A 129,052-nucleotide genomic window follows, 5' to 3' on the forward strand; every position below is an offset into this window, starting at 1 on the left:
ACATCCCAACAGAGACTGTTCAATTTCAGTCTTTAATATCAACGACATACGAGTAAGTCGATCGTAAGTATACAAGCAAAAATAATAAACCGTACCGACGTACAACATATAAACGATATATAGGACTGAAATAATATTATATATTATGGACTTCGACCATAGTGGCGCGGCGTCAGCATGGCCAATAGCGTCTTTCTTCTTGCCTCCAAATGCCGTGGTACTGCTGAGAGTGGGTAGAGTCAGCTCTCTCTCGAAATGCTCTCACATGGCCACATGCATACAGTCACTGCCAGGGAAGTCCTACTCACTGCCTTCTCGTGGAGAGGGTGTTGTTTACGAAATTGAGAGGACGAAGAGCGAATATCCGGCACTATAACCGGGTTGGTGGACACGGAAAGTCCACCTAGGGAAGTTGGAAAACCCTGATTCCACACAAACGGTGCACATGGGCTCCAGTATCCTGAGGGAACAAGTGGTGTATAAATCAATTGTTGGTCACCGGCTACCATGAGACTGCATCTCCTTACGATGCTCCACTGCATTGTGGATCAGACCTTTAGGTCAAAGGCTTCGAGTGTGGCTCCCTAATAAAACCACCTGCTTCAGTTTGGGCGCTCGGGTACTATCACAGCCCCCACATAAATCAATTGACTTGTTCGGTGCATATGTATTCTGTGCCCCTTTGTGCCAATATTTATTTGTTGAAATAAATAAATAGATATGGTGAATACTACTAGCAAGACTACTGGTTAATAGTATGTAGCGGTACGTGGCGTCGTAGCTGTCACAGTAGTCAGATAGAGAGAAGAGTTTCAGTATGGCAAAAGCATGGCATAGGTAGAACACTTTAAAGCCAGAAGAGAAGATAGTATGGATTGCAGAACATACCGCAAGATGATCGAAGGGTATTTACATATATTATATGAGCACTATAATTTCTCTCAATAAGCATTCTTTCTGTCCACCTCCTTGTCCTGCAATAGTAGTGATATGTTCAGTGTTTCGATTAATACAATCAGAAAAATGTTTCACTACCGATTTGCTCGAATTTTGGTTGTTATTTTTCAATTTCCCATCACAAATGTTTTTCTCAAATATTTGCAAACCTATTCTGCAAATTTTCTGCTGCACTATCTTTTTTTCAAAAAGAGAACTTTCTTTAGAGCTGTAGGTGTTGTTTTTCAGGTTGTAGTTTTAATTTCAGATTTCCTTCAGTAAGCTTGGGCGGATAGCTGGTTTTTGATGGTTACTTGTCGGTGTTAGAGTAGTTCATCGTTCATTGTATATCAGAATTATGTTTTCCTAGTTCTCAAAAGTAGAGAATAAACTGGTTCTTTCTCTGCTTAATGGAATTCAGCTTTGAAAATTCGTATATTGACAATGTCATGTTGGTTTTTTATGTATGAATCTTTGTAACGGATCATCTAGCCCAAATTTTAATAGGACATCAAGAAAATAAAATTCTTAATTCACCTCTTTTTATTGTGAATTTCACTGACTGATGACAGCTTTAGAATATATATATATATAATTGGTAGTCTTGGTCATTCTGATTTTCTTTCATCTAAGTCAATTGTTTCACATTATATCCTACCTCACTGTTAACTTTCAACACATATATAGTTATAAGCAGCTGATGAGAAACTACGAAATATAGGGAATCCATATTAGTCTGCATCAATGTTTGGTCTGGATTTATTCAATTTCATAAAGGGAATCAGTTGTGTGAAATTCCCAAAAAAGGCAGCTTATGAATCTATCCACAATAAGATTGAAGTCACTAATGATGAACTTGTCATCCATACATCTGCATAAATAAAAGCTCTTAATTGTTGGTCGAAGCATCGTATTCTCCAGATTAACTAAGAAAAAGTACTCTTGAATAGGACTTAGTGGTGAATCCTATTATTTTGTCTATAGAACTTATTATTAAATCTAAACTGGAAATTGAAGGTACATTGTAGGAGAAGTTTCTTATGTTTTGGAACGCCAGTATCGAGGTTATTATTTACAAGATCATCACATATGGGGGTGGAACATTTGTAGAAAGTAAAACCTACATCCAATGATATCATTCTCTTTGCGGCTGCATTGACGTCAGTGATTAAATCATTAAAATCAAATAGGTCAAGTGTGATATATCCGCCGAGCTAATTTCTAAATGTCTATAGGATTCCATCTTGGTGTTTAACAGTCCGATGATATAGTAAATCATTTACATCTTTTTTTGTTTGCTTTTGAAAGACTATCTAGTCTTAGAAGGAGTCGAAGTAACACATTTAGATTACTTATGGTAAATTTTTTTGTGTGTGCATCTTGTAGATCAGGTTTACCAAATTTTTGTGCAGTTGCATTAGCTCTTCATGAATTTGGCTATCAAGCAATTGGTATACGTATTGATAGCGGTGATATGGCCTACTTGTCATTGACAATTCGTAATGCGTTTCAACTAATCAGTTTACAGTGAGTAGATTCAATTAAATTAATTGATACTTTTTTGTATTTTATAAAAATATCGTTTATATTTTAGTATTTTCGGAACTATGATTTAGTACTTCAAGCATCTAGATTTTTTCTTCATGTTCATCAAAGTTTATTATTATTATTATTATTGTTATGTCTCGTAGGTTGAACGCTTTATTCGGATCCTAGCTATTCGGATAACCCCAGGCTAGCACTACTCAGCGACTTGAAAGACCAGAGAGAAGACACGAGTATCAGAGAAATCGCTTTACTACAAGATTCAATTATGTACAGAAAAACAGGGGTTTTATAGTAACTAAAAGACCTTGAGATCCCATAGTAACAGTATGTTAACAGCCAATCAGGACCTCGTTATTTTAGTAGCATAGCTTCTAACTAATCGCTGATTGGTTGGGCTCTTTATGAGCCTCTCTGGAGGCTCTGATAGAGTTTATTGTAAGCCGACTTAACAATTATCAACATAAGAGTACTTCTAGCGTTTCACGGTACACTTAATTACTGCCCACCTCGATGCGTGATATTTGCTGATGCAGAAGTTAAAAATATTTAAGGGCCGCCAAACCAAAACATAGCATCAGCCCATAAAACAATGGTGTCATGTTAATAGGTGAAGACTACTTGTTTGGGGTGTGCGTGATTATTGCAACCAGTGGTTGAAGAAATTATGTGACCTGAATGCTTAGAATTGGTTATGATAAAATAGATGCACTCATTTTTTGTTTTACCTTAGACCTTTGGTTTTAAAACTACCTTATATTTCCTTTAATTTCATGTAGGCATCCTTTCTTCTTGAATCATATTGTCTATGCTTATTTTTTCCTGTTGCCTCTGATTCTTTTACCGAATTCCCCTACTCTGGTGTTTGTCTTGTTAATTTCAACTCGCTGTGCTAATGTGGCGTGGCAGCTTGAAGCAATCCTTATATGTACGTTGCTTAGAACTGACAAGGGACTATTGACCGTGTTATTGTTGTGATTCCTCTTTTCATATTGTGATAAAAGTACCATTTAGGGGCGAGCTTAAAACAACCGCGATGAATTTTCAGCCAGTTCTTAGACAATTAGAAAACAGCTTTTGTAAATGAATAGTCTATGGAAAGGATAATAATATTGCATAGCGTGAACTGATTTTACATATTTATCAGTCTGTTAATGTCGTTTACCGTTTACTCTCTGTAAATCGGAAAAAAACAACGACATATAATTTAACCTTTATGAGTACGAACTGTCCGTCTTCTGGAAGCTTTAAAAAGACCCAAATAGATTTCTGAGAGTCCCTACATTGTTCAAAGTCACAGTTAAGCTTAGGGGTTTAGGGCTGAGGTTTTAGTCACGAACTGAAATCAGCTACTATGTAGAAATGCTCTGTAACCATATGGATGTATGAATCTCGCTCAAAAATACAAGAGGCGGTATCTGACTAGTATGAACATAAAGTGTAGTGCCACCAGGCTGTTCGTCTCAAGATTAAGGGTTCAGGATTAGGATTTAGGGACAGTGTCGATTTGCTTGTTATATGCAGTCTAACGAGACAGAATCAGGCATTAAATACGTTCAACACTATTATTTTTACTCTATGGTTTCAATTGATTTTTTTTTACAATCATTTTAAGCGTTTTGATTAAAAGTACTTCTACTGCTCGTCATACATTATGTTTTAAATTTTCACAAAAACCTAAAAGTCTCATTCTCGATCCTGATCGACTCACCTCTCAAGTATACTTTTACTCCATATTGTTATCTACTAACTATCATAATTTCGAACCTACACTACTACCTAATTAAATTAATTCGAATGGGAAATATAGTATAAGTTGGTTTACTCAACCTTTAAGAATAGTGTTATATCCCCTGGCGAATTATGAATCGTAAATCTGAGGTCCATTTATGGACAAATGTAATACGCCTATTCCTATTGGATAGTTGTTAAATAAGTGACCTAATCGTTTCTGTGTTCCTCTTATCATAACCTTTAGTTTGACCTTGGAACTATTATTATTGATTACTTTCCCCCTAGCTACAGCCACACTGGCCAATTACTGTACAAATGTTATTTTTCTATTTTTGATATGTGTGGTCTGTTTGGTTAGTATATATAACCCAGTATGCTTGTAAATAATGATTCATATTGCCGAGGCTGTTATTTGTGTTCTGGACTTAACGGCTGGGCTAGGCAGATAGGAAGGACCGAATAGCACCCAAGACTGCTCGTACGTATTTCCTGTATCATTGGACATATACATATATATTAAGAGGGCAAATTGATACGTTATAACAAATAGATTTTGTGTAAGAGTTAGTGTTACTACTTGGTTACCCAAATTAACCAAATTCATGCTCATAATTTTATTGGTTGCTACAGACGGGCATTAGTGAGTAACACAAATGTTGCTGTAATCAGTTGAATAATTTCAGAAGGTAATTTGGCTATTGTTTTATTTTTTTATTTTCATTCCTTGTAGTTATAATTTACCTTGGTTTGCACAACTTCAAATACTTGCCAGCAATGATTTGAACGAAGATACATTACATTCTTTTAATCAACAAGTATGTGAATTTATTAAGAAAAAAAGATAAATAGAAGTTTCTTATATGTAATTTTTCTAAAAGTACTGTTGTTTTTTCCTTTTTGAATTTATGAATGGTTGTTAGTTGTTCACACCTTTTAAAGCATGCTTCGCTAAGTGGTTGGAGGTGGTCAAAAGGAAACCCCGCTCGATCTAGGTTTCGTGGTAGTTGACATTTGTCACCAAGGCGTATCTGTAACCCTGAGAAATCTATGCCTGCATTATCTCAACTTCAAATTTCGATACATTACCCTTGAACTGTTCAATTAGCTGCTAACCTCCCATAATAGTGAAATATTTACCATGTAATCCACGAGATTTCAAGTCTCTAAAACCAGTGATCATACTCCAATCCAATCGATAGAATTCAACCAGCACTAAAGGACTAGACTAATACGACATTAGTCACTACTCAATATTCAGTCAACTACATTCTTACTTCGTCAATCATGCGAACCTTATAAATAAATTAGTTTATATTTATGAATATTGTTAGATGAAAGTGAAATTGTTTTCAAATAAACAAGTTACCAGGATGAAATAGGAGTTCAGTGGTTCCAGGTTTCCAATGGTTGTCTAACTTGGACATGTCCATGGTCTCAGTAAAATCCATCAATTTCAACAACCCCTTACTGAGAACCAACTTTTCTATGTTTCAAGTATATGCAGACAAATGATAGTGTTGAATAGTTTTTTGTTTACTGTTATTTCAATTGTTCATACGAGCTGATTCTTTAAGACAGCTGAAAACCCAAGATACTTATCAAAGTAACTAAAAAAAGTGACATAACTTTTTCGTATCTATCGTCGGTTAATATGTATCATAATCAATACAGTCGTTCAGTAAAAGAATTTGGATTACAGTTTATATCTATGCAAGTTGTATTTCGAGCGTATACTGTGTTCTGTATTTTTCATATTCTTAAGAGTGAATCTATGTAGTTAAGTTGAGTGGTTAATAGGCAAAACAGAAAAAAATAGCTTTCATCTATTCATAGATGGGTTATGTTTAGACGATAGGGTACTTGAATTTGACTTAGTGTTTTTTGACATACTTTAATAACCTTCAATTTAACCTTGGAAATTCAATTTAAAATGAACTATTATTTGTAGTTTACTAGCACGGTGTTTCTTATTTTTTAAAGAAGACTATATCAAGGTGTGTATGTAGAACTATTCAGAGATGAGATTGGTTAATTAAATGACTGATGATAAAAAGAATGTCTGTTACATTTTGATTCATTGAGTTTAATGGTAAATTGGACCCTTCATATATTCGAAGATCTCCATCAACCTTTATAGTTTGGTTTCTGAAAGAAATTATGAACAACTGCAAAACGCTTTTTTAGCGTTTTCCAGTCTACTCCATTCAAGACGCGAGTGATATATAGAAGGAAAAACTTATCACTGGGAGTGTGTGGGTGCTGTTCACCACTTCACTCTACTGTATTCTGTCTACTATATGAGGTAGCGTCATTAAAAGTGATGATGCGAGTGTGAATCGCACGTTTGCAATAATATGCACTTTCGGAGCAATGTTTGTAATCAGGAAATTGTTTTCGATTTCACCGAAAATATTCATGGGTTCCATGTTTATTGTTAAGATCTATCAGTTATATTCACATTTTTGTATTTTATCTAATATACAAAATGAATAATTCCATATTTCATAAAACTCTCAATTCACCTATCTCAATATTATCAGCTTTATAATGTACTCATCAGTTTTTTGATAGTAAACTACAAATATGACTTCTATTTTTCAAAAGTTTCGTAATCTGCCGACCTGTTACATAAGTAAATACATAAGTGTACTTGACTATTGTAGTTTGGTCGTTGTTTTTTTGCCAATTAGACGTTATTTTTGATGATACCTTGTGGTCTGTTGAGTTTTAACATTAGATCAACAACCCAAAAGTCATTCGCTAAACTCTGTTTATGAATCAGGTCTCGTTTGACTATAAACACCATTATATAAATGGTGGATATGATTTAACACGTTTTTAGAAATGAGAGGAAATTTCCTCATTGTTTCAGTGAAAATTAATTCAAAGTATACTGAGCTTCAATCGATTATGTTGGTTTTACGATGTTTATCGGTATAATGCCAAAAAATCAGTTATATCCCGTCACCATCTGGTAATCTAGCTTAACGAATCCGTTCAGGTCTGTAAAATACTCAGATGACAATCCTGTTTGGTGGAGACGCTGATAAAATGCAGTCTTTTGATAGCACTGAGCAAAAATGGCAGGATGTTTGGAATGCGTTTCTCACCCTCTAAATACAAATTGTTGCTTCAGGATTGGCCTGCATCAACACCCGGACTAATGATAGGAAGTGAAGTAGTCGAACGCGTTGACAACTTCACTTACCTTGGTAGTCTGATCAAACCCAATGGGTTGATGTCTGACGAAATCTCTACACGGATCCAGAAAGCGCATTTGGCTTTTGCCAACTTATGTCACGTATGATGAAGGCGAGATATCCGCCTATCAATTAAGGGACGAGTATACTGCAGAGCAGTTCGTTCTGTTTTACTTTACAGCTGCGAAACGTGACCATTAAGAGTAGAGGGTACTCGTAAGTCACTAGTATTTGATCACAGATGTCTTAAAAATATTGCTCGGATCTAATGGGATCACCGGGTAAGTAATAGTGAGGTTTAGACGCAGGGTATTAGGGAATGATGGTAAATCAGTTGATGAGGTCATGAATCTTCATCGACTGAGATGGTTAGGCCACGTGTTACGTATGCCTGAACACTGATTACCACGACGCGCTATGCTGACTAGTGTGGGGGATGGTTGGAAGAAAGTGAGGGGCGGCCAAATGTAAACGTGGTATCAATCCATAAAGTCACTAGTTTCTGGTCTGAGCCATGTTGACAGATGCAGACTACCTGGTTGGGGTCCACGCGACTATTGTAACGGACGGCTAGAGGCTGCGTGATATGGCTCAGAATCGATCACAATGGCGTCGGTGTATACACTCTTTATCTTCCCTTAAACTGCGGGATTAAAGTTACTATATACCTCTCTTTTTACGAACTAATGCTTTCTCCCTGTATCATCTTTATATGAAATGTTTTTTACTACCATTGAAGTAACTTTTTCTATGAATTTAGCATTCATTTTGTTGTGCTAATGAGGTATGGTAACTTGGTTCTATGCATATATGTGACTGGTCCTACGTTGTGGATGACTGACCGGCTTTGTGAATACTTAGAACTAAAGGTGAGATATTGTTAGTGGAAATACTTGTGGATATACCCAGAAGACTGATTAATAGAAGCTAGCTACTTTGAGCTATTGTTACAATGGTAAATAATGTGAAATAATCGTGCATCATTAAGTTATGTTCATATGAAAGCTGTTTTCGATCGTTATAGGTCGGTATGTGTAGTACATAAAATGCTGACTTGGCAAAGTTTAAAAATGTCAACTTACTTTAGAACCTTGTAATTATTTTCCGATATCACAGACCAATCTAAGGTTCAAATATTTTGTCATTATTTTCTTCTTTCTGTGTCTTCCATTTCTGTTTTTTCAATATTGATTGCTTTTGAGAATTGAATTACGAAGAAATGCTTCCATTTTCTGTTATCTATTCATTCTAGTTCATATTTCATCGTTAAACAGACACTGCATTTTACATAAATAAATTCCATACCTGTTTTATATACTGATTTGTGTACATTGATTTTTTATTTCTATGTAAAATTTTCTGGAGGTAGTCTGATACTTTTAGCTCGTACGTGTTATGTCCATTATCCTTTTTTGGGTATTATTCAAATCATCAAATGTTTAGGCATTCCCCGTCATTGATATTACGGACAGACCTAAGTTAGATATCCACTGAAAACCAGGGAAGACTGGAAAGCTATTTCCTCTTAGTACGAAACTCATTAACACTATTCACCCACGACCTCACCACAGGTAATCAAACCCAGGACCTTCAAGTCTTGTGGCGAACTCTTAACCTTAAACCACTGAGCCAGCATTTAATGGTGTATGTGCCTGACGTCAACCAATCCACGATGTTGCGTGATCATCTCCAATTGTCTTCGGTGAGTAGCTGCCTAGTTTTTTGCCCTATTGATTCAAAGCATTTTGATCTATTGTATTTTCCATTCTCAGGATCATTCAATTGATGCATTTTGTGTTGGAACAAATTTAGTCACCTGTCAAAAGCAACCAGCCTTAGGATGTGTATATAAACTTGTTGAAATTAATGGAACTCCAACAATGAAACTTAGTGCTGATTTTGAAAAGCTTACTTTACCAGGAAAAAAAGTAGTTTATCGTTTATATAGTCAGCAAGGCGAGTTACGTTTTTTTGACGCAAACGCTTTCTGTTCATGACGTTTTCGCTCTATGTTTCATTGTACTCATTATAGTTATAAGTAGTAAAATCGTACCTTGATATATTCTTTAATAGTATTCCATGTTCAGAACTATTTATGAAAGTAATGATGAATAGTTAGGCACGAAATTAAAAGTATGAGGGAGATTAGGTAATAATATCTAAAAATAGTATTTATTAATCAAGTTAAAATCGGTTTTTCAGAGATCTGAACTATCTCGTTCAGAGTTCAAATCTTCATAGATAGTAAAAAAAGATATTAACAAAATTATATTGCAGTTAGAAGAAGACTGCAAGTGCAGAAATGCACTGTCGTCTAGAAAGTGTTATAGTCTCTTGAATTAACATCTAACTGAAATTATAGGTCATGGTACTTTCGAAAGTGATTATATAAAGTTGTTTTTAAAACACGAAGACTTAGCTCTTCTCATCATTAAGTTCCTTTTGCATCTTAGAACGGTAAAATATGTCTAATTTTTGGATGATATTATCTCGTTATTAATATCTTGTTCTAATTTTCCATTCAATCTTCTCACTAACTAGACATTCAGAATTAAGATACTGACGACTAAATGCTAGTGAATTTTTCAATTTCATCATTATTAATTTCTTCTACTTCTCTACTCTTTAACAGTGCGCGAATACGACGCTACATTAAATATAACTTATCGATGAAAAGTTTCACAGTGGCCACTATATCATTGAGCCATTTATTTAGTGTTATACATATTTGATTTCAATCGACCCTAACATTGGCGTTCACTGTTTAGAGGACCCAATCAAGACAGGATATCTATACACGTTTTCTTTTTTTATTATTCGAAATTTTTCATGAGTTCAATTTTCCGTGTTTTAATGTAGGTGAAGCTTTACTGGATTTAATGAAACGTTCGTATGAAGATGCTCCAAAAGTTAATGAACGTATTCTTTGTAGACATCCAACTCAAGCATCGAAACGTGTTTTCGTTGTACCTGGAAGAGTTAAGCAATTACTCAAGTTATATTGGAATTGTGGAAAAGTAATTTAAAATCATTTACTTATCTTTAATTAATTATTACCACAACTGTTTTTGGTAAGAGTATAATATACTGACGACCTTGGGGGATTTATCAGCCAATCAGGAAACTGTGCTTTATTATAAAACAATTAACAATACAAAGTAATGAAATAACAGTGTTATAACAGCTTTGGTCGTAATAATTAACCTTCACAAGTCAAACTATCCCTTGTGGTAAACAAAAAGGGTAAGTTTATATATATGCATACATATTAGGAGTCAGTTTAGTGTTGTGAGCTAGGTTTATCACTCCATAGAGTTTTCATCACCGACTGACATCAACTATAGTGCAAAAAGATCAGGATCAAGTATCAAGAGTTAAACTGGAGTTTGAGTTAGGTTTATAAATCAGGGTCAGAGTTTTCAATACGAATCGACATCAGCTATAATTCACTGACATACTAACTTCCTGTTTACAATATTGAGAAACTTAGGGTTGGTATATAAAGTGAAATTAATAACGAGAGAAGATTATCTAGCTTCACTAAACACTCTTGATTACGCAATGAACGATATCAATTACTCTGGAAAACAGTCTGCTGCTGGTGCAGGTATACTGTTTAATTTAGATTATGCACCATCTAAAATTCACTTTTTTGGTTGCATAACAAATATGTTCATCGATTTCAAACATCTTACAACCAAATATTGCCAATTTCGACTTCGTAAGTATTGACGTACACGTTATATATCACTGATTTCTAGATTTCGCTCAAAATACATGAGTTATCTAAATTCTAATTTTTCAACTCAAGGCTGTCAGTATATTCTATTTTTTGTCATATTTTTATTCTGTATATTTATGGTAGTGTAGTGTCTAGTACTATGTCAAGCCCACATAGATTATTCTAGCTGCTGTACAGACCGATTTATTCATTTTTCTCAAACCACATTTTGATCTTGTCATTTAATCGCTTATAAATCTGACCCTTCTTTATATGACCGTGTGTGTTAATTGCTTACCCTATTCATCACGTATCTGTAACTTATTTTTGTCTGAATTTATTGAGTCACGCTTAATCAAAACGAGTTGGTTCACTCGCCTTCTCCATTGCACATCACTTCGTTTCTCTGATTATCTGTTCGGATCAATAAGTGTGTGAAATATACGTATTCAAAATTTATTCTCGTGTTCGACTTGATTAATTCCGTCATTCACTAAAGCGATTTAGGTCGATAAAAATATGCGACGATTGGTGGCATGTATAATCTGATATCAATCAGCATACGATCTAACTAGTCAGATATCGGGCCACTAAAGTAGTATGAAGGAATTTGTCAGGATAATATTAAACACCTTTAAAAATCTGTTTGTTTGAATAAGATGTTAGGAAAGAATATGGAAATATAACGCAAAATAGTAATGGATTTGAATTAGCTAATAGAATCACAGAAATCCGTAGCCATTGTTACATGCAATTCCTATAACAAACCTGACTAGTGCAAATGTTCCAACATGTATCCGATCGTGACGTTCACTCCATTTCTGTTGAAAAGAACATGACCTTTACGATAAATCTGAGAACTGGCCTACTGAGTTTGTTAGTTGTTGAAGATCGTCACTCTCTTTTGTTCTTGAAAAACATCAAATGTCTGTAGTCTCCTGGGCATCCTGTTTGTATGGTTCGTGGTGAGCCGGATTTCGAAAAATCGTCTGTATACATGATTCTAGCAAACAGTTTGAGGCTGGGTATCTTACTCTTAAACTGTTCGTAAAGTTGCTAATGCCTGATTTTAAACTTGGGAAGGACCGAACTTTGAACTGACTAGTAGGGCTTCTCAAACTTCCAGTTTTCATGAAATAGATGATGAGTTATTACTCAATAATGCAACATCAAGCGTTATGCGTTGAACAATATAAACGGTGATAATATGAGTATATTGCCACGAATAGGCAGTACTTTAAAGAGAGGTAAGATTGCTGTATTCCAAATTTTGTAAATTAAAATTTTCATCACTTCAGTTTGCGAATTTATTGGGTGAACTGCATCAGATTATATAAACTAGACGAAGTATTATTGAGTAATTGTTTGCAACGCTAATACGTGTATATACATGTACTATAATAATGTCATTAAAATTATCTTCATTTCATCTCACCCACTCATTCTCTCTCTTTGCTTCTTGTTAACCAATTACAGTTAGTTAAACCATTGCCAACATTGGATGAATCTAGAGAATATGCTATGAAAGAATTAAACACTCTAAGATCAGATTATAAACGTATAACTAAACCAACACAATATAAAGTTTCAGTTTCAGATGAATTATACCAATTCACTCAAGAATTATGGCTTAGTATTACACCAATCGGTGAAATTAGTTAGTAACTTTATTCAGTTTTTTATTACTACTGTTATAAGCAGTTCATTTTTCTTTATATCTACCTTTCACATCTACCTAATTAATAACAAATGTATTATTTTTTGCCTGTAACCATTTGCTTATTACTTATTTTCTTATCATTAGTAGTATTCTGATCATTATTTTATTTAAATCCCTCTTTAGAATACAAATAGATTGCTTTCAGTATGTTTTCTGTGATACGTTTGAAAGATACACTCAAAACAACATATCTATATATTTTTGATAACATTTTCTCACACCAAATATTTCTTATGTATAGATTATGAATACAAATAAAGTTTTTGTTTCTTTTGCAAAGAATATTCAATTTAATTGCCACTTTGTTGTTGTTCAATTGTTTGTGGTAATAGACAACATAAACTATGCTATGAAATAATGGAGAATATTTTTCAATTCAGGTGGATACTTTTGGTAGTGTTGAATTCTCCCAACTAGATGTTTTAATTTCGTAGTTTTCATTTTCGCTCTGGACAACACATTATCAGCGTTTATTATATAAGGTTATCTGGAGCGACAATGAATGCTTCACAACTATGTCATTGAACTCAGAGAACAAAATACCAAAACTAGTCATGTAGACTAGGATTACTGACATTAAAGTTTACAAATCTGTTCTTAGTTTTCAACCAACCACAAAATTTGTTCTAAAGACGGTGAATATGAATTATGACGATATATGAGTATTTTTAAATTGATATTATATGGATAACCTAGCCATTTGAGGGAGGCGACGGTTTGGTTTTTAAAGCATCCGATATTCAGTTATTCAATAGTAGATTCAAACCACTCTCCAATTACACTTCAGTTCAGTTAATATCACTAGCTCTCATAGAGATAACATTAGTTAAAGTACATGTACTTGGTTAGTGAGTAATTGCGTCAATAAACCCCCATGAAGCATTGTATTCTCGTCCTCTAAAATTGGCTACTGGGAATAAGAATTATCTCCTCAGTGTTTCTATTTATTCTAGTTCCAAATAAAATATTTATATCTCATTTATAATGATGATGATTTGTTTTTGAATTTTTCTTGTCCATTTTTAAAATCTCATTGTTTATATTTTCAAGTTTATTGGGTTTTCACTTATGTACCACTGCTGTTGAGATCTACGCAATCTTTTTGTAAATCTATTAGTCATTTGTTAAAATGTAGAGTAAGTCAATTATGGCAATGAAAGTAAAGGTGACCAGACAGACGTACAATTTCTATCAATAATAAAAGAACATATTCGAACTGGTACAATTCACAATAGCACATAAAACGGAAAAAAATTTTTAAGTTGACATAAGTAGAGAAGGAAAGTCACGATTGATAGAGTCAAGTAGAACAAGATTGGAACGGTTTCCTACTGAAGACAACGAGAACTAAGTTTAAGATTATTGATCATTGGACTCAGGCTCATTGATCTATAGGTACTGTGGTCACCGGTCCGATAGAGCTAATGTTTAACTCCAACCAATCCACGATATTGCGCGATTGCCGTTGGACACTGGCTCAGTTATCCAGAGACTAAGCCTTCTCCTAAGACCGAAAGTCCTGGATCTGAGTCTCATGTGCAGGACCGTTGATTCGCGCTGCTAAGGAGTCCTATACTAGGACGAGACGACCGCCCGGTGCTTCCAGGTTTTCGCTGGTGGTTCAACATTTATCGGATCGTGATCTCAATAGTATTAACTATCAAAACGTTACTAAAACAATTGTGGTAGTTAACAATGTTAATGCAGCCTCATGGTTTGTAGAAATAGTCACTAATCGATATCACTTGGTGAGTTTTCTCAAATTTAGAGGACATTAGACGGTGGTTTTGTCTTAGTCTGACGTTCATCATTAATGCGCAGATAGGATGGAACAGCTACCCCACTACCCCTCAGTTTTAAACGGTTCCCTAGCTGATGTCTTCTCGTACTATAGTTTAGTTGAATAGATTTTATGGAGATTGGTTGCGCTTGTATGTCCTATTTTTCGCAGAATGATCTTGGAATACCATGAAATACTGGACACCAAGTTCGTTCTAGTATGTGACTCCTCATTTGTCCACACGTCCCTGCTAGATATCCTGCCCAAAACGTCCAGTTATCTTGACGTGTGCTTAAACTTTAAAACCACTTGATTGGCGTTCAGTGGTGCAATTTCAACTTTAGTAACTTTTCAGTAGAGCTCAATGGTCACCCTGTGGCTAATACAATCTATAAGTTAAATCTACCATCGCAAAACGTTTTCAGCTAAACTAGAGTAGTCGGCTGACTATTGGTTTACTTTAAGATGTCCCTGATGTTATACTGAGAAGTGTTGACTGATAGGGTTCATATATGTTGGAAATAAAACAGTTGTCACTAATGCCATTGGATAACCGTCGTGCTATATCTCAGTTCAGAAATATATAATGTAATATTGAGTAAACAGTAGGAATTGCTAAAATAACATTTTCGCATTTCATCGGGATCACAAATGGATTTGAGATAACCATTGAAAATCTGAACAGCTGCTCCATTGAGAATGGGACTCATCAAGAGTTTCCAACTAAAACCTCACCGAGGACCAAACTCCGAACCTTCTGGTCTGGAAGGGGAAACCTAACCTTTAGACGACTGAGCTGACATTCCTTGTTGTATAAACCTAATTCAATTAATTCGTGATATTGCTCAATAATCTCCCATTGTCGTCAATAGGTATCTCCACACCCCACACGACTGGATTAGACTAATCACAGCTTCTCATTAGGACTCTGGATATTTCCTTTCGAAGTGACTACTTGATAGTTGTGTAACTTGGGTTGGCTCATGATCTCAATTCTACCCAACAATCTAACTAAACCACCATATTGAACATTTTAGAATACGTTGTTCCAGCACTGTTAGATCATTTTATAGAAAGCACATGAAACTATTGAGTAATAACAAAATCCCTAATTTGTTGATTCACTTAATGTAATTTGTTTACTTTACTCTATTATAAAAAAAGCCAACCAATTCAAATTCCTTAAAATGTAATTCGAATATTCCGTTTTAATTTCAAATTTTAAAATAAACATTTTGTTTACAAAATTTACCAATCCTTTTTAATAGCCATTTTCGTTAACTATAATTTTTACTTAATTTCATCAACTATAATTAAAAAGATTCATAAGGTACTACTGAAATAAATCAAAGTAGTAATCATAAATTTTAAAATTTAAGTTGATTATATTTAACCAAACGATAAAATAAACAAACAAATAAGCTTACAATTTCTTTAGAGTATTCTTTAGAAGGGAATCTTTAAGGGAAAATTCAATACAAACTTGTCATTTTGAAAATCATATTATTTTGTATCTATATTCTATTAAAATTAGAGAATGAGCAATATCTCCCAACAGACCTGGTTGAACTCCACTGATTACTGCTTCTCACTAGAACTCCAGGAAATTTTTAAAATCTGGAAATCGTTACCTATGTATATGATTGAGTCGTCAGTAGTTTGAGATTATCGTGTGAGTCAAAACACTCAGTATTCCTGATTAAAAAAGGTTATAGACTAAAAAACGTAACTGTTCAGTTGTAAATATCAACAATGAAGAGCTACAAACCATTACTTATGCATTTATACCTATAAATAATTAAAAAGATTCATAAGGTACTACTGAAATAAATCAAAGTAGTAATTAAAAATTTAAGTTGATTCTATTTGATCAAACGATAAAATAAACAAACAAATAAATAAGCTTACAATCTCTTCTAGTATTCTTTAGAAGGGAATCTTTAAGGAGAGATTTACCACAAACTTGTGGTTTTATATCTATATTATATTAAAATTAGAGAATGAGCAATAAATATAAACAATAGATTGTAATTAGTTTATAATTTGTTACTTGTTGTTTTAATTGGTACTACTAATACTACTAGTGGTAGTTGTTGTTGTTGCTGTGTTATATTAGAAATGGTAGTATATTAAATACTTCAAAAATAAATAAACAGATGTAATATAATTAGAAAAAAAACTGTTTTCAAATTTAGCTTATTTAAACAAAAACTTTGTCACCCTTTTTTTTAAAAAAAAGAAAGATCAAATTATAGATTGTTTTACTTGTTTGTAAATAAAAATGGTTTATTGGTTTGAAAATGTTAAACATGTGCCCTTTTTTGATGTTCATAATTTTTGTTTATTAAATTATGTATGCATCATTTAAAATTAATGTGTATATACAAACGTGTATACACAAAATTATTTTCAAATTTTATATAGTTGAGATCATAAGTCAATTGAAGCTAGACCAACATGCCAAACCTGGAATCACTTGATGCCCGTTTCGTCCCATTGTGGGACTCCTCAGCAGTGCGCATACACGATCCCGCCTTGTGAGATTCCAACCCAGGACCTACCAATCTTGCGCCAGAGCACTTAACCGATAGACCACTGAGCCGGCATCCAACTGTGTTTATGTCTAACTTCAACCAATACACGAAATAGGGCAACCATTCACCAATGTCTTCAATGAGTTGATATCTCCCAACAGACCTTGTTGTACTCCACTGATTACTGCTTCTCACTAGAACTCCAGGAAATTTTTAAAATCTGGAAATCGTTACCTATGTATATGGTTGAGCTGTCAGTAGTTTGAGATGATCTCGTGAGTCACTACACTCAGTATTCCTAATTAAAAAAGGTTATAGACTAAAAATGTGACTGTTTAGTTCTAAATATCAACAATGAAGAGCTGCAAACCATTATAATAATAATAATAATATATTCTGAAAATAATATTTACAGAATTCACACCAGTTTACAGGCATGATCAGATTGTTATAAAAATCAACATTTAATGTAGAGAACAAACATGAAATATAAGAAAGTTTTATGTTTGCTGGTTTAGTAATTGATAAATAGTTTAAATATGGCATATGTCACGGCAAGCCAATGCAACACCAGGGGACTTGTCATTTTTTTATTAAGTGGATAGCCTTATGATTGATCAACATTGTTCTGTAAGGTTATTACCAGTGCCAGAGCGAGTTATTATTAATTATCTACAACTAGAGAAAGTAAGATTAAAGCAAAGAGCACGTAACAACAAAACAATGATAGCAAGTAAGAGGTTAAACACTTAAAGTTCCGATAATCTCACCTGTGGAGTAAGATACACTTGCAGGCGCTAGAGCATTTAATGCATTTTCAGAGGAGCAAAAAGCATTAATTGAGCGAACAAACAATGGGAGAGAGTTTAACATACGGATAGTTTGGGGTAAATTATTCCAGAGCCTAGAAAACTTACAGGTAAAGTAATTCATATAGAGAGAAGATCTAGAATATGTTTGTTTCGCTAAAGACAAGGAGTTACGAATGTCGTAATGTGAGGCCTTAGCATATTGAATCGCCTGGCTGGATGTGAAGGAGAGTTTGTTAAGTATTTTGAAAAAGAAGATAAGGTTAAGTTTGAGTCTCCTCATCCACAAAGGGTCAAGCCCTAGTTTACTACACCTCGAATTATATGTCAAGACACTATCAGTTCCAAGAGTACGAAGTGTAAATCGTCTCTGTACTGATTCCAGTCCTAATTTATCCTTTATGCGCGTGCTACTAAGGAGAAACGCGCAGTATTCGAGGAGTGGTCGAACACAGACTTTGTACATTAATATACAAGATTCGCTGTTATGAAGGTTTCGAGTTATGTAACCTATAAGGCGTTGAGACTTGGACGTTTGTTTCATTATCTGTTCAGTAAACGACAAGTCGTCGGAGTACCTAAGTCCTAGATCTACTACTGTGTGTAACCTAGATAACATTTCCCCATTTATGGTAAGATTGAGGTTGAGTGATGTATCACCGAAGCATAACCAACCACATTTAGCTGTATTGAGCTCCAGTTGCCATTTCGAGCACCACTGTGCTACCTTGTTAAGCTCCGTGCTGATACAATTTTGAATATTGCTCAGCTCATGTGGAGAAAATGAGTACACCACCTTAAGATCGTCTGCAAACAAAATGGACTTACCCACACTAAAACACTAAAAATATCATTAATGAAAACTAAAAAGAGCAAAGGACCTAAGACACTACCCTGAATTACCCCACTTTTAACAGGGACTGCGTTCGACAATGAAGAGTTGATTTTAACTATTTGATGTCGATTGCTGGGGAAGGAATCAAACCAGGCTAGTAACGGGTTTTGGACCCCATAAGATGCGAGTTTACCTATGAGAAGTTGGTGGTTGACCATGTCGAAGGCCTTAGAAATGTCCAGGTATAGCACTAATACTAGATATCCTTGGCTACGAAGCGAATAGACTAAATTAAAGAAGTCAAAATGACATGTCATACAAGATCGATTTTTAAGAAATCCATGTTGCGAATCATCAATAAATTGTTCAGTCAATAAATAGTTGGATAGTTCGTCACTAATAATTTTTTCCATAATCCTAGAGATAACTGGAGTAATATTTATTGGCCGATAGTTGTTCATGTCAGTCTTATCTCCGGATTTGTAACGTGGTATGATGTACGCGGTTTTCCAACGGTCAGGATAAGAGCCTGATTCCATAGAGAGAGTAAACAGCTTAAGGAGAAGAAGTTGGATATCTGGACCACCATATTTGTAGAGAAATGATGAAATCCCGTCTGCACCGTGACCTTTCGAAACCTTGAGCTTATTTATAACCTTACTAATTTTCAGACATGTGAAGGAGATAGATTTAATTGAGTTACCAGTCATGCATATAACTCTAGAAACAGAGCCATTTAAGGATTCTTTGCCATTTGCAAAATTACCACTGAAAAGGTCTGCTATAGTCTTTGGATCATATATAAAACTATTATTATACAGGATGCATGGTATATCAACATTTAGAGTTGATTTAGCACGTTTATTGTAAAGGTGGATTAGGTTTTGCACTTTTGAGCTAGTACGTAGTGCTAATAGCTCTTCATTGATGGCTTTTAACCTATGTTTCTCTCTAATTTGGTTAAAAATTATTGTTATTTGTGTGACTGCCATGAAGTCGTTAGATTTAAAATAACGTTTCTTTAGGCGTCTAAGTTTATTACGATATTTAGCTGGTATATATAATTCGTAATGTTTACTAATCCTGTAAGTCTTAATTGGTGCACAGGAGTCTAGACAAGAATTAACAATCAAATAGAATATGTTGATGGCATCTGTTAGACTATAACATGATAAGAATTCATCCCAGTCTGACAGTTTGATCAGTGAGCGCAAGAGGTCCCAGTCTGCATGCTTATAGTCTCTATAATTGCAGGTTCTTTGAATTGGTCGGTTGTAGGAGGGATAGATGGGGAGAGCACAAGCTACTATCCTATGATCACTGCTTTCAAACTCGTTGTATACTTGTACAGATAGGGGAATGATATCTCTACTAAATATTAGATCAAGTGTATTAACACCCCTTGTTGGGGTACGAACCCACTGTGACCAGCAGTACAGATTAAGGATTGATAAAAATTCATCATTGCTAGACTGACAGCTACCGGTACTCCAGTTAATCCCAGGATAATTGAAATCACCAGTGATAATCTTAGCGCTGAAGTTTAGAGTAGATGCGTGTATAAATGCATTGATAATACGATCATTCAAATTATCAGTACTATCAGGAGCTCTATATATACAACCTAGAAGTAGACTATGGTTTAGGGTATTGATTGATATCCAGATCGATTCTGGTAAACTATTCAAGATACTATCTTCAACTTTGTTTGTTGTTAAGGTATCCAAAGCAAATATAAGACAACCGCCTCCTCGCTTAGATTCTCTGTCACAACGATAGAGTCGATAGTTTTGGATATTTAATTCGGAATCGGCCACTGCTGGATAACACCACGTTTCAGTGATAAGTATAAAAGAAGGCTTGGCTAGGAAGGCTAAGGTTCTCAAGGCTGAAATTTCGTTCAGAAGTGAACGTGAGTTAATGAGTAATAAGTTTAAAAAGGGAGTGTGTAGTGTAAAAAAACCGAGAGCATCCTTATCGATGGTATGAGTTCTAGCTATGCCTGGACTATGGTTTAATGTGTTTGCCGGATCGCATGGGCTATAGCATGAGCGAACTGTAGTGCTAGTGGAACAAGAGATCTCTGGAGGCCGAAAAAAAAATCCTTATTTTGGTAAGGTTCAATAATTTGTTGTACTTGTTTTGGTGGACAATTAAGATAGGTGCCTGCATGTTGGGGTTGCGTTGATGGTGCATAACCTAGTATACCATCTTCTCCACTGCGAGAGTGATGATAAGAGTTACATCTTGCAGGTTTATTATTTATTACATATGGGGGAAACCATGGGGCACGTTGGTTCATTGTCGTCTGTCTAATAGTAGGCCTGCTTACATGATAGTTGTAGTGGCCGTCTCGTGTAACGTTTGAACGAAATGTGTCCTTATAACCTCCCTTACGATGAGTAGGGTTAAGCATAGTTTCAGAAATTATACTTTTGTTTGGTAAAGCCGTTGAAATATTTTTGGTAATCGGTTTAGAACTAGAAGGTTTTTTATTTACTTTCTTCTTAATTGGTATATTCTTTCTGGGTTTAGCAGTGTTTTTATGAGCCTTCACAATAGAATCAGGTGTTTGATTTTGGGCTTCCGATATTACACTGGAAAGAATGACATTAGAGTCTCCATCAGATATGTCCTGGTTATCTAGGGCCACTAGGGGTATGAGAGGCAAACTAACACACTGCATTGGTATATCAGTACACTGACTAACATGATATAAATTAGCTGCACCTGTGGGTTCAGCTGCTGGCGCGATCACATTTGTTGTGACCTCAACATTGTTATTTTCGTTTATGGTACGCTTTTGTGTTAATCTTTGATTGGTGGTTTTGTCTGAAACTATACGAGCGTTTTTAAACTTCGTATGCGCACAGACTAGCTGTTCAGATTCTATCAAACGTTCCGCTAATAAATGGGAATCGAATCTAAACAGGATAGGGCACGAGTATTTTTGATGCTTTTTGTTAAGTCGGATACATTGGCATGGACTGTCCTGGAGGTTAGCTGCCTTTAGTATCGAGTTTCTTACAGTTTTAATGGCAACTTTGTCAGGTATATTATATATAATCACGTTATTTCGTGAGATTATTCGCTTGGTGACTTCGCTAGCTATCGAGTCAATAACGGATTCTACTTTGATCCTGTCTTCGAGTTCAGAAGTAACTATATCCTTTGACAACAGCAGTCGAAGGGGTGACAGTGTCTTTAGTTCTAGTTTAAGATCATCATGCTTTAATAAAGAGCCCGCAAGTGACTCCACTTTAGAACGCATATCACTTAATTGCTTAAAGACAGCGGCTAATTCGCTCTTAATAAGATCGATACCATTTGTTCGTGAGTTAGAACTCATTATTAAGTTAGACATAGAGTCATCCAGCAACATGTGTGGAATAAGTCCACTCCCACTATTATCTGGTGCAACAGGAATAGCAGAGCATGGGGTATAGGTAAGACCAGAGTTGTTAATATCTGAAGAAATAGGACTTTTTCGAGCACGTTTTTGTGTCAGTCGAACCATTTTTCTTCAAGGGTTAATTGAATGTTGTTATTGATTTATAAACTAGGGTTTAACTATATATAAGCACTTTATAATAAATACCGTGTCAGCGTAACGCAAACTTCAAACGTACCTCAATTGATAATAATCTATGAATTTATACCCGTTGAAAAAGTTAGTAGACATCTAAAATCATTACGTCAGCCAATAATGCTTTGATGTTTGAGACGAAAGGTATTAAGTTTGAGTTTTGATATAAAAATTAACACTGGAATCTGATGTATCCAGCTAATGAGTCCTAAATAAGACGAAACGTTCGTACTGGATTGGACTGTTGACCAAAATCCATCTATTTTATAATTGTTTACAGTTCCATAAAGTATCTTAATGACAGGTTCTAAACAAATCAGTAACTTTAGATATCACAGCGAAATTATTAGCAAACTTCAGTCGACATATAATTTAACTTAGTCCATAACATTATTGAAGACAGAGCAATATTCTTTTCTTCAGTGTCAAAACGTTTGCGAGGCATTTTAGTCTTTTCATATGCGAAAGTACACAGAAAGACAGTTAATACATAAAATACATTGAGTTCATTTTCTGGTTTCCGGAATATATCTCTTTTATAAGGGATGACAGGAAAAATATTGATGTGATAAAAGAAATGATAAATGCATAGAAGTATTTGTTTATTTAAAAAATGTGGTTTGCACTGTTTTCGTTATTCTGTAAGTAAACATAGATTACTTTAAACCAAGTATTGATAAAACGAAAGCAAAACAGGAATACTAAGTTTAATGGACAATAGTTCAATAAGCTGACTAATTTGAACTATTTCCAGTGAAGATTGCAGTATCAAATCAGATTTTTAAGAACCTGTCAACATTTATGTAATGAGGTAACTTTTTTTGTCGAATCATGTATCGGAGGTTATATGTTTCTATACATAAAAATGACATGATACAACACGTTTGGTGTTTATCCATGTCTATTTATATTTTAAAATAAAATTATTAAGACAAGATGAAGCTAATCAGTCATAAATTTGGCAAAAATATTGATTGCTACAAGTTTCAACACTTATCGGTACATTAAACAAAAAAGAGTGATGAGTAAAGTGACAGGAACTAAATTTAAGATTTATTAGTTCAAAGGTAAGTAAAGGGAATAATAAAATGTATGATTGATCACCTAGTATTCGTGTTATTCCGTTGTACTATTTAAGCTTGGATTAATGTTAATTTGGTTATTTATTCTCTGAAGAAATGGTTTACACTGAGTCACGAAACGTCAGAAAATCTAATTTTTCTACTACTCATTGGGATATTACAAATATATTCATTTATTTATATTAGTAATATGTTTTGTTATAGGACTACTGATAACTGATGAGATTATTATGTAAGTGATAACAATGCACAACTTAATTGTTTGCTGAACATAATGTAGATAAAATATTTTATCAAGTTTTGTACATTTTTGTCTAGGCGGCTAATTATACTAGTTATTGTTTTCCAACCCTGAGACTATACATATAGGCAAAGATATGGTCAGGTTATAACACAACTTTATGAGAGAATGAAGGTTAGATGTGTTAGACTAATATTTATTGGTTTCCCACGATTTCCTGGATAAAGGTTTAAAGATTGTGAAGTTCAATCACTTTAAGTTAGCGTACACTAAAAAGCAACTGATGAATAAGTTTTGGTTTTTTTCATTGAATTCGCCTTAGAAACACGGTCATCTTTCCATTTAACAGGAGAACAACCATTTCGGTTACGTTTATTCTGAAATTGCATGATTTTTCGAATTTAGTTATTCATTAAATCACCGTCTATTACACATTTTTTGGTACTCAAGCTTCTTCCTGTACAAAATTAAGATCATTATAGTCAATGGAAAAATAGTTATTTTTTGTTTTCATCTAGTTACTTGATTACATTATTACTTCTTGAAGTACTATGTAGCCTGTTCGTCACTTTATTCTAAAACAATGAAGATAGACAGTTATCCTTTCTCAATTTACTGTAAGGTCTGAAATCATGTAAAATACTGTACATTGATTCAATGGTTCATGTAATTAGTTCATTCCAATTTCATAGGATGTTAAAAATTATTTTTTTGTTTTTCTTGATCTGTAACTTTCAGACTAATATCACATATTTTTTGGAACAACATAAAATATAATTTATTATAATTTACTACTATTAATTAGTAGTATATATGATTGCAATTAGTATTACCTTCTTGGGTATATTTTCTTATCAGCTTTGACAAAATTAGCATAACCAAAAGGAAAAAACAACAACTAACAATCAAGAACAGATTATAGACGATTTTTTAAAATGATTTATGCCCAATTTTGATTTATGCGTCTTTGCTGTGTTGTGTCTAAGGGTAAATAAATAAACAGCGTCAAGTTATTTATTGATTTTACGTTCTTTTAAATCCGCCCGCTACAAATGGATTCAAATGAGCATTTCTATATAAATTCGTATTTGTTTACGTATATATGTGCATGTCCAATATAACCATATATTCATATATACCCATGGATTGTTACGCACTTCGGATCAAACAACTCTAAATACTAGTGCGGTCACACACCTGTATAATTTAATGATATGATTTGAAAATTGCACAAAATAGGTTCCATAGTATACTAAACCAAAAAAAGTGTTTCGGATAACTTGTTAGTTAACAACTATATCTTATTTTCTATCTTTTATGAATCTGAGTTAAAGGGAGTGTTGCTTGGATTCTTTTTTTCAACTTTACTTTAAATTTCAATCTTTCGAAAAAAAGTGGACAAAATATATTTTCGGTCCCATATGACAGTTTAATGTTTATATGTGTATATTCTGTAGATAGATGACATTTCATAAATAAAATTCATGATATATATATGTATGCATGTTTGTATCTGTGACTGATAGTAGATTTCAGCCCAATATATATCGGTCTTTTGTATAATTAGAGATGTTTCGTTTGCTTAACAAGTTGGTGAATTATATAGTGGTATCATGCTTCAGCCAAAAAAAACTATATTAATGATTACTTTAAGTAATTCGTCAGGTTTTTATGTGTTGAGCTGGTGCAAAAATGATACGCCTATACATTAAGCTAATAAATTGTAACTCCTACTTCAACGATAAATGAGACTGCTATCTACCAGCTATCTAGTAAGATGAGTTGAAGTTTGTTTAAATGATTTATTGATAGAGGTCCAAAACAAATTAATTTCTGTCTGAATGAATATTGTTAGTTAAAGAAATTACCAAGTGTATAAAAATCATGATAGATTAATGAATAGAAATTGATGATTATCAGAAGGGGGTTTTGTGGAGATTTTATTAATTTTATATAGTTGAAATCATCAGTCAATTGAAGCTAGACCACTATGGAAAACCTGGAAGTTCACTAGTGACTGGTTCCATGAAGTATTTCCCGAAGTTCTAGTAAGAAGCAGTAACCAGTGGAGTTCAACCAGGTCTGTTGGGAGATAGTAACTCACTGAAGCCATTGGTGAATGTGTCGCTCAATTTCGTGGATTGGTTGAAGTTACACATGAACACCGTTGGATGCCAGCAGGCTCAGTAGTCTAGTGGTTTAGCGCCCGCGCGCGAAACTGATAGATCCTAGGTTCTAATCTCACGAGGCGGGATCGTGGATGCACTTTGCTGAGGAGTCCCACAATAGGACGAAACGAGCATCCAGTGCTTCCAGGTTTGGCATGGTGGTCTAGCTTCAATTGACTCATGATTTCAACTATCTAAGAAATTGTGATGTTAACACCAATCTTTACTGGAATAATTCAAAGGTTAAATATCAACAAAAATTACAATGGACCTAATAAGAAAATCAACTGAACGGAAATTATATTGTAAATCCATGTTTGGTGTTACACTTAATTTCTTCCCTAACAGGATTATATTTTAGGAATTTAATATCTCCATGATGAAAACAATTTAATTTTAAATCATTATATATGAATTTACAGTATTTTAATAGAGTAAATTTTGAAGATATAAACGTAAAGAGATTTTACCAGATATCTTCATGTGATTATCTTTCAATGTGACAGAAGTTTCAAATACACAAAAAGAATTAATCCCCTCAAAGTGACAAATATGTTTGATTATCCAATAGTCAGTTAGTTAGTCAAGCCTATATCCATTTCTTTTTGCCAATTACTTTCAATTATTCAACACTAAAACAAACTCATACATATAATTGTATTCATTATTGAGGTTGTGTAGAGAATTTATTGAGCATTATCCAGATGTAATAAGCCTAAATTTTACTGAAACTTTATTGAAAATGATGAGTATTGCTAGCTAGAATCTGATGTTATATTGACCATAATAAACTAGATAGAATATAGATGACAAAGTTTATGATGTTATGTAAGTGAATACAGAATATCGTCCACAATAGATTTGAATGGTATACGAAAACCAATAAATTACTAAAGCCAGTAATATTTGATAACGTGAAAAATGATGAAACTAGGATAAAACTCTACTACTGGTCATAAAGATATAAAGCTACTTCGTTGTCAATGAGTACAAAGACTGTTAAAAGTAATAAAATTCCATAGTTTATGAATTTTTCAATTGTCTATCATGAAATATACACATCTTAAAGTAGACTATTTTTGTTATCAAATCTCATTCGTTTAAGAACTAGTTATCATGCTTTCAGATTATTGACTAGATCATAAATAATGTTCGCAAAGTTTCACAACATTTTTTCAGTAACAGAAAAGATTTGTGGCTCAGATAGATGTTTTTGATAGTTCTGTGTTTTTTGAGCATCATTATTTATTTGCCTAGCTTCCGTTATCGTTCTGGATAATGTAAACGGCGGACAATTTATATAGACGTGAGCTGTTCAGTTATTTTGCAAATGTTATATAAGTTTATCCTGTTGGCCTTATTGGCGATTCAGGATTGTGGATTGACTTAATGTAGACAGGTTCACATGAATCGTAATCTAATGAATAAATGCTAAATAAATTAGATTAAGTGTAATCTAACAGGACAATTAATAGAAATTTATATGTATACAAACATAAGAGTCCCTCAGAACACTCAATCACTTATTCGATAATCAAAATCAACTGAAATGCGACTTTTCGTACAGTTTTATATGAAGCAGTCGTTAATGATGTTACCAAGGTGAAAGGTAGAAGATTTTCATTGGAATTACTCAACATTAACCATGTAATTATTCAGAAAACTTTATTTATATAACTATTAATTAACGGAAATCATCATTTAATAAATAGTTAATCTTCGCTTTACGAATAGCGATCTTCATTTTCCCATCGTTTACTATTGAAGCCAACTTTAAATAAGAAGTTTGTTATTTTTATTACCGATTTTCATTGTTGTTAATGGTGTTACTTTATTTTAATCACTGAATGTACATCATGGTGACTATTTAAGACCATCGATTTTAGGTATAAATCTCCATGTTCATGATTGCAATATAATTTGGAAGCAGTAGTCTTCAATGGATTTGGTAACCGCTTACGCGGTACCTTTTTTTAAAAAGCTGCAAATTATTAGTACAGTTCATATGATAAAATGTACTTAGTCGTAAACCAATTCTTTATATGACAGATGGACATAATATTTCATAACTGAAAATACACTATAACGTAATTGGTAGTTGACAGAACCTTTAATTAATTGCATAAATTATGTTATTTTCTCTAAACACGAAATAGTTTTCCGATTTTGTTTGATTTCAAATGTTACGTCTATTCTTAATTATAATAAATAAAGGCGGTCTGCTTGAATATCTGGGTTACCTGTTCCTGACATCTAGATATTTCAACAAGTTATCTGTCTCTAATTTGTTTCAACAGATCATTATATCAAATAATTGCACAAGCTATTCAGGTGCGTTTGTGAAAAGTTCATAACCTTTCGCCATACAAGTTAGGAAAGAGCCCAATCAGCGACAATGTGGTTGCTGGCAATATACATCGAAAAGAATGTAAATTATTCAGATGTCGATTGACTGGACTACTAACATCTGATTGGCGATCACTCAATATTTATTATCAGAATCGATCAAGAAATAAGTAACGGAAACTTGTTGAAATACATTGTGCTGAGGATGCTATATTGTACCAAAAATATAATATTGAATAAAGTTAATAATAATAAATAATAAAATAAATGAAATAAGTTATTTCATACAATGAATTAATGCTATGCAATTATAGTAATCAGTTGCATTGTGCTTTTATCATTAAACGTTATATAAGCCGAAATAACCTATTTTAAAATAGATTGAGTGATCTATCAGCATCGTGTATTGTCAACAGTTCACTAAACAACTAAATCTATACTAAATTAAACTAATGAAATAGATAGTACATCAATTAAATTGTATTCATTACGTTCAGTCAAACCAATGGAATGTAGAAATTTTTAATAAGAAAAATGAATGTCTTCAATGATATTGTAGTGTGGGTTACTTATATCCACATAAGTAGTATATTACGATGGTCGAACCTTGAATGTATTTCAGTGGGAGATCGATAAGGAAAGAAAGGGAACGAAGCGCAATTGATATGAACTGATATTTACAGAAGGAATGGTCAAGATTGAGTCAATTAAGTGATAGTTTGTAAATTAACTATTTACTATACTAACCCCCTTATCATATGCTCACTAGTGACTGGTTCCATGAAGTATTTCCTGGAGTTCTAGTGAGAGGCAGTAATCAGTGAAGTACAACGAGGTCTGTTGGGAGATATCAATTCACTGAAAACATTGGTGAATGATTGCTCAATTTAGTGCATTGGTTAAAGTTACACATTAACACCGTTGGATGCCGGCTCAGTGGTCTATCGGTTAAGTGCTCTGGCGCAAGACTGGTAGGTCCTGGGTTGGAATCTCACAAGGCGGGATCGTGTATGCGCACTGCTGAGGAGTCCCACAATGAGACGGAACGAGCGTCTAGTGCTTCCAGGTTTGGCATGGTGGTCTAGCTTCAATTAACTCATGATTTCAACTATACATATTAACTATATGTTTCTCATATTTTACTGAGATCTTCTTTAATTTTGTGCTAAAATACATGCGATTGTCCCCACCCGTGTTCTCATTCAGTACAATATTAATAATAATAACAGTAATTTATATCAAATTTTCGCCACAAAACAACTTGTGGGAATGATTAAATCGATTTGTTTTATTCAACTAAACATAATAATAATAATGTCATACGTTTCGAAATCTTGTGTGAATTAAAATTTGTCCATTTTTTCCATGACATTTAGTATAAATATACCTTATCATTATTTAAAAAAAAGACGCCTAAATTATTATTAGGGAGAAAGTTTGTGAGGACGTGTTCAATTCAAAGTTTTTCCCATTATGAACTTACATAAACTTGAGATTTTCGGATTTGTTGCATTCAGTCTTCGATAAGATTTGATTGAAGGTTGATGAAGTGTTTTGAAATGACTCTTTACTTACAATCATTGTTTAAGTTTTTTGTCCCTGGCGATTCAAATCCACCTAGCTTAACCTTACGAGTAGTCATTTTACTTGATATTTTGGACTTATTGAAAACGAATAACTTGAAAAATAAAGGTATGACGTTTCCTGTCGGTGAATCAATTAAGTTTATCTATTACTTCTAAATGGACAATATCTTTGGTCTTGATAAACACTAAAACAATCCTAGTTATAATCTGGTAATTAATTTGTGTAGCCATGACAATAGCTATTGACAATTCTGAACCAAATTATAATATATTAAGTGTTGAGTAAACTATTAGAAATTTGAAAACATATAGCAACTCTCCTACTGTCAATTTTGGTTATGGTTAATTTTTGTTTGGCCCTTTTATTAATTAATTTAACAGACAAAGTGATTCGAGCAGTTACAACTTGTCTATTTTTTTGTATTATTATGATCACTATCTTGTCTGTACAAAAGTGAACTCTTGATCAAATGATAGCCTATGTACATATCGCTTTCTAGCTTAAATGTTGGTAGCTTAAATATCACTCGATGAATTATTCTCTTCCCCATGTATGTATGTACTCGAATCCTATTAATAACATTTGCCTTGCCTAGCTGCATCTTATTCGATTCGATTATAAATTGCCTCTGTATTTGTTCACATATACACATATTCGTCTCTCTGCTTCAAATTCACTCGATGTGTATGTAACTTTGTTATCTGTGCTATTCGCTGATGAACTGTAGTTGCCGCTTCTTATTGTCTTCTGATTTCAAACACTGTTGGGATTTATATAATAACAGTTATCAAGGTGATTGATTAACGAAGCTAAACCACTACAAATGTGTTAATTTTATGTAGTTGAGATCATGAGTCAATTGAAGCTAAACCACCATGGAAAACCTGGAAGCACTGGATGGCCGTCTCGTCCTATTATGGGACTCCTCAGCAGTGCGCATCCACAATCCCGGGAGACTGGTAGGTCCTCATTTCGAATAAATAAACAAACAGAGCAAAAATATTCCTAATAAATTAAAAAAAATAATTTAAAAATAATAATTCATTTTGCCATTTACCAATAACAACTGTAATTAACTGAGAAATTTAAAGCAGTTTGTATGGTAAATTTAGATAGTGCAATAAGAAGATCAATATGATCATAACCAAGGAATATATCAGTGCGGTACATTTCTAACAATCTGATCACATATGTTCTTGTTAAGAACATTTATGAGTGAAAAATTGACGAATAGACAAATGGAAAGCAAAAAAGAAACAAAAATAATAAGGAAAATAATGTTGAAAGTAACGGGAAACTCAGCACGTTGGATTATAAACTAAAATTATCAGCGTAAATTAAGAATGAGAACAAGCTAGTCTTAAATACATAAATAGGGGTTTAAATTTTGAGTACTTCCATTTCAAATAAAACCAAAACAAAAAATGAGGCAGAATAATAATCTAAATCTGTCATATCTTTACTAAATACCTGTTATATCTAGAGCTTTGATTCTTGCTATGCCGCGTACTACTAGACTACTTGAACGATCGAACCCGCAACGTCGCAAGAGAGAAGACAGAAGACTAGTAAGTAGGAATTTTATTCCCCAAACAGTGTCAAGTATAGTACAAAAATCTCATGTATTTATAGTTTTTGGCTGAAAGTAAATCATCATTTCGGACAGCCAATAGGCACATAGTGGGTCCTTCTTATTCATCCAATAGGGAAGCTACACGTTGACATTCTAGAATGTTCCCCTAGCGGTAATTGGATGGAATGTCTTCGGCTCTTTCTGGGCTTCTTGAGGCTTCCTTGAGTTTGCCAACGAGCCATCCTTACAATACCAAATTAATAGATCTTACCAAAAACATATTAGAGATATTTCTAAAAATGTTGGTGAGTTCAGTATAAGACCAAAATGCAGTTGTTAGATAGTGAGACGATATATATCATTTATTGATGACTGATTAAGTAGTCTGTAATAAAAATAGTAGGTTTGATAAACGTTAGATGACTGAAGGTTTTTATAGCAAACATAGTCTGAAATAGTTAAGTGAAAAATGTATTTTGGTTGTTTGCTGCCTTTGTCCATATTATACAGGTTATTCGAGGAAAAGTACACTAAATTAGTGGTACTACAACCAATTTTAACACTTATTTATAAACCATGCGGTATTGGTTGTATTTTGGTGAAAAATGACCGATAACATTGTGAATGTTTCTGAGTAATAAAAGCACTCACCTATTATTAAAAGAAGAGGTTTACTTGGAAATTAAAGATCGGTTACTTCTAGGAATGGCATGGACGTAGATGAATGGCTGAATTGCTATTTCATCCAAGTGTATGACTACCTAACAGTCCACATTCATATCTCTGTCTGGTAACAAATGGAGAACCCTCAAACTTCGAGTTGAATAAATTACTTTCCAACCATTAAGTGGTTCTTCAGTCAATCAGGTCTTCACGTATAGAGCTCAGAAGTTTAACCCCGATATGGTTGAACTGCATGATAAATAGTTGTTATCACTAATCAGGTATAATTATAAATTTTAAAGTGTTGGAAACACTTGATAAAAACTAAGTTTAACCCTTAAGAACTAGTACATAGCGTTCCCAATAAACTTCAAGAATGTTCATTGAAAGTTACATCTGAACGTAGTACCAGAATATTCTACCTGAATTGACTTCATTCCAAATGTACAATATAAAAAATAGAATTAATTAAATAATTTATTTACCAGAATTCTTGACTTGATAGTACCTTGATTACTTGACTTATTTCTCATGACAGCAATCAATCAAGACATTTGATAAAAGTTCATTTATAGAAAACAATCTGTTAATAAATATTCATCATTTCCTAGACATATTAGTCATTACTGAACACCAATAGCAATGTATTATTAATAAGAACGATTCATTGTTTCAACATTATTATTTTTTATCCCATCAACTTGAAAAGAAATAAAACAATCAAAAAAAAAGATGGGCAGGTTTATAGTCGAGTTTTTGTAAAAAATGTATGCTCCAGTTCTAGACATAGGACACTTTCAGAATTGAATCTAGGACAGGGATAAAAGTTTCAAATAATTAGAGGAGACTTAAAATTAAAGATAGTAAATGATGAATAAGAGTGAGCATAATCATTAATAATCATTTCATAAGTGTATGTAAGAGACTTTAGATTATACCGATAGATGTGTAGGTTTATAACACAATGAAGCTTTCTAGATAGATTTGTATAGAATTCATTTAGTAACACTGATATATATTGAGTAATTATAAACAAACTAATGAATTGCATGTTCAACAAGATACCAGAGGATTTATAAAAGGCTTCATTAATTACGTTTGATCTGTATTTTCAAGATTAAGAAATGTTTGGTGTAGAATAATGTTATAAATTTAAGCTTGTGTAGATTGTTTACATAAATGACTGACGTCGGCAATCAATCATTGAAAAGTAGAAAGTACTGAACAGACGGTTTTTTTAAATCAGAAATCTTCAGAAGTGCATGTTCGTGACGGCATCAGGATTTGAAGCCAAGACCAACGCTCTCTCTCTCTCCCTCTCTCTCTCTCTCTCTCTCTATATATATATATATATATATATATATATATATATATATTTCAGACCCACAGGAAGTCAATCGCAGCCCGAATTATTTCTTAGTAAAGATGACTGCGAAGATCGTTTCGCATAATGCACTGAATTCAACTAGACAACCACTAAGATTCGAAATGCACTGGATAGGTATTTCGCCATTGTGTAGAACTTGTCGACGATTTTTTATCCACGACCCGGCTAGGAAACGGATACAGGACTGTTAGGGCTCACAGCGAGCATATGACATTCAGACCACTCAGTTAGCATCCAAAATCATCATATGCCTATTAGTAGTTAGACTTTAAAGACAACTTTTAAATATCTATTAATAAACCTTGACTAGCGGAGTTCTACCATATTAAGCATCAGATAAATACCACAAATCTCAGTGGATAGTAGTCGTACGATTTTGAGAATCGAATAACGTTAAAAATGTAGACCTATTCACAATCCGAAACGGTAAGAAATACTTTTTATATTGAAAAAAGTGATTGCTATCAGTAAAACTTGAAAAGATTATTGTGGATGAGTCCAAAAGAAGTAATTAGGATTTAAAAAAATGAGGATATCTTTTAGATTTTAGGATCATTATCTAAAATCACTTAATTTGAGCCAGTTCAGAGAAATAAGAGCTGAAAAAGATAAAAGAATTGATTGCATTATTTATCATTTGAAAGTAAGATTATAGTAATCTTTAACATCTAAAGTATTGTTTTAACACACCATGTATATTGAATAATAACTTAATTTTAAAACTTTTGGATTGATTGGTATCATGAATTCATATCATTTGAAGAAAGAATCATTGAAAGTCAGAATGGATTGAATAACTGTTTAGTTTCATTTTTTAACTTTGAAGAACTGTAAATATATACCTAAATACTGGAACGAAATAAAAAACCTGCAAGTTTTGTACCGTGTGCATACACGATCGTGAGATTCGAAACCCAGGACCTATCAGTTTCGCACGCGAGCGCTTAACCTCTAGACCACTGAGCCTGTCGGCATCCAACAGTGTTCATGTCTAACTTTAACTAATCCACGAAATTGAGCGAGGCGGGATCGTGGATGCGCACTACTGACGAGTCCCACAATTGGACGAAACGGTCGTCCAGAGCTTCCAAGTTTTCCATGTTGGTCTAATTTCAATTGACTCATGATCTCAACTATCAAAAAAATCGCTATAAGATCCACAAAAACCCCTTCTGAGATTAATTATTTACTGAAAATAAAATGAAATTAATTGTTTAGGGAGATTTACTTGTATGTTCAATATCCAATTCAACTTCATGAGAACAATACTAATTTGTAAAGGATAACATGAATATACTTTTTTTGTTTCAATCAATGTGAACATTTAAACCACAAATATTATCGGAACGATTTTCGTACAATAATGTATTCATTGAATAATAAAAAAGCTAATCAGTGGTTAGAATAAACAAAGGCAGGAATATTTTCTCACGAATAACAAGAACTTAATAATATTTTTTTATAAGATCACAATTCAAACTTATTAAGTGAACAATACGAATTACGGTACGAGTTTAACGTTACTGATATTAAATGATCAATATGATCGCTCGCTTACATCCCGTTTGATCATTGGTAAAAAGTGTAAACTATATTGATCAAAGTAAAATAGGGTAGATTGTTCATGTATAAAAATAGATAACAAGAATGACTGTTAAACTGGTTAGCATGAAAGGTGAGTTACCAAAATTGAAGCTGATGTTTCAATATGTATCTTGAATCAGATAAGCTCATTCTGTTGGTAAGGCCAGTATTCATTGTTAAATACCGTTACTGAGTGTTCTAGAAATTTGATCCCCTTAGTAAGAAAACATTATTGAAATGAATTTATTAGTTAATAAGATTAAGTTCACATCAGGTTTGATACTTAAACAAGTAATTGATGTATAGAAAGCATTATAAAACCCGAGCTTTTTCTTTTAAATGTCACTGTGTAAATTGTTGATTGATTTATTTAAAATTTAATCCAAATCGTTTTATCGACGTAAGGTATTCCAATAATATACCTTGTGTTGCCAGTTTAATCTCATCAATCATGTCACCAATATTAAACTTTATATGGAGTTAAATTTACTTCTAGTAGCCATCATAAAGTTAACATTGGAAAATAGACAATTAGGGAAAAAGATTCATTACTTCAATAAAGTAGGATGAAAGATAAATTTGTGGGGAAAGTTTTCATCTCAGTGATAACATTTATTGAAGCTGTTCTGTTGTATTGATTATGATTCAACTAACATGTAGAGTAATCTATATATGGTTTAGGGATTTCATGTCATAAGAAGTTTGCACAATAGTCTTGAGGTTTAAGAAAAAATAATCTATTTTAACAGATATATCAGAAAAGATAAATAAAAGTGGAAAGAAGATAACAACAAGTAAATAATAGTTTCCAAAGATTACATCATGAGTTGATCCTAGTTGAGCAATCACTGAAAACTAGGAAGTACTAGACATCTGTCTTCTTTTCCTGGTATGAAACTCCTCAATAATGTACATCTAAGATCCCATCGGTGAGCTAACACAAGAGACCTACGGGTCTAGCTGCGTGTGCTTAACTTTTACAGTACTAAGCTGGCTTTCAATAGTGTACACGTTTAACTTCTATAACAATTATGAAAAATTAGAATAGGATAATAACACTTAAATAATGAGTAAACAAAGAATAAGTTTATTTCGATTGATATTAAAGAATGGAAAAACGATTAGTATAAACAAACTTGAGTAGAAAATAATATTTCATTCTCATAATGACATATAAATAAACTCAAATTCCTGTCATTCAAGAAGAAAATATTGTCAATAAAATATTATTCTAATTATAAAGAGTAGAAAATTTAGAGTATTTTTCTTTCTGAAGAGGGTTTTGTGGAGATTTTAGCAATTCTATATCGTTGAGATCATGAGTCAATTGAAGCTAGGCCACCATGGAAAACCTGGAAGCACTGGACGGCCGTTCTAATGTTTTCTTTTTTGTTCTTGTCCACTTTTATTACCCTCATCAACCATTCAACAAAACAAAAAAGAAAAAAAGAAAATTAAATAAATGAATAAATACACCTGCATCTTCAATAATACATTCATTTATTAATTTTGTTTTAAAGAAACACAAATTTGCATAGGCGCCAAATTAAATTTGGCTTGTATGTTTTTTTTTCTATTCTTTAAACCATATGGAAACAATTAAAACAAAATATGTAAAATGTAAAATAGAAAGATTCATGACAAATGAATTTTTTTTAAATTATTTAAATTGTACTTTCAATAAATTCACATCTGTTTGATATTTCAATTTACGGAAGTTAAAAAAAGAAAAACAGATTTTTCTTTTAAATATTCAATGAAAAATAACTAACCGAAATTTTAATGATCATACATTCTGGTATTTGTTATGAGACTCCAAGAATTCTTTGAGAAAAAATATTCAAAAGACTGAAAAAGACTGAAAATCCTTTTTGTCTAGTTAGAATCTAATAGAAATGTCTTAGAAACTAGAAAAAGGAAAGATGATGTAGTGTAACGCCACTTAGAAACCTAGATATACTCTTATAAGCAAAGATGGATAGTGTATAGCAGTCGAATCCAGGACGCGCGTTTCGTCCTATTTGGGACTCGTTAGTTGGATGTGCCTGAACGGATAATGCGATGGCGTTTGAAACGAAAGGTACTGAGTTCGAGTCCCAGAGTGAACATCAACTCCGAGATGTATGTACATCCAGCTGATGAGTCCCAAATAGAACGAAACGCCCGTCCTAGATTCCACTGCTAGCCACTACCCATCTTTACTTATGATGCTTGTGAATTAAGGCTATATCGAGGCAATACGCACAGTATGCAAATATGCCAATAAGAGACTGATCAATTACAGTCCTAAACATCAATGGGAAGATTCAAGCAAACAATACTAAGTGAACTATAAATACCCTTGTTTTCTGTACATAGATTGAATATAAATTAAAGTTTCTTCTCATACTTCCTGTCGTCTGATTACGGTTTGCCACTCAAGTGTAAAAATATTCTGGGGAACCAGTAAGCTATCAGAAAGCCATTGCAAAGTATCCAAGTACCAGATATATCAGTAATTCGGTTAGTTTATTTCAAAACTTTCACATAGAAGAGTATTTTACTTTTGATCATAAACCATACAATCAAATAATGTTTAACTCATAGCATATTACAAATTCGTAACGAAATCATTTTGTACAGTAAACTGAATATTTTAACAAGTCAACCGGTTGCTTACTGGACTCATTGATGCATATATATAATTGTCCAATGTTCATTTACATATCAAGTAAATATGATATCGTATTAGTTACTACTTCTATTGGCTTTTTATAATAATTTTGATGTACATCACATCTTTTATGAAGAAAAGAGGAAACGAACGATACCATAGGAGGTAAAATATTTTGAACGAGAATGATATTTGAGCTAAAAGACAGAAATGAGAATTTTCATTCAGAATATCAGTCATGTGTACATATATAAGTGTGATTAATTGAATAATTGATAACTTAAACGTTCAGACATAATGATTATAATGGTTTACAGTAATCAGCCATTCAATGGTTCCAGAAACGTAACATAATGTTTTGTTGAATAATTCACATTGTATAGTGCAATAAATCAAATTAAGTCTCATCTATGTCTGATGATCTTTCAAGCTGAAGCTGAAGTTATTTATAATTCTATGTTCGCTAGCTTAATCATGAATTTTTCTGAAATCCCCACGAAAACCAAACATTTCAAAACTGAGAAGGTATTTTTTTATAAAGCTGGATGTGGAATTTGTTATTACATGGAAGTTACGAAAGTGAGCTTAGTTTGGGGGAGAATGTAAACTAATGACCTCAGATTATTTCCGCTGAACCCGACTTCTGATCAACTTTCGTTTACATATCAGTCGATAAGATTCTTTTATGTGAAAAGGCTATAATAGTAGTATTACCTCGAATTTTCGAACCTTGTAGTTTTACAGTTTGTATCTAAAAAAAGATTGGATACTTCCTATTTACTGTATCATTTCATTTGTACCTGGCGTAACATTAGGCCACAAAATCTTACGTAATCGGGCATTTTACATGCAGGACTAATTTTTTCAGACTAATGCTGTAAACAAATTAGTTTAAAAACAAACTTACAGAAAAGTAAATCTAAATTCTACTATGAAATATAAAAACAAACAAACAAACATGTATTTATGATTCACCAGATGAAAGCATAATTGTCGATTAGATCTTGTTTATTTCAATTAGACAAAATTCACACTAAGTTCATTGTACTTTTATGGTTACTTAAGTTAATTTAACAAACATGTAATTGGTTTTACAGTAAATAGTTAATGTTTATCATTATTCGTTTGTTTTTTTTTTCGAAATATCTAAATTAACATGACTGACAAGTTTATTTAATTGAATTTATATTATTAATAAATAGTAAAGTGTAAATCTATGAATGACTTGTTTGTCTATAAAGATGACTAATATTCATAATACTAACTGGGTTCGAATCTCTCAAGGCGGGATCGTGGATGTGCATTGCTGAGGAGCCCAACAGTAAGACGAAACGGCCGTCCAGGTTTTCCATGGTGGTCTAGCTTCAATTGACTGATGATATCAACTATATAAAATTACTAAAATCTCTACAAAACCCCCTTCTGGTACTAACTCATGTTTATTTACTGATTGAAACAATTTAATACATAAATTAAGAATATAGTAAGATATGTTTTGTGTCTTGTTATTTTTATTCACAAAGTGAAAACCTTTGACAATGTTAATCAAATGAGAATATAAGTATATGACATTTTAAATATGAAGATATAGAGCTATGTATATTTATAATGATCAGTTTTGCTTGAGGGATATATTAGCTTCCATAAGAAATTTACACAAATGAATAATAGCTATTTAAAGAAAAACATCGATATTTTTAGTAGCCAAGTAAAACTTTTATTCATCTCAACTACTGACATTTCAAATAATGATAATTAAACTCTTGAAAATGTATTAACTTGTGATTTTTTGTCAGTTTAAAAAACAATTATGTAGATATTCATCTCTGTTTCGCTCGCGCACGAAACTGATAGGTCCTGGGTTCGAATCTCGTGAGGCGGGATAGTGTATGCGCACTACTGAGGAGTCCCATAATAGGAGGAAACAGCCGTTCAGTGTTTCCAGGTTTTCCATGTTGGTCTAGCTTCAGTGGATTCATGGTCTCAACTATCAAAACAAACAATTAAGCACCATGTACAACAATTCTTTCTTTTTCTTTCTTAGCCAATTAATTAATTTCATATTTACCCTTTCCATTATGTCATACTTATTGTTATGCAATTATTTATTATAATTAATAGAATAATTATTTAATCTTCCGCCTACAATTGTTGTTTTTTTTGTTTTTTATCTCTATTCTTATGTAATCATTTCAAGTATTTAATGTATTCATAAAACCTACACTATAATTTTTATTCGTACGTAATCATTCCTATTAATGATATGATTCATAAACTTATGATTATACTTAAGATGTTTTGTTATATCTATTTTACGTGAAGAATATTTAATAAACAACCGATTCACTTTCTATTGAAAGATAATCCCCATTTAAATATTAAAAATGGAAGACACGAAGTTCAATGAAGGAATCTCTTTTCAACGAATTTATTATTGAGCTGTACAATCGTATCTATAAATTCACTTAGTATTGTTTGTTTGAATCTTCCCATTGATGTTTAGGACTGCAACTGGTCTGTCTCTTATTGTCATATGTGCATACTCTGAGATGCAGGTACATCCAGCTGACGAATCCCAAACAGGACGAAACGCGCGTCCTGGATTCCACTGCTAGCCATTATCCATCTTTGCTCACAATCGTACACGAATAACCAAGATGATTCACTTTCTGTTTCATTTCAATAATAATTATTATTCTTTCTTTGTTATTTCATTAATCTTGATTGTTTTTTTTATGTTTAAGTACATTATATTATATATTACTGTTGAACTATAATAATGAGAAGTTAGTCGAAAAAAGAAAATATTCTTTACTCGGCTAACATTTTTTGCTTTCACTTAAGGTTGTGTTTATGTCTAGTGTTAAGGCTTTAATTCATATACTGAGGATCGTTTGATTGTTGTTTAACAGTTATAGCCTTCTATTTAGCTATTCACTAATGATATTGAAAGATAGTTGAATAATATTGAAAAGTGAGTGAAGTTAAACATGGGAATCATTGGATGTCTGCTCAGTGTTCTCAAGGTTAAGCACACACCACGAGATCGAAGATCTTAGGTTCGACCTTTAGTGGGATCAAAATGGCTCATCGCAGAGGAGTCTCATTACTAAAAAGAAATAGCTGTTCAATGCTTATTGGTTTTCATTTGTTAACCATGAAATGCAATATCCTTCGCAAACCCTTAACGGTAATAAATGTATTGAACTAAATTGATGACTACAATGATTTGTTAAAGATGTTTCAAACTTCTCAGTGATCTAATGATTTAGCTTACTCATGCTTAAACTGCGAGCCATATGATACTTTTGGTAATAAGTATTAACAACATAACATTTTATACTCAAAAATCCTTTCCTTTTCTACTCACATATTACTGGTTGCAGGCACTATGTTAAATTGAATACTGATATTTTAGTTAAACACTTCATTGGCAAATAAAATTCAATAAACAGATGTGAAGAACTAGACAACTGAGATGATTAGAACGAAAATATGTAATCTAATTTGTTATAACTGCAAAATTTGGTAATTGATACAGGCGAAAACTGAAACTCTTACATAAATAAGAAAAGGAAAAAAACGGATGGTAGATGAAGGTTCTATTTATTCTCTCAAAAACCACAACGATAACAACTCTTATTCATCGGTTACATTCACTTTTACATACCCTTATTTGGCATGTGATAATTAATCAGTGAATATCATAATTGAAAACAGCGGTAGTACAAAAATGAGTTTCAAACTGAATTAATACAAAAGAATGTGGCATTTTATTTCATTGAAATAATAACCGTTGAAAACTATTCGGCAGTGGACAGTCACTTTGTCCTGGTATGAGAATTCTCACTAGTGAGCATTCATGACCCAACATTCGGGAGTCAAACCTAGCACATTCAGTCTAGCACAAGAACATTTAACTTCTAGACTACTGAGCCGGAATCCATTGGTGTAAAGGTCTTCAATTTTATACTAAATAGACATCACATTGAATTAAGATATAATTTTGCTTTTTACTTCATTCAGATATAATTTTAAGAATATCATCCATAAGTAATCAGATGTAATGTCTGTGTGCAAATAAGATATCATATTATTCAACATGGATGTTCGTTTATAAATATCTGATCAACTTTCCCATCACACTAATCGTAAATTATTTTCTAGCCCTTCAAAAAGTTTCATTTCATCAGTTTAATCGATGGATATGCTATGAAAATGTCAAAAATTTTAGATTTCATTAAAATTATAACTTTATTTCAGCATCCTTCCTTATAAAGTTTATTTTAATAACTTATATGACTGTAAAATAAAAATATTTTCTCTCTGTTATTTACTATTATTATATGATAAATACGACTGATGACCGAGATTATGCTACCCCTAGACTAGATTGGATACTCAGTCCATATCCTACATACAGACTGGATCCTTTTATATGGATGGTTTTAAATGCAACCGAATTCATGATTCAGGACAAAGGTGGAGAAACAGAGTATAGGCTAGACAAAACTTTATTCAGCACAGTTATCTGGAATCTAGACTCAGTGAGTTTAGAGTAGAAATCAATAATAGGAAGGAAATCACAAATCAGATAGTTGGTAAGTTGTGTTTGTCAGCTCACACTCAGTGACCAATCACATTTGCTTTCACAATCCACGTATCAGTAATTTTAAATTCATTTATTAAATTTATGACCACGTCCTCTAAAATTAAGAATGTCATCACTATGACTAAAGTTTTTGATTGAGATCATGAATCGGTGGATGCTAGATCGCCATTGAAAACTTGGATACTCACTGCCGAGGAATCCCATACTAGGACGAAATGGCCTTCCAGTGCTTTCAGGTTTTCAATGGTGTTCTGACATTCATCGATTCATGATATCAATCCAAAACTTAACAGTATCAACAACCCCACACTGATAATTACTATGAATTAAGTTTAATTAAATCTATCCAACTAATTATTTCGTAAATACCAGCTTGACTCCATTAATTGGAACTTTATCGTTCAAACACAATATAATTTAACATTTTCATTAATTATTTATCAAATAAAATTGTGAATAAATAATATTTATTTAATAGAACATATTTGAGAGACAAACAATCAAATTTGATTCAGCTATATCTTTATAAGAAGATTTTAGTTTGAAATTGTAAAGATAAAGGATATTTGCGAAGGTTGGGAGGTTGGTGTGTACAACGAAACCTTATCAATAATGAATTAAAATTGTAAATAATGGGCAAAGTAAAAGGTGGCTACGTAGAGGTACAACAATTGACAGGTAATTGATCATGTGGCACATAAATGACTGAATTTCGTAAGATACCGTGAAAATCATATTAAATGCAAATTAAACAAGCTGTAGATATAAAAAAGTAATAAAGTATGAGTGTATCTCACTTTATTTAACGACATGTACCAGTAGAAATATATTTTCAACAATAAAAAATTATAGTCCAGGTGTATGCTATTAGCAATATTGTGTTTTTCGAGCCATAAGATTTATTTAATGAACTTTCATTATCTTTCTGAACAGCATCAACTGCATCCACTTAATGCAAAAAAGCACATTTATAGCTAATCAACGAGGGTAATAGTACCTCGTTCTGATGGCTTTGTTTATGACTGACTAGTTTCAAAAAATTTCTTGTTTTTATTTGTTGTTACGTTCATATTGATTACGTTTTCTATTTATCCTTCGACATTGTGATTAACTGATCTCTTCTTTATGTCTTCATAGATTGAGTCTACATCGATTTCTCTGTTGAATACTCATTGATCTAAATTCCGTCCTCCTTGAAATCGCTTAAGATCCTTAGAGTTTTCCAAATTCAAAAAAGTACTTTTAAAGTTACAATTATTGTTCATTTTTCCCGATACATACTTGAATGAGGTTGAATAATAGTCAAAATCAAAGATATTTTTACAAAACTTATTATCAATGCAGAATTTATTATATTTACTTTACATTTTCTTTTTTGTACATCTGATTGATTTTCAGATAAATTTGTGGATGAACATTTTGAATCATTTACCTTCTTAGAGTTAAACTATCCAAGAACAATTTTTGAAGCTTCAATTTGAATAATTGATTCTTATCTCATCTAATGTACACGTAAAATTATGGATCAGTTCCAATGATAACATAAATGTATATATAACGTTGAGTATCTTCTGATAGACGGTTTATAGAAATAAAATTTCAAGATAATAAGTGTAGTCCCTCGATTGATTTATTGCTTATAACCGAATTTTTCATTTGAGCATTTTTCCTATTGTTAAACAACATTAAAAATAGAATGATCTATTAACAATTAGTCAAATAATAGTCATTATAGACTGGAGGTTTAAAAATCCTCATTAAATATTCAAAAATAAGGAATATTTAAGTGAACAAGCATAAGCAAGTGGTTATCAAGACTCAGTGGCCGAGTGGATAACGCGATGGCGTTTGAAGCGAAAGGTACTGGGTTCGAGTCCCAGAGTGAACATCAACTCTGAGATGCAAGTACATCCAGCTGACGAGTCCCGAATAAGACGAAACGCGCGTTCTGGATTCCACTGCTAGCCACTATCCATCTTTGCTTATAAAAGAACAATTGTTTTAGATAAATTTGTTATCAGTCTCTACAATAACAAATTCAGAATTTTTGTATTACTTTTACAATGTTCAATATCGGGCGTGCAATAATGGATTTGACAATGTTATATGTTAAAATTGGTGAACGTTGGCATCTGTCACAAGATAAATACTTCAAGATAGTGTCATTTGTGAACCAGGTCTGATGTGAAATAGCAACTCACTAAAGACAATGGTGGACGGTGACTCAATTTCGTGGATTGGTTGATGTTAGACATTAACACTTTTGGATGCCGGCAGGCTCAATTTTCAAGTGGTTAGGCGCTCGCGCGCGAGACTGATAGATCCTGGATTCGAATCTAGCGAATTGGGATCGTGGATGAGCACTATTGACGAGTCTCAAAATAGGACGAAACGGCCGTTTAGTGCATCCAGGTTTTCCATGGTGATGTGGCTTCAATTGACTCATGATTTCAACTATTTGTAAATTAGACACGTCATTGACCAAAGGTTAGAATGATTCGTTGTAACGCATCAAGTTATAATCAACATAATGATGATATAATAAATCGTGTGAATAAAATACCTAGTAGGGGAACTTTGTCTCGTTAATGGAGGTAATAATAATAATAAAGCTATTTGGAAACATTTGTTCTCTCAAATATTCTTTATTTTCGAACATTATAAGTTAGTGGCTAGTATTCACAGTTGTAGACGATAATGTCACATCTCACTGAGGCTAGTAAAGTTCAAGTTACTTACTTACGCCTGTTACGCCTGTAGAGGAGCATAGGCCACCCACCAGTTCTGGTTAGCGTTTTTTCAGCGAGTTATTTTTCTACAGGATGGGGTCACCAATCCCATCCCCAACCCCCCTCCTTTACCCGGGCTTGGGACCGGCAGTAACTCTATAAAAGCTACAGGCGGAGTTAGTAAAATTAAAGTAGATTTTATTTATGTGATATTTTATAAATAGGCAATATTGTCTTCAGTGACACTGTTAATCACCATGAGAATACTATGTTTTTCGTATATATATATATATATATATATATATATATATGTATATATATATACCTCCAAGTATAGGCTAAAATAAAGTCCGTGATCCATGAATTGTTTTTTTAAAGGTATATTTTTGAAAAAAAATAAAGTTACACCATACAATGTGACTGTTTATTGACCATTAATAATACAAAATGGTTGATTGTGGTAATGTGAATTAATTTTTCTTTTTGTTGTTGTTAATAAATAGACTATAGATTATACAATCACACGAAATTTAGAAATTATTATTATTAATACAATGTGAATAAACTATCTTTATGAATAATCTTAGAAATTGGTGGTCAGTGTATGACATGGTGCATGGTATGAAAGAAAGCTGCAAAGGGCTAGCTTCTGTTGGTCCTTCAAGACTCCATTGGTTGGGGTCCGAGAGATGGTGCAACACAGCGGCTAGAGACGTTATCAGATATGGCTCAGAATAGAAGCCAGTGGCGATCCTGCTGTAACTTTCTTGTACTTTCTTCATAAAGAGTGGTTATAACTTTCTTAACTGAGAGAGGTCTTCTGGTTGTACATTTCAGTTCCCCCCATCATTACTCTTCTCTTTTTTTCATCTTTATTTTTCCTTTATATATACACATCTTCCCCCTTTCTCTTCCCATTCTCATTGTTTTGTGTGGCGTATATGTATCTAGTGCCCCTTTGTACCAATATTTATGTTTAAATAAATAAAGTAATCAAATATGTTAAGAATGTTACTTATATTAAAATCCAGGCGGTTTTAAGATCAGATAGTATAAGTAAGTTATCGAAGTTATAGAGGGAAAACACAATTTTAATCATCTTGATATCCTTCAATATGTTCATTTAATTTTGTAGATTGTAGAGATTGTTTCAACATGGAGATGGTTTTCACCACAAGTTCCTATCATCTGATGAACGAATGAGAATCAAGTATCAGCGAAAAACTATTTCAGTCGAATGTAGGATTATTCAGTCATACGCACCTACGACCTCACCTCAGACTACGTTCAGAACTTTCAAGTATTGAGATGTGCCCATCACTATTATATCAATGAACCTGTATCCAATAGCTACATTTCCTATTTCAGTCAATGCACAATGTAGTAATGCTGTTATCCGTTTTCAGGATTGAGAACAATATCGTCGATAACATTGTATAATCATCCCACTATAATGAGAATTGATTATATTTATAAGTCTAGACCAGTGAGTGTTGTTTCATTGGCTGAAGATATAACGCATACACATGGTGACCCATACTTTCTGTATAAAATCCCACGTAGGATGACAAACGGCGGCCTGCTTGAACATTTGGGCTACCTGTTCCTGCTGTCTAGACATTTCAACAAGTTATCTAATTTTGTTTGCTTTAATGAATCATTATGGCTATTTGTCGCATAACCTATTCAGATGCGTTTCTGAAAAGTGTACAAATTTTCGTTGTACAAGTTACAAAGGCCCAATCAGAGATATCGTGGTTGCTGGCAATATGCAGCGAAAAGAATGAACATTATTCAGATGTCGATGGACTTGACTGCTAACTTCTAACTGGCGATCACTCAATATTTGTCGTCAGGATCGAGCAAAAAGTAAGAAACGGAAACTTGTTGAAATACATTATGCTGAGAATTCTATATTGTACTAAAAATATAATACTGAATAAAGGTAATGATAATTAAAAAAACAAATATCTTAAGCTCATAAATCTTCTATGATTTGTTAGCTGGTATCAACACATGATGTAAACCTTGTTTTCTCTGACACAACTTAACCACTTATTTATGCTTCCTAACGCTTATTTAAGTAGCTACATTCAGCAAGAAAACTAAAGGTCTATAAGGAGCTATTATTTCCAAAGGTAAGAAAGAATATTTTCATAAGTCATGCGCGCATTTAGAGATAAAACCGATCTATCTCAATTAGATGTATGTGAGCGATAACTTTAGCTGGGTGAATAATACACTTACTTAATATATTCCGCCCACCTTGGCATCTCTCAACCACAATATGGCTATATGAAAGCATGCGTCAATTCATACTTGCTTAATATATTAAACCTATCTATCATTTTGTTTACTAGCATTGGGAATATCACTATGATGATATATGTTTAATTTGTAATCGGTTCAAATAAATTGATCTATATTCTGATAGTAGGTAGACGAGCCTTTTAGTGTATGAAATTAAAAGCCTTTTAATAATTGCATCCAGTCATATGGTATAAAACTCAATTCATTAGACCTATAAGTGAGCTCGTGTAATACACAGAATCGTTTACTGATTGAATCTTATTGATCAAGTTTTCGTTTAAGTACTGAGATTCATGATTCATCATTTCAGTCACACATTGTAAACAACTTTTTTGATGGAGTTTTGTTCTCTGAGCTGGATGGTTTGCTCATGGAGCTTTCATCGTCCTTCTGAACGACATCATCAACACAAACTTCGGGTAGACAACCTTATATATTACGAGTTTATTGAAATTAGACTTGCAGAATGACTAGATATCTATTCAAGTGTCTAAAGGTTAAGCACCCTTCGCGAGATCTGAAGATTTATAGTCCGCTCCTCAGTTTCAGGATTTATGTACACTTTGAGGAGCCTTATCCTTGAACGAAACAGCTACCTAGTATTTCTCGTTTTTTGATAGTTATTTACATAAGACCAGTTCTTGATGTAACCTATAAATTTTATATTCAATCTGTTAACATAGCAACGCTACTGACCAATTCAATTTATTCTATCCTTTTTTTTAAAATATTCAACTAGATTCTGTTTTCATTCTTTATTATTACTGGAAATCTTTATCACATTAATCTATTCGTTTGTTTTATGAAAAGAAAGAAAGAAAAAATTTAATGAACGAATCAATCTACATTCAATCATAATTATTTATATAATTTATTGAGTTACATATTTATCTATCGAATAATGAAAAATAGTATCTATTTACTTTTCCATTCATTGTATACTATGAAGGGTTACATTGAATTAAATGTATCATTTTATGTTATACAACTATGATTTAATTATCTTGTATACATATATGACAGTTCTAACGGTGTAGATGGAGTGTGCGTCTGTGTATATGTGCAAGAGACGAAATAAATTAGGGAAATAAGGAATGTGCACAATTTACATGTTACTACAACAATATGAAGTTTCAAAAAAAAATATACTAACTGGTTTCAGTAAATTTTAAACACATTTATTCTAATTATCATATAATATAAATAAAATTATTTATTTTGTAAATATATATGCTTGTATGAATGCCGGACATAGTAGTAGTTCGAACCTCGTGAGGCGGGATCGTGGATGCGCACTGTTGAGGAATCTCACAATAGGACGAAACGGCCGTCCAGTGCTTCCAGGTTTTCCATGTTGGTCTAGCTTCAATTGACTCATGATTTCAACTATAAAAATATAGTATAATTGTCAAAAAAGTACTATTATGAAGCATTAGAGTTTCGTTTGTATTTGCCAAGCGTGTATTCTTTTTAATAAGACCATATGTTAATTTCTCAAATTCTTCATACTGTCAGTTAGAAAATAACTCTGTTATCAGACAGTAAAAAGCTTATGAAACGACTAAGAGATTCACTTCAATATGAAGTAAGCATTTATGATATTGTCCAGAATGACAATAAAAGTTCCTTATTAAACATCTAGCCTAGAAGATTCGATAACACTGCAAGCATCCACCTATGTTTCAAGTTTCCTCCATCATTTCAAGATGGTAGACAGTTCACTAAATATGTGAAGGAGAATAATGAATAATCGAAATCTCTAAGACAAAGTAAAGAGAGTATTTCATTTGTGTAGATGTTTAAGGAGGTACTAAGCCAAGAGGGTTAACAACAAAATGATTTCATGGTTTACCTAAAGTCCACAAACTTAGCTTATCTCTTCCTCTCCAAATAGAAGTGTGTTTGGTATAGGAACTCATTACTTTTTTTTACTAGAAATAATTCTTTTATGTAAATCTCGATATGGGTGAGAAGGCTTGGTGTTAATTTAAACCCCTGCTACGGAGTCTACAAAATGATATTCGTGAACAACCATTTCTTAATAGTATTTTAATCTCAAGAAGTATTTGTAAGCTTTTCAGTAATATATAAACGCGTCTGTTCCTAAATGAACATGAACAATAATAGAAATAGGAAGCTTTCTCATAATGAAGTTTACGAAAATATCTATTGCATAATTAGAAAACGTACTGCAATTAGATAAACGAACTACACACTCATTCTACTTTTAGATTCTTTTCTCTGTTATTTGTCTTCACACTCTGTGGTCAAAAAATCGTGTCATTCTTCTGGATGATTCAAGGTCCTGAGAGTACTTGATCACAACATCCTCATGGAACTTAACTAGAATTAAGTTAATAGTCAGTTTATATACTGGAATTTTAAAGACATTTCTGGAGCCTGGTTGTTTCATGCCTATAAGTTCACTAATGTGATCTCATCGAAGTTAACCTACTAATAGTATATAAATACTACCAAAACTTTTATGGCTAAACTAAAATAAGAAGGGGAGCACCACTCCCCTTAAGATTATAGGTGCACCTTGTTGAAGATTATCAAACAACATGAAACTTAGTTTCAGGGTTTCTTTTTAACTACTTACAACCATCTAAAATCGAAACTTGGTGCGCAGCATAGCGAGTGACTTAGACTAGTAACCTCATTATAATTTGCTCAATAGAATTCGATCAGCATTAATGAATATAAAAATATTACATTGACCATTACTGGATGATCAATCATTGCAAATAATGGGCCAACGTTTTTATGACGATAATATTCGTTTAGTCAAGTGGTCAAAACAACTTAGAACTTGGGAAAGTTGTGTATCAGTTCAAGTGGTCACACTGTCTCAACTACAAGAAATCAATACGACACATAGCAAAGAAGTTGAAGTAAAATTATTGTCAATTGTGATATGAAGGGTAAATATAAGGAATTTGTTTTGTTAAAATATGAAATTGTCGAATAAAATGTATGAGACGGTATTAGAGTAAAAGATTTAAAGAAAAATAGAGAATAAATAAATTATGGACAAAAGCCTTTCATCATTAATATAGATATTGTTCTACGCTCCTTACAGAATGCTCTTTTCGAACAGTCAATGATTTAGCGGATAATTGCAGTAAATTGACCTAACTGTCTCCAGTATTTCCCAATTTACTATCTTACAGGGCAATATTAAAAGACGGTTTAAGCGGTGGTTGAGCATCGAAAAACCAACTACCATACTGTTTAATCAAGAGACGTTTATTTCATGGAATCATGATTCTAATCTTCAAGATCTATCATAAGAAATATTCAATGGCTGAAATTACTCGTTAACCAGCCAATATGAGTATTTTCCAGCAGAATATTTCTAATCAGCTGAAAAGTTACCAAATACAACGAGGGAGTCATTTAAAAAAATTACAACCTTCTATTCATAAAATGTTACATACAGTTACAATTTAAATAAACGTACAGTTCAGTCATAATGAAATTGAGCTAGCAGTAGCTTATCAATTAATACACGGTTGATGTATGGAACCAGTATGACATGAATCTCTGCTGGGTTCAAACTCTTGACTCCCGAATTACCGGTTTGATGGTGTATCTCGATAGTTTGTTGTTGATGTCAAGTACTAACTCAAACTGGACAACCAACAAAAACCAAAGAAAAATGTTGGAAAGGTGTTTCGTTTCACCGTAGTATCTCTCTGTAATTTGTATCTACGATCCCACTCAAAACCTTCATGCTACATGGCAAATGCTTTTCTTTCAAACCACTGTGTTAACAATCAATACTTTACATTTCTAACTTTAGCCAATTCCAAAACATCGAGTAACCATCATTCACTGTTGAAGGTGATCCTTGTCTCATACTCAACATTGTTGAACTACATCAGTCAAGGATTTTCAACAGAATTTTGTAAATTTCTCACAAAGTTAATCACTAGTAAACAACTTTGTATAAATATTACTGAACTGTAGGACAAACAACTGATCATTGATTACACTCAATTATTTTAACATTATTCTGGAATCTTATGTTTGTCCATTGGAGAACAGCACACTATACAGTAACCTATTTGATTCATAAACAACATGAATTGTATGATTAATACATCACGTAATTCAGAACATATTACACGTGATATATTAATGAATAACTGTCGACAATATATATTTGCATCTGTATATATGTATGCTTGTATGTGCTCACGAGCTACCATTATATATACATATATATGATTTATTATTATTACTACTACATAAAATTAAATGCATGAACAGATGTAAAATGTGTTTTGATAGGTGGTATTCTTGTATACTATATCTTCTCCATCATTTTGTTTTCAGAGACTTCAATTACACTTGACTAATTGGTTCATCATTTAGAACAAAAAAGAAACAAACAAGTGTCGAGTGAAATTCGGGATTGGTTGATTGAATCTACATTTACTTATTCAACACAATTATTGTGCACATATTTATATATATATATATATATATATATATATATATATATATATATATATACGGGGCACATGTGCAAATGAACGTCTACCGATCAGTATATTCGAATAAACAATCGTGCAGCATTAAAGGTGGCTGTAAAATTTATCAAAAGGAGACACCATTCACATTTGTGTTATTTTTTTCGTTCAACTAAATTTCCTCTTTTTATACATATATAAAGAAAATTCAGCGACAGCAAGCGAGAGAGAAAGAGCGAAATGAGGGCATGAATGATTATTTTTTTACGTCTTGTACAACTGCATATATATGTCTCGAAAAATGTGTACTAGTCGTATTGATATGATTATTATAATAATATATGTCACAATATTTTGTTATGATGATGCCGATGTTCACATTATGCAAAATCTCAATATGACAGTAGCCGGAGTAGTCCGCATAGAACATGAACTGAAATGAATAAAACAGAAAAACAAATGAAATGGAAAATAATCTTTTTTTCAAGATTGAAACATTTTCGACATTGCATTATAGACCCGGGTACATGCACAACACACCCACATACACAAACAGACAATGTACAATTACTTGCATACATCCACTACACACTGATTGATATACATCTATAAGCAAACAAAATTTATGTTTTAAAAGTGCCACAAGGAATTTTTTTTTAAAAAATGACTTCCCTTTCATCATATATAGATAGATAGATATAACACTTAGACAGCATTTTTCCCTTGTTTATTTGTGTGCTGTTGTCGTCTTTATTTACCAAAGAAGAATGAACAATAGATTATTATAAATGAATTACTCATTTAATTGGTAAAAATTAATGATATAATTAAGTAATTTACCATATTCAAATGTTGCTTTTATTTCCTTCTGTATTCTAAAATCATTATAAATACTACTGATGTTTAAAGAACAATTCAATTAGGTAGTATTGATAGAGTATACACTATTGCAGAAGAGAATTTGACAGAGAACATTGAAAATCATTGATAGTAATAACGATAATGATAATGATAATAACAATAATGGAAAGTAATCTGTTTCAGCATAGACAACAGAAAAAACATAATGGACACATTATTTTGATTATTAGTTCACTTTTCTATTGTTTCTATTGTGTAATGACACAGGATAATGAATTAAGAGAAAGCAGAGTGAGTTTACATTTTCTATGAAATTGTAATAATAATTTTTTTAAATTTATATATTTATTCAAGCTAAATGGAAAGAAATAACCATTACGTATATATATATATATATATATATATATATATATATATATATCGTTTACTTATCGTCTCCAATTCGTTAGCCTATCTTCATGATCTATTCACAAAGTGTCGTTAGTACCGACTTTGAAAAATAATCAATTCCATTGAGTTCGTGAACCGATCTAGGCTAGACCCCTATCAAAAACCTGAAAGCACTGGACGGCCGTTTCGTCCTGGTCTGGGAAGTTTGTGAGCTCTGCTAAGGAGTCCCATACTAAGATGAAACAGCTGTTTAGTGCTTACAGGTTTTCACTGGTGGTCTATCTTAGATTGGTTAATAAACTTGATGAAATTCATTAATCTTCACAACCCAACATTGTTTAAACTATTATTGAAAATAAGTAATGAACATTATGGTGTTTGTTATTTTAATATCGATAACAATGTTAACAATTCAGGTAAGACTTGAAGTTAAAGAACATTGAAAATTCATTACAAAGTAATCTATTCTAAGAAATTTATGACTGTTTTGCTTTGTCTACCATGTATTTCATAACTATATTCTATACAACAATTACTACATACAGAAAGAAAGTCAAAATAGATAAGTGACTAAATTCAATCATCTTTTCTTTGGTTATTGATTATCTGAAGAAGTGGCTTACACTGAGTCACAAAACGTCAGAAAATCTAATTTTTCTACTCATTGAGATATTACAAATATATTAATTTATTTATATCAATCATCTTTGTCTACGTACAACGAAAAGAAATCTAGAATGAGTTGTTTCAATTCTTCTACAGTTTCGTTTAATGTACAACCTCTGGTTCGCTTTTTGAGTAATCTGGAATAATGTAAAATAGCTATTGTGAATTGATACCATTGTCAAACGGAATTTTTCAACGAAATTTAATACAAACAGAATCATATGTTAGAATTTCATAATATCTAGTTATATCCTTTTCGATAGCGTAAAGTTTATTTTATGTAGATGTCTTGAATATATTAATGGTTCACTGACAAACTGATTAGTTATTGAGGTAAGAAATAACTAGTTTACACAAAAGAATCTCATTAATAATAATGAGTAGAAAAATTGTATTTCTGACGTATCGTGACTTAATGTAGCCACTTCTTCAGAGTAAACAAACGAATGAAATTGACACAAGTTCAAATAGTACTATTGTACTACTCGGTTATTTATTTACCCTGAAGAAGTGGCGAACATTAAGTCACGAAACATCAGAAATACAATTTTTCCACTCATTGGGATATAACGAAAATATATTTATCACTAACTTCTTACCCAATACTTAATTTATTTGAAACTACCAGGTTCAACCTTGACATTGATACCTATAAGAAACTCACTATTTATGCAAGTAACTATTCACTATGAAGCTTTTAATAATGATAACCATAAATATTGTTGTCAATGAATACTATTTTAATAAAGTTTAATACTGAAATCAAGTGTATGGAAGTCCATTAGTTGATATCATAGTAATAACTAGAGAATATATTGTTTAGCGAGCAAAATTTAATTAAACTGATTAGTATATAAGAACTTTCGTCTAAACTAGAGCGAATAGTTTCACAGTATTTGAGCGCCGAGTTGATGTAAGATATTAAGGAAAGACATCAAGGAAATATTTCCTTGAAAAAGCTTGGACCAGATTGCCAGGCGAAATTTCGGATTTACTTCGAATTCATTCGCTATTTTACAAATTTTTATTATTCTTATTTAATGTCTAAACTGATTAGTGTTTTAGAAATGAAGTAAATGTCAATAAATATAATGGCCTATTCTTATTTTTACAGTCACTGGCTTGTGACAGAAGTTAAAGGTTAATGATCGGAATATTATGAATACTATTGGTGGATTTGGCCTTCGAAAGTATGAATTTACTGTTTGTTATTCATTATATTAAAAAGACTGAGGATATCAATATTCGACTTTGGTTATGTTAACCATAAAATAATTTAATTTCCAAGATCAGATTGTTTCCAATTTTTGACTAAAAGCTTGTTTTCCTGAGTTCTACGCACAGATGTTTGACTTGTCCTTCAAATATAAGTGATTTTAAAGCTCTATCTGTAACGGTAGATGAAATCAGATGTGATATAGACTAACTATCTCTTAGATTTATACTGTAGTAAGATATATTGGACAGTGGTTGGAAGCACCAAATTACTTGCTATAGTGCTAGTTCATGTTGTCTTCCAAACTTTAGTTGATTTTGTTGCTCACCTAAAGCCTATTGAAGGTGCTGATGTGAGATACGGATATTTTCCAAAATTAATAATATTATCCGCTTTCATTGCTTTACCCTGATAAATAATCCTAAACCACTGTATCACTTCAGAAATCTTTAGGTAAATGAAATTGTCCACATACATTGTATACTAACCGTGAAATAGTATATTCACAAAATTGTTTCTGTAATTGATGAAACACAAAACTATTAAAATTAATAAGTTGTATATACCAAGATTTTACATAAGCACTGGATTAATTTAGCCGACGAGACCATAATTTAATCACTTTAAATATAAAGATGATTTACTCTGAATTTGTTTTGAGAATAAACAAACAATAATCTGTACCCAGAAACACTCATGACAATATAGTTACGATTACATATAATTTTGATGATATTTGATGAATATATTGAATAATAATATTTGTTTTTTACTGAGAAGAGAGGATTCCCAAAATTACACTGCACTACAAATTGTATACTTTGAACATTAGTATCTTACCATTGTACAACACAGTAATATCATGATTGAGATTAATGACTGATCTTAGTTAAGTAACTGTTGAAGACCAAATGTTACTGAAGAGTATTTTCATCCTATTATGAGACTCCTCAGCAGTGGACACACACGATACCATTAGGGATTGAACCCATAACCTTAAGATACCGTTGAGGGGATTGAATCTTTCGACAAATGAGTCGATATCAAATGGCTAATATATTTCAGTCAATTCGATGTCTTGCATAACCATCTCCCACTGTTATTCATGTGAAGCTGTCTGACACTCGAAATGATTGAGCTTCATTGGTAATAACTTCTCATTAGAACCGTAAGCACTTTTTTAAAAATTAGCCACTAGCGAACACATGATTATTATTAGCACGAACACTTTACAGAAAATGTTGAATTTTGTGGTTAACAACGCGGAAATATCGTAGTGAGACAATCATTGAAAACCCGGTAGCGCTGGACAACTGTTTCATTTTGGCATTGAACTTCCTGGCAATGGTGTTCATGATCTCACCTGGGATTTGAACACAGGACTTCAATTCTTCTATAGTATTTACATTACTGTATACTTTCATCTAATATTTTGGGAACAAATAATTTTTATTGATGATTAATATACATATGTAATCAACCGATAATTTATTATTACGATTGTTATTGATATAAAGGAAAAAGTTTCGCAACATCTGTCTTCCGAACTCCTTTTTTTTAAAGAAATTTATTTGTAATTTATCAAAGTAACAAACAGTTTTGTTTTTTAAAAAAAAACAACACCAAAACTGGTGTTTTTCTTGTTAGAAACAATGAACACAATATTTAAATATTTTCATAGATTGAAAAAAAAACCGTTTACAATAAAAATGGATATTGATAAAGTGTACATGTCTAACTTCAATGAACAGGGAATCATTTTGAAAGATTCTATAATCTTTATTAACTCATCATAATTTGATTTTAATTCATGTCAATGAAATTCAGTGGATGAGTTGACTAATTGCTGGGTGATAAAATTCAGTAATCTAGTTTAATAAAGCAGGTATAGACTACTACATATCTTTTTCCAAAGTATTTTGTGAAGATTTTCGAATTTCATAGTTTAAACTATTGACTGACTTTAGTTTAAGAGCCTTTGAAAACCAGGAAATAATGAATAGCTATTTCTTCTTAGTATGCGACCTCTCGGCCAATTACAGTCTTAGACATCAATGGGAAGATCTTAGGTTACTAGATTTGGTGAATCGATATTAATTCTTTCTTGTAATAACAACAATGAGTATAGTTTTTCCAACGAGTATTTCTTTATGCCAATTATCACCTTATTGTTTGTCGTTACTTTTAGTTTGCTAATTTCTTTATTTTTACAAGCGTTATGTTGGTTACTATGATGTGATATATATATATATATATATATATATATATATATAAAGGGAGGTAGAGAGTTTTTCTATCTCAATTTATCGTCGATAAACATAAAGCTTTTCTTTGCACAGCTATCTTTCTTTCTGGGGATGATTGTTGAACAGTTATCTGTATCAGTCATCTTATTTGTTTCTCCGTATTAAAATAATCTCCATAGTTCGTAAATAGATGTTACTTTGGTGCAAATAGAACTAAAGCTCAAGATACAACTTTACATCCACACACAACAGTGAAACGTTCCAACTTGTAACTATTAGTGAGACTATAATTTATGGACAACCTTTTAGCGACGCTAAACTGACCCCGAGAATGTTCACCAATTTACTAGAGTTAAATGAGGGTTATAAAGCTGTATGAACAACAAAGATTATGATATACAATTGATGGTTAGTGTTTGGAATCAGATTTAGGGTTTTCATCACGAAGTGACATTATGTAAAATGCCGAAACGCTATTTGGGCGAATGGATGAATGAATATTGTGCCAAAAACCAAGATCTGTTATCTTATATCTGATTGGTTTGTCCATAAATTATCGGCTCGCCTAATTAATTAGTTATCTCATTGTTGAAGTTTGATTCAAGAACTTTAATCCTATTGATGCAAAATAATGTGACTATCAGTGGAATCCAAGACTCGCACTTCATCCTATCTGGAAATCACCAACTAGATGTACCCAGTATTGATGTTTATTCTGTGACTCGAACTCAAAACTGATCAATTGTCAACTAAAATATTAAAAAAACAGTAATACAAACCAACTCAAATTGAATTGGAGTTCCATTCGTTTTTACCCTTTATATTAAAATTATTTATAGGTAATTCACTATAAAAACGATCAAATTTTCCAACCTAGCTATTATATTATTCTTCAACAACTTAACATAATAAAAATTAGTTCATCTTTAGCTGATGGAAAACAACTAAGAATTTTCTTTATAATTACCCATTTGACATAAATGTATAAAGTTATAACAAATTGTTGACTAAAACTGAAACTTTTACAATTAACAAATTACTTATTAACTATACACAAAAATCAATCGTATGTGAAGAAAGGATATATAAAAGGATATATAATGAAGGATTAGCCTTTAGATGTAGTTCACTTCAAACTGTAAATTTACTCAATGTAACAATTAAGTTGAGTTCGTTTTTTTATGAAAAACATCAAAGGTCAGTTTAATTCACGGGAGCCCCCAAATGCCCTGGTACAGCCGAGAGTGGGGAGAGTCCGCTCTCCCTCTCGAAATGCTCTCACATGGCCACGTGTATATAGCCTCTGACAGGGAAGTCCTACTCACTGCCTTCTCGCACCACGGGTGTTGTTTACGAAATCGAGAGGACGAAGAGCGAATATCCAGCACTATAACCGGGTTGGTGGACACGGAAAGTCCACATAGGGGAGTTGGAAAACCCTGATTCCAAACCAATGGTGTACATGGGCTCCAGTATCCTGAGGGAACAAGTGGTGTATAAATCAATTGTTGGTCACCAGCTACCATGAGACTGCATCTCCTTACGATGCTCCACTGCCTTGTGGATCAGACCTTTAGATCAAAGACTCCGGGTGTGGTCCCCTAAGAAAACCACCTGCTTCAGTTTGGGCACCTGGGCTGTAGTATTTCAGTCGTCACACAAACCAAGTGAGATTTGTGTAGCGCATGTGTATCTGGTGCCTCCTTGTACCAATATTTATGTGTTTAAATAATGATGATTCACAGGATTTAACGGGTTTATCATGTTCAGAACAACATTTGTAATAACATAAACATCAACAAATTAGGAAATAATAATATCAGTGATTATGTTAATACAAGTTTCGTTAGCTTTGTTATTAAATAGATAAAAGTATTATTCAACATCAATAAAACATGTTTGTAGTTCACAATAGGATTAATTGATTCTGTCAACATTTATATGCATTTTAAAACTTATTTCTGATCAAATCAGTGTGTTCAAATATTATTTGTTTATATTTCAAGAAATAGTTTAGTAAGTATCCATACTTTTGTCAGATAACAGATTAAATATCCCTCACATTGATTGGATTCGGTAATGTGAATTTTTTCTAGGATGAGTTGTTTAAATAGAAATCCCTCATTATTATTATGGAACATTTTCGATTTATTTATGAAGTGCTAAATCAGTGTATACTAGTGATCCTGTAATCACTAATAGGTCTTTCTATATTGTATCACACTGACATTTAGTTGAATTTGATACTGATGGGACAATACAGGACGAACAATTTAAGTTTTCCTACTAAGCTCCCAAAAATAGAACATAAAAAATTGGTGAATCCTTTTATATGAATAATAAAATTTCATTAGAAAACTTTGACTACCTCGAAGTTTACTCGTAGTATGTAATCATTACAGACACATTTATACATAAGTACTCAGGTTTCAGTCTTAACTAGAGTTTTCAGTAAAGACTACATTAACAATAGATATTTAACATTCAACATAGTTTGTTTTAGAGAGCATTGAATGTGTTCAATATCATATTCTACCTTAACTATAAGTCAAAGTGATAAATCTTTAAAAAAGTCAAGTTTTATGTAGAATTCATACAATACTGATCTAAAGTTCAATGAACTAGATCCCAACTTATCTAACAATCAAATTTTCTGACCATACAAATTTAAAAATCTTTTTTTTATTTCAATTAACCAAACAATATAAATCGTTCGTTTATTTAACTTATGTAATCAAATTGATTAAATTCAACGTAAAACAAAAATATGGAATATCTTCATGTATACATAAATACATAATATACATAGGCATACTTAATATTCCTTAATGGATATGACATAATAATAATAATAATTTGTGAGGTAATAAAATATATTTTGTTCATGTCAGAAATATAAAGATAAAATTTTTTTTTTTAAAATTTAATTTAAATTTATTAGTTTTTTTTGTTTAAATGAAATAAAAAAATTATTGATTAAATTACTGAATAAAAATTTAGTATTTATTCTTTATAATTAAAGAATAATAAATGTATAGGACGAAACGGCCATCCAGTGCTTCCACGTTTTCCATGGTGGTCTAGCTTCAATTGACTCATGATCACAACTATCATAAAATGCATATTTGCCAAGTGATACTATTTATGTACTAACCTTTTTTTTCTTTTTTTTTTAATTAATGAATGAATTAATTGAAAATTAAACACTAATGTACTTGTTTAGGGAAAAAACCCAACTCTGTTCAGACATTTTTTTAAAAAAGGGGAGTAAATTAAGCTAAATGAATACATTATGGTGCTATTATATGTCTCTATTGGAATGTTATACATTGACGTGTATTTATACTAGTGTAGTGTGGTCTACTTATATCCATATAAGTAGTATATGGTGTTTGTCAGGCATAGAATGTATTTTTGCAGAAGACCGGTAAGGAAAGAACTGAAACGATGCGAAATCGGTGGGAAAATGCATGAACAATGGAATTAGAGAAGATGAACTGATATTTACAGAAGGAACAGTGAAGATTGAGACAATTGCTTGTTATTTTGCAAATTAACTGTTCATTGTATGGTTATTAGAATTTAGTGAGATAGTCTGTAAGTTTTGTTTAATTACATTCGATTGTCCCCAGTCGTGTTCTGTTTACTACACTAGAATGAAATTGGTATATTGTATTGTTATTATTGATAGACTGGTCTTCTAGTTTTGATTAATATTTTAAAGCGATTTGTTCATTTATGTATTTATTTATTTAAACAAATAAACATTTATATAAAGGGGGCATTAAAATATATATGCGCCACAAAAAGTAGTTATCATTAAATTTATGTATGGGATGAGATACTGCCTAGGTAACCAAACCAAAGCAGCTGGTTTTCTTAGGGACCACTCCGTGAGCCTTTGACCTAGAGGTCTAATCCATAAGGCAGGGGAGCAACATTAGACGATGCGGCCCCATACTAGCTAGTGGACAAGAATACATTCATACGCCATTTGTTCCCTCAGGGTCCTGGAGTCTGTGTGCACTATTGGTTCGAAATCAGGTTTCACAACTCTCTTGGGTAGATCATCTGTATCCACCTACCCGTTTAAGCGCCGGATATTTTCTTTTTGTCATCTCAATTCAATAAACAACACCCTCGCCGCAAGAAGGTAGTGATTAGGATTTCTCTGTCAGTGGCTATATACACATAGCCATATGAGAGCATTTCGAGAAGGAGAGCGGACTCTCCCCACCCTCTAACATACAAGGGCACTTGAGAACTTTCAGCTTAATACCAGAGACACAAGTAGCTTTATGTTGAGGCATCTTCAAACTAATGAAAAAAAAGTGATTGACACCATCTGGCGAATTCTTTTATTCAAAAGTCATTCTGAGATTAATATGACAATTCGAAATCTATTTTTATATTAAGATTGAAGTTTATAAATGACACTCTCTGATGAGTAAATGTTACTTAGAGTTTGATCAGTATATTCGTAGTGGAATACTGTGAAGTGGATTTTAAAAGATTTTCTTTTGTTAGCTTTGTTTTTGAATGTTTGTGAATGTGTACTACCGAAATATTTTGAAAAAATGAAAAAAAAATCTTTTTTATCCAAAGTTTTGATGAAAACCATGTCAGATAATTAACCAAATATTAGTAATGTTTTATATTAGATTTTTAACTAATCAGGACTAACTGTGAGTACATATACTTTTTGATAAGGTAGTCGCCTGAAAATTTCAAATCTATGCTCACACCTTTCTTACGATCAATTCATATCTTAAAAGAATTTCTTTAAGTTATTTCACACTTTACAAGTGTTTTAATACCAGTTTTTTATGATCAGATCTTTAGACAAAACGCGCACGAACATACTTGGATGTTTAGTTATATGGATAGGGGGCATCAAAGATTCATTTCTTAGAATATCGGCACACTAGTAATTGATCATTTATACTTTAATAAACTCTATCTAAATCTATGAACAGAATAGAACTCCTAATCATTGGTTTCATCCTCTGAACAATATAAATTATAACAGATGTAAGTATTTAAAAAATGTGATAAAATAAACCGATTTGTGTTACGACATGCACTAACATTATATAAAATATAACTAAAGCGAATGAAAGAATACAACAGTATAAAAATTCCATATGATTTACTCAACGGTGAGCTGTAACAATTGAAGTCAACCGCATCAGGAACGAAATAACAAAAACAAAGTAATTCCGATTCAGCCTTATATTACAAGTTAAATAAGATAAATAAGTTCAACTAATCAATTCAAATCAATGAATAAATAATGTTGTACTTATCAAGAAGCTTGTAGGTGATGGGTTCCAATCCACACAGAGTTGTTCTCATATTCTACTAAGAAATTTCAGGTTAAAACACAAAATGTAGCTATCTAGTGATCACTCGTCCTCCAGATGATATCAAGTCACAGCGGTTATTATATAAATAGAATTCAATGACGTAATTAGTAGGAATAGGATAAATCAACATTTAAACTTAGTTCACACAACTGTATAAATAGATAAAAGTATTTCAGTGACTGGTGGAAAAACTATAATGTGGAATACTCATGAGGGATATATACATTTGTATAAGTGTTGTCAAGCCAACGTAACTATACATTATTCATCCTATGGAGTATTTTAATGAGACAATGTGTTAGTTCATGTTACTCACTTATATGTAGGCAGAAATGTTTATCTTCTGAATTCATTTTTATATACCTTATCTAGATTATGGTGAATTGTACATGGGCATTATTCAGAAGTAGAATTTTTGACTTATTATACTACTTAAGTAAATCAAATCTTAGAAAACTACAAATTATTAGTTGACGAAAAAACCCTCACATTAAATGTATCAAACTTGATTGTTAATAAATGTCTTAATCTAGAACTGTTTCAATATTTTGTTAGACAAAATTGATCTTGGATCAGTTTTATGGTTACTGTATTTGATTAATATATAAATGGATATATATTCGATACATATAAATGAGAAATGGTGATTTATTGTATGAATGCAGTAGTAACCTATTAATAAGCTTTGATCAATGTGTAGAAAAAAAATACAAATGGTAATTAATTAAGTCGTTCACCAGACAGAAAGTTTTGTAAAACACTGTTGACCCTATTTTACATTCACAACCTGCCATTCTCTCGAAATTCAATTTACAGAACTGAGGCTTTCATTGTGTTTTTTTTAAATAAGGAAAATAGATATAAAACAAATAGGCGTTACATAATTCTTTAGAAAAATTGACTACGCTATCTAGAACATTTGTAACAATACCATTTAGCAATGGTGAGTTTTGTCTTAATGAATGGAATTTTACACTTGAATAGAGGGAAACCGATTTGTTTTTTTTAACAAAAAGGTCAAAACCCTTGACCTTATTAAATTCTAGGCACTTTTTTTTACTAGAAGGTAGTGATTTTTCAAAATATTTTTAATCACAGCAAATATGAGTTATTAATATTGGTAGACTATTTGTTAGTGATTTACACCAAACAATCGATATACTTTCAATGTCTCACTCAGTTGTGTCAATTATTCTACATCAAAGTGTAATTCATCTCGATGTGAATAATTTGATACCAATTATAACAGAATGCCACTTAGTAATCTATGATAATTCTACTGACTAATAACTTACACTTACAGATCTAAGTACATATTACATAATCAGTGCTTACGAATATAAGTAGTCTTGGCACCTAACAAACTGTATTTAAAGCGCTCCTGCGCGAGGCTGATAGATCCTGGGTTTGAATCTCGCGAGGCAGGATCGTGGATGCGCGCTGCTGAGGAGTCTCACAATAGGACGAAACTAAAATCTCCACGAAACCGCCTTCTAATATTTCAAGCCTTTAATTTAATGAATGCTTGTGGACTAGATTGTTACATAAATACAAGGAGAATAAGTCCATTGATTTATTTCTTCAAAAAATTTATTTTCAGAACTGTACAATCAAAAAATATATACTTACTTTTCCACAATTATAATCACTAATAAATATATATTAAAAGCAATAGCAATAAGAAATTAAGAATATGGTTGTTGAGAGCTTGGACATTTATTAAGAATGTCGAAGAACTTAGGTAGAAGACAGCAATTGAGAAAGAGGGTTACATAATATGGTAAAACAAAACGTTAAAATAAAAATCAAATGTAACCAAAGAGGAGTTTTGGAAACCAAAACAAGTCGGGTACAAGCAAAAGGTCAATGGAAAGGAAGAGGGGGGTTCAGCTTTAGAAAAAGATATCAAACAGTTTCATATTTATGCATAGTTCTACTTTTTCCAGAAGTATGACTTAGTCTGCAGCAATGCTAGGAAGACGAAAGCCAGTGATCTTTGGCAGGCTTTTGCTTATCTTGTGAATAAGTTTGTATACTGAGTCTGTTTTGATAGAATGATCTATGTTCACAAGTTGTTTACTTATGAATTTTTTTATGAATCCATTTCTTCATTTTTTTTAATTTTCTCAAAATCCCTTGAATAGAACATGCAACGAGCGAGTTATTACGTTGTTACTGAGTTACATCACTTCCTCCTATATCTTTTATGTAGATTATTAACTTTAAGATTAGAACTCGATGTCATCATACCCAATAAGAAGTGTTTTATATCTCTAGATTATTAAATCAAGACTCATTATTTATTTATCAAAATGAAAATTGAGGATGGTTATCGATATATGATTTACAATGATTTAATATGGTCAATTGATAATAGTTTTCGACATCGAGTTATTAACGTAAACCTCTGAATAATTTAACATCAAAGACAAGATCACCAATCAGAATAATAGATTTATTCTTTCTAACTCTAACATATACAGAATATTGAACACAACAGTAAACTAGACCACCATGGAAAACCTGGAAGCACTGAATGGCCGTTTCGTCCTATTGTGAAACTCCTCACCAGTGCGCATCCAAGACCTCGCCTCGCAAGATTCAAACCCAGGACCTATCAATCTCGCGCCAGAGCACTTAAGCGATAGACAAATGAGTCGGCATCCAGCAGTGTTAATGCCTAACTTCAACCAATCCACAAAGTTTGAGCAACCGTTCACCAATTGTCTTCAGTGAGTTATCTTACAACAGACGTGGTTTGAACTCCACTGGTCACTGCTTCTCACACCGTTTGATGCAGGCTCAGTGGTCTATCGGTTAAGTGCTCTGGTGAGATACTGGTAGGTCCTAGTTTCGAGCCTCGCTCGCGAGGCGAGGTCTTGAATGCGCACTGCTGAGGAGTCCCATAATAGGACGAGACGGCCGTCCAGTGCTTCCAGGTTTTCCATGGTGGTCTAGCTTCTATTGACTCATGATTTCAACTACAAAAAATACTGAAATCTCCACAAAACCCCTTCTGACAACAATAAACATTATTAGAAGTCATCTAACAAATAAACGATTGAAGAATATCCCAATCTGAAATGATATACTCTCCAATAGAATTAATGTCTAGTTATCATGTTTAATTATTGCTTCATCATATCAATTTCATTGAATATTCATTTTTGTTTAAATCATCCATGTTTAATTGAAATTTCATGATCAGTACTGTAATTGTCATTGTGAATGACTGTCAGTAATATTTATACATACATAATATAATGAATAAAACTGAAAACATTATTTCTATTATATTTCAAATAAAATAAGTAGATGACAGTGAAGACAAAAACATAACAAGGAAAAATAAAGCGACTGCGAAGGAAAGAAGAGTTTTTTTGTTGCTTGTTTAACCCAGTTAAAAGATAAACAATTAATCAGCTAGTTTCATTATCAATAACGAAATAATTAATGAGAATAAAATTAAGAAAAGGAAAAAAAGGAAACTCTAAACAAGAATAACGACAACCAGATAAATACTCTCAGTTTAGGGAGATTTGTGAAAATTGTGGAATTTTCATAGTTTAAATGATGAAATGATCTTAGCTAGACCGGTAATGAAAATCTGGAAGGACTGGACTGTCGTTTCATCCTAGCATGGAACTACTTAGTAGTGTACATTCACAACCTTGCATTTGGGAGCCAAACCCAAGACCTTTAATCTCATGATTGAATGTCTAGCAAGTACATATCGGTTGTAATGTCTAACTTCAATCAGTTTACGGTGCTGTGCAATCCTCGCCCATTGCTTGGGTTGGATAACTGTTTGTTGCCTAAATCGGTTGAACTCCACTAGTTACGGCTATCCATTAGAACTCCAGGATGTTCATATTGAAGCTAGTTACCAGTGAGCACATAATTTTTTTAGTGTAAAGAGATTTGTAGAGAGGTCAAGGGTTAAATTACCTATGGCATAATCGTGAATGCACACTGCTAAGCAGTTCCATACCAGGATTATACATGAAGAGAAGGATCGCCATTATCTAACTTCGTTGGAACAATTCTTTTACAATAACTTCATTGTCATTATTTTCATCAACCAACAGTGGCTTGCTCAAACGTTTCGGGTCAAGTAGTTTCTATCTGTGCAATATTGTAATAAACCTCATTGTTTTAGATTTTTTTAAACTGAATAATTATAAACTCACACTGTGTGTGCTAGCTCACTGTTATATAAGGTATAAACCTTGTCAAATTTTCTAAATACTGGAAATCTCGAAGAGAGACATTGCTTTTACTGGCATATCCTCCACCTTGTCTACTCTTTAAAGAAAACGAGGGAAAAATAAATTGAAATTAATAAACTCAGTATCTGATGAATGTAAAGATAATTGAATCACCTAAAGTGATAATAGACTTTCACCACTGAAGGTGATTGGCAGATATTGACCATTTGAAAAAAATATTTATGAAATATATTTTTGAATAATTACAATCTGAATTTATGTTAAAGATAACTTTGTTGAAATTTTATATAGCTGGTGCTGAGAATACTTTGATGTTATGAAATTAACAGTTTTTGTTAATCACAAATTTGCTGTTGAGATGACATACTTGAACATTCTTCCTGTCAGTCAGTCGCAACGTAGAATCCGAAACGTATGTACATCAGTTCAAGTTGCCAAACCTCATTAAAAAGTTATTCCTGTGTAAAAATCACTTTATAAAACTGATTTCATTCCACTGGTACACTGATTTTTACTGTATCTAGATTATTTATAATGCCTGAAACAAATTAAATGGAATTTCAGGTGACTGAAGGGGACTAACAGTACGCCCTATACCTAGGTTTCTTCTCATTTAGCATTTACCAGTGAAATGCATCACAGCTCGCAGTACGGTTCAAACATACACCACGTTTGTCTTAGTTAAAGATGTTACAACTGAGCTAATTAGTCTAGAACTATCCCTTTGTAGCATTGAGGTGTTTGCGTTATGATCTAATAGTATTACCCAACGTCAATAATATCTAATCCGTGGTGTTAATTGAATTCTGTAGATCAGGTAATAATATGACAAACCTTCAACATTTAAGTGTACATGATATTAAGTTGTTCTTCGTAATATATTAGTTTAAAACTATCGTATTTAATAAATACTTGAAATCTTGAGTCAATTGAAGCTAGACCTCCGTAGAAAACCTGGAAGCACTAGACGGCCGTTTCGTCCTATTGTGGGACTCCTCAGCAGTGCGCATCCACGATCCCGCCTCGCGAGATTCGAACCCAGGACCTTATAGTCTCGCGTCAGAGTACTTGTTGTATTTAAAACAATCAGCGGACAATATATGTTACCAGTGGTTACTGTTTATATCATAATGTCTAGTCATAAGTATTTTTAAGTTGAATCAATTTCCTGATCAGTTTGTATGTAAAATAGCTTCTGTTCAAAATCTCTAAGTATTATAAACATCTGTAAGCCTTTTATGAAAGTATATATGTTTTACGTTTCTACAGTGTACATATTGTAAAATTATATTATGTGGGCCATAACTACCGTCATTAAAACTGAATTTTGGTGGGAAAATATTAACTGAACTTGGCGTAAAACGGCACTGATTAGTAGGAGAGTTATTTATATTTTTAAAAAAAGTTAACATGCCTACAAATCACTTTATACATTTAAAAAGACTTGATTTTTTGCAGAATTACACTTTGGTTTTCATTGGCTCTCCATTTGATGTTAGTTAAAGGTGATAATTATCGACAAATATTGCATTTTCATTTTTCACAAAAACTATTCTCTTTTACTTGTTATAAACACGAAGTTTTGAAGGGATCTAATGACTTGTTAGTCAGTCCGAATATATTATTTATTGAAAATAACAGAGATAATAATTAAGTTTAGAGAACATAAGCAGCATAACCCATTTTCCTGGACAACACATTTTTTACATTCTATCCAACATGATCTAGGCTCCGAAATGTTGTTGAAAATTCCTTAGTCAAATCTTACTCATCAGTATAGTGTTGTGGAAATTATTGAATTTCATTGGAACTATGGACCAATCCGAGTTAGATCACCATTGAAAACCTGGAAGCACTGAGTGGCTGTATCATCCTTGTACGAGACTCCTCAGTGATGGGAATCCATGACCCTATGGGCGGGAACCAAATCTATAACTTGTGTTACTCACAGAAGACGGTGGAAGGTGATCGCGCAATATCTTTTGTTGGCTGAGGTTAAACATTAGAACCTTTGAATGCTGGCTCAGGGGTCTAGAGTCTAAAGTTTGAACGCGAGACCGATAGTCCTAAGTTTGATTACAACATGCGATGTCATGTGTGCACACTACTGAGGAGTCCCATACCAGGACGAAGTGGCCATCCAGCACTTCCAGAATTCCATTGGTGGTCAAACTTAGATAGGTTCATGATTTCAACGAAAATTAAATCTTAGTCAAAACATTTTATACTGCGATATAAAACATTTTATCTTTGTTTTAGATATTATTTTATAAAAATAATGATATATGTAGTTGGAAAACAGATGGGAGGGATATTGTGGAGTTATGTCAAAATTTTATACGTTTTCTATTGGGTCCTTTTATTTTCATGATATTATAAGAATAATCCGCAATCTTCCAATTCCTGGCCTTCCACATTTTTTATATGACCCAGTTGATGTGTTGTTCACAGATTTATGGTCTCGAATACACTAACTTATCGATTAACTGTAGTTGCGCCGATCTTACTGCCTATATTTTGGGTTTCAGTTTTCATGTACTGCCTGAGTGAGGCACCTAGCCTACCGGATGCTTTGATTGTGTTATCCTGAATTTTAGGTTGAGTGCTCTGACAAGAAAGTTAGGAAAATACGTGACTGTATTGCTGTGTATTAAGTTTAAAGAAGATTTCATATTTTAGGTAGGGACTCCACCATTATTATTACGATTCCAACCTGATCTCACTGAATTTCCCAATTTCCCCTATTGTGAAGACTATCCTGAAGACATTTCTCAAGATTTAAATTTGAATCGATCAACCTTTTACTTAAAAAAATATTTGACTGGATCGTAATATTTAAGTGCATCAAATCAATTATGGACTCAAATAAATCATATTGCCATTAATCATCGTTGAAGAGGCTCGATAAAAGACTGTCTCTCATTCTGGAGTACATAATTAGACGCTGATTATGCTCTAATACGAGCACACATTTGCTTGCGCCTGAGTGAACGCAGAAAAGCCATATTATGAAGACCCATTAGAATTTAACTCAACTATGAGAAAGCCAAAAGTAAGTTCCAGGAACAACTAAAGTCACATTTAGGCAACTTCGAAAACGAGGTTGACCCAGATGTTTCTTCGAAAGATATACGAACAGCTGTGGAAACAACAGCCACATTTATTAGTGATTTGAACCAATGGATTACGAAAACCAATGGATTTCTGCGACACCTATTGCACTGATAGACTCTTGAAAACTTATCCTATCAGGCTTCCAACACGATGAAGAGCGGAAACGAATCAGATGTAGGTTAACCAAAAGCCTACGAAACGATCGTGAGCAGTGGTGGGCGACGAAAGCAGAGGAGATGAAAGAGACAGCGACTGTTGGTAACACAAAACAGCTCTTCAGACTAATAAAAGAAACCGGAATTAAGAAGTCAAGTGTAAGTGAAACAATCTCGGAAGAAGAAAGCACTCTTATCTGCCTTTAGTCCAAACGTTTAGAACGATGGGCGGAACACTTCAAGGATCAGTTCAGCTGGCCTTCAGATACTCTACAGCTACCCACCATTTCTAAACACCCTGAATGCAACGTTGAAGTAGGCGCCTCGACTCTAATTGAAGTTCAAAAAGCTATGGCTAATCTGAAACGATGAAGAGCAGCTGGTGTAAATGGATTAACTCCAGAGGTCGTTAAGGATAATCGTTCAGTTTTAGCGATTAGGTTGACGAATATTTTAGCTAAACTTTGGGAACTGGACCCGATCCTATCTGACTGGTCGCGATCACCGATCGTCTTAATATGTAAAAAAGGATCAAAATCATCCTGCAATAACCATAGAGGGATTATTTCTACTAATATAACATCTAAAATACTAGCCTCAATAATTATCGGGCGCCTAACAAAGACTCGTGGATTGCAAACACGAGAAAATCAGGCTGGCTTCAGACCTGGTCGTGGCTGTATCGATCACATATTCACTATTCGTCAGGTTTTAGAACACAGACATGCTTATTGGCATCCGACAATGATAGTTTTTCTTGACTTGAAAGCAGCATTTGACTCTGTAGACCGAGAGGTTCTGTGGCAGTGTCTGTCATTGAAAGGTGTACCTCAGAATTACATAAACCTTGTGAAGGCTCTTTACTTGAACACTACCAGTCGAGTAAGAGCTTATGGAGAACTGTCACCTGATTTCGCAACCTCAAGTGATGTCTGTTAAGGCTGTCCACTATCTCCATTTTTGTTCTGTTTCATCATAAACTTACTACTGGAAATAAAGTTCTCGTCGACTGGATTTTCAGGAATTGATCTCCTACCAGGAGGTTCACATATTGACTTATAATACGCAGATTACCTTGTCTTGTTTGATAAAGACGTCGATAAAATGCAGAGTCTTTTGGTAGCACTGAACAACAATGCCTGGATATTTTGGATGCGTTCCTCCTCTTCTAAATGCAAGTTGTGAGCCAAATATGGAAATAACTTTCAGTTTTACAGAGACTATTTTTGTTATTATCAGAAAGGGTTAGAATTATCCCCTTTTTAATGTTCAGAACTGAATTATTATTATAGTTTATATATGTACATTCTGATCGAAATCCCTTGCTATACTCATCTTATCACAATATTTCAGTTTAGATAGGTTATGTTAAGCAGTGGTATCTAGGAGGTTAGTTTCATCGCATTTTAAACTTTTCAGTCAAATGTATCGGCATCCTAGATGGGACATAAAGCAGTCCCATGATTCCATTCCTAACCACAAACTATTAAATTGTTTCATTTCAAATCAATTTCTGGAAAATGATTCGAAAAAATCTAATCTACGTAATTATGTGTATTGACCTTAAACCTAAACGTACATGTTGTCGCCCGAATTACATAATAAAATTACTGATTTTATTTTTATTTTTTCTGTGAAGTACACGCTGAATTTTATTATAGTCCATAGATGTAGTCTGAAATAACTTATCATAATATCTTACCTATGGTGGTATATATTGTATAGAACAAAATTATTTTTTTCCAAATTGTTTAACTAATGACGCCTTAGTATTATGATGAATATAGTTTCTCATCAGACGATTATATTCATTCGTAAATAATTTATTAAATTGGTTAGATTATTTGTACTTCCAATTAGGTGATTTTATAGAAATTTAATCTATTTTGAAGGTAATCTTAATTATGCTATGAACCGATAAACAAATGAATAGAAGATACACCATAATAAAGACATATAGATAGCTAGACATGAACTACAAATTGATAAGCTTTAGATATATTCCATACAAAGTTAATTTCATGCAGTTAGTTCCCTTTATGAACAAAGTTAATTGTTAGTTTACCCAAATAAATGTAAGAGTTGAATAGTTCATGTGATTGTAATTATATCTGTTAATAATAAATGATAGTAAAGAGACTTCTAGGATAGTTTTATCATAACTTAATAAAAAGTCAATTCTCTTTAGTTCTTCTAGTAATAGATTTATCGAGAAAGTAGACATACAGTAGGAAATTTTATTTTCAGAAGGGGATTTTGTGGAGATTTTAGTGATTTTATAATTGAATTCATGAGTCAATTGAAGCTAGACCACCATGGAAAACCTGGGAGTGGTGGATGCCCGTTCCGTCCTAGCATGGGATTGCTCAGTAGTGCGTATCCATGATCCTGCCTCGCAAGATTTGAACCCAGGACCTATCAATCTTGCGCGTGAGCTCTTAACCTCTAGACCACTGAGCCTGCCGGCATCCAAGAGTGTTAATGTCTAACTTCAACCAATCCACAAGACTGAGCAACCGTTCACCATTGTCTTCAGTGAGTTACTATCTCACAACAGACCCAGTTGAACTCCACTGGTCACTGCTTCTCACTAGAACACTAGGAAACACCTTTTGGAACCAGTCACTAGTGAGCACATGATTATTATCAGAAGGGGGTTTTGTGGAGATTTTAGTAATTTTGTAGTTGAAATCATGAGTTTTACCATTTGATCCATAAGTACTCAAGCTAGTCTTAAACTATTACATAGCTTTTAAGTGTCGCCTTTTCTTTGAACACTCTCATCCATGTTTTGTTATGATCAAACCGAACAAAGATCTGCCTGAAATTCGAGTATACTAAGTCATACGTACTAAAGTGTGAATAAAATAGAATCATACAACAGATATGATTGAAATTATCGTCATGATAGCTTACTCTACAGCTCTCCTAAACATTTTATCACTAGGATATGTATGATCATCATTCGACGAACTGAAGTGGTGTGATTATAAAGAAAAATATCAAGAGTTTTGATTACTGTTTTATGAATAATTTACTCTTCTGGTTCATGTTCTTTTTTCTAACTGTTTCGAGGTGAAATGTTCGGAAATCAAATTCAAAAACAAGTTGAATAACGCATGACACTATATAGAAGATTAAAAGGAATGAATATTCCACCCTTAACAGAAGTTGAAATGATGATCATCAAGTTTGTGTAATTATACTTATCTATGGATCCCATTATTATTTATAGGTCAGGATACATAGTTCATCACGATTCTTCTTGATCACTCACATCCAATACAATGTCTTATGCACAACTCTTTGGTTTTCATGACTCAAATCAATAAACTGATTTTAGCTAGATCGCCATTCGATACTACGAAACATTAGAAAGCTATTTCGTTTCAATATGTATGTCCATAACACAACCAAGGGTCCAACACAAAACCTTTAGTCTCACATTCGAACCCTTATTCTTCAGACCACTTAGCTGACATTCAATGATGTATCCATCCGACTTCAATCAATTCACGATATTATATGACCCATCTTTCATTGATTGTGGCTGAACTCCATTGAATGTCTTTATTTAGTTCAAATCTTATATTTTCAATAAGTAATTTACCTCAGATTTAGTAAAAATATCTACCTAGTTTCGTAAAAGTCCACTTCGAACTTGGAAATAAACGACCCGTTAAATTTTCTACATTGGTTAATCATTCATTACAAGACATATCCCTTAAATCTGTGTAGGAATTGAATTAGTGAACAATCTTACTTGAATAATTTGATTGACTAGGAGAGTGTTAATTTCATTTATTAAATAACTTTCATTCACAGGTCAGATTATTAAAGTATAAAACAATCCAAAAGAGCTATTTGGTGTTTACAAGTACAAAAATATATATTCAATTAAAATTTTGTCCTAAAAGTATCCAAATAATTTATAATTTTTGCAATAGTGTTTCAAAAACTTTCAGCCTATCAAATGGAAATCCTAGTATTAGATCATATTCTGAGAAGCTGGAATGTTAAACAGTTACCATTAACGTGTTACGTTTTATTCAAGTTTATAAATTGTAATATACAATCTATTTTGAGATGGTGGAGATTTGTAGCTCTGATGGATGGTTTTGATGGAGTTTTATTCTCTGAGCTGGATGGTTTGGTCGTGGAGCTTTCATCATCCTTCTGAACAAGATCATCAGCATAAACTTCTACCCGAAACTCCACGACCAAACCATCCAGCTCAGAGAACAAAACTCCATCAAAACACAATCTATTTTATTTATCATAAAAATAAACCCAACACTTCATATATTTAACCTACCAAATATCATTACTCTCTTGTTTGTTTGTTTTTCTTTTCATTACAGAAATTCTTCACAAGAAGTGTATTTGATTTACGCATTGAACATTTAATTTTAAATTCGGCAAATTATTTAAATAAATCAAATGAATCAATATCTATGGAGAAATGCTTTACATATATCAATATTAATCAGTGTCATTTTGTTTTAGGCATATGTATATCTGAAACAAAATATATAAATAATGTAAGCCAGCGTAATTCATTGAATAGACCAATTCTAATGAAACATCAAGATAATTTAATTCATTCTTATAATCGAACATCATCATTTTCATGGGAATTTTATAATGATTTATTACCAGTCGATTGTGAAATTGGACATGGACAAATTTTAACCGGTTTACTTAATTTGAATACATCAATTAACTATGTTAATTTAACTTACAGTGTAAAATTAAGCACAATGATAAAGGTAAGTAATAACTTCTTAGCACTATTTGTACAGTTGTTCATTAAGAAATTGGTCTCGTTATTAGTTTTGTTGAAATTCATTCGACCTTGAGATTGCAATATGGTCAGTGGAATAACTGGTTGACTTTGATTGACAATTTTTGAATAGTCAGTAAGAGATTGTGGAGATTGTAGAATTTGATTGAAATCATGAACCTATAAAAGTTTTTAAATAACTGCCTGATACTACAGAAACTGCTAGCATCCTAAATCACTTAGTGTTGGCAGCTCTAGATATACCAAGATGGATGATTTGGAGGGTTTGTGCTTTTAAAATAACATGGTTATTCGGACAAAGTTGACGTCCCCTTTATCTTCGCCTGCATGGAAATAAAATAGCGGTCAAACTCTAAGATATTATTTTCGCTTATATTACATGTGAACAGTTTCGGACACACATTCGACTGAAAAATGTTGAAGAACAATAACCAATCAAGATCGAGGTCAACAGGACAAGCTGTTAGTCATATGTGAAGAAATTCGAACACTTCATTACTTCCAGAAGTTTGAGCTGATGGTGTTCAGAAGAACAGTGAAAGGTCCACGACTAAATGATGCAGCCCAGAGAACGAAACTGCACCAAAATGACTATTCCCAAAACCATATGTTTACTTTATTAATATCATAAATTGAGAAACCTGAGCTTAAGGCTTTTTGTCAGATGTACTAGCTATTTGAGCTTGATGAAGCCATATATGGAGAAGCCTATTGGCTTTTCTGGGAGGAAGATTGTCGTTTCTAGGCGCATAAACCATCTGTGTGGATATTTTTTCATGGATAAATAGTTGGAAACCCCTAAGTCGCACCTCGAATAGGCAAACGTTACATGTTGATCGGCGAAAAAGAAGTTTTCACTTATGCATCTTGCAGTGTGCACACAGGTATACTGGCTCCATGGGAATATTAATGGTCACCACGCTTTCCATTCGTATTTGCCTTCTCTTTCTGGCACTTATGCGTCACATCTCTACCAGTGTTACATAAGCTTGCTCTCTGCACACCATAGAATACATATAGACATGAAGACTCTTTCGGTCACCGCTCCCTTCACTTGTATTTGCTACACCTGCTTCATATTTTCATTTTATTTACAGACCAGTTTTTATTAAAGTCAGGTCTTTTGACAAAGGGCAGACTGTCTTTTCAGTCCAGCCCTTGTGCCATATGGACATATCCACACACAAATCACACATGCCGGGACATCCAAATCATAAACAAAGGGATTCACAAAGGACAGCCCTTTACGGTTTTAGTATCCCCAAAGTGAGGTCTGCGGATAGTTTGAGATAGAGCAAGTTGATGGACCAGTCCAATTTCCGCCGACCGCTCAAGTTAGCTAATGGGGTTATACAGCAGTGCCACAGGGAGGACCTAGGGCTGAGTTTGCTACCAGGCTATTTGTTATAGTTTTATTTTACAAATTATATCTTGTTTTCATGTAGATCTTCATTTACTTAAACTTTTAACGACTGACTTTGAGGACTATTCATCCATGTTTCTACAAAGATTACTTAAGAACATTTTCTTCAAAAGTACACATTTATCATAGGATCAATAAAAGCCACTGATTATATTACAATCTTATTTTAAATTGATAGTGTTAGTTTTCTTCTCTTTGTTTGCTTGTATATTGATCTCACTTGGTATAGACCAGTTAGTTGGAAATCCTAGAGGAAATGCAACATACTTTTTCCAGAACTACTGCCTTTAAATTCATATTAATGAATAAGTCACATGTGAGGAACATAATCCATTGAATAAATTGAATATGGTGGCACTAATTTGAATGACCACTGTTCTAAGAATTACACGTAGTTGGCCGAATTGAACAAAGTTATGTCTGGATCAATAATTCATTTTTTTAAAGCCACCATGCTGAAAAACAATCTGGAGTTAGTAGTTCAGTAAGAACGGTTATAATAAGAGGCAAGAATAATTCTGAAACTCTTTGATTCAAACTAACTTAGTTTCTCAAAATGTTACTGAAAAGGTTTAAAAAAAACTCAATTTTATCATCTGGAAAATGTACATGATTCATCTCAAAAGTTATCTGATGTAATTTTATTTTTGAAAAAATTCCCAATTATTAACTTAACTCAGTTTCAAAAGAGCTTCGTTCATCTGAAGACCTAAATGTATAATGGTTCATTTACATGTAAGGTCGTATGTATCTACTGCCAATACACCTTAGTTTCTACTGGTTGTTTGACTAATTACAATTCGTCATAAAACTGACCAATGTCTTCACAATAACCTCCAAAATCAACTATTATTCTATCAAGCAGTAAAGAGAATAATTAATCACAGCATGAAGTAATCATCCATCATCAATAGATCATCATCATCATCATTATCAGAAATGATGGAATGGAAAAGTACACGTACTTCTCTTACACTAATTCCAATCATACGTAAAACACCAATTTACTTTATGTGAAATTACAGTAAATGTCTAATTCATACCAATTTGAACAGATGGGAATTGACACATTGAATTCGAATATCATCCTTTTTTCTTAAAATCTACTTCATTTGTTTCTTGTTTATTTATCTTACATGGTTTATTTTTTTTAGAGTTGTTGTTTATGAATAGTGTAAAAGACTGTGATATAAATGAAAACACATGTTCTTTCATTTTTAATGCCTTATATATGAAATCCTCTAAAACTTATATTGTTATGTTTACGTGAGGTATGCAAGTTTTGGGTTTTGTAAAGTATGAAGAACATGTAATTTCATTAATTAAAACATCAATAATAACAATAACTTTTACTACTACTGTGGTGTGGTCTACTTATATCCATATAAGTAGTATATGGCGATGGTCAGACATAGAATGTATTCTGGCAGAAGATCGATAAGGAAAGAACTAAAATGAAGCGCAATCGGTGGGAAAATGCATGAACAATGGAATTAGAGAAGATGAACTGATATTTACAGAAGGAACAGTGAAGATTGAGACAATTGCTTGTTATTTTGCAAATTAACTATTTGTTGTATGGTTATTAGAATTTAGTGAGATAGTCTGTAATTGTTGCTTAAATACATTCGATTGTCCTTAACCGGTGTTCTGCCCACTACACTACTACTATAACTATAACTAGAGAGTGGTACTTTGAAGAAATAAGTTAGTGAATGAACACATTGATGTTTATTACACAAAAACACACGTATGTAAGACCTGAAATGAATTTGCCGATGAAATTATAACTTAAATCTGTAAAAGTTAATTTTTGAAATTATTCTCTACAATAATGATTATGGTAGAAGTTATTCATCGAGATTTACGTCATTGAGTAGTAATAATAATAGCCAATCAATAAAGTTTAAACACTTAACGTTTCTTATATTCATTTGTAGTCAAGTTTATCAACAGTAATGGATTGAAGATATACAACACAAGTAACTTAATTGCATTGAACACGTTAATCTGACTAACAGATGTAGATAATTTATTAACCTACTGATAAATTTGATGAAACATATGATTATTGATTATTAACTTGACTGTCGATGCCAATATTTATTACATTTGAATGGTTTTTAAACTATTGATTTCTATCCCTTTTAAAAAAACCAAGTCAAAACTAAAATGACTCTCGTCAAAGAATAACAAAGTAATATACTGAATACATAAATAGTAAGTCATCTGTGAGAAATGGTTTTAGCTGATAGTATGATTTGCAAAACATATTTCAATTTATACACCCCTTCATTTTTGGGGTTCCTGTAGTTTAGTATCAGTCGAATTTCCGTTCATAATTGGCTGATTGTTGGCGATGATATCTTCTTATTCACAAAATCTCCAGAAATATTTTACAGTCTTAAACTGTCGACCCATTTTATGGCATTGTGCTTGTTCAGTAAGACTTGGATTCTACAATCATTTGCAACTAGCTATTTAGTATGATCTGTAATACAGTATCATGATGTTCGATATTATTATTATTATTGTTTTATAGACCAAACTTTTATTCTTACATCATACCTTTCTTGTTCTAAAATGACATTTTAAGTGAAAATAATTTGTATCCCAAGTTTATTTACATCATTTGGATTGTCAACTCAGATTATTTACAAGCCGTTTTAGGCTTGACATACATTGTTGTGGTCAGCAGTACTAAATGTAGCTTGAGATGTCTTCGATATATATTTCTGGATTGTCACCACTCGACACTAAGCAAATTTCTGATACCTAGTATAAAGCATCTTTAACTCAGATTCATCAGCCTAAATCTGATATTGTTACAGCTAATGATTCTGTACCTAAGTTATTCGGGGATATATCGAGCTGTGAATTGTAATCACTGAGTGATGATCTACCATGTTTATGTTGTCTCTAATGGACAAACTTTACATCAAGTGCCTCTTGCAGATCCTCCCTCCCACTCAATATATATATATATATATATATATATATGACCAGTGCAATCTTGACCATGGGAATTCTATAATCTCCACAAAATCCCCACATTGAAAATAGTGATATGGTCTTTGCTGGCTAGTTCTGAATTGCGATTTCAGGGGTTCCAGTGAGAATCTGTGGCTAGGCGCGTTAAGCCGTGTCTGCCGTGAGACAATTATACACCACAGTTAATGGAAGATGGTCATATAATATCGTGAATTGATTGAAGTCGGATAGATACATCATAGAATGTCAGCTCCGTGGTCTGAAGGATAATGGTTCGAACATGAGACTGAAGGTTTTTGTGTTGGACTCTTGATTGTGTTATGGATATACATCAGTGAAGATTTCCATGCTAAAATGAAATAGCTTTCCAATATTTTCTAGTATCGAATGGTGATTTTAGCTAAAATCAGTCTGTGATCCAAGCTATGATAATGTAATAAATGACTTCTGGTGTACTTTTAAGGAATGAGTGAGTGTAATACAAGACAATCCATTACAAATTGGTCGAACTCAACTTTATTTCAGCAAAACTGATCATAATGTAGACTAGCATTCACTTTCGCATCAATGTATTTCAGTACGAAAATCATCAACATTCTACAAATTAACTACGCTGCTTGGAAACAGTCATGTGATTAAGAGTGGAATTTTGAAAAGAAAGTGTTATAACTATATTTCATACACGTCACATAGGCTAGTGGCTATCTGGACTCAGTGGTTTAGTGGATAATGAGTTTGGCGTTTGGAGCAAAAAGTACGGATTTAGTCTCAGTGCAGATATATCAACACTGGTACGTTAGCATATCTGGTTGATGAGTCTCAAATACGATGAAACTCATATCCGAAATTCCAATATTTATCTCTATTCAAATTAACTAAAAAGATTTAAACATACGTAAAAAGATTTCTAAAGAGATATTTCCAAATTACTTTTCTTTCAACTTACTGATTTATTATCATTTTCACTTTCGAAAAAAATTATCTTTCATTGTTTTTCTCTATTTTATATTTTTAGCATAATGTAAAATTGTTATTCAACGTATATCATCTTACATCTAATGGAGGTATGGAAAAAATGTGAATGTGTTTACTCTGTACATTATTTTCACTGCTGATTAGTTCATTTTAATACTTTTGTTTTTCATTTCAACCAATTTCTTTTTATTAGTAAACAGGGTTTTATAGAGGTCGAGGAATTCTTCATAATTCACATCACAAATAGATCTTATTCAGACAGTCATTGAAAATCAGGAAATATTTGACAGTTGTTTCATTCTCGTATAGAACTGCTCAATAATGAACATTCATCACTCCTCCGGGGATCAAACTCAGGAACTTTAGATCTCTCGGAGAGCAATTAACTTTTAGATCACTGATTTAACATCCTAAGGTTTACTTTTCTAACTTAACGCAATTCGCAACCATTTTCTAGAGTCATTGGTAGCTAGTTGTCTCAATATCGACATGGTGAAACTCGACTGGTCATGGCTTTTCATTAGAATTCCAGGAATAGCCTCTAGAAACTATTCACTAGTGAATATCTTAAAGTTTTTAGAAAGTTTAGTACTACTGTAATTAAGACTAGACCGTTTGACAAACTCTTATTTTTACGTAAATGTTTACTCATCACCTTAGCCTAGTCGAAAGTAGTATCAAATATAAGTAAAAATATTTCGAAGTTAAAACTCAAAGAGTAAATTGTGAGGTTACGCCACAATTTTTCTGTCTTAAGGAAGTTTTCAAATCATATTGGATGATCTGCTTAAGTCCAAAGAGAATGTCTACAATTCTGACATAATAACTGTACTAAACAATTGAATACTAACAAATCTAGTAAGCTATAATAAGATTACTTAAGTTTTGAATGAGAGTTTTGATCACTTTTAGTTCGATTAATTTTAGGAACATTCAGAAAAGTTTCCGTTCATAAACTCAATCTACTGAAATCATTAGTTATTTTGGGCTAACAAATTATTAGTAAAGTTTAAGAAAATGTTTGTAATTTTATCATCAGATACAGTACGTGAGATTTTTATATTTTACCAAGACGCCTGAAATGTATATCATAAGAATTTATGTAACAAATTATCACGGATCAAAATGGAATCAGCTGACATCGTCTATCCCATCGTGGTTTCACTAGCACGAATTAATGGGAATATTATTTACCAGTTCGATAAAGATTTATTCACAGTAGTCTGACAGGTTCTAAAACAAAAGACTAGTAGCTTTATTTTTGCCATGTTTTCTCATGCAACTCAAAATACATATATAATAATGACAAATGTAGCTATAAAGCTAGGTGAGAAGATGTTTCGACACAGCACACATATTTGTATGTATATGTTGATACAATGGAATTTCCAAATCCATATTTCCTATTCGCTGAAACAAAACTCATTGTATAGGTAAAAATCAAAACAAAATAATTTTCTTCTATATTCAAAAGAATCAACACCGGAATTTTACACTTAGGAGTTAGCTTGTTTATCAAATTAAAATTATGTCTCGCATACAGTTTGCTTTTGTACATACTATGAATGGATCAGCATACTATAGCAGCAATATCCAGGTGAAGATGGACAATGTTGGTGTAAGTATGAGCTATAGAAAGAGTTTTCTCCGTAATTTCATTTTTATTAGCAGAAGGCTGTCCAGTGCTTCCAGGTTTTCCACGGTAGTTTAGCTTCAATTGACTAATGATTTCAACTATAAAATTTATTTTTATTACCAATAACTCAAATCATAGGAAATATTGCACGCTGGTTAAAATAATTGTTTTCATTCCCCCTTTAATTAATCAATATACACATTTAATTGTGGACGAACTAACTATTTTTCTAGTAATCCTGAACAAATCACATATTTTCATTATTTCAGATTTATGGCTAATTGACCAACTATCTTCAATATTGTCCAGGATTGAACTAAATCAGCCATGGAGGCCGATCAAATTGCTTGAAACTGGACATAACTCAAGTACAGAAATACAACACGCATTTAGAGATGAAAATACTATAAACTCATCGTCTTCCTCATTAATATTATCTCAAACATACTTTAATATTTCAGCCAGTTATCGTTATTCATGCACTTTAAACTACTATGGAGAACATTGTAATCATTACTGTAAACCACGTGACTCAAAATTAGGTCACTATCAATGTCATCCTCAAACTGGTGAGTTAATATGTAATGCTGGATGGACAGGGGCAAGGTGTAATCAAGGTTAGTTATTAATCGATTTTAATTTCGATTCCATTCCATTTTTATGTAGTTTTTCGTAGTATTAAAATGTTGCTTTTTACACATGGTTTTGATAATAGCCTAAAGTTTTTAGATGAAATATAGTAATGTTAAGTGTGTCCATCAGGTTCGTACTACTTCTGATCCTTTTGATTAAAAGAACAAGAATATATATATCTTTAACTTTAGTCTACTTACTTTGACATCCTTAAATATGTTTGTTTGGATGTTTCTATTCTTACGATGGTTTTTTTCAAACATATTGTCACTGAACCAAATGATATAGAAATGGAAATTAATTTAATTATATCCACTCTGATGATGAACAATTATCCGGAGGATTTTATAAAAAGGATAATTAAGAACGGAGAACAAAACGATATTATTAAAAAAAGAGTTAAGAAAAAAAGGATGGGTTAGCACAGTGGTGATCCCATATCGTAAAGGTATTTCAAAAGACATCAGAAGGATCCTAACTATTCAAAATATAAGAGTATTCTTTCGAACAAAGAATACTCTAAGATCAAAACTAGTAAGAATCAAAGACCTAATACACAAGGAGGAACAACAGAATTGTGTCTATTAAATCAAATGTAGTGACTGTGATGCAACGTATGTAAGTGAAACATCAAGACAACTGAATGTGAGGGTGAAGGAACACAATCTGTGCTTAAAGCACATTCTTGAGTCCTCAGATACTCCCAAATGCCCTGGTACGGCCGAGAGTGGGGAGAGTCCGCTCTCTCTCTCGAAATGCTCTCACATGGCCACGTGTATATAGCCTCTGACAGGGAAGTCCTACTCACTGCCTTCTCGCACCACGGGTGTTGTTTACGAAATTGAGAGGACGAAAAGCAAATATCCGGCGCTTTAACCGGGTCGGTGGACACGGAAAGTCCACCTAAGGGAGTTGGAAAACCCTGATTGCAAACCAATGGTGTACATGGGCTCTAGTATCCTGAGGGAACAAATGACGTATGAACCTGTTGTTGGTCACCGGCTACTATAGGACTGCATCTCCTCACGATGCTCAACTGCCTTGTGGATCAGACCTTTAGGTCAAAGACTCCGGATGTGGCTCGCTAAGAAAACCACCTGTTTAAGTTTGGGCACCTGGGCAGTATCACACCCCTCACACAAATCGAATGAGATTTGTGTGGCGCATATGTATTCGGTGCTCCATTGTACCAATATTTATGTGTTCAAATAAATAAATAAATGAGTCCTCAGATGATGTAAGAAAACTTGAGAACAAGTCAGAGATAGCATTACACTTGACAGAATCGAGTCATACAATTGATTTCAATGGCACAAGAATCCTTTAAAAAGGCTTTAATTCTTACGAAGAGACACTAACAGCCAAGGCCCTACAGATATGAGCAAATCCAAACAGTATTAACAGGAGAGATGGGATAGAATTAGTTGTCCCATGGCAACTAATTATTAATAAGTAAAACCTGAACTCCTTTTCCATTTTTTTATCTTTCTCGTATTATCTGAGTAACAACAATTACATTCAATGGTTCGAATCAGTTGTCTTATCTCAATTTGTTAAACAATTAACTGAAACATTAAGATAAAACAAATATTCAGTTACAAATACATTCTCCCTCTTTGAATTCATTCCTTTATCTTGTTTATTTATCTTCATTTTACGCATGCCATGACATTTTGATTCATCTTATTTATAAAATTAAATGTTTTCTTAAAAATTCACCGATCTGAGACAATAAACAGTGAATGGGATTTCTTCTCACACCACTTACATATACACACAATATGTTATCTTAACACTTTTCATTTCATACCACATATCTCTTACACACTAATACAAATACCTACTTTAAACACTTTCAACGTTGATTGGATGGACTATTCAGTATACAATGAACCGGGGAACCATGTACATATTTATATTCGATAATTTTGATGTTTGATTATATTTCCTTGAAAAAGCTTGGACCAGATTGCCAGGTGAAACGTTGGATTTACTTCAAATTCATTCCCTGAGATCTTACAAATGCATTCTTTCTATTTAATGTCTCACATCAGCTCGGCTCACAAATACTGTGAAACTATTCGATCTACTTTAGACAAAAGCTCTTATACACTTTGAGAGTAATTTTTTGTAATATCCTTCAGTTGTTTGTGTTCTGAATATTTTATTCATAACGGTACAATCATTTATATCTACTTGATCAGTAAATTGAAATAAAAATAACGTTCAGCAATACAATAAATATATTCCACAACTCTTGAATATCAGCTTTTAGTTTCAATTTGGGAAGGATAGGAGTTTGAAAATCCTGGTGCTGTGAAGTAGACGCGAGACAAATACAAAATATCTTTCTTACATATTCAGAAAAGTATCAGAGACAAAAGGAATTCATGTTATTTACATCTTTGATTTGATTTGACGTTACAGATTTTAGTCTTACTTATGTTACAGTGTCATTTACGATGTATATTGACTATATGTGAAACATACAGGGTTCTTATATTACTGATAACTAAAAATAAGTAGTTAAATCTCTCATGTGCAATATTTATGATAAACAGTTATTTGGAGAAATAAGTTTTGATATGTTGATTTATATTTTTGAAATCACACATCGTGATCATGGAATTGGTGGATTTGAACTAGCTTTTTGGCATTGGTATTCTGTAGTCATATGTTGAACTGTGACCAAAGTATCCTGTTTCATAAATATCAAAATGCACGTATGGACATCAGGATCAGATACAAGTTTCAGTAAACATACAAAGATGAAACACCTGAATTGATTGTGTCTTAGCTAACCAAGATCATATCGTTCATATCTCTTATTCAATTTACCACAATGTATGAGAAAGACATTACCTCTTTGGACAATTTCAGGTTATTGTAAAAAGTGCTGAATATCAATTACTAACAGTCAAAAGTCGTTGAAGAATCTGAACTGTATTATCAAAATTGATATATCTAGAAATTTTAGGATGAAGAAAATCAACATACTTAGCATATTCATTTGTCCTCAACCTTCTGAAGAGATCGAGAACTTTTATACAACTTTCTAGCCCAACTAGTTCAATCTTAAGTTAGTTGTCATATCTGGCATATCACGAGTGGGAGATAATTCCAGACTCAAGATTATAGATGAAATCGTGAACCGATTTTACAACACTGTCGACTGCACTTAAATAATCCCCACCCAATGATTTGAAAAGCTTAGCATTTCATACTCACTCAACGTCAGCTGTGTAATTTTAAACTGATTATGTTATTGCGATAGTAATGGTTTGACTTCATCATACTTTTCAATTTTAACTTGTCATTAATTCGTTATGACCACAGCATTAGTTTTAAAAAGTGAATCGAACCACTTCATATTTCCACTGACGTCTCCTGATATGAAACTTAACTCATTTCTTCTACTCAAGGAAACGCATAGGGACAAGAATATAACTCTAAGTGAGAGAAGGAAGATAAATCTAGTAAGTGAAAAGCTACTTCACACCTCAGATATTAGAATCTCGACCTAAATATTGTGCTAACGAAAGCCAACTGGCCCAAAAACTAGGTCTGTCGCTTCTTTTCGACTGTTTCCAACTACCCAACATAAAAACGGAAACTTCAAGGGGTACGACACCATTTATTCTTTAAATTAATTAATAATATAGCATGATCCAGTTACATCAGCCTTCAGTTTTTTTCAAGTTACACAATCCACAACTTGTCTGTAGAATATCAAAAAGTCCATTTCAACACCAGTCATCTATAGACATACTATAATTATTTTTGTCCGGAGGATTTAAGGAAGATATTTTGTAAATACTTTACAGATGATTTTCTTGACGAATCAACATCCTATAAGTTCTACAATATTGGATTATTTTATTCCTAGCATACTTTTTGAACAAAAAATATCTTTTTTCTTCATGAATTTTAGCACTTTGTAGAAAAGGTTGTAAACATGGAACTTGTGTTGGACCGGAATTATGTCGGTGAGTTGAAAAAAATACAGAGTTATTTAAGTGGTTATTTGAAAAGATTGGAATTATCTCGTTTTGATAATCTTAACTGGATTCTGATCGGTGTATGTTGAAATACATTCATCCTGTGCGAACTACCTCAATATGGCCAATTTTCAAAAATTTTTATAGAATAAATGGAACTATGGCTAATAAAGAGATCCAAAAACTCATGTTTTTTCCTACTTGTAAATAGTCAGCTGGATGTACTCGTATCTCAGTGTTACTGTTCATAATGAGACTCGAACGCAGGTGTATTCAGCTGACTAGTTCCAAAGAGGACGAAATGCGCTTTCTGAATTCCACTGCTAGTCACAGATTCATCTATTCTATAAACTTTATTCATTAACTACACTTTATAGAAATAATCTATTAAATAAGACTAAAACTATCGACTGAGTCTATCGTTTCTGTGAAATATTAACTTACTGAGTTGAAATGATTGATAATTTACAACATTCGGCTTACTTGCTCAGATATTTTATTTTTGTAATATTGGAAATTGATTGATTATGGTGCTTCTTTATACTGGTGGCCAATCACTTAAATACAAGATCTGAATTTCACTCCTACTGCAACTTATCCTACAAATGTGGCTACAATTTAATAGCTGTACGTTTTCCCATGCAACAAATTTTCACCGTTAATGCTCATAGATTTTACATATTAAAGTCATATCACAAGTCTATTTAATTGCATCGAAAAGCATCAATGCACATACTAGGGTTAAACGGCTTAGTTTGACCATCACAAAGACTTAAATCTAGGTTTTGTGCTAGTCGGGACTCGTGTATCAACAGTATTGCATAAACTAGCGCTTCTCATGGGATTTTACCTCATATCATTTAGTGTTACTGTCAGCGAAGTTACCACTGTGTTATTCAATTCCTGTCAGTTATCACAAAAACTAGGTCTGTGATTTGTTTTTAACCACTGTACGTCGAAAAGTAGTGTACTCAATATCAAGCTACTTAGACTGATGGACATATTTATACTTGATCGATAGAATTTGATCAACACAGAGGACTAAACAAGTATGACATTTTACAATCTGTAACCGAAATGCACACAAATGTTTATTTGTTTAAACGATTCATAAATAATCACTAAAATCGGCAGCGAACTCAGGACCTTCAGATCTCGCTGTGGGGAATTCATCTTCAGACTATATAGTTATAACCTAACTGTCCATGTTCCAATTTTCAGTATGTCATTATCCATTATTTCGGAATCTCTTTCTGAATGAAAATAGGTCAATTAAACCCCCAATATATCTCACCAGTGATCAGGTAATGATAATTAGAAACTGATAAGAGAATTTGGTCATTTGTTTAAGACTGATCTGATGAATAATTCTACTTATCAGTAATACACAATTCTTAAAAGATAGGATCAAAGCGGTACGTTTTAATACCTTCAGTGGTTGAATGTATCATTAGATGACGTAACATGTTGTCTAATACTTTTCACCTTTAAAATTAATAATTCTTCTGATATAACAATAAATGACTACAATATTAGGCTTTAAGCTGCCTAAATAATTTTTTTTGCTTTCTTAGTTGTATTGATGGATGGGCAGGTTTGAATTGTGATCAGTGTATTACAACACCGGGTTGCTTGAATGGACATTGTCAATTTAATTCGAAACAAACTAGTTACTTACCATTTACGTGTGAATGTGAACCTGGTTGGACAGGGATGCTGTGCAATATCAGTAAGTTCACATCAGTACTGGTAAAGTTTTTAATTATCCAGTTATTGATATTCAGGACTGAAAAACGTCTGAACAAGTTAGTGGATATATGGACTCAGTAGCTTAGTAGATAACGCACTGGCTCTTAAAGCGAAAGGTACTCGGTAATCAATAAAGATAAATTATCAGAATTTATAATTGAATTCAGAACCAGACTAGTCACGTTGTTCTTCACTGCATTTGTCTCTTGTTAAGAGTAATTTCAATCTTTCCTTTTTTTTAACCTGTGCTTGGAGATAGGGGAGACAAATCACCAAGTTAGAATGGTTTGTTCTAGAAAGTCATGGGACTGTATTGCTTGGGCACTAGTTACATATGTAACGCAGAGTTGATAAGTATTTGGGGTCAACTATCAATTAATAAATAAGTACTACTCATATCAGTCACAGGCCTCTCACTATCTTGAAATCTCTTCATGAAGGAACATGTATTTTTTGCCTAAATTGACTTTAGATACCTGTATAAAGCGACCTGAAATATTTTGCTTTTAGACTTCAAAACACGAGTAAAGTGAGAAGAGACTGAAGAGTAAAATATATTACTCATGTAAGTTGTCAACAGTTGAAGAATGTGAACGAAAGGTGAATTGAAGTATAGCAGGTTAGGTAACTAACTATTGGTTATGGTAATGAATATTTATATCCAATTATTCTGTACTAATAATCTATATCCAAGCCTATTATTTAAACAAATAAAATAAGTATTCATTCTGTTTCAGATACTAAGTTCTTGACACGGTTACGGCGACATCCAGGTACCTCAGTCGTCCAAGACTTAACTTAATGTAATTGTATATGCTAGTGTCTCTAATGAGATTCGAATTTAGAACTAATCACCATACCAAGCTACTAGCATAACATCACAAATTCGACTAAATGAAACGTAGGTTGAAGAACTGTGAGCAAAGTATCCAAACAGAGGTAAAGATTTAATTACGGTTTATTTGGTATCTCAAAGTTTATTAAAGTGATTAGTATTTCACTTACTGAATAACTTTTTCTTACTAACTTATCTTCACATTACCTGTGTTTACTTTTATTCACCCGCTTTAGTAAACCGATTAACTCATCTGTCTGAAAAGTACACACTATTTAGTTTGATGTTCAGCGGGGTCATGAGTGAACAACGATAAAGATTGTCATACTAGGAAGAGATAGCTGTCTACTTTCTCCTGATTTTGAGTATTTTTCTAGCTAAATTCAATCTTTGGTGTAATCAGAAAGCTGATCTACCTCCACAATTTTAGATAACGTTTGTCAGTGTCTTCGATCTATCACATGCAATCAGTTTATAATAATGATAAAACTACTCACTTTTTTATCATATTTTATTTTATTTCAGATATGCGCGTATGTGATAGTAATGAATATGTAAATATCTGTCAGAACCACGGTATTTGTATTAATCAACCTGACCCGAATGGATTAAAAGTATTATACAGATGTGAATGTTTGCCAGGGTTTTATGGAACACATTGTGAAAAACAAATTAACAATTGTAAATTTCATGGATGTAACAACAGAGGAGAATGTAAGGTAAGCTAATATCTGATTATAAATCTTATTCCTATTTAGAAACAAACATTTTGAATGGTAGTATTTATACCCTGCCATCAACTAGAGTTTTAATTAAAAAAAATTAGATAATTTGAAAAAACAGTAGGTAGCCAGAGAAGTCTTGACAATCACCATTTTTGGTCTACTTGACATTCATAAACTTTAGGTTATTCTTAGCTCAAACAGTTCAAATTTCCAGATTTATTTAGTCAATGCATCAATGGCAAATGCCTGGTTAGAATTACACATGTTAACACTTAACAACTATTTTCAAGTCATGTTGGTGAGTAGTTTGTAGCACTTGCTTTCTATCTTTCCTAAACTGTTTTACAAAAATGGATTTTAGAAACTTTTATAGAAAGTTTGGATCTATTGAAAGCTAGTCATATTATTAAAAATAAACTGGATGAATTTTAAACAATCGTTAAAAATCCGATCAACTCAATGAATCAATACTGGTCCTTTACACTTCAGTATCAAAAAATAGGGCTTATTTAAATATTTTATGTTTGGAGTTCATATTATTTCGAAATGAGTGATTTTCGATGCAGTTTTCATCATTACTTTTTAAGTTTGAGAAGTAAAAATTTGCAAGCAGGTGTATTTCTAAGTGTTCCAACCTTATGCATCAACGTTATTGTTATCATGATTACATCTGAAGACCTTGTATTTTAGATAGGCTCCGATAATGTTCTATAAGACTCATCCTCAAATCCATAGAATTGTTTTGTTAGCAAGTGCGTAAATGGAAACTACAAATTTACACGTTACTACATCATGTTTCAAAGTTCATAGAGGGACATGTAATCAAAGGGCTAACTAATCAACGTGCGAGATTCCTGGCTCTAATATTATTTCCGTACTTAAAAAAATCTTTAAACACATTTGAGGACTAAGTAAGTTCTTTTAAATAATCACACATGGATATTAAATATGTTACTCAAAAACTGTAAGCACAGCAAACATAATTTTTAACATAATGGGACAAAGAGTTAGAATGTTGTGAGTTAATAACATATTGCTTGAAGTCAAGTCCCATGAGATTATAAATTTCGAAATAAAAGCTCGATTCAACTATGATCATGGTTAAATATTAAAAGTAAATTGGAAAATTTACGTAAGGCACTGTTATCAACTAGGAGACAGAATACTCTGGTAAGAGAAAGAAATGAAGAGTGTGTGATAAAAGTCAGTCAGTCAAGCGCAACGTAAAATCATGCACATGTATGCATCCATTCAAGTTGCCGCACTACATCAACACAGAATGATAACAAATTTGTATAAATAGTAGCAGTTTTAATGGTTATAGAAAAGATAATGCATAGAAGTTAAGTTTTGAGAAAAAAAGTGGATTCGTGGAATGAAAATAATTTTTTAAATAATTAAGAAACTTGAGATCTAAGAGAAAACAAAGAGTGATAAACCTTGGTTACTGTGATCAATTCTGAGCCATGTCATAAAAAATCTGAAGCCACTGGTTATCGTAATCGGGCAGACTAACCGGATAGTCTGAACCCATTTTTACTGTTTAGTCGAACAGTCGATGACTTTATGGGTTGAGAGTACACCACTGTTCCATGCTTTTCCGAAATGGTCTCATTAATTCCCGAACTTTTAATATCGATCTGTCTGATAAGTTTGAAGAGTTGTATGCAATTGCTTTACTCCGGTGCCCTTTTACATTCCTCTTACTTTCGTTCTTTAACAATACTCGCGACCATTTCATAAACTTTTTTCAGTCTGTGTTTAAGTTGTCTTCGTTCATCATTGTATTCTAACTCTAATAGAATGAGTTTCCAGGTATCTGTCAGTTCAGTACATGCTATCGAAATATGCTAATATTTATTAACCCTTTGGTCACTATTATATATTTTCACTGAAACTATTAGTACTGTGAAATAACTAATATTGCAATTGTAGGTTTGTAAAGCCTTATCAGTCTTCAACAAACTTTCCTGGCGTCACAAAATATGAAGGTAAATGTTTTAAGTTTACTGCGCCTCGACTGGAACACAGAAATTCGATAAAGTTTAACGCTGAATAATATTTTCAGTTCAATATTTAAAAAATTGTTCGTGACGTGAACATTTCACTCCCATTGAGTGAAGTTGATTCAACACACAATCAGTAAGTTCAGTTACAACTCTAGAAATAATTCACGTAATGATGTGATACAATTGACAAAACTTGGAAAGTGATGTCAAGAATGTTTAACTATCTATGCTACTCAGTAATTTATTATTCCTTTTTATCCACTAATATAATATCCAGTACGGTGTTTCATCCATTTAAGGTTGGTCAAACCTCATCTAGTGAAGATGGTTTCGCTTTTCTAGAATTGGATTCTGTGTTCTCAAGGCTTACAAACCCACTGCGTGGATGTGATTACATGGAGAAATCGTCACACCCCAGGTCTTGGTGTGTGGGCGTCACACCAAAGGGCAAGTATAGTTTACATGCATACCGGTAATAAATAAGCTTTCGTTCACTAATTCCTTGGAGTATACATAGGTATATTTACCCTGCGAACAAATATACGTTACATGCATACTGGTAATGTACACATTTTCACTCATGCAGCTCATAACACACATATAGGTATATTCACCTAACTGCGAGGGTAGATAATATTTTTATTACTGCTTACTTTGCAGTAATTACACTAATATAATGCATTATGCTATTCGATACAGAAAGAAGGCAATTGTATATGTGATCCAAGTTATTATGGTTCATTTTGTCAATTCAATCAAACGACATGCAGTCAAGATCCATGTTTAGGAAATCTATCCAAATGTTACATAACACCAAACGAAACAGTAATAACTAACAGTGAGAGATCAAATCAAATTGTAAAACAATTCAAATGTCACTGTGAACAAGGGAAATTTGGTGAAAATTGTGAATATGATCTGGATGAGTGTTTATTGGAACCATGCCTAAATGGTAAGTTTGTTTTAGAAGGTTCCATAAAGTTTTGTATTCTTTTTGTAGTGTATCAATAACTTACATTTTTTTAGTTCACATCACGGACTAACTTTGGCTAGGCAAACGTTGAAAACTAGAAAGAACTCGTCATCTATTTTGTCCTATAATTGAACTCTTCAACAGTGTACGTCTATAACTCCGTCGGGGATCGGACGCAAGACCTTCAGGCCTTACGAGCTTTTATTTCAGTGGATTGACATCTGAGAATTTACATTTTTAAGTTAAATCAATCGGTAATATTGCGCAGACATATTCCGATGCCACTGGTGGGTTACTGTCTCTCTCTCGACATGGATGCACTCCATTGACCATTTCCTTTTAAAACGAAGAACCTCTCTTCGCTCTTTCTGCCCATCGATTCAAGCTTAAAGCACACCGCAGTTAAAGCAAAATTTCATAGTTTGAAATCGAGATTATTACCACAATCTATTACTTGAATCTATTGTAGAACACAGTCGGTCTCTCAACACTAGAAAAAATCAGTGTTAGATCTGAAGATAAAAATCTTAACTCCATTGTTAACCAGTTAACAAAATCCATTCGTTAGGTCATTTAAAGGTGCGTCATAACCAATCATGAATTAAGTCCGATTGGAGTTGACTAAGTATTTACTTACTCCTGTTACCCCTCTTGGAGGAGTATAGGCCGCCCACTAGGATTCTACAACCAACTCTGTCCTGGGCAATCCTTTCCAATTGTTCCCAATTCCCATTCGTCCCGTTGATACCTGTCTCCAATTCACGAGAAATTGTTTTCCTTGGTCTTCCTATTTTCCGTTTCCCTTCACGATCCCAAGTTAGGGCTTGCCTCATGATGTATTTTGGTGATTTCCGTAATGTATTTCCCATCCACCTCCAGAATCTTTTCCTACTTTCCTCTCCAGTCGGAAGTTGGTTTGTTCTCTCCCACAATAGGCTGTTGCTGTGCACGAATGATCCTTACGGAATCCGGCCTGTTGGTCTTGAACTTAGGCGTCTACTGAATCTTCCAGTCAGTTCAACAACATAGTTAAAAACGTCCTGGTACCGATAGTACTGTGATGCCTGTGTAGTTCTCACTCTTCCCCAGATCTACTTTCTTTAGTGATGTGTGGGCGAAAATGATAATGATTGGTTATCTTGATGAGTCAGACATCAGATAGGATGACAGGTGTTATATGTGTTATATATATTCCCCTATCCTTATTATGTATTGACTGTTCCTTGTTGTTGGACTGTTATTGATTGACTGTTCCTTGTGTCGGATTTTGGTGTGGAAATGTATTGACGTTGTAGTCAGGCTAATCTCGTGTTCTTGATCTGAGTTGTGTTGAAGTCCTGTAGAATAGACACTGGGTGGGAATCTAGTGTAGATATTCGTCTAAGGTAAATTAACGTCCCACATACGTGTAGAAAGCGAAAGGACTGTTATAACAAGAAACCCCAGCGTTATAAGAAGTATCCTTTACGTTTATGACATTTAACATCTTGACGAGGTTTCCTTCTTTCCAGTCTGTTGGCACTTGTTCTTTCTCCCAAATCTTTCTAAATAGAGCGTGGAGCATTATTACAGATACTTTTATGTCTGACTTCAGTCCTTCAGCTGGTATGTTGTCTGGTCTGGTGTTTTTTGGTTTATTAAGTAACCAATGAATTTAAGTTACTAAATATATATTCTGTAAATAAACTTTGGGCACAAATTATTAACATTCTATATAAAAAGTATTTGGTCAGCAAGTTATTCTGAAAAACGGTCTACGATTTAATGACAATGAATTTGATAAGTGTTACTGGATTTCTCCTTACATCGGTTCACTGAAAGTGAACAAACAATATTTTATGCATTGATCAAGAAAATATGGTAACAAATGAGGAATTAAATTATTCGATCTTGTCGTCCTGTCAAAAAAATGTATTTTGATTGTAGATAAACGAATCTATAGATTAGAAAGTTTATAATTATCTATTGAATCACAAGTATAAACAGCTTCAGGTCCAGATAACATTATTATTAAACCATACATTAAAAATCAGCTTATAAATCCCGGTCTAAGAAAGATACAGCAACACAATTTACATGATCTGTTCGGTAGATAAAAGAAATAAGCTACTACGTTTGCTAAATATAGGCATAACTAAACAAGCGACTTGTTAAATTGCAATGAAATATGCACCATTTTGAGTAATATTGAACTTATTAACTTGCCTTTGTTCAGTTATTAATTGTACTGAAGCTATATGAAGACGATAGAAAATGAAACGACATAACAGTTTGGGGGGGGGGTGATATGACTTGTGAGAATTTATAGGGATATTTAGAATAATCTAAATGACGATTAAACATGTGCATTGGCACAACTGAGGAGCAATTTGAAGGGAATAAGATTGATTGCATAAAATGAGGTTTATATGAATTCAATTTACTTGTTGATTCGACATATTACGTATTTAAGTATAATCATATTTTCTACTAGTCGGTTGGCTAATAAAGCATTCCAGATAATAATCTAAGACCACGTTTAATTTTAACTTTTTGTCCAATAATTCAAGTTGTAATCTCTATTTACTATCTGATATGAGTCCTTATTAAAGTTGAGTAGTGGTTAACAGTGGCATCCAGGACGAACATTTTCTCTTGTTTACGACAAGTTAGTTGGATATGCCTTCACCTCGGTGTCGATATTCATATTGAAACTCTGTTTTAATCCTTAACATAGACAATGGGATAATATAAACCCCTAAAAAGAAAATCCATACTCAGTCCATAAGCTAGTGACTATCTGGATTCAGTAGCTCAATATAAAACGAAAAAGATTTTGAAGCGAAAGGTATTGGGTTTGAGCCTTGGTATGAGTATCAACACTAGGTTGGAGGTATATTCCAAATACGAAATGTGTGTTCTGGATTGCCTAGCTAGCCAATATCCAATTTTAATTATATGGGTCACAATTTAACAAATGACATTTTTTAAAACCTTTAGGTGGTCAGTGTGTTGATTTGATAACCGGTTATCAATGTATATGTCCACCTCGTTTCACTGGTCCACAATGTCAATTTACATTAAAAGCATGTCAAAATAATTCATGCTCTAACGGTGGGGAATGTTTAGATGAATCGATCAGTTTTCAATGTCATTGTTTAAAAGGATGGAAAGGTAGAACATGTCGAGAAAATATTAATGAGTGCTCTGAAATACCAAAACAAACTGGTCGTTCATTATGTCAAAATAATGCTGGTTGCCGTGATCTCTTAGGATCATATAAATGTTTATGTTCACCTGGATGGAAAGGAAAACATTGTGAAGTACGTAAATCAAATAAAACACAAAATAATTATAATTACCAACATCATCATTCTACCGACGATTGTCAACATGATAAAGATGTAAATAATTCAATAAATGAAAATCGACTGAATCATCGTTACAATGAATTTTTAATATTATTTATTATACTAACAATAGCTTTCCTTATAGTGATACTTTCATTAAGTGGAGGAATTCTATTTTTCTGTACAAGTTATAAACATAAAAGGATGAAACAATCAAATAATCCTTCGAATTGTCAAATGATAAACACAAATCTACCCAAAACAATTAACAATTCCAATATTATTAAAACAATGAAACCTAATCAACATAGAATATTATCTAATCAACAATTTGTTTGTCCAATACAACATGAAAAGCAAATTTCAAATATAATGAAGCCAGTACAAGACTGGCCTTGTCTTCTTTATGTAAATAAATCATTTTCCGATAAAGTTTATATGAATATTAAAAAGAATTCGCATGAAACTTATCCGAATCAAGCACATTTATCTTTGATTGATACACCTCAATGTTATACCAAAGGTATTTTAGATTTCAACAAAAACACTAAAGTAAATTCATTTCTAAAGTCTAATCACATTGATAAACATTGTTTAAAGAAACAATTAAGTCTAATATCAAAAGAATATCCAGATAAACATGGTTTTAATTACAGTAATAATAACGATAATCAATATCCCGTTCATAATCGTGACGTTTATAACCATGACAATTTAAACAATTCATTGCCTTTATCATCATCAACATTTAACAATAGATCGGATACACCACCTCCAGCATATGAAATCTCAATTGGTTTAAATAAAGTAATGAAAAAGTGAAAAAAGGTATGAATAAGTCAAAAAGTGGAATTTATCTTCATAGATTTTCACTGAGACAATCTTTTAATCTTATGAAAAAAGGCAAAATAACTGTTACTACACATGAAGTATAACACTTGTCGACTAGATTTAACATCTAATTAATTGTCTATATAACAATAAATATACCATGCATTTCTAAAAAATGGTTTATTTTTAAAATCAGTCATAAAACTATAAGATTAGTCCTGGAATTGTTTTTTACATTAAATGAGAATGATGTTGTTGTTTCATTGAACTTATATAAGAAACTATTTGAATGACTCCAAATGATTCTATGATATTTTGACTAATGATGTAAAGAAGACATAAAAAAAGACATGAAATCTGGACCACCATTTTGTTTTTGTTAACAACTGTAATAAACCATTTCTATTGTATACACTGAATTGAATTTTCTTCTATAGTTTGACAGTTTGTGTTTAAAACTATAAGACTTGTTATGATGTGAGAACTTTTAATTTAAACATTAGACCGTTAATGATTTTGCAGCCAAATGATAATTTGTATGATTTATAGTTGTGTACATCAATTGAATGGAATTTTACATTGTTATTGAAGATTGTTAGAAAGAGAATGTTGCTTGTTTATCACTGAGACATACTTTGTTAGAAGTATGTATTTTCTGAATTTAAAGACCTTAGTAACTTGAATCTTAATAGGTGTATTTTAAATAGTCGCATGAGAAACTTTTATACTTCTAAAGGCTCTGTATAAGACTGAACGAATTATACGAGTCGATCAGCGGTATAATTTTCTTACCATATTTTTCCATTAGGTTCAGCTTATTTATCAGGAATAAATACGTGTATTGTGCTATGGGCCATATTTCAAGTATAAGGGCGATTATTGATACTACCATTTTAACAAACGACAAAATAAATCAGATATTAAAAAAACATGCATGACTACAACCCATTACAGTTTGCTAAATCTAAGCTTAGTCATACATTTAGTCAAACATACACGCATTCCGATGCCAATCGATCCTTTTTATCATAATCATGCTGGTTACTAAGTACAAAGACAGTCGGTCCATCAGTTAGCCACAACGTGGAACCTAGTACGTATGTACATCATTTCAAGCTGCCATACCCTATTAGCACAGAGAGATGAAGTTGTCAGGCCAAATTTCTGAGTAGTACAGGTAGGAACAGTATCAGTGGTAATAGGGAAGGTTAGGCGTCGAAGATACTTTTCGAAAAGAAAATACAAACTAGCGAAGTAAAAAGCAAAGAGAGGGTGTAAGGAATTAAGAACCTCGGAATTCGAGGAAACACAAGGAATGGTTGCACGTGAGCCATTGCAAACGATTATGAGCCATGTCACTCAAAGTCCCTAGCTAATGATCACTATAATTACGCGGACCCCAACCAGGTAGTCTATACCTATTAACATGGCTAAGTTCAATTGTCAGTGACTTCATTGACTGGTGCCATGTTTTGATTTAACCGCCCTTAGCTTTCATCAAGCCTACTCCCACACCAGGAAAAACATCGCCCGTCGAGGCAGACGGTGGTTGGGTATACGTAACATGTTCAAACCACCTCAGTTGGTGAAGACCTACTACCCCATCGGTCGATTTCCCATCGTTGTACCTAGTACTTTGTTCTCAACTCAGACATTGCTTACTCCGTAATCCCGAAGCACACGAGCAATGCTTCGTAGACACCTGCGATCGAATACCAGTAACCTATGAATATCCTCTATTCTTAATCGTCATGTTTCCCATCCAGAAAGTAGGACGGAGCGAACTGCTGCTCAGTAAGGTCTTCCTTTGGTTGGTAGATATCTCATCTGCATCACAAGTGGCGCAAGTTGGCAAAAGTCAGTCGAGCCTTCAGAATGCATGTCGAGATTTCGTCAGACACCAGACCATCAGTACTGATGAGACGATGCGGTCAGCTACTTCACTCTCTATTATTAATTCAGGTGATGACTCAAGCCGATTGTGAAGTAACATTTTCCATTTGGAGGGAGAAAACCGCACCCAAAACATACTTGCATTGTTGCTTAAGGTGTTCACAAGAGTTTATTTTGTCAACGCTTCACCAAACAGAACTATATCATCTATCCCTTAATGTTCTGCCCATCAGTCTAGTTTCAAGGATTGAGAGTGAATAATAATCCCGTCTCTTTCCCGGGTAGTTTCACTAACAGCCAGATCCCTAATAACCGTTTCACTGATGAGTCTGACCAGTTGTCTGCGGTTAACTATCACTGATACCTTTTCCATCTCCTCCGCTTTCTCTACCCACCACTGCTCACGATTATTACGGAGGCTTTTTATTAGCCCACGTTCAAGTTGCCTCCGCTCCTCATTGTGTTCAGAGCTAGGGGAGATGAGTTTCCGAGCACCAATAAGTTTTGTAGACGCCGCTGAAATCCAATGATTTTTTCCTAGCCTTTTGGTCCAAGTTAATAGTTGTTATCACTGCTGTTCCCATAACTTTTTGGATATCATATCAAGCTGCCATAGGATGGATATCACTTTTACAGTTGACTAACCCCTCCAGTTGTTCCTGAAATATATTTCTTTTTCATTATTAAGTTGAACTCTAAGGGGTTTCCTTGATGCTTTTCTAGAATCTGTAAAGTGCAGACAATTATGTGCTCGAAATAGAGCATGGTCAGAGTCAAAACAACTGATCCAGAATGAGAGATTATCTTCTATCGAGCTCGTCGAATGATGACTAAAGGCAATGTTATCTATTAGATAAAAATAAACTTCAAAAGTTTACATGTCAATTTATTTGTTTATCAGATATAAGGTAGAAAGTTTTAAGATTTTCCATCAAAAGTATCTTTATTTTTTACGTACAAACTAAATTGCTTATTTATTCACAGTATATATACAGGAGGCAACAAAATAATGAGTTAAACGCGATTTATAAACCTGTTGTTAATCTAAATACAGTGATTACTATCAGAAACTATTATTTTGAAGTATCTTCACGTTAAACTCATTTACATGCAATAAACATTACACCAAGTTACAGTGAAATAAACAAACGAGAAAATAAGTAAAACCGTTTTTCTGCTTTAATGAACGTTCTGTGACTGACAAATAAGTTCATTTGAATGAATTATTATTTACAAAGATAGAAATTTCATTACACGTTGCAATAATCTTCATGTTTGTGCATATTCCATGAGTAAACGACGACCTAATAAATGAGTAGATACGCCCAATGTCTCCAATGCAATCTAAATAAAGCAACAAACAAACAAACAACATCGTACCATAATAAAATCTAGTTGATTGATAATGTTCCAAATGAATAAGTTAATCATTGATGAATACTTTACTTTTACTGCACTCTTACTACAAGACCTAATGGAGAACATGAGTTTGGCCTTTCGCTGGGTCGTATGTGCGCACTATCAAGTTTCATGATAAAACGAAACAGTTGCTACCTCGTTGCTAATGATTTTCTTGTTGAAGTAAGTTCTGTTATAAATTCAACTTTAATATGGGTATTTAATAAGATTAATAAATGAATGTGTTCACTAGTGATAAGTCCGCTTTACGCTAACTATACTGGTGACCCTAGCTTTATTAGCATGCTGATTAAGCATAGTTGCACTGATGAACACAAACAGCTTTCTACTCCCCTGCGTGTTCAGTCAGAACACAATCAAAGTCAGCTGATTTACACATTATTATGACTCAAAAAACTCCCATCATACGATAAATTAATTACAACGCACTAAAAATAAGTAGTCGCAACTTGTACATAACTAGGTCATTTGTGATACAAAGCGAGTAAGAGGGATAATTTATCAGCTGTTTATGAATGGTAAAACACATTAACACTGCCCCCTGATGTCCTGGTACGGCCCAGGGTGGGAGAGTTAGCTCTCCCTCTCAAAATGCTCTCACATGGTCACATGTATACAGACACTGTCAGGGAAGTCTTACTCACTGCCTTCTCGTGCAGAGGGTGTTCTTTATGAAATTGAGAGGACGAAAAGCGAATGTCCGGCGCTCTAACCGGGTTGGTGGATATGGAGAATCTACTAAAGGGAGTTGGAAAACCCTGATTTCAAACCAATAGTGCAGGACTCTGAGGGGACAAATGGCGTATGAACCTATTGTTGGTCACCGGCCATCATGGGACTGCATCGCCTGACGTTGCTCCACTACCTTGTGTATTAGACCTTCAGGTCAAAGGCTCGGGGTGTGGCCCCATAAGAAAACCACCTGCTTCGGTTTGGGGGCCCGGCAAGTATTCCAGTCCTGACACAAATCGAATGACGTGTGGCGCATATTTATTAGGTGCCTCCTTTTATTAATGTTTGTGTTTAAATTAAATAAATAACAATCAGTTAACTGAGAGCCTACAATTAGGGCAATATAAAAATAACATAAACCAAATATCTATTAAGTATGCAATCGGCATACATACGATAATATATCATAGAATAACCCTTGTAGTCCTTCTTCCACTTATACGTTCGTACCCAACAATTTCGTGGTTTAAACCATCTTGGAACTTCATGGTGGTAATATCAGTTCATAGAAAGACAGAGCCTTGACTATTACATCTCTAATTAGGCTTGAGTCAAAATCTACTAATTAGTCTCTTCTGATAATGAATGCTACTGAGCAAAACGAGAAAATGCTAGATTTCTGTTTCGCTTCTATATAAATTCTAGCGTTTTACTACAGCATCTTTATTGCTTGGGATTATTAGAGCAAACATTGTTCGCCCTCAGTTCCCGTTCTGAATTGGAACGAATCCAGTGAAGTATGATGCCCAAGGAATACTAGGTACTAGAAGAAAATCACACAGTTGGAGTAAAATTTGGAATTGAGGTATTCTAAACAACTCCCACACATTAGCTTGAGATACACGCATAGCGTTGCTACTACTTCTCTTAGGATTTATTTAACTAAGATTAAACTGGTTGAAGTTAAACATATGAACTATTGCATCTCGGCTCAGTAGTTTAGAGGTTAAAAATTCCCGTGCGAGACTGAAGGTCCTAGGTTCTATTCCCAATAGGATTGGTGGATGAGCGCTGTTAAGTAGTCCCATCTTAGGACAAAAAAACTGTTCACTACTTCTTGGCTTCCAATGTATATCTAACTAAGATTAGTTCATGATATCCAGAGAAGTTAGCAACCACCACCTCAGATTTACTAACTTTTGCTTTGTCCAATGTGTCGAATTCAACGAACGCAAATCCACGATGTCCGCTAGTTGGTTTTTTTGGTAATCGAACATTGACAAGACCACCAATAGGTTGAAATAATTCAATCAATTCTTTTTGTGTAGCTTGGAATGGAATGTTACGTACAATCAAAATTTTGTTTTTTTTTAACTGTTTTGATGATATTGGTTTTTTAATATCAATTTCATCTTTGTGTTGTTTATTAATATTAGTAGTAGTAGTATCACATTGATTTATTACATTTCCATTATTTGAGTGTAGTTGATTGGTACATTCAACTTTAATATCGTTAGTGAATTTATCTTTTTTGCTTTTATGTCCCATAATTTTGTCGGCTATTTCCAATTCACTTGATTTACTGCTAGCTATTTGTACAATCTTTTGTTTTTTATTTAAATATTTTTTAACTCGTTGAGATTTTGATATTTGACATGAATTGTTTTTATTGTCATGATGAGATGAGTGATCCGTAACTGCTACTGCCTCATCATCATCATCATCTCTGAACTTGTGTTTACCAGTTGGAATGGATGTGATCAGTTCAAATTCATCGTCAGATTGCCTAGGATGAGGAAATGAAATGGAAACCTTAATCAACATTATGATGTCGATTGGTGAAAATAAACAAATGATAAAAATGTAGTTTAAATCACAAACTGATCGTAGCTAGACAACCATTGAAAACCAGAAAGCACTGGACAGGTGTTTTGTCATAGTACGGAACTCCTCAGCACAATGCATTAGGGACCTCTCTGGATTTCTAGTAAGACGCTTTGACTATTGGAGTTCAACCATGTCCAAAGTGAAGCAATTACTATGTAAAAGTGTTGGAACATGGATATGCAATGTAGCGAATTGACTAAGGTCAAAACGTAAGCCACTGGATGCCAACTTTGTAGTTTTAAGGTTATGCGCTCGCTGCGAGACCTGAAGGTGTTGAGTTCGATTCCCAGTGAGTGACAGACAAGTACTATTGAGGCGCATACTAGGACGAAAAAGATAGCCAGTGTTTTCTAGTTTTCGACGGTTTTCTAGTGTCACTTCGTGATATAACTTGTAAAATTCAACCATCTCCAAGAACCCCTTACATAATTGATACGAATTTCAATACGAAGCTTTGTATACTCGGATTTGGAACAAGCTTCAGTTTTACAAGGGTTGGCACTACTACTATCAGACTGACTTAACTTATTTAGGTGACGGGAGAACTGAACCTGCTATTTAATGTTTGGTAGTATAACACCTTGACCTATCCTTGAAAATAAATTTGAGTTCAGAAATTCATTTATATATCTTATATATGCAGCGAGTCAATCAATAAAAAACAACTCACTCAATTTTTTCAACCTCATTAACAGATGATTTTTCGTGTTTCACCTTTTTCGGCTTATGTATAGAAGCGTCTTCAGATTTTATTTCCTCGTATTCGTTATCATCAGGAGTGGATGATTTCAAAGCCCCATCCGGTAACCACTGTAGAAACAGAACACTGTCTCTAAACTAAAGAGAGGAATATAAAATGAGATTTACGTGGAATTATCTAGTTCTACAACTTCTGTCAGAAAACTGGAAATGATCTGACTGATAGAAAAAAATAATTGTATGAACTTAAATATATTATTCCCAAATGATGAGCGATCATTACGTTTACTTATAATTCTTCAATAGTCGGTATGAATGGACAAAAAAAATGACCTACTGAATAAATCCAATAAAGCTGTCACTTTCAAAAAGTTTTTTGTAAGCGTCATGAACTATCAGGCATGAATCAATGTTTCTAACTTCGATATCAGATCAAAGACCTTTATCAAAAATTCTACTATATGAAGGAGAATAGTTTTAGTATCATCTTGCCAATCATAAATTGTCGTACATTTAGACTCCAATGTCATTTAATTCGCTTTAAACTGCTTAGTAGTATCGATAGTCATTGCACAAATAGTGTGTTTAACATCTGAGTATACTAGTAGACTAGGTAAATCTAGGTATATCATGTGTCTGAGCTTATATGCCATCTCAAAGTCAAACAGTAGTCAGGAAATTATAAATGAGATACACTATGATAGGAAGTTGATTAAACTCCCAGTCAACATCATGATCTGTGTTATTTCCTTGGTAAGGACAAATGTATATAAATTAATGATTTGTGTACCTATTCATTCGATTTTTTCAGCTATAAACTGATAGCTATTCCTCAGTCTTCTCACTTCTATCGCTGGGTGGACAAGCGTGAAGAAAGAGTTTGTATCTGAATCAGACTTAACACATCATAACACACCTAAACCTTTACTTCATAAATGAGTTACTTGTATAAAACAGAGGAATTTATCAACCTAGATTATTCTAACTAATAACTTTCACACTTTACAAAAATACTGATTGGCCACCCAGGTACTTAAAAGACTCAACTACATTAGTTAATGCAAATAGATTCAGGAAACAACTATCAGGTATCGCGGTGCAAAGTTTGATAGTCTAGCAAGTTTGTAATTAAATGGTTAATGTTATAACGGGCTAGCCACTATCCATCTTTGCTTGTAATACAAAAGATCATGTTTAAATTACGATAGCTTTGGAACCGAAAAGGCTATGACAATGAATCGTATATCAAATGAAAGCCTATGGTTTGTAGAAATAAACTAGGGATAAATATAAATGTTACTGTTTTACAAGCTTTGAATTAAACAAAATGACATTCCCAAAAATAGCTTCTGTAGTTTGTCAATGCTTCTTGTTTCTCTGTTCACGTGTCAGATTGACTTGTGAAGAGGACCATGATCGTATATTACATTTCCTCTACTGTTTTTCAAGCAGAAGAGATGGAAGTGTCAGAAGAAATGTGTATGGAAAATATGTATTTGTATGTCACTACACACATTTATCTAACTTCGTATCCTCATTACAAGAGAAATATATTTTGATTATTTGTACTCATAGCTGGAAAGATACTTTCAGACGATATCATGAACAAATAACCAGAGTTTATACACAGTAAGTTAAACACAGTTGGCTACCTACAGGGTTCTCAGAAAAAGCATGTGTCTATGGTGAGAAGTGAACTGTTAGTGAAAAATGTCTTCGATTGAAGCTACTATTCAACAGAGGTGTAACTAACGATGTCCTGCACTACTAGTCAGTCGTACACGACGTCGAACTAAACAAGATCGAATAACTACAGAAGTGAAAAAGATTTTCAACGCATCTAGTACTTGTATATTGTGTTTGAATCAACCAGCGGTGACCCCTCAACTAAGGGAAAAGTTATTAAATATTTCCACATCTATGCGTATTTACAAATTCAGCTGCTCCTGTGGAGAAGATTATACCACACATTGAGTCAGATGACTTAATTAACATGTTAGTGAATGTCTTCCTTAGCTTCATCGGAAGTGTCTGACAAAATCGATAGATAGCTATTTTGCCACATTTTGTAGATAGTCTTTATATAGTAGATAGAATCAAACATTCAAAATGACTTGTGGAATTTCTCATCTTCCGAACGGAGTTTGTTTTCATCCCTTCTATGTCGTGAAGACTCCGCCTATAGCTCTTCTGGGGTTACTGCCGATCCCAAGCCCAGATAGAGGAAGAGGGTTGGGAATAGGGTTAGCAACCCCATCCTGTAGAAAACAACCTTGCTAAAAAACGTTAAACAGAATAAACAAATGAAACAATTTGAATTCTGCACTCCAAGTTAAACGATCTTCTTTCGGAAGAATCATGACGCCTCATGGTAAAATTTGAGATTCTTTGGAAGCCACGAGGATGATGCCTCTTCTGATAACCAGAGCAACAGTTAATATGTATACAGAGAATGTCTGGACAGTTTAGGAGACCGAGAAGACCAACCAAATAGCTGCGGAAATGAGGAAATACATTCAACTAAATGGTTATAGGTGGCACAATATTCCTCCCACAAACCCATACACAAAACTACGTGGATCTCACCGGACCACACTACATAAAACCAGATCGATCGTATTTGCTTCACTAAAATTTTCACAAGGTCAATGGAACATGTAAGAACCAAGAGAGGAGCTGACATAGCTTCAGATCCCCATCCGGTTATGACTAAGATGAAACTGAAGCTAAAGCAGCACTGAACAGATGAAGAAACAGCATTACCAAAATTCAATACAGACTTCCTTCGACATACTGACACACTCAACGAACTCAAGATAACTCTCAACAACAGGTTCCAAGCCTTACAGGATGCCAGTCAGACATACAAGTAACTGCAAATATGCCCAACATCCTATTCAGGAAGATTTGGGAGGAGGAACTAGTCACGACATACTGGAAGGAAGGATACCTTGTCAAGATACCAAAGAAAGGAGATCTCGGCAAGTTGGAGAACTACAGAGGAAACAACTAGAAAGGATTGTCAAGAAAAGAGTTAGATGGAGAATCCTAGTGGGTGGCCTATGCTCCTCCAAGAAAGGTAATAGAAGTGAATTAAAATATAACATACCGGTTCATATGCAAGTGCTTTGTACATCAACCGAGCCTGTTGAGAATGGGCATATTCTACAATAGCAGTAATGCCTAGAGGGGGTACCAGAACACGTTTTAATCCAGAACGAATTGACGGAGTGTTAACGTCAACAGTTACAGAGCTTTTTGTATACCGTTTAAGCAAATCTCGAACTTCAAACTCAGTTGTTCCAGCTGGTAGATTTTTTATTAAAAATGCAGTCCCTGATAATTGACGAATAGTTGATCTTGACTTTGATTCTAAACGATTACGTTGGCCTGATGTTTCATGAACAACAACGGAATTATCATCTTTCTCTTTTATCTCAGTCTCATCATTGTGCTTTTCAAAAGCTTCCAATCGTACACCATGAGTTTTAAAAAATCCTCTCATTTCAGCAACTAACTGAGTCTCACCATGTGCCAATCGTACAGCAACTGACTTATTACCTGATGGATCTAAAACTTGTTCCTTAAAAGAACAATAAATAACAAATTCAGATCAGTGTTTGGTGTATAATGACAAGTGTAATCTTTTGTGGAATTAATGGACACAGAAGTAGGATTACAATTTCAAAGTGTGAATATAACGAAAATTGCATCCCTTAAAAAGTATTAAAAAGCCATGCAAAGTTATTGGGTGCTCGGGGATAACCAGCACAGAACGTTGAACTTGCGTTTTGTGTTGGCTGGAACTCTTCAGTAAGGCGTTCTTGGTATACTGAAGGAACTCATATTCCATGTGGTGTTCGAATCAGGATCACCAAAGTCTTCAGTTTGAAACGTTACGACTGAGTTATTAGCACCTCCGTTTACCTCCAATGAGACTGAGATATCTACAGTTGATTGATCGCTGAGTAGTGACCAATGTTACCTTTGTCTAGTCCTTAAGTGTTGGTCGAATTGAAGTCGTAATGTGACCACCAGTTTAAGTGGCTTAACATATGCTACACTGTAGAAAATGACTCATTAACTAATCTATTTTCAACAGAAGTATATGGCCGACCTTGAGCGATGTTTTGGCCAGTCAGATAGGGAATTTTTATTTATGAAAGAATTTACAACAAAAAATGATGAAATTACAAGAGACCAGGAGTAGTGAACTTTTTCATGCAAATAACCACTTACAGTAAAAGAAGAAAGGTTAGGGTTTTCATACCAAACTGACAGCTAGGTTGGAGGAGTTAGGGTTACAAGTTTAGCTACGAAATATTCTTGCTTTATAACCACGTAGATTAACAAAATTTGCACAAATATGCACGATGCAAAATCTTAAATTTTAATGGTTTTTCTTATAAAGTAGTATCACAGCGAAAATGTTTAGTTTACTTTGAAAATTCCAAAAATCCTGTATGTTGTGTATTTTAGGTATATTTGTTTGCATTGTTTCTTTCCTGAAAAACCAGTAAATCTTTCTCTACGGTTCTACAAATCGAGTAGATCAGTTTCTAGTCTTTATTATTGTTATGTTTATCAGTTTTCAGCAACTAAGTAGCAAGACATTCGTACATTGTGTTGACTTGTTACATAGCTCTTTACAACCTGAAAGTTGTTTGCAATTGGATTTTGAAATACGCGATAAGATGCAATAATCGCTATTCTTAATCTGCTAGGATCATTTATACACTATACTTTTCTCGTATTTCCTAAAGGACTTTACAATCAGTTTACTTATTGCCTTCTTTAATTCTGTAATAACTTTTACAATCAGTGTAGAACAATAAAATAACTCAGTATATTAGTTAAATTTGTTAATTATGGCAGTTGAATTTTATGGCATTATAAATTATCTTCATACACTCAAACTGCTGATTAATTAATGTCAGGCGCTACTCCGTATAACTTATTCGAAATGTGAAAAATCGCACGGAAATTGACGTATAAATAGTTCTTGATCGATTTTTGGTGTCAAATAAATCCTCAGTTATCTCTACTTTTGTACCCAGCATTATCAATTCTCCGTTGAGTAAATAACAATACGATGGACAAGTGAACTGTTAGGAAGTACTGAAAACTTTAGGCGTAGAGGGGTAAATTCAAACTAGCATTCACTAATAAATATTTCTATCGAATTGGAAAGATTGATACTGAATTTACTGATTGAAAATGGTACTTCGTATACTGATAATCGCCGTAAAGTTCAGATATTATTAGAAAGCTATTACGCATCAAAATAAATCTTTTACCATGGTCAAACCGAATTTTGCAGCTAAATATGTAGCAACAGCATCTGGACGAATAAATAAAGCATTCCAATTATGTCCAACGCCGGAATCCTTTTTCAATTCTTGAAATCGATCGTTTTGAAAGCTTGATAAAAGTATCTTTGACGGATCACCAGAATTCTCATTTCTATAAACATTGTTTAGAGGCTTTCTAAATGAGTCCTTAGGTTCTATGTTTTCTTGACCAGGGAGAATGTGAATTAGCCTATTCTAGACGTAAAAATATAAAAATAATTTAAATCACAGTTAATAATACACCTTGAGACTGACAAACATTGAATAGTGAGATACGTACAACGTAATTTTAGAATAACTAGTCAGTTAACAATCACATGTTTATCATAATGAAAACTTGTTAAATAATAATCCTACAAATACACCAAGTAAAAATGAAGTGCAAAAATTAGCGGTCATTAAATGGTTGAAGTAAATTTATATTATAGGTCACAAGCTTAATTCAATATCAGAAGTCTGGTTCTCAAACCACATGAGAAAGTTAAGCATACTAAAGTATTATGGTTTCGTACAATTTACGCTGAAGAATGACCTCTTATAAATTCTTTAAGTTCTTTCAACACAAGAAGATGAAAATTTTAGTAAATTAATTTTAATAAATTAATCTGCCAATATATCTAGGTGCTTCCTAGAACCGTGTGATTAGGAAGTTATATAAACATTGGATACTATTAATTGGATCTGTTGGATAACCTAGACGACATTGATTGCACCTGGCCTTAGTGAACAGAACACCGTTCGGGGACAATCGAATGTATTTAAGCAAAAATTACAGACTATCTCACTAAATTCTGATAACCATACAATGAACAGTTAATTTACAAAATAACAAGCAATTGTCTCAATCTTCACTGTTCCTTCTGTAAATATCAGTTAATCTTTTCTAATTGCATTGTTCATGAGTTTTCCTACCAATTGCGCTTCATTTCAGTTCTTTCGTTATCTGTCTCCTGCAAAAATACATTATATGTCTGCACATTGCCATATACTACCTATATTGATATAAGTAGACCACACTACAATATCTCTTCTATATTTGACTGATCTCTGTATGAGCATTGCATTCTTAATTAATTTATTGTGACCACATCCTGCAGGATTCAAAATTAGCTTGAAATACATCGTATGCCATTCTACATTTTTTAATGTTCACTGGAACCTACATTCAGTGCAGTTGAATCAGAATATTTAACAATTTTCGATTGAGGAATCCACTATAATAGTCGATCTTGGTAGCTAAAGGACAAGTGGTCGTAGCAAATTCGGAAAACAGCAATACCTACAATAACTACTTGAGAAACTGAACTGAAAACGACATCAACAAATCGACTTTCGAAAACCTTTATGCTTGTAAATGTGGATGTAGGGTTTATAGGGTTTTAAAAATACTTGTCATATGATCCGCATGCTACGGGAATCTTAAGACATACCAAATAACACTGTTAGGGTTTGAATTGGCTTGGACATACGTTACGTATACCCAACCACATCCTACTTCGACTCGGAATGTTGGATGGATTATTCTGGAAGGACATTGGCGAGGACCAGACCACTACGTAATATCAGTCCACGAGAGCAAGAACTGTTAAAGAATGCAGACGCAATCAGTAATTGGGAAAGCCAGATGATATGGTTTACAACCGATCGCATTGGTGCAGAAGTGTTCACTTTTTATTTCCCCCTTGTATTTTAAGAGGCATATTCTTTTACGCAAGTCGTCTTTTTGAACATTCCCAATGTTTAGTTTTACTGCCAATTACTGATATTAATTTCACTCCGAGTCCTATGCTACTTATTTGGATAATTTCACCTCACGCCAATGTAGTATGGCAACTTTAGGTAACGCATATCCGTGGCAGAGTTTATGTTGGTAATGAAGACCTATTTTCAGCTGAGCTTCAAAATTGTACTCAGTAATATAGTAGGTTTGATACTTTCGAAAACACTACAACGCCAGCAAAATCAGGATGGAAAGGCGAACTGACTAGGACATTTACAGAATAGATTATTAGTTTGAAAGACGACTAAATGACTGACAAACTTACTATTGAAATAAAAACTAAAAAACGAAAACCGACCGACATATTTAAATTCAATGCCTGAAGCCGAAATACAGAAATTCAATGAAGCTTAACTGTTGCACTTTGTTTCAGATGGTTTTGAATATTTTGTAACTAAGCGACATACAAGACACCGGCTGATAGGCGAAACAACTGTATTTTACCAATTAAATACGTAACTTAGAATGTTAGTGACAAACATGAGGGTCCAAATACAACTCTTATCATTAAATATGATTATTTTAGCCAACGATCTGAATAATTATAAGGGTAGTGTTTTTCAAAATTGTATTTCTTCGGTTAAATTTTCTTGTTGAAATTTACAAACATGCCATGGTGTTTTAGCTATACCTTAGAAACTCGTCAATTTATGCATCTTTTCGCATCATATAAACCTCTCTCCTCTGTAAATTCAACTAATTTTGACTAACATACCATTGTCAATAACACAACGTATCAGACTAAATAAATTCACACACTGCAGTACCTAGTTCAACGAGGTTAAGAGACTTTCAGTGCTCATAATAACATCCAAATAGAATGACGATTACAGACCATATATAAATTTGTATAGTATCTTGAGTTACTTGTGGACTCCTAAATACATTTAGGACGCACTTTTTACTACTAAAAAGTGAAAATTCACCTCTGCGTTGTGTCCTTACAAAAAGTAAGCAACACTGGTTCATATCGTACATTAAATGACATGAAGCACTTGACAAAGCATATATAAATACCTACGTAGTTGTTTTCTCAGATTAACGGCCTAGTGGTTAAATTGTTCGGTTAATGATCAAGACCTGTTCTACTTTAATTTCGGTGGAAGGTTAATACCACCAACCCTAAAACCAACAACGAGTATATAATCCTGTGATTAAGTAATACCAACTCTAAGCCCGTCAAACAAAAACATAGTGGTGGAGCACCCACAATTTTATGTATTTCTTCAAAACAAAAGTAACATATGGCAGAGAAATATCAGCTATCCAATCTGCTTACCAGGTAGAGGTCTTAAAGAAATACATGAAAATTGTAGGCACACAGAAATGAGGCTATTGTTTCGCGGGTTTAAAAATAGTACTAACTGATCATTGGTTTATGTGCTTAGTGCTGGTTTGAGGGATGATGATACTGACAGTTCACACAAAACTAAATGCAAAAACGCTTGACTTAAACAGAATGGTTAGGCAAAATCATTGGATTTCAGCGGCGTCTACAAAACTTATTGGTGCTCGGAAACTCATCTCCCCTAGCTCTGAACACAATGAGGAGCGGAGGCAACTTGAACGTGGGCTAATAAAAAGCCTCCGTAATAATCGTGAGCAGTGGTGGGTAGAGAAAGCGGAGGAGATGGAAAAGGTATCAGTGATAGTTAACCGCAGACAACTGGTCAGACTCATCAGTGAAACGGTTATTAGGGATCTGGCTGTTAGTGAAACTACCCGGGAAAGAGACGGGATTATTATTCACTCTCAATCCTTGAAACTAGACTGATGGGCAGAACATTAAGGGATAGATGATATAGTTCTGTTTGGTGAAGCGTTGACAAAATAAACTCTTGTGAACACCTTAAGCAACAATGCAAGTATGTTTTGGGTGCGGTTTTCTCCCTCCAAATGGAAAATGTTACTTCACAATCGGCTTGAGTCATCACCTGAATTAATAATAGAGAGTGAAGTAGCTGACCGCATCGTCTCATCAGTACTGATGGTCTGGTGTCTGACGAAATCTCGACATGCATTCTGAAGGCTCGACTGACTTTTGCCAACTTGCGCCACTTGTGATGCAGATGAGATATCTACCAACCAAAGGAAGACCTTACTGAGCAGCAGTTCGCTCCGTCCTACTTTCTGGATGGGAAACATGACGATTAAGAATAGAGGATATTCATAGGTTACTGGTATTCGATCGCAGGTGTCTACGAAGCATTGCTCGTGTGCTTCGGGATTACGGAGTAAGCAATGTCTGAGTTGAGAACAAAGTACTAGGTACAACGATGGGAAATCGACCGATGGGGTAGTAGGTCTTCACCAACTGAGGTGGTTTGAACATGTTACGTATACCCAACCACCGTCTGCCTCGACGGGCGATGTTTTTCCTGGTGTGGGAGTAGGCTTGATGAAAGCTAAGGGCGGTTAAATCAAAACATGGCACCAGTCAATGAAGTCACTGACAATTGAACTTAGCCATGTTAATAGGTATAGACTACCTGGTTGGGGTCCGTGTAATTATAGTGATCATTAGCTAGGGACTTTGAGTGACATGGCTCATAATCGTTTGCAATGGCTCACGTGCAACCATTCCTTGTGTTTCCTCGAATTCCGAGGTTCTTAATTCCTTACACCCTCTCTTTGCTTTTTACTTCGCTAGTTTGTATTTTCTTTTCGAAAAGTATCTTCGACGCCTAACCTTCCCTATTACCACTGATACTGTTCCTACCTGTACTACTCAGAAATTTGGCCTGACAACTTCATCTCTCTGTGCTAATAGGGTATGGCAGCTTGAAATGATGTACATACGTACTAGGTTTCACGTTGTAACTGACTGACATGTAGTTATTAAATTGCATGCATTCGAACGGTCACTTGAATATTTGGCAAAAATTACTGTCTGTGGTTGCCATTTATTATTTTATTGAACCACGAGGCGTTTTTGGCGAACAGATATTTATAAACCCGTCATATATTAATATTTGGTATCTACAAAACTCCACCGGAAGTTAACTGCAGTTGTGTTGTTGTCATACACGTGGAAACAGAGAGTAAAAAAGCCATGTTGAAAAAACGAACAACGTTTAAGCACTGTTAAAATCAGGTATAAATTGGAACTAGCATACCGAACTACTCACCATAAATTTTGTTTTATCTAGTGATTTGTAGGCTTTAACAGCGTCAGATGGGAAAAGGAACGTGATGAACGCAAACCCTTTAGACACTTGTGACCAAGGTTCGAAAGCTAAATGAATGTCTGACAGGGATCCTAGAAATATATGATTTTCCGGTTCAATAAAGACTAACCATGAACAGAAAATAACTTTTCAAGGTGTTGTTCAGTGCAGGCGTATGATAAATTACGGACAAATAACCGGCCGGTCTACAATGCGATAATGAAGCGGAAAAATGTACCTCCAGTATGGCAGATACCGTTTCTTCATTTGTCTTAACTAACCATTTGGGCACGTCAACGTTCTGCACACAAGACGTTTCATCCTCTTTTCGAATGTGTTCCTCAACCTTGACAGCCCTCCCGCCTACTTTCCCCTTCTTTTTGAGGGCTTTATACAAGTCCTGCTCTTTCCAAAAAAACACAAGACCCATACCTATTCAAATAAATTTTGGAGAAAAAACACACCATTTTTTAGAACCATAAAGTCCTTTATCCTAATGGGCTTGAAGAACTTTTTGATATCTTTCTGAAAACTGTTAGTAAGATTGATCACTTATTTACAATTTTCACTTCACGACTGAAACCTTTTATTTTCGCAACATAAGCAACATGCTTTTGAATCATAGTAACGCAATGTACAAACTATGCGCCAGATATCTCACTTCTCAATTCAAATTGTTCAAATGGTTGTGAACGGAATAGAAGAAGCTTTCGCTTAACAGGCTTCCCTGTCTAGTAGCAGTGGATCACCAATACTTCCAGGCAAGGACCTAGGTATATTAGCGATAATAGAGTAAAAAAGTATTTGGTAGACCACAATAATATGTTATCCTTAGTCTTTAAGAATAGGTCAAGTTTCCTCTTAAAGGACTCCTGGGAAGTCACTTGGACTAGCTCAGTTGGCAACGAACTCCGGCATTTCACACCTCTGAAGGAGTAGAAGTTGTGTCTATAGTCTGTTCTGCTATGTTGGGTCTTCAGTTTCTGGATGTTACCCCTTGGGTTAGTAGTGTGACTAAGCTTAAGTATATGTTTAAGGGGATGACCAGAAGTGTTAAGGATACTGTAAGTCATTGGAAAGTCACCTCTAAGACACCTATACTCTAACTGGTAAAGGTTAAGTGATTGGAGGCGCTTTTCATAAGGTTTGAATTTTAGTCCCCGAACTGATTTCGTTGCTCGACGTTGGATATGTTCCAGAGTGTCCTTATCCTTTTGGAGTGAGGGAGGAAATACTATATTTCCGTGCTCTAGGTGGGGACGAATAAAACTGTTGAAGATTATGTGGAAAGTTTTACCATCAAACTTGCCAAAAATGCGCTTCGATGTTGCCAGTGCAATGTTTGCTTGAAAGGCGTTTTGTCACAGTTACCGTACGACTTCAAGTCGTAGGGTATCAACACTCCTAAATATTTTTCGACTTGGGAAACTTCTAGACAGGAGTTACCTAAGTTGTAACTATAGTCTGCAACATGTATCAGATGGAATACTCTGCATTTTGAAGTGTTGAAGGTAAGTCCGTTGTCGTCTGCCCAACTTTGAAGTCGAGTCACATCCTCCTGAAGTGCTAGTATATCCTTTTGGTTACGTATCTCTCTCCAAAGTTTCACATCATCAGCAAAAAGCAATAAGTCAGATGAAACTTGTTGTGGAAGATCGTTTACATAAATCAGGAAGAGAAGATATCCTAGTATTGAGCCCTGTGTGACCCCACTAGGACATTCCATAGCCTGAGAGAAAGTGAAGTTTACCCTGACTTTAAAATGCCGGATTTCTATACATAAAGCGAGTCAGTCAATCGGAGTGGTGGTGCCAGGATTGAAGCTGCTTCCCTCAGTATAGCAGAATGTGTCATATCTGGATCGGGAGAAGTGTCTTTTATTATGTGCTGCCGTTTACGGAGCACCAGGTCAGTGCTCAGGTCCACTTCGGAAAGTCCTGTACAGGTGCAGGTGAAGCTTTCGTCAGTGAAGTTGATGTGTGTCGGCTGAAATGTTTGAGAGTATTGTTCAGCCAAAAGATTAGCGGCATCGCCGTCGTTATTGGTCGGACCATTAGGGCCTACCAGTTGGAAAACTCCAGCTTTGCCTTGTCGAAGAGAAGCCGCGTAACGGAATAAGCTTTTCGGATTGGAGACAAATTTATCGACAAGCTTGGTCTGGTACTGAAGCCTGTCTTCTCTTATTGCCTTTGAGCATATGTTCCTCATATGTTTGTAATGCCTGTAGGCGTCGTTATTGTCAGTTCGTTTATATTCGGCCCAACAGTGCCTTTTGCGGCTTAGCAAACGACGAGTGCGGTTCTTGATGATCGGAGGTTGTTTGTAGCTTTTTGGGACCATTTGAGGAACTGAATGCTCAGTAGCAAATAAGATCGTGTGCAGTAAGAAATCCCAATGAGCATCCACTTCAAGTTGAGGGTGAACATCCCAATCCACCTGTTATAAATAGTCCTGTAAAGCTAACACACTCAACCGTTTGAAGTTCCAGCGCTTGTTGCTAGTAGGATATCTTAGCTCAGTTTTGCTGACAAAACTGAAGGATGAGACGGCGTGATCATTTTTCCCAGAGGAGCCAGAATTGAGAGGTCGTCGACTAGGAATTGTTCATTTATGAATACCCAGTTTAAGCGCGATAGCGTCTGTCTGTTTCTCCAACGAGTTGCCGACTTCACAATTTCGAATAATCCCAGATCATCAATGAGGTTGAAGAACAGAGCTTCAGTAGAGTTGTCACCTCCAATGTAGATATGTTCCGCGACGTTGATTCTAGGAAGATTGAAGTCCTTTACAGTCAGGATATGAAAGAATCCGAGACGCGTAGATCGGGTTAATCTTCCCAGCAAACGATTGTCATACTCAATGTCGGCAGTGGGCTTCCTGTAGATGACTCCAACTAGACACCTCGAGGTGGTAGACAATCTTACTTTGCACCATACTGACTCATCAAGATTGAGGAACTCTTGGTTATGAAGTTGATGCGCCTCCAGGCATGACCTTATATATAAAGCTACCCCACCCCCCATTCCTGTTTTTCTGTCGTTGCGAAATAAAGACATTCCAGTTATTGCTAGCTCCTGGTCCGTAAACTGAGACGTTATCCAAGTTTCGGATATTCCTATCAGATGGGCATCATTAGCGTTGCTAAGTTCACGTAGCTCATCCATTTTCTTTGGCAAGCTCGCGGCGTTCGTGTATAGGCAGTTTATGTTTTCAATTTGGAACGCGTGAGCTTCTTCCTGTGTGTCTATATGAGCCTTACGTGAGTGGACAGGTAACCTAACTACACAAGGTTTTCCAAATTGGTAGTCCCTGTCTTTTGCAAGTTTTTTTATGATCCAGACAGTCCACAACTGGTATTGCCAGCTCCAGCTTGTGTTTGTGCTTGATCCTGCTGTCGTGTGGCCTATCCGGATGCATATGGATGCCAGTTGGTAACCGAAATTTGTTGGCATGAAATGCTTCCACAGTTGTAGCCACCATGTGGGAGGAGGGGAAGGTTATCTTCAACAGCCGGGGTCTGGAGTCTCCGTTTTTCGTGGCTAGTCGCGTCACCTGTTGGGCCAGTATGATCTTGAGTTTCAAAGAATGCTTGACGAATTTCCATTCCCGAATATCGGAGTTTGCTTGAGCTGTGTCCTTATTTTCCGGTACACCTTGCACAATGATATTTCTCCCGCGGAAAAACGCCTCGCGAGATTCTTTAAGGATGTTTCGGATGAGATTTCGCTCAGAATACGGTATGTCGGGCAGTATTCTCACGTTCTCATCGGATTTCTGTGAGTGACAAGCTAGGAGGACGTCCTCTACGTCGGAACCATCCTTGAGTGTTACACGAAGTAGCCACGGGTGATTTTGATGTTCAGAGTCCTCCCCTCGAGTGATCCGTGAGACCGTAAAAGGCTCTATTCTGGGGAGTTCAAGCTTGCTGTTCGATTCTCACCAGAGCATCCTGTCATTTTTGTCCTGCAAACTGAGGGGAATTTCAGGGTTGTCTTTAAGGTTCATAATTACGAGAGAGTAGTCAGGAACCGTTATTGATGTCCCAGGTTTTACTGTGCGTTCAAGTTCGTCACCTTGTTGTTTGGAGGTCGAAGCGCGTTGTCGATTCCTAGGCTCGTTGATGACCGAGCGGACAGTCTTGGGGGTAGACTGTGCGGCAAAAACTACAAGGAGTAATTAATTGAAAATCAGGTCGGATCTCTGTTAACGTGGATGGTTAATAATATTATTTTTCATTTTAGGCGGCTCACTGTTACTTGTTTCGGCACATCACATTTCTTAAATGCTATACTACTAACTTCAAGTCTGCCAATTACTAGTTAATTTGTTACCTCTTCAAAACTACCACATTATTGCATTGTGGAATCAGAAACAAAAATAATTCTATCTGTCATCGAACATACTATGAAACCCCTTGTTTGCAATAATATCAGTCATTTTTACTGGTCTGAAAAACAGTAGTGATGTACTTCGTGTAAGTGGGCGACGTTACTAGTTTCATGATTTGCCATAGTCTATGATACTATTTGTGGGTCATAGTGCATTAGCGGGTCATTTATTCATACACTTCAGTCTTTGGGACTTTTATGACCATGTAGTTTTAATAAATTCGAATTCTCCGGAAATACACTTGTCTGACAAATCCTGACGATCTAATTCACGAACTAACAGTTTGAGCCGTGAAATTTATATAATTAGGGTTTATAATTGCTTATTTGAAATACGCCTAGTCTACAGAAATGTTATTAGCGTTTTTAGTATGCCAGGGATAGTGACTTCGGCTGTGATTTCCTACATAATTCTCAATAGATTATGGTTCCTGTCTTGAAATTTAGTAAACGTTCATACCATCTCTTCTGGTTCGAATTACAGAGTGGAAGTATAGATCTAACTATCCATAAAGTATTCTAGGATGTTGTGACAATTAGGAGTATTCGAATTATAGTAAAGACTAGGAATCCAAGAAATAACGTAATTTATTCGAGAAGTACACGAACGAATGTATTGTATTTAGAATTCGAGTTAAGGCAGTCATCCAATACAAAAGAATCATTAGTTCATACAAACACCACATCTTCCACGGCTTAAATGAGAATCCAAATTTCTGCGATCAGTCGTACCCATTCTCCTTAGGTTCATCATGTGTCTGTCCGATTGTGTATTGGATATGGACTTTCTATGATCTAGAATGTACTCATTAGTATTGGAATTAACAACTAAAATCCGAACGGACTCAGCTGGATCCTGGAATTGTCTACAGTCACCATGTTGGTTGTGTAGTGAAACCACTGATATCTAGAATTGGAACCAAAGACTTTCCAACACTATCCTCCTCCACGAAATAATGTTGGGTCCTTGCATCACAGTGTTATGACCAATTGGACGCTCCCAATTTGCATTATCTTCTTATATCTCATACTTCGATTATTAAATGTGAGTATTTGGGGATAAACACTGACACGTAATTTGAAGCATTCTATCATGTGACTTTGACTTGCATAAAAATTATGATACATATTCTTTTCGTTATTCATATTAGAATACACAGATAGATATGCATTGATATATGTGATTAACACATGTGATTCATCTAGGCTTCATTCACCTGCTAAACAATCCAGTGGAAAACATGCATCTGCCTCATACTCATTAGGATAATCTTGGACTTGATTTGGATTCTCTGCCTGTGCAAACTCCATATCTCGGCAAACTGGTTCTTTGATCGCTTCGAGAAAACTGACTATTCCCTCTTATTCACGATGCCACTGACTAGGGATTCTACTCGACATACATTGGTTTGGAGAATATCCAGCATCTGATACAATAACATCAGAAATGTGACTAGAACTTGACTAATTCGGAACGTATTTGTCACATTCATTAGGGATATCTCTAGAAATAAATCCATTGTGACGAGGAATAGCGTTTGATATGACATCAGAATTTGATTTTTATGAAATATTCCCCTCAAATTTATTAAAAGTTTCATTAGAGAATAATAGATCATTAGAAAAATCAGCATCTACCAAAACTGATGATGATGCAACGGATGTTCTAGTTTTACAACTAGCTACCAGTAGCACCTTCTATATTCGATCGTTCCCAGTCAGATAGAAATCAGAAGTCAGACGAGAAGAGGCAGGAAAGATATATTTGATTCGTTACCAATATATCGAGGACCTTTTCTATAAGCTGGCTAATGAAACGTAGGAGCTGTGTCCCACGCCGTGTTGAAACGTGAGCTGGTACGGATGCATGACCGAAAGCCTTCAGTTAAACAAGTCCACTTAAACAACATGGTCAGCATCCAATGTCGAACACTTAATGAGCTATTGATTTTGGGGAATTATTTACAGCTACAGATCACTCCCCCCCTAGTGAGGTAGTGATGCCCCTAAGACGTGACCAGCCAGAAGTTTAAACCCAACGAGTTTGTCGTTGGTAAACACTCTTCTGATAGCTTGCTTCGTTTAGCAGCGTCTGGTCGTCTTTCCTTAAACTATGGGACCAAAATGTACAACATAGCAATAAAGAAATATAGTACAATGAAAAATTCCGGTTCCTTGCGAAACTTCGTCGTTCTTTTCCAGCCGTCCTGGAAAAGAGGAAAAATAAAACGTGTGAGTGCATGTCAAAAATACACTCGTACTTGCGTAGGGACACAAGATGAGCGGAAAAAAAATAAACTAATACACTTACAAACAGCGTAAAAGCGATCGGAAAAAAATAGGTTTTTTTTAGGTATTTTTTTTTCATATATATAAAAAAAAAATATATACGCTCAAGAAATATAAAAGTGTTTTGTTTTTTTGTTTTGTTTTTTATATAGATAAACAAAATGAGCATATTAAAAATTTTTTTTATAATAAGTTATGAAAGGGTAATTCAAGATAAAGCTTATTTCCTACGTGCAATATTCGTTAAGATGTTCTGGAAATCTTACTCGTCTTCCAGAACGCGTTGTTTTAGGTTTATCTATCGACGTTGACGAAGTATCAAGTTGTGTGTCGGCTGTCGTGTAGGGTACTACGAGTGTAGTAGCTGTGTCGTTTGCTTGTACCGAAGGAAAATCGACGTAGCTAGGGTTTCCTTCTAAGTACGCTGCTTTGAGTCGGTCGATACTGATGCTATCGTTCGTACCGTTCTTATCTACTACATATTACTTAGGTTCGCGTTGAAGAACTTTGAAGGGTCCTTCGTATGCTGATTCGAGGGGTCGTCGATGTGAGTCTCGACGAACGAAGACGTGTGTACTATGTCGTAATTCGGGTTGAACGAAAACATCAGTTGATTGAGGTCGAGTGTGAGCAGGTTTAACTGAACGCATAGCGTTTGAAAGCCTACTCGTGTAAGAGTTTAGATCCATGTTCAATGTAGAAGCTGAAGGATCCACGAATTCTCCTGGGAGTCGGAGTGTCGTTCCTTAAACGAGTTGAGATGCCGTGTATCCAATGTCAGCTTTCACTGCATTGCGGATACCTAGCAAGACGAGTGGAAGAGCGTCTGTCCACTGTGAAACGTTTGAAGCTGATAATGAGGCTTTTAGTTGTCGATGAAAACGTTCTACCAACCCGTTTGGTTGTGAGTGGTAGGCGGTCGTCCGGAAGCGAGTGATTCCTAAAAGTGAGGTCAGACAATGGAAAAGTCCAGATTCGAACTGGCGTCCGCGGTCTGTAGTGATTGTGGAAGGGCAGCCGAAACTTGCTACCCATCGTTCGACGAAAGCGCGGGCCACGGTTTCAGCAGTAATGTCCTTAATTGGTACTGCTTCTGGCCATCGAGTGAAACGGTCCACGCATGTTAGGAGATATGAGTATCCGTTCGAGTCGGGTAAGGGTCCTACCAAATCTATATGGACGTGGTCGAAACGAGCGTCAGGGGTCTTGAAAGAGCCTAAGGGACATTTGTTGTGTCCTATGACCTTAGATTTCTGACAGCTTACACAGGAGCGTGCCCACTCCCTCACGTCTTTATTCATGCCAGGCCAGCAAAACCGTTCGGCTATAAGTTTGACTGATGCACGAGCACCTGGATGAGAAAGATTGTGCAACGTATTGAAGACGTTGCGTCGATGATGTTTTGGTACTATTGGACGATCCCTACCTGTAGATGTGTCACAGAGTAAGGTTTCCTTACCTGTTCCCATCTGCTTAATACGCAGTCTAAGAGTTGTCGAGGATAACTCATGCTGAAGATCAATGTCTTCTTTTTGAAGCTGAGCGAGTTTAAGAAGGTCGAGTCCTTGGAAACTGTTCTAGGAACTAATTCGAGACAAGGCGTCTGCGACTACATTGTTAGCTCCAGAAATGTGTTGTATGTCTGAAGTAAACTGCGAAATGTAGTCGAGTTGTCGAGACTCTCGCGGTGAGTACTTGTCTGAAGATGAACTTAAAGAGAAGGTAAGAGGTTTGTGATCGGTAAAAAGCGTGAATTCTCTTCCGTCGATGGAATGTTGGAAATGCCGTACAGCACAATACATAGCTAGGAGTTCCCTACCGAACGTGCTGTACCTAGATTCAGTGTCTAGCAACCGTCTCGAGAAAAATCCTAAAGGTTGCCAAGAGTTGTTAACCCATTGTTGTAAGACTCCTCCGATTGCTGAGTCGGATGCGTCTACTGCGATACTAATGGGCGCTTGAGTGTCCTGATGAGCAAGCAGGGTTGCTTTAGCAATGTGTTCCTTAACTGTGGAGAATGCTTTACGGGCTATGTCGTCTAAACTAATTGATTTCGCATTTCCACGAAGCTGATCGGTTAACGGTTTCATAAGGGATGCGCATTTGGGTATGAACCGTCTATAGAAACTTACAAGTCCGTTAAAAGTTCGTAACTGCTTGATCGTGGTCGATTCTGGGTAATCCAGAATGGCCGCCACTTTGCTTCTAAGGGGTCGGATGCCTTGGGCATCAATAGTGTGTCCTAAGAAGTCTAAGCAGTTAGTTCCGATTTGGCATTTCTGAATGTTGACAGTAATGCCATGCCTTTGGAGTCGATCGAAAACAATGTCCAGATGCTTGAGATGTGATTCTCTGTCCGGACTTGCTATAAGACAGTCATCAACATACGCATGTACGAAGTTGAGACCTCGGAAGACGTCGTCTATAAACCTTTGGAAGGTTTGAGCCGCATTTCTTAAACCAAAAGGCATTCGTAGAAATTCGTAAAGACCGAAGGGAGTGATGATGGCGGTTTTAGTAATGTCGTCAGGTGCCATCGGGATTTGGTTATAAGCTTTAACCAAGTCGATTTTCGAAAAGACAGTTGTACCTTTCAAGGTAGCTGTCAAATCGTGAATATGAGGCAGCGGGTAACGATCGGGAATGGTTTTAGTATTCAGACGCCGATAATCACCAGTTGGCCGCCAATCATTGCTGTCCATTTTAGGGTCCATGCGCAATGGGGATGCCCATGGACTATTCGATGGTCGAATTATCCCTAGGTCCATCATATGGTCGAATTCGTTTTTAGCTAACCTAAGCTTCTCGGGAGCGAGTCTTCGAGCTTTCGAAAGTACAGGTGGTCCTGTAGTCGAGATGTGATGTGTAACATTGCTGGTTACACAAGGTAATTTCGACTGCGATTGGTATATCCCGGGGTATTTGTCGAGTACTGATTGGTACAAGGGGTCTATGGCGTGCTTAATCGTGACTGGGGATAACCTGCAACCAGAACAAGGAGTTACGCAAACGGATAACTTAGTGTTTCCGTCTATTAACCTTCTTGAGCGTGTGTCGATGAGTAGATTGTGGTGTTGTAACAGATCTATACCAATGATTGGCATAGAGACATCTGAGACAACGAAGATCCAGTGGATGGGTTTGCGTAAACCCACGTTAAAGTAGACGTACCTTTTACCGTAAGTAGCGATCGGTTTTCCGTTTGCCGCCTGTAAACTTAAAACAGACTCGTGAAGTCTGTCGTTGGAGTTCGTGGGAAGAACGCCAACTTCTGCGCCGGCGTCGACGAGGTAGCGAACTTTCGTAGTCACATCCGTGACGTATAACAGACGGCTATGTTTGCCGGCTACGGTTGCCGTTAACGCGTGCCGGCTGGGAAGTTTCCCGAAATCTTATTCGTGTCAGTCGCCTTAGACTTCGGGTAATTGCAGGGCTTCCTGCATTTTCTAGAGAATTTACCGTACTGGTTGTGATACCAGCACCAGTCGGGGTTGTCTGTCTCTGGACCACGAGAGACAGATCTCTTACGTGAAACGCTCCTACGTGAGGATTTTGACCGACTACGGTCATTACGAACTCTAAGATATCTTGTAAGCGTGTGACATAGTTCGGCCATGTCAGTCGAGGTCGATTGGGGTTTTTCTTTGATGGAAAAAACCTCGGCCTTAGAAAATTTGGTGATTTCTAAGATTCGATCGGCAGATGCAGCTAGTTCATCTATGGCATTGTTTTGAAATGAAACAAGCACTGCCTGCACCTGTTGAGGGAGTTTAGACAAGGAAAGTTGTCTAAATAGGTCATCATCGAAAGTTCGTTGGCCAATGACTCCTCTCATTCTAAGCAACATGTCCGTCGCAGAACCTTGTTGCAAGTCGATATTGTTAAGGAGTTGGTCTAACCGTTGTCGATCAGTTGGGTCTCCGCGTTTTAAAATCGATAGTTTAAGCGTTTCGTAAGGTTCGGGAACATCACTAGTAAACATACTAGGTGTTACGTACCTGTTAAACTCGCGTGGTAACGCCTTAACTACCGCGAGGAAACGTGTGCGCGAGTCCGTGATTCCGTGCATGCAAAAATCGGCTTCTGCATAGCAGAACCAGGACTCGATATTGTCGGGCCAAAATGGCGTTAACTGAATCGAAATAGGGGGAATAGACTTTAACTTAAAAACTTTGGGTGAGTGTTCCGTCATAGTAATATAGATAATGAACAATGTCTAATTAAAATATATCCGGAAAAAAAAATTCGCGAAAAAAAGTATATCACAATATATAAAATTCAAATAAAGAATAACAATAATAATATTCCAAAATGGAACAGACTCACAGTATAATGGCTTGGTGTACCAGATCACGTCGGGCTCACCAATGATGATGCAACGGATGTTCTAGTTTTACAACTAGCTACCAGTAGCACCTTCTATATTCGATCGTTCCCAGTCAGATAGAAATCAGAAGTCAGACGAGAAGAGGCAGGAAAGATATATTTGATTCGTTACCAATATATCGAGGACCTTTTCTATAAGCTGGCTAATGAAACGTAGGAGCTGTGTCCCACGCCGTGTTGAAACGTGAGCTGGTACGGATGCATGACCGAAAGCCTTCAGTTAAACAAGTCCACTTAAACAACATGGTCAGCATCCAATGTCGAACACTTAATGAGCTATTGATTTTGGGGAATTATTTACAGCTACACTGAATCCGGTTTTTGATCATGATTTGACTCATCCAACATATCGTTCTCAGAGTTGTAAGAAGTGTCATCAGAAATATGTGAATCATTATGGCAAACCATATCTGGTACAATAACACTAGAAATATGAAAAGTTGCTTGACTAGAACTTTTGTATGACAATGATTCTGAGTCTCATTGAACTCTAGACTGCTATATGACTCTATATTCCTTTTCAAAATCGTGGATAAAGGTAAATTATCATTAGAGACATCCAACTTAATAGGATTACAATCACAAATTTTAGCATTAGTTGCAGCGAAATGAACCCTAGTAATACAAAAAGACCGAACGTGTCCAATCTCACCACATTTAAAGCATTTAGGATTACGAAGTGCATATGAATTAAATGAGTGAATTTTGCCAAAGAACAAACATTTATCAGACTTGTGCTCAACTTCCTAACCTGATTCGCAACTTCTAAACAAATTGTCATCTGGATAACCTTGGTTACGCATTGAACTGGGACGACGCAGTAAATTAATGAAGTTCCTGATACCCTGACATATCACCTTATGAAATTTTTCTCCCTTACAGAGTTTGAAATTTGTACACTACATGGTTTAGTGGTAGTTCCTTGAGAGTTGAGTAGGAGCGTAAAATCGGCTTATCTGGGAATGGCAAAGTTTTCAGTAACCTGTAGGCTTCTTTTCCGACGAATATAAGGAAATGAGTCACAATATTAGAATCTTCAGCATCTTCCTTTGTTATAGCCTTGATTTAGAACCTTTCCATGTAATCCTCCAAAGAATCAAAATCTGAATGTATGTCCAACCGTTCCATCACAGGCTCCATCGCGACGCCAATGTGATAATTAGGAGTATTTGAATTACTGTACAAATTAGGAATCCCAGAAATAACTCATTTTAACACAGAAGTATTAGATGAGCACGAACGAACGTATTGCATTTGGAATTCGAAATCAGACATGTATCAAGTACAAAGGAATCATTAGTTCATACAAACACCACAGTAATATTCACATTTGTTGCAACAATTCCAGTGAGGTTAATTATTGATCTACAAGTTGTGTGAACTATTTATATGATTTAACCGAATTCCACATGACATCGTCTCATTGGATCATAATATCTACGATGATGAGCACGTCCACAATTGAATAATATGAAGGAAATTCAATATTTATTTGAAATCAATTGATACATGTAATTTTGTCAGTGGGTAAAATAACAAGGTTTACTAGCCATTTTAACTTGTTCATCTGACGTTAAGAAAACTGAATAGAAATATATATCACACCACTTACTAACTGATTTATTTGTTGTGGATATCGATTGTATGAATAGTGGTTATATTGATAGTTTCAGTTGCGTCAGATAATTTAAACAAAGTTACTAGTTATTCACTTCAAAATTTAAATGAATTCATTTTATTCTAATGGTTTGTCACTGAATGGTGAAATGAATACTTTCCGATGTTTATTGTTTGAAAATATTTCTATATAAGTAAGATTTGTGGTGGACCAAAAGTATGATAACCAAAAAAATAGCAACAAAAATATTACGTCTAAAGTTTATGTATCAATTAACAGTTAAGAAGTTAATTACAAACAGATAAAAATAAGGGACGTTACTTAATTCTTCAGGCTATTGCGCGTTCACCTGAGTTTGTTCCAGATAATCCACAATTATAAAAGATTAGTAATCCCAATATGGACGATATAGATCCAGTAGGTTTACCAAGCGTAAAATTCAATAAGAATGTCACAATTGTCTATAAACGTAGATGGTATGCAATTAATATTTCATTTAACATATTAGCAGACACGGCAGAACGATGCAGATGTGAGTTAGAGTGTATTTATTGAGGAGCAGTAACAATGTCGCGATATGTTGTACTCAAAACGGAAGGAAGTCAAATTACAAGTGCTCAAAGTAATACACTTGAACAACAAGTACAATTGTTTAATGCTAAATGTACAGAATATGAAAATACACAAAATACATGCGAAAACTATGAAAAATTATTTACAAAATAGGTTTTATGGTCCTATCTCCACAGATTAATAATGCAGTGCTGATATAATCACATGGGTACTAATCTAGAGTAAAACAGTGTTTAAGTAGAATAAGTCGAGTTGAATAATCGTTTCAAAAACTGAACAAGTAGCGTTGATTCATACTACTAGGGTTTAATGAGTAATAAGGTAATAACACATTTTTGAAGATAAATGGATTATGTAACACATGGGTTAATGGTCATATGTCTCTTACTTATAACTTCTGCAAAGTTATGAACCATCACAGATTGCTTGGAAATGAATTTTTATCATTTATCATTGTCAGCAGGATCCCGTGCTGATTAGTGTCTTCCTAAGTCAACGTCAAGTTGGAGTATGCTGTTTAATCCATAGTTCACCAATCTATGCTAATGAATGGAATTAGAACACTATTATAAATGCTAACGATTTTGACATTATCTATTGCTACTCAAAATTTCCGAATATATTTTGTTCGCTTCCTATTGATGCTTTGATTCGGGATTAGTTAGGTAATGTATTGTATTCAAGGCATACTGAGCAGTTAAAATACGCCTTCACATCAGTAAGATTTGAAACATGATTGTTTACTTACTTGAGTCACTTCATTCGCAACAAAACTAAAAAAACTTTTATATATAAACAACGATTTTTACTTCCCTTATGATCATCTTTGGAATTCCATTGAACAGTATCCATTTAAATTGAAGATGTATCTCATTTTCATAGTTACTTTATTAATCTTAACCGTTTATAGAAATTATATTTAAAAACTGCATGAACATTTCTACGGATTCGGATCATTACATCCATCAGTAAGATATATTGATTATAAAACAGATAATACATATACAACAGAAACAGTTTTTTCCTAAATCAATTTTTAAGATTTCACATTCCTGATGATCGTATACATTCTAAACACAAATCCAAAGTAGACAAAAAGTTGATCACTCACGCTTTCACTATGAAAAATACTAAATCTCAACAAAACCCCTTCTGATAATTAATAACTATTTTGTTATGTAAAGCATCGTAATTATTGTGCGTAAAATCTAATCTACTTACTACATCTGAAATATGAGTGTCCTTAGAACAAATAGTATGAATACAACTGGATATGTACGTTAATCAAATTAAACCAAAACCTCAACAATGGTTAAATATATGTTAGGTTCATGAGAAATCATTTTATCAACCAATCATTGATGAATTAAGTCAGTAATGGATGATGGGTGCATTTGATGACTGGGTTTCGATATCACAGAGATAGGCTCCCCCAAGATTTCAGAGGCACCTTAATTACCAGCGTAATTTATTATAAAATCTTGGTCAATAGCTTTCTGATTAACGTAGTGACATCGAGTCGCAAATCATGGTTATAACAATACTACCTAATCAGTAGAATAATATAAGCCTTCAGGACCACGTACGAAATTTATTACCAATTAGTGAAAATTTCCTAACTAAACGAAAGTGACATTATATATATATATATATATATATATATATATATATATATATTCAACTATTCGTTCAAAATTATTATGATACATGGCTAATAATCAGTCAGGTAATGTGTAGTGGGTCTATGTATTGACGTGAGATGATACAAAAAGTGGAATATTATTATAGTAGAAAGCATGAGTCAATTGAAGCTAGACCACCATGGAAAACCTGGAAACACTGGATCAGTTGAAGTTAGACATTAACACCGTTGGATGCCAGCTCAGTGGTCTATCGGTTAAGGGCTTCGGCTTGAGACTGGTAGGTCCTGGGTTCGAGTCTCGCTCGCGAGAGCGGGTTCGTG

The 129,052-nt window shown here is 34.0% G+C and overlaps 3 protein-coding genes and 1 non-coding gene across 4 annotated transcripts in view; 3 read left to right on the plus strand and 1 right to left on the minus strand.

The window, feature by feature from the left end:
- The window catches only part of Smp_035460 (putative nicotinate phosphoribosyltransferase), a gene marked incomplete at its 5' end in the record, with an annotated part of 29,597 nt that extends 16,728 nt beyond the window's left edge, over positions 1-12,869 (plus strand). Inside the window, 5 exons of the mRNA XM_018793339.1 lie at positions 2,323-2,463; positions 4,946-5,030; positions 9,188-9,362; positions 10,275-10,432; positions 12,613-12,869. Of these exons, the coding sequence (XP_018647862.1) occupies positions 2,323-2,463; positions 4,946-5,030; positions 9,188-9,362; positions 10,275-10,432; positions 12,613-12,798 (745 nt within the window). The 3' untranslated portion in view covers positions 12,799-12,869. The remainder of the gene's footprint in view (positions 1-2,322; positions 2,464-4,945; positions 5,031-9,187; positions 9,363-10,274; positions 10,433-12,612) is intronic.
- A 31,245-nt stretch (positions 12,870-44,114) lies between these two features.
- Positions 44,115-44,181, plus strand: Smp_tRNA_00413_Gln_TTG.1.1. Its single transcript has one exon. It is a non-coding gene (tRNA).
- Positions 44,182-63,498: 19,317 nt separating this feature from the next.
- Positions 63,499-96,958, plus strand: Smp_141250 (Jagged; the record flags this gene model as incomplete). Its single annotated transcript, XM_018793340.1, has 9 exons — positions 63,499-63,501; positions 74,418-74,825; positions 80,290-80,338; positions 82,155-82,502; positions 86,450-86,504; positions 88,091-88,265; positions 92,534-92,786; positions 95,787-96,227; positions 96,282-96,958. The coding sequence occupies 9 exons, from the start codon at positions 63,499-63,501 to the stop codon at positions 96,956-96,958; spliced, it is 2,409 nt and encodes an 802-aa protein (XP_018647863.1).
- Positions 96,959-100,129: 3,171 nt separating this feature from the next.
- On the minus strand, positions 100,130-114,458 carry Smp_141240 (putative rna binding motif protein; the record flags this gene model as incomplete). The annotated part of the gene is made up of 10 exons (XM_018793341.1): positions 100,130-100,204; positions 102,149-102,737; positions 103,509-103,675; positions 106,647-107,120; positions 108,835-109,083; positions 113,797-113,927; positions 113,966-114,041; positions 114,074-114,267; positions 114,300-114,360; positions 114,396-114,458. 10 exons carry the CDS (start codon positions 114,456-114,458, stop codon positions 100,130-100,132), a joined length of 2,079 nt encoding a protein of 692 aa, XP_018647864.1.
- Positions 114,459-129,052: the final 14,594 nt, after the last annotated feature.

This window comes from Schistosoma mansoni, chromosome 1 (assembly GCF_000237925.1).
Source record: "Schistosoma mansoni strain Puerto Rico chromosome 1, complete genome".
Taxonomy (NCBI): Eukaryota; Metazoa; Platyhelminthes; class Trematoda; order Strigeidida; family Schistosomatidae; genus Schistosoma; species Schistosoma mansoni.